General features: G+C 46.5%; 1 long non-coding RNA gene across 1 annotated transcript; it reads left to right on the forward strand.

Annotated features, from left to right (window-relative positions):
- Positions 1-54,003: 54,003 nt before the first annotated feature.
- Positions 54,004-114,004, forward strand: LOC146783250 (uncharacterized). Its single transcript, XR_014970410.1, has 3 exons — positions 54,004-54,083; positions 63,664-63,772; positions 113,574-114,004. It is a non-coding gene; the product is annotated as an uncharacterized LOC146783250 (long non-coding RNA).
- The last annotated feature ends 30,175 nt before the right edge of the window (positions 114,005-144,179 follow it).

Genomic DNA, 144,179 nt, shown 5'->3' on the forward strand with positions numbered 1-144,179 from the left:
TTTCAGTAGGGGCCTAGTTATTTTTTTGCATGCAATTTTTCTTCTTTTATAAGGGAAAAATGTTGCACAGTTCACTACATTTTTTCCATTTCTTTGAATAGATTTACAATATTGATTTCATTCACTATGTAGCCTAGTCTGCCAATGGGCCTTACAGCCAGTAGGCCCAGTACTGGTCATGGGTACATGGACCGATTAATTGCTTCTGTGGTGTCTGTTGCATTTAAACATCATTTAGGCCATAGATGGCACTAGATTAAAATCTAAAATGTGTTTGTTTTGTGTGGAGTTTTACATTGTTTTCCCCTGCAAACAGTGTGTAGGTGGGGTAATTCCTATGGGGGGATGTGTGTTGTTTTAAACATTTTTAGCCCTGTTAAAATTCATTTTTTGCATTGCTAAATTACTGCTGTGTTCTCTGTGTTACCATACCTCCTTTGACTGGCCAGTGTGTGTGTGTGTGTGTGTGTGTGTTTGCCATAGGCCACCGTTTAGCTTTGTTCCCCATGCCATGTGGCCAAGGGCGATTTTGTATAGTCAGTGTCCATAGGCCTGCATGTGTTCTTTGTTTTTACAGGCCTCCTGCTTGTTGTTTTGACCATGTGGCTGGCGGCCATTTTGTGTAGCTAGTCAGGGTGCTTTTGTCATTTTTCACAGTTTTCCTTATAGAGAGGAGTGTAGTTGTTTTTTAATTAGCACCAATAAATAAATGTGATATCAAATATTGATTTTATCCTGTCTTTTATTTTATTTGGAATTTTAGGATTAAATGTATTACATTCAGGAGAAATGATTTGTCTTGCAGTAGCACTTTAGAAAATATATTTATAGTTTGGATGTATAACTCTTATTATCCCGTTCGCTGCTTCTGTTGGCCAACGGCTGTCGCGAGCACTACCTGGCTAGTTACATTGACATTGACATTAGAAAAACATTAGAAAAACATTTTTTACTGCCACAGAGATTGTATGTAACAATTGAGTTACACAAGGAAACAACTCTCATTTTAGCCACACGTCCTCTTCGATATGATTTTATCTTATAGCACAAATTTTGCATCTTGTAATACAGTTTTGGTTAAAAATATTTTGGTGAAAAAGATACAAAAGAAAAAATGCCAAGAAACAAACTATATATGCAGATGTGAAGCATAATATATGTTCTTTATCAGCATTGCCTAGGAGAGGACTATTTAAGCCCTTAAGGCTTTGTCTCTTGGGAGCCACTGCCCCTCCCCACAAACTCTGTTTGCATGTGTGTGATATATATATATATTGAATTGGGCAGATGAACTTCAAAGCAGTGATTGATGTAAGCAGTGCTGCCTTGCGGAAATAAAGCTATACACAAGACGTGCGGCTCACTAAGTCTGGTGCTCTTGTGTTGAGATATATATATATATATATATATATATATATATATATATATATATATATATATATATATATATATATATATATATATATATATACATATATATATATATATAGCACATAATCAAATATGAATGTTTTTATATGTACCTATATTTTATTTTAAGTACATGTTTTTAAGAAAAAAAGAAAAAAATCTTGTTTCACCATGTTGGGCACTAAGTCTTTCACTATTGTTTGTCATCTAACAGGCAGGTACTAACAGAGGTTCATTACACTTATAAATTGGGATAATTGCTCATCACAAAGTGTGGATCCAGTTGATTCTACTCAACTCAAGGTAGATCTCTTAGGCTTAAAAGACAATCTTTTCCACAAATTGATGAGGCAACGTGTGTACCAACATGGATAACTTGGAGACATGAACAATTGATGGTTTTAGATATTGTGGTATTTAATATGTAATATTTAAGGTTTATTATTTATTGTGTATATTTATGTGTGTTTTATTATATATATATTTATGCACAATTGACTTTTTAACCTTTTAACCATCCTAATTATGAATTGTTGTTATTTAAATATATTTATTCACGATATTTATTCATATGACTGAATTTTAGAATATGTTGGGCTCTAACACAATAAGAGACATTTTTGAACAGATATACACACACAGAGTGTGTTAAAATATATGTATATGTTCATTTATCGTTATTTTTTATATATTTATATATTTCATGATTTTTTGTCTCTTAAACTTTTGAAAAGCCATAAGTAGCACCAGTGACAATTATTTAACCTCATACCATCAGGATCAACATGAGTGTTATTTTTCTGCATTTTATTCAATTTTATCATATTTTTATTTGGGATTACCAATAAATTGGGCCCAAATTTTCTGAACCGACATCACTAGTATTTAAGGGTGAGCATTACAGGATTTAGCCAGAGATTTCATGTGAAGGTTCAATATTACTAAAATTGAAAGGTGAGCATAACAGGATTTATCCTGAAATTTCAAGTGATGGTTCAAATAATAATGAGCTACCATACACCTATGCTGATTAACCATCAAGCGTTTTTACAGGCCTCCTGCTTGTTGTTTTGACCATGTGGCTGGCGGCCATTTTGTGTAGCTAGTCAGGGTGCTTTTGTCATTTTTCACAGTTTTCCTTATAGAGAGGAGTGTAGTTGTTTTTTAATTAGCACCAATAAATAAATGTGATATCAAATATTGATTTTATCCTGTCTTTTATTTTATTTGGAATTTTAGGATTAAATGTATTACATTCAGGAGGAATGATTTGTCTTGCAGTAGCACTTTAGAAAATATATTTATAGTTTGGATGTATAACTCTTATTATCCCGTTCGCTGCTTCTGTTGGCCAACGGCTGTCGCGAGCACTACCTGGCTAGTGCTGCACACGTCCGTTGGCCAACGTGGCCCCACCCACTCTTTCAAACCGCCACAAATTCCGCCGCGGTAAAGGGGTTATATAGTCTTTTATTGTTGATGAAAGGTAAAACATTTACATGAATATATTTTTATGTCACTATAAGATTTTTCCATTATTAATAAAAGATTTCTTCATTGATATTAATGCAAAATTGTATAGTTGAAAGTTCATTCATTCTTTTTTCAATGTAAATGGTATACTGATACGATAATAATATTTTCTCCTTTCCTTGAGAGCCCTCATTAGTAATTGATAAGTAATTTTTATTTAAAATAATTATTACATTTAAAAAAAATGTTTGAATCTTCATCAGGTATAATTAGCTGACTCAAGTTGTTTAAGGTCGTACTGAAAAGGGAGCTTTGTCTTGTTGAATATATCTATACCCTGTCCCTTTTCTTTGCACTAGGGTAACTCCCTATGTTGTTGTGTGAGGTGCTTTTGCCATAGGCCTGTATGTGTTCATCTTAGTTTGTTCCCTATGCCGTCTTGCTTGTTGTTGTAACCATGTGGCTGTTGACCATTTTGTGTAGCCAGCCAGTGTGCTTTTGCCTCAGGCCTACATGTGTTCTTTGTTTTCCAGGCCTCCCGCTTCTTGTTGTGAACATGTGGCTGGTGGCCATTTTGCATAAGCAGTCAGTATGCTTTGCTATAGCCTTGCATTTGCTTATTGTTTGTGGACATGCCTCTTTTCTGGTTGTTGTTGTTGTTTTTCATTTAATTTTTCTTATTATGTAGGGTAAAAATGATGCACAGTTTAGTACATTTTCTCCATGTTTTCTAATACATGTGCAATATTCACTATGTGGCCTAGTCTGTCAATGGGCCTTCCAGCCTGTAGGCTCATGCCTCCTTTGTCTGGCCAGTGTGTGTATATGTGTGTGTGGGTGGTGTGTGTGTTTGACATAGGCCACCATTTGCCTTTGTTCCTCATGCCACGTGGCCATTTTGTATGGTAAGTGTCCATAGGCCTGCATGTCTTCTTTGTTTTCCAGGCCTCCTGCTTGCTGTTGTGACCATGTGGCTGGCGGCCATTTTGCGTGGGCATCCAGTGTGCTTTTGCCATAGGGTGGCATGTCTTCTTTTTGCTCCCAATGCCTTCTTAGTCAGTGTTGTTGTTGTTGAATCGGCATTCATTTCAGCCATTTATTTAAAACTCAGAAGCAGCTGAGGGTCATTCAGCATGATAATAGAATGCCAGTTAAATCACTCATTCAGGAGGTGCCAATACGTTGGACTTCGACTTATTAAATGCTGCAACGTCTGTTTGAGCAGTACAGACCAATCAATGAATATGTCATGCAAGGAGGGAATTCAACTGTGAAAGGCATGATCATTGAGATGGACCAATGAGGCCTAGTCAAATGCCTGACAGAGATGTTGATTCGTTTTGAGGTGTTTACACAGGAAGTCAGCAAGGAGGACAGTACCATGGGCCAAGCAATTCTGTTGTTGCATATGCTAGAGGAACAGCAAAAAGAGGTGTCCGAAATGCACGCAGGTGTGGAGAAAAAAAGATGCATATGAGTTGGTGAAGAGCTTAATCCTTCGCTTATCTGTTAATGCAAGAGTGAAAAGAGACATTGTGTCATCCAAACATTACATCTGTGCCACAATTCCTGATCCACTGTACAAACCATTACTGTCCACTATTACTCCTTTTTCAGACAGGGATGTTGCAAACTACAAAAGATGGATTGCTGGGCAAGCCAATGAGCTGGAAAAAGAACTGCCGAAAAGTAGAGGCCCACTCGTCCAGGGCACAAGTTCTGCTGTGCAGCCTTCAACTTCAGAAACTGAGGGCAATGCTGTTGGCTCACAGCAGCCAAAACCAACAAGAAGAACACCAGCAACAACAGAAACAGGAGCATCAGCTCCAAATTCTACATATGATTGGTTTCTACTGGAAGTGCTTAAGTCCAGTGCAGAGGTGAAGGCAAAAGAGGCCGAGCAAGGTGGTGCACCAAAGACTATTGAGCTGCTGGTCCATGCCTATCTGGATGAAACAACACGTTCTATCTTGATCAAAACCAATCGGTGTATTGGTATGGTAAAAGGCACCAATGGCCAGTGCTCAGAAAGCTGGCATTAAACTATGTGACTTGACGGTAGCCAGTGTGTCCGCTGAGCGTGTGTTCAGTGCTGCTGATGAAGTTGTCACACTGAAAAGGACCAGTTTCTCGCCCCAAAACGTGGAGAGGATAACCATGATCGAAATGAATAAGCACTTTACACCACCGAATTACTCCATACCTGAAGTACGATAGGAGGAAGAAAAGGGTGATTGGTCAGACTCAGGTCATGGAGGTAGTGTGTTAGCTGACCTATCACCTGTGTTTGAGGGTGAATTCTACTTCTCTGACTAATAAGCCTGGGCCACCACCCATAGAATTTGCTCTCTCTATCTCCGAACTGCTTCGACCAAAAAAAAAATATATTTAGCATGGGGAACATTATTTTATTTTATTTGTGTCTGACTGACTAATGCAGCCCCACCAGTTTAGACAGATTGGAGTTGCACCAGTGTGCAGTGGAGAAGCCCCCCCATCAATTTCCCTCAAGGACATTGGAGATATAAATTTGTGCCTGCCTCTACTCCATGCCTATCTATCCTTTGCCAGTGCATTCCCCTAGCCAGACTGTGTAACATTATTTGATTTACAAGACTGGCCAATGTCAGTTTTGTGAAACAATGGATCGTCAATGTACCCCGGCGACCACGCTGGGATTAGAAGAACAGGTAAATGGCATGCATTTCACACTGAGTTAAGTTAGGATTATGTCTTAAGTTTGTCTTAAGTCTGTCTTAAGTCTGTCTTAAGTCTGTCTTAAGTTTGTCTTAAGTTTGTCTTAAGTCTGTCTTAAGTCTGTCTTAAGTTTGTCTTAAGTTTGTCTTAAGTCTGTCTTAAGTCTGTCTTAAGTTTGTCTTAAGACAAACTTAAGACAAAATCCTAACTTCTGTGAATACCAAAAGTAGTAAGTTTAGGATTTTGTCTTAAGTTAGATCTGTGAATCGGCCCCAGAATATTTAAATAAACAAAATTAAATTAAAAAAAGATTAGTGGTACAGTTAATCTCCCCACAAATATTTTGACTGGGAGAGGGAAATCAGATATCCTCCTCTATTAGTATTGTGGACCTATTCCTTAATTTCCTAGCCCTATTCCAAATTTCCTAAACTACATTTTGTAACTACTAATAAATTGAAACAAACGATCTTTGCCTCTCCTCTCATTCTCGATCTTCCAACCTTTGACGGGTCACCTCAGTCTGCATTTTCTTTCAATGCAGAAATTCTGATGCAAGAATAGTCACTAGTTACCTACTACACATCACAGGTAAATTGCTTGGTGTTGGAAGTTGGGACTGCAAAAAGTGCTACAAAAAATAAAGGCACAGAGACGTGAGAGAAGAAGCTGCTATCTCACTAATAATACCAAGAGGTATCAATTTATCAGTGATAGGACAGAGGAATCTCTGCATGAGTTCTTAAATAAACAGCCAAAGCGAGTGCCAACGAGTAGGATTAGGAAGCGCCGCCGAGCACCTGTCTACTCGAGGATGATCACATAATATTTGAAACATAAATTTAACTTACTTGACTGTGACCAGCATGCTTGCTGTTTGGGAAAAAACATTAGCATATATAGAATGTAACAAATAAATCATTATTACTCACCAAATCCAGCAACCTCCACACCCAGCAGATCTATCCAGGATGTCCACCCATCAGTGCATCAGCTGTTGTTGGGTGCACCAGATCCAACGCACAGCCCGGCACACCCGCTCCTACCATTGCTTCTGCTCCCAGACAGAATACCTGCTACCAGGCCTGCCATCTGCTGCCAGGGTGGAGGGGACATAGCGCTGCACATAGAAAACTGAAGCTGCCACCTCCACCTCTATGAATAATGAGCGGGACTGCACCCCTTTGCAGTGCAGCCTACTGCAAGGTAGGTGGCTGCATCTGTTAGAGCTGCTGGTTCGGAGTGGTCTGGCGCTGCCACTCCCCTGCTCTACCATGGCACTGAGTGGTGGCCGGGGAAGAGACGAAAGTAGAAAAAGGAAAAAGATGGAAAGAAGGAAAAAAGGTAAAAAGGTAAAGGGAAAAAGAAAAAAATACTAAAGTCATGCAAAAAACAAAAGAAATTGAATAAATGTAAAATACAAAAACACAAAGACACGGGGTAAGGTTACAATAAAAAATGAGGAGTAAATAGGGTTTAGAGGAGTAGGGTTAAGAAGATTAAGCAGAGAAAGAAAAATAGTCCCAGCAGCATAATCAGAGCAAAAACCAAGATGGCCGCACCAATGTTAACCACGTGGTGACGTTTGCATGTGATTTAAGGCCCAAGAATGCATGTCGCATTGCATTTGATGGAAAACGTAATGCGAATGGGAGCGGTAGACAACTCCACCAACTCGTGGAACTCTGCACAGCCTGCAGAGTTCTTTTACCACTTCACGGAACTCCACATAGCGGATCTCCGTGAACTCTGCCCAGGCTTACCTCAGATTTCACTACCACAAAACTAGTGAAACTCAACAGTTATAGTTAACTGAGCTTACTATAGCTTAAGCCCCCGCAATGCACTGCTCATGACCCCAAATTTTACTCATGACTTGGTCAGTGACATCACTGATGACATCTCAAATGACATCACTGATGATATTATCGAGTGACTGTAAGTGTTTATGGGTGTTAAACATATATACTAACCTACTACAAAAGTTAAATGTGTATACTAGGTGCACTACTACTGAGTGATACTACTTCTAACATATATTTTGTGAGTGGCTGTGTGACTGTATCCTTGCGTGTATGGGTGTATAAGTGGCTGTGTGAGTAGCTGTGTGGGTTAGTGAGATGCTGTGTCAGTGGCTGTATGGGTGAGTGAGTGACGGTGTCAGTGGCTCTATGGGTGAGTAAGTGGACGTGTAGTGACTGTATGGGTGAGGGAGTCGGTGTTTGAATGGCTGTATGAGTGGGTAACAGTGTGCGAGTGACTGTAGGTAAACAAGTGGGTGTGTGAGTAGCTGTATGGGTGAGTTTGTGGCTATGTGAGTGGCTTGTTGTATTAGTGACTGCATGGGTGAGTAAATGGTTTTGTGAGTGGCTGTAGGAGGGAGTGAGAGGGGGTGTGAGTGCCTCTATGGAAGAGTGAGTGGGTATGTGAGTACTGGTATAGGTCTGTGAATGGGTATGTGAGTGGTTGTGTGGGGGTGTGAGTGGACATGCAAGAGGTTGTGTGGGGGTGTGAGTGAGTGTGTGCGTGGTTCTGTGGATGATGTCATCAGTGATGTCATTTGAGATGTCAAGTCATGTCAATGGCCATGTTACGAGTGAGGTAATATGTGAGGTCATAAGCAGTGCACTATGGGGGCGTATGTTATAGTAAGTTCAGCTAACTATAACTGCTGAATTTCACTGATTTGTATGAGTGAAATCTGTGCCTAACTATAACGTCCCAGTAACCTTTGTTTTTTTGAGTGACTTTTCAAGGTTTTTCAAATCTATTTCCTAACGGTAACTTCCCTGTAACCTTTAGTTTTTTAACTTAATTTCTATGTTTGCAGAGTGGTGGAGAAAGGGGGCATGGCCTCCGACAACCTCTCATCAATCCTGCTGTGTGGGACTTACTGGAGGTAACAGGAGGGGTAGTTGGCCCCAAAGGACACTCAGCAACCATGCGAACTTCACCCCTCAACCAGTAGTGGATCAGGAGGGGCATTTGCAGAGTGGTGAAAAAAGCCAACAGGCCTCTGATCATCTCTCCATAATCCCCATGTGTGGGACTTACTGGAGGTAACAGGAGGGGTTGTTGGCCCTCAAGGACCTTCTGCAGCCAAGGTGACTTCATTCCATAACCAGGTGTGTGCCTGGGGCATATTTGCAGAGTGGTGGTGGCTTTTATACATGTTTAAAACATTTATTAGGGAAGGGGGACCACATGGCCCCCCTTCCCTGGGCGATTTTGGCCCCAGGGACCCCATCAACCAGGGCCAGGCCTTTTATGAATAGGGGAGGTGGGCTGCATGGCCCCTCTACCTGGGCCAATTTCAGCCCAGGGACACCATTCCCTGGTGATTGGTCTTTTTTCTTTATTTTTTTTAAGTTAAGGAAGGTCCAATGCCTGTTTTGGCCCCAGTAACCCCATTCCCCAGGGCCTTTTTTTTTAAACCCCCCCGCCCCCTTGTGACTCAATTTCAGGCCTGATGACACCATCCCCCAGGGCCCAGCCGCTATTCTGGGGGGCCTGGTCCCACCCAGGGCACCCACTCACAACTGTGTGGGGTACCGTGGGGAGAGACTCAAGGCCTCCACTATCCCTGCTGGCTCCCTGTGGCGGCATTGCTTTCACATAGAGGGTGGTCCTAAACATGCAGCTCCCTCTCTGTGAAAGCAATACTGCTCCACTTATCGCAAGCGAGAGCATATTTAATGCATGCGTTTGCAGAAACCAGAGCATTTGCTGTGGCTTGGTGGGAGCGTGAAGCTCCTGCCAAGGCACAGCAAACAGCTATGTCCTGGAGGTGGGCAACCTGGGACATAGCAGGAGCTGGCCCTTGTGTGTGGTTGTCCCCAGGGCCACCTATGGCTCCAGGAGGGTGGCTGCGCTGCCCCCTCCTTTACTTTTCAGGACCGGCCCTGGGAAGGTGGTGGTCCCCAGGGCCCTATGTGGCTTGGGAGTGGGGCCGGTGAGGTCCTTCTCCCATTTAAAAAAAGTATTTGACCCCTGAGAGGTGGTGGTATCCAGGGCCCAGGCCCCCCATTACATGTTATTTAGCCATGGGGAGGTAGTGGTCCTTTCTAATTTATGGGGCTGCCCTGGGAAGGTGGAGTACCCCAGGGCCAAGAATGGCCTGTGAGGGTGTCAGCGTGGCACCCATCCCAATTATTTCGAAAGAACCCCTGGTAGGTGGTAGTTCGTGAGGAGAGGGGGGTCAGAGAGGCCCCCCATAATGACATATTAGACCCAGGGAGATGGTGGTCCCTAGGGCATGGTGGGGTCCAAGAGGCCCCCAATTACTTTTTGGCACAGTGCCCCGGGAAGGTAGTGGTCCCTGTGGCCTGGGATGGTCCAAGCGGTCCACTGTTTACAAATGAGTTATCCCCAGGCACATGGTGGTCCCTGGTGAAATCATAAGCGCCAGAAGAGGGGGCCTGTGTGCCCCCTCCCCTATTATCAAAATGCCCCCAGGACTTGGCCCACCTAGGTGCCATCACTACTGGAGCACGGGAGCCTGTGCTCCTTTTTTTAAATACATTTTTGGCTGGATCAGCAGATCCCACTGAAAATATTAAAAAGAAAATGCTTTATTGGCCTTGTAGGGTCCCCCAAGACGCCTAGGGAGTCAGGGTATTTCTATCTTGCCCCCTTTTCTTTTTTAAATGTTTTTTTCTGGGACTCAGCTCAAGCCAAGTTCCAAGATGGTAGCCAACACTTCCTGGTTTGAAGTGTTGACAGTCAATCAGATCTCAGCACGAGATCATAAGGGGTCGTGGAACCACCGCACCCTTATATATATAATTGGAAATTTCTATAAAGAACTCTGCACCTACTGAATAGATTGCACACTTGTGACATCAAGCCCTGCCCCCTCCCTGTACCACTGTGCAAACGCGCCACGTGGCGCATTTTACGTTGGGGGATTAATTCCCCATCAATCCTGAGGGTCCCTGGGGACCAACTAGCCCATCAGGTACCTCCAGTAAGCGCTACAGGGCTGCGTTGCAGAGAGGTGGTCCGAGGTCATTGCTCTTTTTACACCTCTCTGCAACGCAGCCCTGTGGCCTTTACTGGAGGTACCTGGTGGGCTAGTTGGCCCCCAGCGACCCTCAGGATTCAAGGGGACTTAATACTCCAACTTAAAATGTGCCACGGGAGCGTTTGCACAGTGGTGCAGGGAGGGGCTGGGCCTGATATAAGAAGTTAGCAACCATGCTGTGTGGGACTTACTGGTGGTAATAAAAGGGGTAGTTGGCCCCCAAGGTTGACGTTGGGGGCTAACTACTCCTCCTGTTACCTCCAGTAAATCCCACACAGTGGGATTGCTAAGAGGTGTTTTGGAGGCCACGCTTACCTTTCTCCACCACTCTGGAAAGCAACTGGTATGTTATAGTAAGAAATTAGCATTTAAAAAACCTTTGTTAGTTCAACTAACTATAACTAGCGCCCCCGCAAATGCACTGCTGATGACATCACACATTTAAGTATTTGAATTTTACTTTGCTCTGCTCATTTGCACGGGAGGTAGGAAGGAGGCGGGAAGGAGCTGTGTTCAATGCTCCGGGGGGACTATCAGGCTGGTACTGACAAACAAGGGTAGCACTCTAGCAGCGCCGGCCCCTATGTTCATCTCTCCTCAAAAGAGGCAGAAGACATGGCCGCACAGCGGATGCGCACAGCGGGCGAGCTGCTGGCGTGCCAAAGGCGTGCCTAAGGCAAGCCCGTCTGCACCCGTCCATGCCCGACCAGGCCCAGGGGCCTGGACCCCTGTCACTTTAATAGGAGGTTGGATCTCCTATACTTTTGATCAGCTATATTATCTCAGAGACACGTTACCTCTCAAATGCTCACACAGGTTAAGCAAGAACTGTAACAAATGTCCTCTATGTTGTTTTGATCTAGGTACTTGTATTATGCCCTCGGCGGCTAAATGCGCGCCATTGTTAATGGCCCTTAAAATGGCTCTTTTAAATTGCAGGTCATTACCTAAGCACACCACTGAACTCTGCTTGCTTCTTAAGGAACATAATCTAGACGCCTTGTTTCTCACCGAAACTTGGCTTTCACGCGTATCTGACCCAGCGGTATTACAAGCTCTGCCCCCTGGATATGTGATTCAGAGACAGGACCGGGAAGGGAGTAGAGGTGGGGGGCTGGCCATTATCTTTAAAGATAAGTTTAACTGCCGGTTTACACCCAGCCTGATCCCGGACTGTGAAAGCTGTCTCTTTGCACTCGGTTTCTCCCCTTCGTGCACGTTTTCTGGGGTCCTTGTTTATCACCCGCCAAGCCCAACGGGCCTCTTCATCAGGGAGCTCCCAGATTTCTTAGCTAAATCGGTTAGCTCCTTTTCGAATTTCTCTGTTCTGGGGGACTTTAATATTCATTTCGATCTATCTTCCTCCGCGGATGCCGAGGCTGTGAAAGACAATCTGAGTGCTCTGATACTGAAGTTGAAAGTGTCTGCCCCCACCCACCAGAAAGGCCACTTCCTTGACCCGCTTTTTTCTAACATCGAAAGTCTTGCGGTGGGAACTCATACCCCCCTGCCTTGGTCAGACCACTATATGTTCCCCTTTGTCTGGACTTGCCATGAGGTTGGTCAGCCATGGGAAAAAGGGAAAACATGGTGTCGGAATTGGTCTAAACTCTCTGTTGAATCTTGGGCATCCGCCCTTGATATCACTAGACCGGCCGTAGGGGATGACTGCGAACTCGCTAACAACATAGTCAATCTATGGCTGGAATCATCATTAGATATGCTCATCCCGAAAACCTGAATGTCCAGGAAAAATGATGGGCCTTGTGTAGCGTGGTACTCCCCTAAACTCAGGGAACAGAAAATATTATGTAAATGCCTGGAGAGAAGTTGGAGAAGGGACTTCTCGAGTGTGGAGAAAATTAAATACAGAGAAGCCATTAAAGCCTATAAGGCAGCAATTAGAACTTTTTATGGGGAAAAGGTTACCTCCGCTTCGAACTCTTCTGTGAAATCTTTAAAATTATGAAATCCCTTTTGAACCCCCCTGCACCCCCATTGCCGTAGAAGGACATCTCAGGACGCTGCACGAAGCTGGCTCATTTCTTCAATAAGAAAATTGATGACATCTATTCCACCTTTCCTCCCTTATCAGCTTCTGCTACTACCCCCGTAGAAGCAAAGCTCCGACCACTAGAGCCCCTCATTGAAATTATCCCTCGTATGGATATGAAGTCTTTAAAAACGTACATGGAGCGGCTGAAATCCGGCTTCCCAAGTGATGTTACTTCCCCCTTGACTCTCAATCGGGTCTCTGTCTTTGTTGCCCCAATTATTCTGGATCTTATTAACATTTTGCTGTCTTCAGGGAGTGTTCCGTCCTCATGGAAGCGAGCTATGGTCAGAGCCCTACTCAAGAAACCCTCCCTTGACCCTGAAGTCTTTGCTAACTACCAGCCGATTTCTCTCCCACCTGGGATTGCAAAGATCTGCGAAAAATATGTTAATTCCGTTCTCTCCACATTTCTGGAGGTGAATGAACGTCTTCACCCCTCCCAAACGGGCTTTAGACCCCAACAAGGCACGGAGACAGCCTTGTTAGCGGTGGTCGAAGAAGCCAGGAAAATCCTAGACAGTGGCGGGTCCGCAGCGATTATATTGTTCGACCTCAGTGCGGCCTTTGACACTGTCAATCACCGACTTTTGATTACAAGACTTAGAGAGATTGGGGTGTCAGGAATTTTACTCAAATGGATTGAGTCTTTCCTGGTAGACAGGTCATTCCATGTCTTTGAGGGCAACGTTAGCTTCGAAAGAATGCCACTACGATGTGGGGTGCCACAGGGTTCCTCCTTGAGCCCCACACTTTTTAATGTCTATCTGCGCCCTTTGGCCAAGGTGGTCAAACCCTTTGGGGTTAACATCATCTCTTACGCTGATGATACTCAGCTGATTGTGTCCCTTAACAGTCTGGACAAGGTTAAGAGTAATTTGGCCAGCTGCTTGGAAGGGGTCTACGCATGGATGGATGACTCCTTCCTAAAACTGAATGCAGCCAAGACCGAGCTGATGAGCCTGGGTAAAACTACTAATATGGACATCAGGGTCCTTTGGCCTAAATGTTTTAGGGTGATGCCTACCCCCAAAACTCAAATAAAAAGTCTTGGGGTGTGGCTCGACCATAGCCTGAATTTTAAGAAACAGGCGCGTAAGGTGGCAGGTACCTGCTATGGCATTTTAAAAATGATCAGGAGGGTTCTTCCACTCCTGCCGTTTTCTGCCAGGAAGCTTTTGGTGCAAGCCTTGATCCTTTCGAGGCTTGATTATGCCAATGTGCTTTACCTAGGATCCCCAGCCGCAACCATTAAAAAATTGCAAACGGTTCAAAACTTGTGCGGCGCGACTTCTGATGCAGGTTCACAAGCACGAATAAGCTAAACCTTACATCATGTCCCTGCATTGGCTTCCGGTTGCTGAGAGAATTCAGTTCAAGGCTTTGTGTATTGATCATAAGGGACTCTCAGCTAAGGCCCCGCCGATACTTCAATCCATTATCTCCCCATACCTCCCTAAAAGATCTCTACGCTCTGAAAAAAGACATCTTGAAATAGTTCCTAGAGTATACCGAGCTCGGAGTGGGGGACGTCTTTTATCCCTCATCGCGGGCAAATGCTGGAATCAGCTCAGGGATCATATCCGCTTTGAGGCCAATCATCTTTCTTTCCGCAAACAGCTGAAGACTTTCCTGTTCTCTGTAACTGTTTGATCTCCTGATTGTTTGATGGCTTTGTCTCTAGCGCTGGGAGGCCTTTGGTAGCCAATGCGCTTTACAAGTGTCTATTCAATTCAATTCAATATTACATCATTCATGACATGGTCAGTGACATCACTGATGACATCACTGATGACATCTCAAATGGCATCACTGATGACATCACTGATGACATCATCCATGTGAAAATATGATGCACCTCCTCACACCCTAATATAACCTTTGATACACCCATTCTAAAATACAGACTACCATTTTTGAAACCATAGACACACCAATACCAGTTACTACATATGCACTCACTGATTCCTAGGTCTAGACACACATCCACTCATTCACCCATATAGTCACTCATTCATGTAGTCACTCACCAATACAACACTATCATATGCACTCACCATCACTCACATATACTGCCTTTTACATATGTAGTTACTCGCACATGTACCACTGAGACATTCATTCACTCACCGACACACCCATACACACACTCACCCATCCATACAGCTGTTTCCACATGCACTCTTGAACCCATACACCCAGTGAATCAACCACTCACACATCTATGCAAAGAGTCACACACCTCCCACCCACTCACACACACACACTCAGGCACCCATACAAATACACAGGCAACCAATCAATAACCTGTATAGACACTCATGTAGCTACTCACCAACCCATGCAGCAGCTTACACAACAGACAGACTGATACAGACATTCACTCAGTTTAGTCACTAACCTATGTATTCAGTAAGACACATTTAATAACTCACTTATACAGTCAGTCACGCACCTACTAAATCCTCCATCCAGAAACTTATACACCCACTCATTCTTCAAAACACCTTGGCATATATTTTTAAAACATATTTAAACTTTATAGAAACACTCAGTCACTGGATGATGTCATCAGTGATGTCGTTTGAGATATCATCAGTGATGTCATTTGAGATGTCATCAGTGATACAACTGACCATGTCATGAATGATGTAATATGTGACATCAGCAGTGCATTGCGGGGGCGCGCGTTATAGTTAGCTGAACTAACTATAACGGGGGAATTTTTATGGTTTTGTACGAGTGAAATGTCCAACTAACTATAACGTCCCTGAAACCTATGGTTTATCAGTGAAAATATATATATTTATGAATGTGAACAAGGGCTCTTGAAGCCCGAAACGCGTTGTTCGTGGGAATAAGATGTATAATAAACACCTTGCCTGAAACTGTGGGGTCTGTGTCTCCTTGTCTCCTTCATCGCCGCCTGGAGGTTGCGGGAGTTCGAGTCTTCTTGATATATATATATATATATATATATATATACAACACACTGCGTTGTGGGCACAATAAAGCATAATTGTGCTATCCGCTGGTGTGTCGCCTGTTAACTTCTCGGAGTTCCGAAGGTGTAACGTATCTGGAAATATATATATATATATATATATATCTCCGCTCCCCTTGCACCATATCCGAGTCACTCACGGTCGGGTGCTGTTAATGCGGCGGTGCCAGCCGCAATTTATTAACGCTCCAATATTTCTCTCATTCAAAGAAAAATAAAAGCACTCACGGGTAACGTGTTAACGGGTCTTTATTGCCAGAACAAACGCGTTTCTGCCTTCTTCAGTGTTACCAGCACACCGTACATAGCCGTCATTTAAACACCTCTATGTGTAATGGAAATAAACAAAGGACAGCTCCTGTATTACAAAAGCGGTGGCACCATCTTGTAATGTTTTACTATTATTGCACACACGTTGCCAAATAAAGAGTCTACAAATCCCAACAATGCAAATGCATATTGTTCCAATTCATAGATTCATCAATTCACCTATTATGTAAGCATACTTTCACGGTAGCATTTTTATATGATAGTCACAGATTCACTTTTGATTTATATCATGTATTCAGTACTATTTTACTTGCTATCATTATGGCAACTTATCCACCATCCAATCATGCCGTGTATCGGCCATTGCTTAATTTCCCAAAAAGCGGGGGGGCGGGGAAAGGTGGGGAGAGGGGGGGATTTGAAAAGAACTTATTATTGATACAGCAATCATTGTATATACAAGACATAGTTATTTTCAAATGAATTCATCATTGCCAACATACGCTTCAAAATCTAAGTGCCCAAATGTACTGATAGCTCCTCATTGCTATTCAAACCTTTGGGAAACTTAGTTTGTAAGTCAATTATGTAACGTGATTCCAGCCTTCATAATTTCTTAAGGCGGTCACCTCCTCTGATATTTTCTGGAACATGATCAAGGCCAAAAAATTGTAGCACATTGTTATTACTAGAATGTTTTTCATGATAATGCCTTGCTACAGGATATGATGCATCGCTTTTCGCAATTGCCCTCCTATGTTCTAGTATCCTGATTTTCAGAGGGTGGATGGTACTGCCGATATAAAAAAGGCCACACCGACATATAAGGCAATAAACCGCATAGGAAGTGCTGCAGGTCAAAAACTTTTTAATTGGTCTTTTTAAATTGATATTAGGTACTGTGTATGTTAAGACTCTCTTGCTATTTGAACAAGCCTTGCACTTCCCTCATGGGAAAAAACCCTGCATGTCTTTCAAAGTTCCCAGCAATGGAGGTTCCTTAGTTAGATGGCTATTCACTAGCCGATCTTTTAAGGATCTCGCCTTTTTAAAAGTTACCAATGGATAGGTTGGAATGTCCCCACCTATAACATTGTCCGTTTTCAAAATCTGCCAATTTTTCTTGAGCATATGTTTCAGAAAATTGGCTTCTGCAGAATATGTTGTGAGCATTCTGAACTTGCCTTCTTTGGAGTCATCCGACTCCCGCCTAACTTTCTTCTTGTCTTCCAACAAATATTGTCTAGGGATCCCCCTGACCTTATGCAATGTTTTCTCCAATTGGGCCGATCCATATCCCCTTACTTGAAATCTAGATATACAGTCTTTAGCGGATGCTTCAAAATCACATGTTCTGGAGCTATTCCTTTTCAATCTTAAAAGCTCACCATACGGAATACTTTGTATCAATTTGGGAGGATGATTGCTAGTTGCAAAGAGAATGGAGTTGCCCGCTGTACTTTTACGATAAAGGGCTGTTTCTAACTTGCCTTCTGACACAAACACTTTCAGGTCCAGATAGTCCACTGCCACTGGACTCACTGTCCCCGAAAAGTGCAGATTCAGATTGTTACTGTTAAGATTCTCAATATACTCTCCAGCGGACTCAGACGTTGCCTCCTATACAATGAAGAGGTCATCAATATATCGGTACCAAGCTGTCACTCTTCCTTTGATGTCGCCCCTTTCATAGGTTCTAGGCACCTGCTCCTCCCACCAGCCAAAAAATAAATTTGCATAGCTGGGAGCGAAGCAGGTGCCCATCGCCGTCCCTGAGATCTGTTTGAAGTACTTATCTTCAAAAACAAAGATGTTGTTAGTTAGGCAAAAGATTGTAAATTCCATCAGCATTAAGCCTGGGCGTTGAACTACGCTCCGTTCGCGGAACTTGCGAAGTTTAGGCAACTTCGCGATTCGCGTAGAGCGCGAAGTTGTAGATTGCTACGCAATCTAGCAGGTAGCGTAGTACTTTTGCTTCCTCGCGCGCTCAATATTCATTCTCGCGCACGCAGTAACGTCTTACCGTGATTCTGCGATCGCCAGCTTGCTTTTCTGTCCGTTCGCGAGCGCCACGAGATTTGTAATAGGGCTGCCCAAGCCCGCGAGAGTGTGCGAACGCGAACACGTCATTCGGGCGCGCGATCTGACTTCCGGCGGCTGTCTTGGTAAGATCGTGATCCCGAACATGATTAAACTACAATCTGGCGAAGAATATCTCGCGATCTTCATAAAAGCTTCTCTAAAAAGATCATTTTGCTCTGAAAAACTCCTCAGATTGTGATATTGCTGTAGTCTTTTGTGTAAGGATGAGTCCTTAAATTTTTTTAACTCTTTTTTTCAAGAGGAAGGAAGTGCCCCTGAGTCTACAACTTCCTGTTCCTGTCCAGCAGGCTCCTCCCAGTGCTTTGTGCATGTGCTGTTCACTTTCATTTGGATTTGGAGCTGGAAGGATCACTTTTTGTGTCTGTCTGCTGCATCATACCATTGGATTGGATTTATTTGAGAACTTTTTGATTTGAGATTTAATTTACTACAAGTAAGTTGGAGAATTGGTGTTTGTTTCATTGGGGCTTGTATTACCTACATTTTTCTGGGTTTTTCATTGTTTTTTAAAATTATTGTTGTGGCGGGTGGCCTGTGCTTTCAATAGTGGCCTAGTTGTTTTTCTCTGCAATTTCAGCCAGTAGGGTACCCATGGGTCCATGTTTCATGGTGTCTGTAGAATTTTCAACATCATGTAGGCCATGGATGGCATAGGATTATTTGAAATGCTAAATGTGGCTGTGGTGTATTTCACTGTTGGTGTGTGTGTGTGTGTGTGAAATACCTTTTGTTGGATGTGTGTGCTTGATGTGTAACTTCTTTCCAATCCTTTCGTAGCCCTGTTTATTTTAATTTTTGTATTAAAGCTGTGTTGTTTAGCATTAGCAGGCCTCCTTTGTCCGGTCATATATTATAGGCCTGCTTCAGTTCATCGATTTCCATGGCCTGTTGGGACAATTTTGTGGTGGTAGTTTATTAGTGTGTGCTTCTTTTTCCATAAAGGCCTGCATTTCTTTTCTTTGTTCCCCTTGGCTTATGCTTGTTGTTGTTGTGTCCTCCTGGCCATGTGTGTGGCGGCCATTTTGTGAAGGCAGGCATTGTGCTTTTGCCATAGGCTTACATTGACTGTTCCAAGCTTGTGGCCTAGTCTGGCAGTAGGCCCAGAGGTAGTCAGCCTCAAATCTTTGGTGCGTTATATAAATTTACAGTTTGTGTTGTCTGTTGATTTTTTTTACACCGTGGATGGCTTTGGGTTTTATTGCAAAAGGTTTTTTTTGGGGTGGGATAGCAGTTTTTGGGTGTGTGTTAAATAAATAGGGCTTTTCAGCCAGTAGGTAACCCTAGGGATTCAGCTTGCGTACTTTCGGTAACTCTGCACAGCGCGACAACGCGGACTTACAGTTTTCGGCATGTTCGCGCTCTCAATATGCGTGTTCACGCACGCGATAAAGCATTTTTGTACAGTTTGCGATCCCGAACAGGCATCATTTGCAATATGGCAAACAATATCACGCGAGCAACATAAATCCATCTCGAAAACGCTGATTTTGTGCATTTTGCTAAAAAAACTCCTCAGGTTGACATTCAGCTGTAGTTTTCGAGCACGGAGAAGCTTTTATTTTTTTTTAAATATTTTTTATGAGACTAAGTAAGTTCCACAGACACTACAACTTCCTGTTCCTGTCCTTTGTAATCACATTTTGGTTATTATTGTGGTGGTTGGCCTGAGCATGTGTGTGGCGGCCATTTTAGGAAGGCAGGCATTGTGCTTTTGCCATAGGCGTACATTGACTGTCTTCCATTTCTTGTTGTTGTTGTGGGTGTGTGGCGGCCATTTTGTGGAGCCATCCAAGCAGTGTGCTTGCTGTTGCCATTCTGTTCCTAGCTTGTGGCCTAGTCTGCCAGTAGACCCAGAGGTAGTCAGCCTCAAATCTTTGGTGCGTTATTTAAATTTACAGTTTGTGTTGTCTGTTGATTTTTTTTTTTACACCGTTTATGGCTTTGGGTTTTATTGCAAAAGGTTTTTTTTGGGGTGAGATAGCAGTTTATGGGTGTGTGTTAAATAAATAGGGCTTTTCAGCCAGTAGGTAACCCTAGGGATTCAGCTCGCGTACTTTCGGTAACTCTGCACAGCGCAACAACGCGGACTTACAGTTTTCAGCATGTTCGCGCCCTCAATGTGCGTGTTCGCGCACGCGATGAAGCATTTTTGTACAGTTCGCGATCCCGAACACGCAGCATTTGCAATCTGGCAAATAATATCTCGCGAGCAACATAAATCCATCTCGAAAACGCTGATTTTGTGCATTTTGCTACAAAAACTCCTCAGGTTGTCATTCAGCTGTAGTTTTGGAGCACGGAGAAGCTTTTATTTTTTTAAAAATATTTTTTATGAGACTAAGTAAGTTCCACAGACACTACAACTTCCTGTTCCTGTCCTTTGTAATCACTTTTTGGTTATTATTGTGGTGGTTGGCCTGAGCATGTGTGTGGCGGACATTTTAGGAAGGCAGGCATTGTGCTTTTGCCATAGGCGTACATTGACTGTCTTCCATTTCTTGTTGTTGTGGGTGTGTGGCGGCCATTTTGTGGAGCCATCCAAGCAGTGTGCTTGCTGTTGCCATTCTGTTCCTAGCTTGTGGCCTAGTCTGCCAGTAGGCCCAGAGGTAGTCAGCCTCAAATCTTTGGTGCATTATTTAAATTTACAGTTTGTGTTGTCTGTTGATTTTTTTTACACCGTGGATGGCTTTGGGTTTTATTGCAAAAGGTTTTTTTTGGGGTGGGAGAGCAGTTTTTGGGTGTGTGTTAAATAAATAGGGCTTTTCAGCCAGTAGGTAACCCTAGGGATTCAGCTCGCGTACTTTCGGTAACTCTGCACAGCGCGACAACACGGACTTACAGTTTTCGGCATGTTCGCGCTCTCAATATGCGTGTTCGCGCACGCGATAAAGCATTTTTGTACAGTTCGCGATCCCGAACACGCAGCATTTGCAATCTGGCAAACAATATCTCGCGAGCAACATAAATCCATCTCGAAAACGCTGATTTTGTGCATTTTGCTAAAAAAAACTCTTCAGGTTGTCATTCAGCTGTAGTTTTGGAGCACGGAGAAGCTTTTATTTTTTTTAAAATATTTTTTATGAGACTAAGTAAGTTCCACAGACACTACAACTTCCTGTTCCTGTCCTTTGTAATCACTTTTTGGTTATTATTGTGGTGGTTGGCCTGAGCATGTGTGTGGCGGCCATTTTAGAAAGGCAGGCATTGTGCTTTTGCCATAGGCGTACATTGACTGTCTTCCATTTCTTGTTGTTGTTGTGGGTGTGTGGCGGCCCTTTTGTGGAGCCATCCAAGCAGTGTGCTTGCTGTTGCCATTCTGTCCCTAGCTTGTGGCCTAGTCTGCCAGTAGGCCCAGAGGTAGTCAGCCTCAAATCTTTGGTGCGTTATTTAAATTTACAGTTTGTGTTGTCTGTTGATTTTTTTTTTTTACACCGTGGATGGCTTTGGGTTTTATCGCAAAAGGTTTTTTTTGGGGTGGGATAGCAGTTTTTGGGTGTGTGTTAAATAAATAGGGCTTTTCAGCCAGTAGGTAACCCTAGGGATTCAGCTTGCGTACTTTCTGTAACTCTGCACAGCGCGACAACGCGGACTTACAGTTTTCGGCATGTTCGCGCTCTCAATATGCGTGTTCCCGCACACGATAAAGCATTTTTGTACAGTTTGCGATCCCGAACAGGCATCATTTGCAATCTGGCAAACAATATCACGCGAGCAACATAAATCCATCTCGAAAACGCTGATTTTGTGCATTTTGCTTAAAAAAAACTCCTCAGGTTGACATTCAGCTGTAGTTTTCGAGCACGGAGAAGCTTTTATTTTTTTTAAAATATTTTTTATGAGACTAAGTAAGTTCCACAGACACTACAACTTCCTGTTCCTGTCCTTTGTAATCACTTTTTGGTTATTATTGTGGTGGTTGGCCTGAGCATGTGTGTGGCGGCCATTTTAGGAAGGCAGGCATTGTGCTTTTGCCATAGGCGTACATTGACTGTCTTCCATTTCTTGTTGTTGTTGTGGGTGTGTGGCGGCCATTTTGTGGAGCCATCCAAGCAGTGTGCTTGCTGTTGCCGTTCTGTTCCTAGCTTGTGGCCTAGTCTGCCAGTAGACCCAGAGGTAGTCAGCCTCAAATCTTTGGTGCGTTATTTAAATTTACAGTTTGTGTTGTCTGTTGATTTTTTTTTTACACCGTGGATGGCTTTGGGTTTTATTGCAAAAGGTTTTTTTTGGGGTGAGATAGCAGTTTTTGGGTGTGTGTTAAATAAATAGGGCTTTTCAGCCAGTAGGTAACCCTAGGGATTCAGCTCACGTACTTTCGGTAACTCTGCACAGCGCAACAACGCGGACTTACAGTTTTCAGCATGTTCGCGCCCTCAATGTGGGTGTTCGCGCACGCGATAAAGCATTTTTGTACAGTTCGCGATCCCGAACACGCAGCATTTGCAATCTGGCAAATAATATCTCGCGAGCAACATAAATCCATCTCGAAAATGCTGATTTTGTGCATTTTGCTACAAAAACTCCTCAGGTTGTCATTCAGCTGTAGTTTTGGAGCACGGAGAAGCTTTTATTTTTTTTAAAATATTTTTTATGAGACTAAGTAAGTTCCACAGACACTACAACTTCCTGTTCCTGTCCTTTGTAATCACTTTTTGGTTATTATTGTGGTGGTTGGCCTGAGCATGTGTGTGGCGGACATTTTAGGAAGGCAGGCATTGTGCTTTTGCCATAGGCGTACATTGACTGTCTTCCATTTCTTGTTGTTGTGGGTGTGTGGCGGCCATTTTGTGGAGCCATCCAAGCAGTGTGCTTGCTGTTGCCATTCTGTTCCTAGCTTGTGGCCTAGTTTGCCAGTAGGCCCAGAGGTAGTCAGCCTCAAATCTTTGGTGCATTATTTAAATTTACAGTTTGTGTTGTCTGTTGATTTTTTTTTTTACACCGTGGATGGCTTTGGGTTTTATTGCAAAAGGTTTTTTTGGGGGTGGGATAGCAGTTTTTGGGTGTGTGTTAAATAAATAGGGCTTTTCAGCCAGTAGGTAACCCTAGGGATTCAGCTCGCGTACTTTCGGTAACTCTGCACAGCGCGACAACACGGACTTACACTTTTCGGCATGTTCGCGCTCTCAATATGCGTGTTCGCGCACACGATAAAGCATTTTTGTACAGTTCGCGATCCCGAACACGCAGCATTTGTAATCTGGCAAACAATATCTCGCGAGCAACATAAATCCATCTCGAAAACGCTGATTTTGTGCATTTTGCTAAAAAAACTCCTCAGGTTGTCATTCAGCTGTAGTTTTGGAGCACGGAGAAGCTTTTATTTTTTTTTAAATATTTTTTATGAGACTAAGTAAGTTCCACAGACACTACAACTTCCTGTTCCTGTCCTTTGTAATCACTTTTTGGTTATTATTGTTGTGGTTGGCCTGAGCATGTGTGGCGGCCATTTTGTGGAGGCAGGCATTGTGCTTTATTCATAGGCCTCCAAGCTTGTGGCCTAGTCGTACAGTAGGGCCAGGGGTAGTAGTCATCAATCATCACGGGTGCATGGAATTTAAACAACTGTTTTGGTGTTGTGCGTTAAATTTCAACATCATGTATGGCTTTGGATTGAATTGTAAAATGTGGCCTTTACTTTTTTACGGGGGTAGATTTCACTTTTTGGGTGTTGTAAATAAATGCCTTTAGTTTTTGTGTACATGTTCGTTGTTGTTGCTCCCTGATGCTGCATCCATCCCATAAGATGCACACATTTTTGTTTAGGGCAAACAGGCTAGACTACATTTATGTTTTTGTTCTTTGCTATTCTTCTTCCTGAGTGTACACAGTACAATACAACAGGATCCCTGGCCTTTTCAGTCTCTTAATGGCTGGCTATACTGTTGTTGTTCACTAACTTCATAAAATGTATTAATTGTGACCACCTACCAGACACTAATAAGTTATATATAGTATGGATCTTTTGACTGATGTTCTTCTGGCTTTTTTGCTTTTAGGTGCACAAAAGACAGGAGGTGTGTCATCATCATCCACCGTTGTGGTGCCAGACCGACGTCCTGCTGCTGTACACAACGTGACGTGTGAGTCACCTGACCAGGCATCTCTGCAACTGAGTGCTGTTTTGACATCTGTTGAAGATGCCCCCAAAGAAAGCAGGTAGCAGGTCCTTCGGTACCAAGAAAGTTGCCATGGAGAAGAAGGAACAGAAGAAGAAGGAAGTGTCACTTAAGTCTGGTGTGCCTTCCAAAACCTTTTTTGGTACACCAAAAATGACGCCTGCAGCAGCGGTGTCGGGGGCCAAGCTGGGGGCAGCACCTCCACATCAGTGGGCCCAACCCACCAACCCAGGCCCAAGCAGATGAGTGTGGAAGAGGTAGCCAGCCTTATGGTGGAAAGCAGTGATGCTGAGCCTGAACTAAACTTATCGCTATCTCAAAGTAGTACACAATCAACGCAGGAGGGAACACAGCAGATAAGTGGTCAACAGCCGAAGCCACCGCCCGCAATAGTAGCTGTTGTTCCTCCCGAAGTAGGGGCAGTTCAGGAAATTGAGCCTCATGCAGAGGAAGAAGAGGAAGCCACTCCTTTAGAAGTTCCATTGGCTTCCAAATCACCAGCAAGGAAAAGGAGGGTTAGTACATCAAGTTCTTCACCAAGCCCCCCTTCTGATGATCTAGATGCCACTTGGAAGCCACAAACTGAGTCTGAGAGGGAAACACATCACAAGAGCAGGCATGGGAAAAGGAAGGTTCCAGAAAGCCTTACACTTATGGATATCGATGTAGAAGAGCAGGATGATGATGATGATGAGCCAGTCATCACAAACATCACTCCCGGGCCTGAGGAGATGGAGACCAACATTTTTACACTATCCAAAATGGCAGTGAGGGATGTAGCACGCATACCTCCAACACAGGTAACACCACCAGGACCTCCAGCTTCCATATTTACATTAGCAAAGGGCCGGCAGCGTCCTACATCCAGCACAAGCACCACCTCAGCAGAAGTAGGTAGTGGTACTGCACAGAGTCAAATGCAACACACACCCTCCAGTTCATCCGGCATTGGAAGTGGGAGTGGCACCTCCAGCAGGAGACAAAAGTTAAGCTCCCCAGTGTGGGACTTCTTTACGGTTAGCGGAAAGGAGGAGAACATTGCTATATGCTCCGTTTGTCATACCTCTGTTAGTCGTGGTAAGCTTGGTACAAACTATGGTACCGGAGGTCAAATGACCCATCTGAAAAAACACCACGCAATCCAGTGGGAGGAGCACCTGCGTCTCATCAAAACTGGAACCCTTACTGTTGGGCATAAACGAGTAGAAAGTCCGCTCACGGTGGAACAGGAAGAAGAGGGAGACATTCTCTGTGGTAGTGGTGCACAAAGTAGCCCTGTCCCCAGCACTGCAGTGGTAACACCCACATCCTCAGCCACATTGCATTGGCACAAGAGTAAGAGTCAGCCTGAGACACCAAGGAGTACTGCTGGCCCAAAAAGTGCGACGTTGACCACAGGAAGGAATACCATGCAGCCTACCATTCTTAGCATGTTTAGTAGGCCGGAGGGGCAGTACGAACGCAACCACCCAATAGCACGTTTGTACAATGCAAAGCTGGCTAAAATGTTAGCACTGGACCTACTCCCTTTTTCTTTTGTTGAAGGGGTGGGTTTTCTTGAATTGGTGACCACCATCAGCCCAAAATGGAAAGTTCCCAGCCGCTACTACTTCACAAGAGTTGCTGTTCCAGCACTACATCACGACGTGCTGGAATTGCTTGGAAAAGCCTTAAAACAGAGTGCTGTTCAGAGTATACACCTGACAACAGACATGTGGACCAGTTGCCAAGCCACTGATTACATGTGCATCACTGCACACTGGGTCTCTTTTTCGGGTGTTAAAGATAAGATATCTGACGGTGTTGTTGACACCGCTGAGATTTTTAAAGACACTCGCAAACATGCAACTGTAGCCATGTTTGCTATGGAGAAATCTCATATTGCTGCAAACATTTTGGATGATTTTAACAGCAAGGTGTTTGAGTGGCTGCGACCAAGAGGGCTTACCATTGGTTTTGTTGCCACGGACAATGGCAGTAATGTACTTAGGACCATGAAAGATGGTGGCTATTTCAGGGTGCCATGTTTGGCACACTGCATTAACATTGTTGTTCAGGACTTTCTGAAAAATGAAAGCAAAGTCAGCAGCTTACTGACCACCTGCAGAAGAATATGCACACATTTCAACCATTCTTTTAAAGCCCGGAAGCAGCTGAGGGTCATTCAACGTGAGCATAAAATGCCAGTCAAAGCACTCATCCAGGAGGTGCCAACACGTTGGAACTCAACGTATTACATGCTTGAGCGTCTGTTTGAGCAGTACATACCACTTAATGCGTATGTCATGAAAAGGTCAGGGGATCCTACTGTGAAAGGCATGACAGTTGAGATGGCCCAATGGGACCTCGTCAAATGCCTGACAGAGATGCTACTTCCTTTTGAGTTCTTCACACGTGAAGTCAGCAGGGAGGACTGTACTATGGGCCAAGCTATCCCATTGTTGTAAATGCTAGAGCAAGAGCTGAAGGAGGTGTTAGAAATGTACGCAAGTGTGGATGACAAAGTAGACGCATATTATTTGGCAGACACCTTAGTCGCTCGCTTATCTGACAATACAAGGATTCAAAATAACATTGTGTCACATCCACATTACATTACTGCCTCAATTTTGGATCCACGTTACAAATTATTGCTGCGCAGTAATGAAGTAATTCCTTTTTCAGAAGTGGATGTTGCCCAGTACAAAACTTTGATAGCTAAGGAAGCCACTGACTTTGAAAACAAAAGGATCTTAATTAGAGGCCCGCCCCCCCACGGCAGAAAAAGTACTGCAGGGCACCCAGAGTCAAGTTCTACTTCAGAGGCCAAGAGCAGTGCATTTGCCTCCCAGCAGTCAACAACACTGCCAGCAATAACATCAACAGCACCAACAGGATCATCAGGCACATTTAAAAAAAAGGCAGGTGATTGGTTTCTACGGAAAGGGTATTGTACGTCCATGACTGATGCAAAGGCAAAACAGGCCCAGGAAATCGGAGCACCCCTGAACATTGAGCGGATGGTTCAGGCCTATCTAGATGACACAACAGAGGTCTTCATGGAGGAAAGCCCATTGGTGTATTGGTATGGGAAAAGAAGCCAATGGCCAGTGCTCAGCAGGCTGGCGATAAAGTATGTGGCTTGCCCTGTTGCAAGTGTCTCTTCAGAGCGTGTTTTCAGTGCTGCTGGTGCCATTGTTACTGTCAAAAGGACCAGTCTCTCGCCCAAAAGCGTTGAGAGGTTAACCATGATCAAAATGAATCAACACTTTATACCACCAGAGTACAAAATACGTGAATCACAGGAGGAAGAGGAGAGCGACTTCGATGACATAAGTAGTGGGTTGTTAGACATACTTCTGTCCGAACCACCAGAGTTTGAGGACGAGCTCCTCTTCCCTGACAACTAGGCTTTCAAATTGTTCTCCCTTCCTTTATTTGTGTGTGACTGTGTATCTGTTTTTCTGGTTCAAAATCTAATCATAACAAATCCATCAGCAGTCTCCTCTTTTTATTTCCCTATTGGAGTTGCACGTCTGTGCATAACTGTCCACTCCACTCCTCAGGGTCCTGCTCCATCTTCCTTACTCTCCCTAAGTACATTTCAAGCAAGTCAGACATTGGATGGAGATGGAGAATAGTACAATACATGTTGCCTCTAACAGTTCCTCCATAAGAAGTGAAACGTGACTCCAGCTATATTCCATTTTGTTTCCAAGCCGAAAGAAACTCATCACTGACTGCCAGAAGGCTAGGCAGGCATCAGATCAGACAGCCAAAGAGAACACCAAGACAGGTAATGAGTGATTATTGTGAATGATGGTGGCATGCATTGCATTGGATGCTGGCTGACTACGAATAATTGTGCATGAAGTAGAACTATACTAGTTTATCGACAAAGTAAAAGTGACTCAGGTGTGGTGACAGTTAATGTTTCCTTGTTGTTTAATAATAACCACATTGTACTCCTACTACCACTGCATGTGCCGGGCAATATCCGTTGCAATTTTGTAATATGGAATATATTCTAAACTTAATCAGTCACTACAGACTGAGTTGGTGTTGGAGAATACGTACCACATGGTCATCATCATGATGCTGCTGAGCATACTGGGGCCGATTCACAGAACTAACTTAAGACAAAATCCTAAACTTACTACTTTTGGTATTCACAGAAGTTAGGATTTTGTCTTAAGTTTGTCTTAAGACAGACTTAAGACAGTCTTAAGACAGACTTAAGACAGTCTTAAGACAGACTTAAGACAAACTTAAGACAGACTTAAGACAGACTTAAGACAAACTTAAGACAGACTTAAGACAAACTTAAGACAAAATCCTAATTTCTGTGAATAACAAAAGTAGTAAGTTTAGGATTTTGTCTTAAGTTAGTTCTGTGAATCGGGCCCACTATCTTTGCACACAGTCAGTTGGATCGGAGAAAATTGATGGAATAACTGCGTTTCATGGGCTGACTTAAAAGGTAAACAGTTTGAACAAGAACCACAGCAGACCTAGGCTAGATGTCCGTGTAGTGGTGTGGACTGGAGTAGAGTGTAGTGGTATGAGGGACAGTGGCGCATTGATTTAGTCACTTCATTCGGAAAATGCTAGGTTGCTGCAGTGCATATGACATTTCTCTGGCTCGGTCAAAATGTAAGTAAGGGGTAGGGTGCCTGGCCTGTGCCGCGGTTCTCCTGTTCTGTGGCTGTGCTGGCTCCTGAATCCTGTCCCGTTGTTGTTGTACCTTAATGCTGTAGAGTAGACACTATGTAGCCTATCCAAACTGCCTCAGTCTGAAAGTGTTCTCTCCAGAGTGTGGTCTTCTCGTCTTGCACTCCACTGTAATTGAGTTTATTGTTTTAAATGCAGTAATTTTTCAATACCCCGTTTGTTTTTCCATCTACACTTACAGGCCGGCCTTTAACCTATGCTATAGTGGGAGAAACGAATCACACTTACCTTACCAATCCGCATCAGGCAGGCAGTGGTACCCAAGATTGATGTGCGGAGTGTCCATGAAAGGGAGGACCAAGAGGAATGACGAGAATGATGCAACTCCACATTTGGACCAGGATAATACAGTAACTTTAGTATCATCATTCGTCATTAAATTTATTTGCTTGCTTTTTTCTCTTCAATCATTACGACTGTGTGTTGTGGTTTGTTTGTTAATTGATCCCTACAACTTTTTTCAAATTTTCTTAGCTAGCTTGAAAAATAAAAGTAAGCCCGGTACAGCATGTAATTGGGTTCGGTCTGAGCTCTGAGGGCGGCAGACAGGCAAGGCAAATTTCAATTTCTTCCCTGACTGTACTGTCTCATTGGGTAATAGTAGTTATCGTAAGTACAACTCATTATCATTAACCATCAAGTTATCTTCCTCAGCATGCATGCATTTGCTTTCTCTCACTTCATAATTTGATTTCTTTGATAATGGATCATGGTCGTCTTACAAGATTGTGTTTTACTTTTGTTGTGTCCATGCATACTGTCTGTTTTTCTTTCGCAAACCTTTCCCAAAACCCCACTTCCCATCCATTCATCAATCCCTAACCCTCTTCCCCCGGGCTGTGTGATTTAAATTGAGGTGTGATGTGATGACTACATTAAATGTACACCAATTGATCACACGCTTGCTGGGGCAGATGTGGTGAAAGCAACACTAATTGAATTTCAACTAAGGCAGGGCAAGGATCTTCTTCTGCTTGCCCACCCATGCTGTAGTTTACTTTGTGTTCTGTTCTACTACTCCTCCCACAGTCTCTCAGTCAAGTGGCTTTCTCTTTCTTTTTTCAAATGCTATTGCCAGTGTCTACTACTACCACCACAATAATGGCATCTACTCCGTCAATTTGGGAAACCAACCATGCAGCCATCAGTGTGCCGAACTTCATCATCAATCACAGGTAAGATAAGTTTGGTGGAAGGTATGGACTAGGAGGAGAAACTGACAGTACTATTATGACAATTAAAAATAACTCATTGAGGGGTACTGCATCTATCGGTTTGTGTGTTACAAAATCGGCAGATCTTTTAAATCAAACACTGGCTGTGGGCATGCAGCAGTACGGAAACAAAGTAACAAACCATGTAACTTAGATTGAATTCTGAAAACTGTAACCCACCACAAAACATTAACATCGTATAAGTAAATAGAATACCATTTAATATCCCCTAACAAAAATAAACTATCCCACTCTGACCTAACCCACCCCCTCCCTAACCCCAACCAATGTCCAAAAAGAAACGAAAGTTGAAGAGTCCCAATGTCCGAAAGAATCCCCAATGCCCAAAAACCCACCCACCAACAAAAGGAATTAAAAAAGGGGCAAACGACGAGGTCCTCTATTGTCGGCGGGCCTTAAGGTGTTTGTCCACCAGGATCTTTACCCGCTCCTCCATGTTCTCCTCTAAGCGGGCCATCCGGCGGAGCAGCTGGCGGCGAAATGCCCTACAGTTACATGCAGGGTGGGGGGGCAGCAGTGCTGGAAATAGAGGCGCGGCGGCGGGCGGATGCCGGACCACGGCGCCGTGAAAGTGGAGGCAGGGCCTGACTGGGGCCCTGGGCATTGGAGTAGGCTGCAGCTGCAGCCTCCTCCTCCTCCTCCTCCGCCTGAGCCACCAGCGGGCGATAATGTTCGCAGATGGCCTCCAGTTTCCGGCGCCGGGCCCTAGCGGCCAACTCCTTCCTTGATGGTTTAGTGGGTGTGGAAGGAGTATCTATATCAAGAAAGAAAAAGAACATGTTGTAGCCAATACTCTTAGCAAAACAGAAACACTAAAATCATTCAACACATAGTGTCACAGTATCACTAGCAAGCACAGTTCACAACATTTGTGATTTGGTGGTGGTAAGTATCTCTAATCCTACTTCCTTGGACTCTAACATTTGTGAGAGTTTCCGACATTATAAATATAATCGTACAATGTACTCCGGTACACCAGTCGTGTTGTTCTTATCTGTAGTTTAGCCCAATTACATAACCTTGTTGTAGCCGGCATGCCAGCTCCGTCAGCTAAGCTTGCACCCAAGAGAAACAGATATGAGCCACATGAATGATGCAGACTAACGTTAGTTTTATTTACTACTACTGTCTGCAGGTGGGGAAGCTCATATTTTGGTATGACGCCTTACGGCCGATGGCACTAGTCATACTCTGTTACATGAGGGCTTTGGCATGCACAATTTCACTTACACCCTGCCATGGGTACTACAAAAAGGCTGATTATTATCGGATCCAATGATCATTGCTTATATTCATATTATAGATGCTAATACGATAAGACATCAGGTCGGTAGCGGTCGGTGGTGGGAGTGCTGCCGGGCGGTGAGTCGGTGACGTGGGAAGGTGCAGGGTGGGGATAGTAAACTATGGATTAAGGACAATCACAGGTAATTAAACAATACATAAAAAAAAAATTGTTGCACGCACTGCATCGCATTCGGCGGTGCAGTGCGCACCTTGAAAATAATTTTATTTATTTTTATGTTGATTACCTGTATTTGCCCGTAATACACAGTTTACTCGCCAGTGCCACCCACCCGTCCCCTCCCCATGTCACCGCCCGCCAACACTCCCACCACCAACCGCTACTGCAGAGGGTACTTTGCTTTCATTGATTGTGTAACCAATAACCATAAACAACAGATAGGCCACCCTTTGCAGGCTGGCTGCCCCAATCGAAAATACATTAATAATATTAGGTAGGAAGGGGTTTCCGCTTGATAATATATATGACGTGCTTGCAAATTACTGCAAGTGTACTGTATTCTCATAATACTACCTATATTCCCCTAGGCTTTGCTACTGTCACGCAGTTTCTTTTACATTTTCTTCAATGTAAGAATCACCAGTGACACTTTCCACCTATACTGTCTCTTGATGATAGTACATCCAGGCATACATCCATTAAAGTAAACGTTTATCCTTCTTTTTTATATCTCTCATACTTAGTTCTTACAGTTTTAGCTGGCCCGACAGCCTTATCTACCCACTGGTTGTTGGTTAAACTGGAGTCAAATAGGGGCAACCTCCGAAGGCTTCCTCACTGCCACTTAAACCACAGCTCAGCCATCACTGCCACATCATCTCTAATCGCAGCTCCCTCTAATGCACCCCTTGCTTTTACAAATCCCAAGCACTCCTCGATCCTTCACAACCATCGAGAACTACCCACTGACACTTAGCTCCAGTGTACCCCTACTTAACACATGGCATCCCAACAATTTTTGAGAACATCTGTCCGCTACTTAGTTGTTTTCACCAACAACCACCCAAGCTTCAGCTGCTTCCTTGCTTGCCTTGGCCTTGGCTTTGAATTTGAACCAAACAACGCTGATTTTTGCTATCTAACACTATCCACCCATACTGTTTCGCCCACCCATGCAGGCATTCTTTCACCTTCCACCCATGCATCTGATCTGATTACTATCAGCCACCTATGCATGCTTCCAACAACATATCCTTCTCTGCCAGTCAGTCATATTATTTATGTCGCCCGTCCTTCCACCCTTTGTTCTTTCCCTCTTTGTTTAACACATCTATAAAGGTCATCTGATCTGAGTTTGTCTTCTCTATAAAACATTCACAGCTGATTTTGGAGTCAAATAGAAGAGGCCATTGGTTACTCTACTCACGCTGCAGTGCTAATGCTAAGTAAAGGGTGTCTTCTTCAACCGTTGTATAATAATAAGTCGCACAGTACAGTGAAATAGTGAACACACTTCCATCTAGCTGTAATGTCAAGAAGTAATGAATATAACTTACCGCCGCCGGCCACTGCTGCTGGATCCCCCCCTGTCTCTCCTGCAGGTGCCGCCAGTTCGCCTGCCCTCTCCGGAATGGCCGCATCGCTGGCCCCGACGGCACTGGTGGATGGTAGTGTGCCTAGAAAAAAACATCACAAATTTTTTAGATGCCTGGAAACCTCCCCCTATTTTAAGCGACCACTGTGCCTGTAACAAGGCCTGGTCGCCCCCTCCTGCTCCTGCTGACGCCGTTTGCAGCCTTCTCCTGCCTGCCTGCCTGCCTGCCGCTTCCCGAGCGACCCAGCCGCCGCTGAGCTGCCCGCCTGCCCCAGTCTTTCCCGCCGCTGCCGCCCTGTGGCCCCGCCCCCCGCCAGCCCATTCGCCGCCCCACTCGTGCCACCCAGCCGACCCGCCCTCCCGGCTCCTTACTTAAGGGGACCGCGGACACCACTTGGGAGCGACCACTGTGCCTGTAACAAGGCCTGGCCGCTCCCTCCTGCTCCTGCTGACACCGCTTGCAGCCTTCTCCTGCCTGCCTGCCTGCCGCTTCCCGAGCGACCCAGCCGCCGCTGAGCCGCCCGCCTGCCCCAGTCTTTCCCGCCGCTGCCTCCCTGTGGCCCCGCCAGCTCCTTCGCCGTCCCGCTCCCGCCACCCAGCTGACCCGCCCTCCCGGCTCCTTACTTATGACTAGGCCTGGGCCAAAAATCCGTTCCGTTCGCGGAAATTGCGATATTTTGGCATTTTCGCGTTCCGCGGAAAGCGCGAAAATGTCAAAATTTCCGCATTCCGCAGCTTAGCGATAATTTTTTTCTTGCTCGCGCTGTAAAACAATACATTCTCGTGCGCACGCGATCGCCTTACCTGAATCCCTGCGTTCTCCGACAAGTTTTCTTGACCCGGTCGCGTTCTCCACGAGATGTTGAATTTTGGTAGCCATTTTGCGCTGTCTCGCGCGAGTTCGCGGCCGCATTCAAGTCATTTTTCACGCGATCACGTCATTTGTCGCGCGATCACGTCTTTCTTCTCGCGATCATGCACCGCGCGAGTATGAGAAGATTGAGATCTCGAACATGTCATTCTACATCGCGAGCCAGAGAATGAGGACGCGGGCACATGAAATCGAACGCGAACAGGAGAAAGAGACCGCGAACACGTCATATCCAACGCGACAGGGACAAAGAAGAGAACGCGATCATATCGTTTTCGACACGCCGGCGGAGGTAATGTGAAGCTGGAGAACTCAACAACGTAAAATTTACAATTTGGAGAGGAATATCGGCTCTAGCAGCATGAAACCATCTGCAAATACTGATTTTGGATGAAAAGAACTCCTTACATTCACATTTGGCTTTCCTTTTTTGTGCAAGGAGTCATTTTTTTACAAGGTGGAGAGAGGGAGGAAGTGACACAGATTCTCCAACTTCCTGTTCCTGTCCAGCAGGCTCCTCCCAGTGCTTTGTCCATCTCCTGCTCATTCTGCCTTTGGATTTGGAGCTGGAAAGATCACTCTTTTTGTCTGCTGCATCATTGCAATTGGATTTCAGGATTTTTGGAATAGGATATTTTGCAAGTAAGTGGTTGTTGTGTTTGATTGTGGGCATTGCAGTTGTTGTGTAACTACAATTTATTTTTGATAATTAATTATCATCATTCCTTTTTTTTATTTTTTATTTTTTTTAATTTTGTGGGTTGTAGTAGTAGGCCCGAGCTAGCCATGGGCATGGCCTCATGGGTGTGTGTGTGCATGATGAAGCAACTGTTCCTTTTGTTTTTTGAATATATTTCATTTTCAATCACATTTAGGGCATGGATGGCATTGGATTGAGTTGGGGAAGTGTGTTTTTTGGGGTGGCCTTGCTGATGTTGTTGGGCCTGGCCATGTGGCGGGTGGCCATTTTGAGGCCTAGGCCTGCAAGCTTGCCTGGCCTTGTCTGCCAACAGGCCTGCTTTCATCCACTGCTACCAGAGAAGGTAGCCACAGCTTTAGTAATCTACTGTTTTCTGTTTGCTCTGTTGAATTTAGACATCATTTAGGGCATGGATGGCATTGGATTGAGTTGGGGAAGTGTGTTTTTTGGGGTGGCCTTGCTGATGTTGTTGGGCCTGGCCATGTGGCTGGTGGCCATTTTGAGGCCTAGGCCTGCAAGCTTGCCTGGCCTTGTCTGCCAACAGGCCTGCTTTCATCCACTGCTACCAGAGCAGGTAGCCACAGCTTTAGTAATCTACTGTTTTCTGTTTGCTCTGTTGAATTTAGACATCATTTAGGGCATGGATGGCATTGGATTGAGTTGGGGAAGTGTGTTTTTTGAGGTGGCCTTGCTGATGTTGTTGGGCCTGGCCATGTGGCTGGTGGCCATTTTGAGGCCTAGGCCTGCAAGCTTGCCTGGCCTTGTCTGCCAACAGGCCTGCTTTCATCCACTGCTACCAGAGCAGGTAGCCACAGCTTTAGTAATCTACTGTTTTCTGTTTGCTCTGTTGAATTTAGACATCATTTAGGGCATGGATGGCATTGGATTGAGTTGGGGAAGTGTGTTTTTTGGGGTGGCCTTGCTGATGTTGTTGGGCCTGGCCATGTGGCTGGTGGCCATTTTGAGGCCTAGGCCTGCAAGCTTGCCTGGCCTTGTCTGCCAACAGGCCTGCTTTCATCCACTGCTACCAGAGCAGGTAGCCACAGCTTTAGTAATCTACTATTTTCTGTTTGCTCTGTTGAATTTAGACATCATTTAGGGCATGGATGGCATTGGATTGAGTTGGGGAAGTGTGTTTTTTGGGGTGGCCTTGCTGATGTTGTTGGGCCTGGCCATGTGGCTGGTGGCCATTTTGAGGCCTAGGCCTGCAAGCTTGCCTGGCCTTGTCTGCCAACAGGCCTGCTTTCATCCACTGCTACCAGAGCAGGTATCCACAGCTTTAGTAATCTACTGTTTTCTGTTTGCTCTGTTGAATTTAGACATCATTTAGGGCATGGATGGCATTGGATTGAGTTGGGGAAGTGTGTTTTTTGGGGTGGCCTTGCTGATGTTGTTGGGCCTGGCCATGTGGCTGGTGGCCATTTTGAGGCCTAGGCCTGCAAGCTTGCCTGGCCTTGTCTGCCAACAGGCCTGATTTCATCCACTGCTACCAGAGCAGGTAGCCACAGCTTTAGTAATCTACTGTTTTCTGTTTGCTCTGTTGAATTTAGACATCATTTAGGGCATGGATGGCATTGGATTGAGTTGGGGAAGTGTGTTTTTTGGGGTGGCCTTGCTGATGTTGTTGGACCTGGCCATGTGGCTGGTGGCCATTTTGAGGCCTAGGCCTGCAAGCTTGCCTGGCCTTGTCTGCCAACAGGCCTGCTTTCATCCACTGCTACCAGAGCAGGTAGCCACAGCTTTAGTAATCTACTGTTTTCTGTTTGCTCTGTTGAATTTAGACATCATTTAGGGCATGGATGGCATTGGATTGAGTTGGGGAAGTGTGTTTTTTGGGGTGGCCTTGCTGATGTTGTTGGGCCTGGCCATGTGGCTGGTGGCCATTTTGAGGCCTAGGCCTGCAAGCTTGCCTGGCCTTGTCTGCCAACAGGCCTGCTTTCATCCACTGCTACCAGAGCAGGTAGCCACAGCTTTAGTAATCTACTGTTTTCTGTTTGCTCTGTTGAATTTAGACATCATTTAGGGCATGGATGGCATTGGATTGAGTTGGGGAAGTGTGTTTTTTGGGGTGGCCTTGCTGATGTTGTTGGGCCTGGCCATGTGGCTGGTGGCCATTTTGAGGCCTAGGCCTGCAAGCTTGCCTGGCCTTGTCTGCCAACAGGCCTGCTTTCATCCACTGCTACCAGAGCAGGTAGCCACAGCTTTAGTAATCTACTGTTTTCTGTGTGCTCTGTTGAATTTAGGCATCATTTTGGGCATGGATGGCATTGGATTGAGTTGGGGAAGTGTGTTTTTTGGGGTGGCCTTGCTGATGTTGTTGGGCCTGGCCATGTGGCTGGTGGCCATTTTGAGGCCTAGGCCTGCAAGCTTGCCTGGCCTTGTCTGCCAACAGGCCTGCTTTCATCCACTGCTACCAGAGCAGGTAGCCACAGCTTTAGTAATCTACTGTTTTCTGTTTGCTCTGTTGAATTTAGACATCATTTAGGGCATGGATGGCATTGGATTGAGTTGGGGAAGTGTGTTTTTTGGGGTGGCCTTGCTGATGTTGTTGGGCCTGGCCATGTGGCTGGTGGCCATTTTGAGGCCTAGGCCTGCAAGCTTGCCTGGCCTTGTCTGCCAACAGGCCTGCTTTCATCCACTGATACCAGAGCAGGTAGCCACAGCTTTAGTAATCTACTGTTTTCTGTTTGCTCTGTTGAATTTAGACATCATTTAGGGCATGGATGGCATTGGATTGAGTTGGGGAAGTGTGTTTTTTGGGGTGGCCTTGCTGATGTTGTTGGGCCTGGCCATGTGGCTGGTGGCCATTTTGAGGCCTAGGCCTGCAAGCTTGCCTGGCCTTGTCTGCCAGCAGGCCTGCTTTCATCCACTGCTACCAGAGCAGGTAGCCACAGCTTTAGTAATCTACTGTTTTCTGTGTGCTCTGTTGAATTTAGGCATCATTTTGGGCATGGATGGCATTGGATTGAGTTGGGGAAGTGTGTTTTTTGGGGTGGCCTTGCTGATGTTGTTGGGCCTGGCCATGTGGCTGGTGGCCATTTTGAGGCCTAGGCCTGCAAGCTTGCCTGGCCTTGTCTGCCAGCAGGCCTGCTTTCATCCACTGCTACCAGAGCAGGTAGCCACAGCTTTATTGATCAAGTGTTTTCTATGTGATCTGTTGAATTTTTAGACATCACCTTCCTGAGAGTGTAGTGTGTCTGTACACAGTACTAGTAGTATAACATAGCTCTAGTTAAAAAAAATTCATAAATGGCTAGACTATCTTTTGTTTGCACTAGTACAGTACTAAGTAACTGAACCACAAAAACAAATGCAACATTTCACTGATGTTCTTCTCCTGTCTTCTTTGCTTTTAGGTGCACAAAAGACAGAGTAGGAGGTGTCATCGGCATCACCTGGCTACCCGTTGTACTGCCAGCCAGACAGAAGTCCTGCTGCGCATCACGCCCACGTGTGACCAGAACTTGTTGTGCATCTGCCTCCTGCCTGACGTCGGAATAAGATGGCCCCAAAGAAAGGTACCAGGTCCAGTACCAAGAAAGTTGCTGGTGAGAAGAAGGAACAGAAAAAGGAAGTGCCATTAACCACGACTGGTGGTGTGCCGGCCAAGGTTTTTTTTGGCACCAAAGCGTTGTCCGGGAACCAAGCTGGGAGCAGCACAGCGGTCCAGCAACCCCACCAACCTAGGCCCAAGGGCTTTACTGTCGCAGAGGTAGCCAGTCTACTAACGGGCAGCGATGAAGAAATGTCATTACTGCAAAGTAGTACACAATCAAGTTCAACGCAGGCGCAAACTCAGCAGATCAGTGTGCAGCCGCCGCAACAAGAACAGCAGCAGCAGCCGCCGCAACAAGAACAGCAGCAGCAGCCGCCGCAACAAGAACATCAGAAGCAGCCGCCGCAACAAGAACAGCAGCAGCAGCCGCCGCAACAAGAACAGCAGCAGCAGCCGCCGCAACAAGAACAGCAGCAGCAGCCGCCGCAACCAGAACAGCAGCAGCAGCCGCCGCAACCAGAACAGCAGCAGCCGCCGCAACCAGAACAGCAGCAGCCGCCGCAACCAGAACAGCAGCAGCCGCCACAACAGCCCACCATAGTAGTTGTTGCTCCTGACGTAGGGGCATTTCAGGAAATCGAGCTTCCTGCAGACAAAGCGGAGCGAAGTCAAACCACTGTTTCAGAACATCTATTGTCTTCCAGACCACCAGCAAGGAAAAGGAGGCTTAGTCCATCATCTTCTTCTTCAAGCCCCGCTTCTGATGATCGTGATGACACTTGGGTCCCACCAGCTCGGTCTGAGAGTGAAGTACGCCACAAGACATTGCTTCTGAAAAGGAAGGTCCCAGAAAAACTTAGAGTTATGGAGGTAGATGTAGAAGAGGGGGGTGATGATGTTGATGAAGACGAGCCAGTCATCACGCACATTACTCCCGCCCCAAAGGGATTGGAGACCGACATTCTAACCCTATCCAGAAAGGCTGCTACTGAGCGGGATGTAGCACGGATCTCACCAACACAGGTTACACCACCACTACCTCCAGCTGCCATATTTTCCAAGGCCCGGCAGGGACCTACATCCAGCTCAACCACCTCAGTAGGAAGTGGTAGTAAAAGTCACAGTGTAGGTGGACAGGGTCACATATTTTCAAGCACCCCCTCAAGTTCATCTGGTGTTGAAAGTGGCACATCCAGCAGTGCCAGAAAGTTCTCCTCCCCAGTTTGGGACTTCTTTTCTGTTAGCGCCAAGGAGGAGAACGTTGCTATATGCGCAATTTGTCGGCAAGGTGTTCGGCGTGGTAAGCTTGGTACAAACTATGGTACCGGAGGACAAGCAAGTCATCTCAGAATACACCACACTATTGTGTGGGAGGATCACCTACTTAAGTTAAAAGAAAGTAGGAAAACTAAACCCTTTGAAGTTGGTCAGGAATCAGGGAGCGATATTATGGTTGTGGCAGGTGAAGAACAGGGAGGCATTTCTAGCCCTGTCTCCAGTAGTGCAGTCACTGCAGTGGTAACGCCCACATCCTCCTCAGTAACATCAGAGTGGCACCGCAGTAAGAGCCATACTCAGAGTGTGGGTGAGACACCAAGGCGACCGGCGAGTACCTCAATGAGACAATCTGTGTCGTTGAGCCTTAGTGGGTTAATGGCACCACTAAGGAAAGTAAGCCAGCCTACCATTGACAGCATGTTTAGGTTGGAGGGGCAGTTCCAACGCAACCACCCAACGGCACGATTGTACAATGCGAAGCTGGCTAAAATGTTAGCGCTGGACCTTCTTCCTTTTTCATTTGTGGAAGGGGTGGGTTTCCTTGAATTTGTGTCTGCCATCTGCCCGAAATGGAAAGTTCCAAGCCGGTCCTATTTCGCAAGAATTGCTGTTCCGGCACTACATCATGATGTGCTGGAATTGGTTGGACAAGCTTTGCAGAAGAGTGCTGTGCACAATATCCACCTGACAACAGACATGTGGCCCAGTTGCCAAGCCACAGATTACATGTGTATCACTGCACACTGGATCTCTTTTGTGGGGGTTAAAGATCAACTATCTGCACGAGGTGTTGTTGACACAGCTGCGATTTTTGAAGGTACTCGGAAACATGCAACTGTAGCCATGTTCGCCATGGAGAAACCTCATACGGCTGAAAACATTTTAGAAGAGTTTCGCACCAAGGTTTTGGAATGGCTGCAGCCCAGAGGGCTTGGTATTGGTTTTGTTGCCACAGACAATGGCAGTAATGTACTTAAGGCCATGGAACTTGGTTCCTATTTCAGGGTTCCGTGTTTGGCACACTGCATAAACATTATAGTGCAAGACTTTCTGAAAAAAGAACCCATAGTAAGCAATTTACTGGCCATCTGCCGAAGAATATGCACTCATTTCAGCCATTCTTTTAAAGCTCGGAAGCAGCTGAGGATCCTCCAACGTGAGAGTAGGGTGCCAGTCAAGGCACTCATCCAGGAGGTGGCAACACGTTGGAACTCAACGTATTACATGCTTGATCGTCTGTACGAACAGCACAGGTCACTCAATGATTATGTCTGGTACAGAAGCAGTGATGCTAGTGTTAAAGGCATGACCCTTCAGAGGGAGCAATGGACCCTAATTCAATGCCTGACTGAGATGCTGTCTCCTTTTGAGGTCTTCACACGTGAAGTCAGCAAGGAGGACTGTACAATGGGCCAAGCTATCCCATTGTTGCAAATGCTAGAGCATGAGCTGAATAATGTGTCTGAATCCTACAAAGGTGTAGAGGACAGAAGGCAAGCCCATGACTTGGTGGAGAGCTTATCCAGGCGCTTATCAGAAAATGTAAGGATACAAAATAAAATTTTGTCACAAGAACATTACATTTGTGCCACAATTCTGGATCCACGTGCAAAATAAGGACTATTCCGTTCTTTTTCCGACACTGATGTTGCCCGCTACAAAAGTTGTATAGCTGAAGCAGCCATCAAGTTTGAAAACGAAGGGCTGCTAATTAAAAGCCCGCCACATCAACCCACAACAAGTACTGATACTGAAGCAGGCCATGCATTGCAGAATCAAGTGCAACTTCGTCGGCTGAGGGCAGTGCGGTTGGCTCACAATCGCAACACTCACCATCACCATTGACTACAAAAACAATAACTGGATCATTTGGACGAGTACAATCATTATTAGGCCTGGGCGGTAAATTCCGTTCCGTTCGCGGAATTTGAGGAATTTGGGTAATTTCGCGTTCCGCGGAGAACGCGAAATTGCCCCAAAAACTGCGTTCCGCGACAACGCGAAATTTTTTGCTTGTTCGCGTTCTCAATATGCGTGTTCGCGAGATATTTCACCCCGAGCACGCAAACAGAGATCGCGAACAGGAAAAAAGTATCGCGAACAAGCAATTCCGCGTGTTCGCGGAATTTCTGCGTGTTCGCGGAGATTTTTTACCGTTTCGCGGAGATTTGCGTAACGCGATTACGCAAATTCCGCCCACCCCTAATCATTATCAGATTGGTATGTAAAGATGGGCCTTAAGCACAGTGCTGATGCACAGAAAAAACAGCACAAAAGCTTACCAGCAGCAACCCTGAACATTGAGCGGATGGTCCAGGCCTATCTGGACGACCCAACAGAGGTGTACGTTGATCAAAACCCAGTGCAGTATTGGCATAGGAAAAGGTCTGAATGGCCACAGCTCAGCAGGCTGGCGATAAGCTATCTGGCTTGCCCTGTCGCAAGTGTCTCTTCCGAACGTGTTTTCAGTGCTGCAGGTTCCATTGTAACCTTGAGAAGGACCAGTCTATCTCCCAAAAACGTGGAGAGGTTAACAATGATCAAAATGAATCAGCACTTCATACCACCGAATTACACAATGCATGAATCAACAGAGGAAGATGAGGACAGCGGCTCAGGTGACGGAAGTATTGTGTCAGATGATTACCTACTACTGGAAGATCCCCCAGAGTTTGAGGACGAGCTATACTTCCCTGACAATTAGGCTCGCACTTACTGTCTTCCTCCCTTTTTTCCCCCTTTGTTTGTGTCTGTTGTTCCGGTTATAAACTTGTGAATCGCAACCAATGCATTATCACCGTCTTCTAATCTTCTAATTAAGATACAAGTTTCAGGTGTCTGCCATTTGACACTACAGTCCTCAGAATCCAGCTCCTCCGCTCAATCATACTGCATCTCCTGGTCAGTTCCATTTCCCTCATGAATGATGATTGGATGATGGTAACAACAAATTCAAACTTTCCTCGTCCTTCCAAAACAAGTGGACCATGAATCTGATGACTTCTATAGCTATCCTCCTTCAGAGCCGAGAGAGACTGGCCATTAACTGAAAATAAGATGCAACAGGTAATGATTGATGCCATGCATTGTCCGCAGAAAAGCAGACTGAGTGATGTAGATTTTGTTGTGTGTGTTGCGCATGAATGAATTGATGTAATTGTGCACTGCCACTAATCAACATTCTACAGAACACACTAATTTTCCTCTTCTGGCAAACAAGAAATGTGTACTTCTCCTGCATCTTGGTGATACATTGCTTTTAATTCAATACAGGAAGGGGACTCACTCAATCTGCGCAATGCAAATGACTGTGACTTAACAGCACCGTCCATCATGATGATGGCGAAAGAGACGGCCTGCAGCGTTAACGAGATGAGATGCAACAGGTAATGATTGATGCCATGCATTGGCCGCAGAATAGCAGACTGAATGATGTAGATTTTGTGGTGTGTTGCGCATGAATTGATGTAATTGTGCACTGCCATTAATCAACTTTCTACAGAACACACTAGTAATTACTAATTTTCCCCTTCTGGCAAACAAGAAATGTTTACTTCTCTCTTGCATCTTGGTGATACATTGCTTTTAATTCAATACAGGAAGGGGACTCACTCAATCTGCGCAATGCAAATGACTGTGACTTAACAGCACCGTCCATCATGATGATGGCGAAAGAGACGGCCTGCAGCGTTAACGAGATGAGATGCAACAGGTAATGATTGATGCCATGCATTGGCCGCAGAATAGCAGACTGAATGATGTAGATTTTGTGGTGTGTTGCGCATGAATTGATGTAATTGTGCACTGCCACTAATCAACTTTCTACAGAACACACTAGTAATTACTAATTTTCCTCTTCTGGCAAACAAGAAATGTGTACTTCTCCTGCATCTTGGTGATACATTGCTTTTAATTCAATACAGGGAGGGGACTCACTCAATCTGCGCAATGCAAATGACTGTGACTTAACAGCACCGTCCGTCATGATGATGGCGAAAGAGACGGCCCGTTAACTTAAGATGAGAAGGAACAGGTAATAAATGATGATAATTAATGGCATGCATTGGACACCTGACTCTGAGCTATTGGTCTTTGTGTTTGCGTTGTTTGTTGTGCACAAAGTGATGTCAAAGTGTACTAGTGGTAATCTATCTTTCTGTACACAATAAAGAATGACTCAAGTCAGTAATATTTATATTTCTACTCTTGTTGTGTTATAAAAATTACACTTGTACTGCAGGCCGATCTTCAGTCAGTAGAAGTATCAGAGCTGATGATGAAGTCAGGAGGATGTTTCATGAGTGGCATAAAACGGAAAAGCCTAAAGGTAAACACGTGAACAACAACCACAGCACACCCAAATGTCTGTGTAGAAGTTGAATAGAGTGTAGCGGTGGGATGACTGCAGTGCATTGATTTTACTAACTTTAACTGTAAAATGCTATGTCTGGAATGGATAATGTGCTTTGCGTTTGTCCAACTCTTTGAGAGAAAAAAAAAAAGACTCTAAAGTGTTAACGTAGGATGTGCTAATGGTAAGCACTGTGGGCCTGATCTCTCCTGTTACTGTTGAAGGTCTATGCTGGAAACAGACTACAGTAGAGATGATGTATATGCATACATGCCACCTCGGAAAGTGTTCTTGTTGCACTACACCATCACTTGTGCATTTGTTTTCACTTTCTTTCTGAATATCCCCTTTGGTTTTCAATCTAAAATTACAGGCCGGGCCTTGTCCAAAACTTTGTAAAACATTACAATGCATATTAATTACCTTACCAATCAATCACCTTTTTATTCCAGCCGGGCAGTGGCGAGTGGTGAGGCGACACACCCAAGATTGATGGACGAGAGGAGCAAGAGGAATGCCGAGATGCAAAAAACCAGTCCACATTTTTGACCAGGATAAGACAGTAACAGTATCCACTTTTCACTTCTTTTAAATAATTTGATTAATATCTTGTATACATTCTTTACAACAGTGTGTTCTTGGAGTTGTTATTATCAATCATCATTACGTTTGCTCTGTGTTTACGATTCTTCACTACCAATATTTAAAATTTCTATTTGCTATCTGTCAAAGTATTAAGGCCGGAACAGAACAAGAAATAGAAGTGTATGTAATCCGGGTCTCATCATGCATGCATTTCCTTTTTTATACCTTAACATATGGAATGGATATGGTATGGTAGTCTTCAATGATTTCGTTTGTTTGTCTATGTATGCATACTGTTTTTCTATGTCAAACCTTTCCCAAAATCCCCCTTCCCATCCAATCAACGGACCCTAACCCTCTTCCCCCGGGCTGTGTGACTTATTGTCGAGGTGTAACTAAATTAAATGTACACCAATACTTAATCACACACTTGCTGGGGCGGATGTGGTGAAAGCAACACTACTTCAATTTCAATGCAGAGCGATGATCTTCTTCTGCTTGCCCACCCATGAGTAGGATATTTCACAGGTTATTTTATTTAACAAAGGAACATATACCTCAGCATGAATTGCCGGCATTGATTGGATTTGTTTGTTGTCATTCCTCATATACAGCACTAACTGTTAGACTGTAGGCATAGCCAAGTCGACAAAACTATAGTTTGTAACTCTGTCTAGTAGGCTATCCTCATAATAACCAGCATTGAGTTTTTTTGTCAAATATTTGAGCATATAATTGTTGCTCGGTAAATTCTGTGATGTACTTCATTCAACTACTCCTCTAACAGTCTCTCAAAGGCGATTGACTATCTCCTTTTCTTTTTTTGGAAATGCTGCCACCCTGCCAGTGTATACTACTACTACTATACTACCACCACCACCCCAATCATGGCATGTATGAAAAAGGAAACCATCTTCACCATGCAGCCAGTGCTGTGCCACAGTTGGACATAAACATCAAGCACCGGTAAGAGAGAAGTTTGGGGGAGGCAGAATCAATAATGGACATGTTGTCAATGATGTCAGTTTCAAACACCACTCCAAGGAATGCATAGTAGGACCAGTCAATGAGTGAGGTGTGTCGCATCTATCTGTTTGTGTCTTATACAGTCAGCAAATTATTGAAATCAAACACACGCTATGGGCGGCCATGCACCAGCAAAGAAACAGTGTGATGTAAAACAGTTACCCCACCTACAAAACATTAACAACATTGCATGTAACATAGAAAAATATATTTAATTGACCCTAACAAATAAACTAAACCCACAAAAGCTAACCCACCCACCTCCCTAACCCCAACGACTGTCCATAGAAATAGAGAACGCCCAAACGAGAAGAACGAACAGGAATTAAAAAAGGGGCAGTGACAGGGACTAACTGGTGGGGCGGGACTGGAGGAGGACACGAATCTGGTCCTCTAAATGGCCGACGCGGCGTCTAAGGCCGCGGCAGTTGCAGCCACAGTGGGGGGGGGCACCGGAGATGGCACGGTGGCGGCGGGCAGCCGCCCGGCGGTGGCGCCGTACCGCTGGAGGGCGGTGGCTGGGGCCCGGGGCAATGGAGGAGCCTTCAGTAGCTGCAGCAGCCTCCTCCTCCTCCTCGGCTAGGACCACCAGCCGCCGGTATTCCTGCTGGATTGCCTCCAGCTTCCGGCGCCGTGCCTTGGCGGCCAACTCCTTACGGTTGACTTTCTGAGTTGCTGTGTATCAAAAAGAAAAAAACAAGACAATTGTAAAATATAGTCTTAATAAAACAGTAGGACAAGGTAATTATTTATACACATAGTGGCATGGTAGAGTAGCACTATAAAATAAAGCACAGTAGTACATAACATTTTAAATGTCGCCCGTCCTTCTTCCTTCCACCTGTCTTACACTTTTTAGTTGAACAGTGCACCAGGTGCTCTTCTCCATAAAACTTTCAAAGCGGAGTTGAAATCAGATAGATGAGGACATTGGTTACTCAATACTCCGGCTCCTAGTCCTATACCAATTAAAGGGAATTCTAGTCTTCTAGTTCACTCTTCAAACGTCCCCAAGAACTCATACTTACTTACGACATCGGATAGCGGGCGGACTTTGTCCGCCCGCCATCCGACTGCTAAAAAGGGTGGGGGTCCCGTGGGGACAATTAATTAGGATGATGCGCCCGGCACAGTGGCGGGCGCACCCTGTTATTTTAAATTTAAATTCTGGTTGGCTTTGCTGAAAGCAATGCTAAAATGTTGTGCTGCTTTTCCAAGCACAACATGACGGGCCTCGCACGGAGCCTGTCACGTTTTGCTTTGAAAGTCGGGGGGGTACCATAGCATCGGTAGGTACCCTCCATGGGGGCCCCCAAGCATACTCTGCAATGTGTGCATGCCTTTCCGTGGCGGACGGTAATGCCGCCACGCAAAGGCATTCCAAAATGCAGATTATATGGCTGCCGGTGTGGTGAGAGAGACACCACCGCCATATTGAACCCTTTTACGCCTAGACATGTCTGAATATTTTCTACAGGGATGGCGGGAGGTTTGCCCCTGCTGTGACGGCAGTGAATTCCAGCCAGCCCGGCGGGGGCAATACGCCCACCATCCTAATGGGGCCCTAATTCACAACTGTACAGTATACATATACATACAGTACACCTTTGCAGTGAGTGTGCTGTCAAGTTCAACAATAGTTAAAGATTATGAATCTAACTTACCACCGCCTGCCACTGGTGCTGCCACTCCCCCTCCGTTGCTATCTGCAACTGCCGCATCCTCGCCCTCTGCGTCGCCTTCGCTGGCCCCAGCAATGGTGGTCGGTAGTGCGCCTAGAAAACATTACACATTTATTAGGCAACATATACACCTCCCCCCTATTGATCAGTAGCAAGGTTGAAAAATGAGTTAATACTAACATAAATCACTAGTACAAATCAGGTAGTAGTAGAGTAGACACTAAGTTATATGATCATTGTAGCATTTGCTTGATTAGCCCTAGCCATGCACATGTGACGTTACCTTTACCTTGCAGCTTCTTAAGACACCTTTGAGCCCACATGACCTGCCTCACACTGCTACTGTCTAGTCTACGCGCTGCGTACAGGCGGTCAACAAACATTAACAAGCCACTTTTTTAGGAAGAACTGGTGTACTACTGTTACTGTTAGTCCATATTGCTTATCCATAGATGCTACACTTTTTGGCACGGCTGAGAAATGCTTGCAAGTTGCAATATACTAACGCACACCATTTCTTTTTTCGCATTACAGACGCAAGATTCGCTTCTACGAACCAGAGCTTCTGAACGATGCACCAACTACCAGTACTAGGTTCTTCTGAGGTGAGGGGTCCCTTCACTCACATCTTCATTTATAAATGTATATAAACTAAATTGCTATGGGATGGTGGTGCTGCCTTCCACCACTTCAGTTATCATGATTTAATTCCCAACTGTATAAGTGTAACAATGTATATTGTTTTAATGTTATTGATTTGCCGGTTGGTGCTGCTAAGAAAACAGTGTACAGACCTTCTCAAATTGAAATAAAAATTTTAAACTTACATAGACTTTGTGGTATTTGGTGTGGAGTGGACTAACTTACACGAGTGAGCAAATTAAAGTAAGGGTGTGCATGTGAATTGCTTCCACGACAGAGGTTGGGTGTGTTAATGTTCTGGGTTGTCTACTTGTTGGTTATCTTGGGGGGAGGGTTCCGAGACCTAATAGGTATGACAAGACAGTACTATAGTCAAGCAGTGGAATTGTGGTGGGTGCGGAATTTCTGATTGAGGTGTGCAAGGAAGGTCCAACCTACCATCACCAACATCCTATTTTCTGGTGCAAATGTATGTGCAAGATCCCTACAACAGTTGTATGTCCTATAGGGTATCATATCAAAATATTAAGAAATCTGGTAGGGCTGTTGCTGTGAATTTTCAAAGCCTAAACATCAACAAGAGTAAAAAGTAGTACAAGACAACGACCCAACGGATTGTACGAGCTACTGGTGAATATGAGTTTTATATTACAACCTTTCACAAAGAGTGGCACTGGCCAACTGGGCAAGACTAGCTACTACAGTACAGACAGACAGACTGATAGTATGTAGTAGTACTCAGTCATCATAGCGGAGGCAGGGATAAGCTTTTTGAAACCGTACAGATCGAAGGATAATTGGTGGTAAAAAAATAGCATTTGGAAACACACTATAGTTCGGGAGAAATGGGGCAGTAAAAGTTATGGAATAAGAAATATTATTAAAAACAAGAAGACTTACTGGGGCCAGCAGAGGAGCCCTCAGCGGTGTCCTCCTGGTGGTGTTCCTGTCCCGCTGACTGCCCAGTCCCTGCCCGTCTGCCCCTGGGTGCTGATGAACAGGAAAGATATAAGAAAGAGACAAACATTGATGGATGGTGTCAACTTAAGCAAATACAATATTTTTCAACAACGGTCAAAAAACACATATGTAAACAATTGCAATAACTACATTGACCGATCTCATCTGGTCAACATGTAATATCGGGGGATTCGCAGTTCGACTACTTAAGTTACTATTTATCAACAGTAATCCATTCTTCCATTCTGATTCCAGAAAAATAAGTTACAAGTAAGCCTAAGTATTAGTACAACGTACCACCCAACCTAGCCCACCTATTCCAGGCATGCCAATTGTACATTAAGTATGCATTTCCACTGTATTCCTCAACAATGTGTATGATCCAATCATGGAGGACACATGAACATGACTACATTTTTTGTATACACCAAATTTTGGTTTGATTGATGCTGATCTGCTACTGCTAAGTAACTGCAAAGCCTACCTCCACTCATTGAACAAACTAGAAAGGTTCTAAAGACTGGCGTACTAGCAGCACGTCACGTAACTGAGTGAGGGGGGCATCACGCATACCACTAACCAATTAGAAGCTCATGCAAAGTACCTAAACCTATGTATCAATCCGCCCCTATCTATTAGTGACAGGACAAAGTAAGGAGTGGACGTGAGTCACTGTAGCATTACGTAACTTAATTTCTCTAAAATAAACTCGTAAAGAATCACGCTAAGCAAGCGCAAACGCAAAGCTGCAAACAAGTAAGATTAGTAGTAGCGCAGAAGAGCACCTGTGTCATAATCACAGAAGACTTTTAAACGTTATTAACCTGGAATGTATTGCAAGCAGCAACATTCTAGCTGGTTGGAAGGAAAAAAAGATATTCGCAATATATAACATAGAGCAGAAGAACAGACACAAAGTTGTAATAATTAAATAGGTACTCACCAAGCCCCGGGACCTCCACTCCTAGCAGGTCCAGCAGGTCCTGCTCACGGTCCAGGATGTCGGACCACCGGTGCGTCAGCTGTGCCTGGGTGCGCCGGACCCCAGAGATGTGCGACACTGCCCGGCGCACCTTCCCCCACCGCTGCCGACGCTCCCGGAGGCCGTACCCGGACCCAGGCCTGCCACCTGCTGCCAGGGTTGAGGGGAGGTGGCGCTGCACAAAGAAAATTAGTGCAGCCAACTCCGCCTCCCCAAATAAGGCCCGTGCATGCACCCCTTGTGGGTGCCGCCTTCCGCAAGGAAGGCGGTCGCGGCTCTGGCTGCGCCGGCGAACAGCCCTGCCCTTGGACATGGTTCTGGGGACGGGGCGGGAAAGAAAAGGTAAAATAAATAAAGGAGTAAAGGAAATAAATCGCGGGCAATACAAAGAGAAAAAGTAGCTAAAAAACAAAAAAAAAGTACACAAAAACCAAAAATATAGAGGCAGGAAAATAGTTAGAGAAATAATAAGTAATAAAGATCCAAAAAAAGTGGCTATAAACAAAGGATTGAAAAGATTTAGGGAGGATTGAAAATCAGGCCCCAGAACCATGCAATAGAGTGGAAAACAAGATGGCCGCGCCCGTTGCGACCACGTGCGCAAGTTTGCGCGATATTTTCTCCCTGAGCAAGCAAAAAGCAACGCGATCAAGTAAAAGCGATCGCGAACAGGAAATATCGACCGCGAACATGCATTGCGCGACCCGGAACAGGAAGTAAACAACGCCAGAGGGCGGGACAAGTGAAAACAAGATGGCCGCGCCCGTGAGCGACCGCATGGGTAATTTGGCGACCCGCGAACATGCAAAAAATACCGCGAACAGGCGGCAAAAAAACTTCCGCATCTTCGCGATATTTCCGGCGTGTTTGCGGAGATTTTCTGCATTCTCGCGATAATTTGCAGAAGTTAATTCCGCAAATTCCGCCCACCCCTACTTATGACGCCCAAGCCCACGCGCTGCGTTGACGCGGAGCGGGCACGCCGATGGCGCGCCAAAGGCAAGCCCGTCTGCGCCTGTCAGCGCCTGGACCGCGCCCAGCGCCAGGACCCCTGGCCCCCGAGAACGCCAGCCAACACTACGGACTTACGACCCCACCACCCTCAACGCACTCAACACTGGCCGGAACCCCGCCTGCTACCGAGCCACCCCGAGACGCACCCAAGGACCCTTCACCTGCCAAGACTGCAAATTCACCTGCCTCCGGACCTGCACCGCTCCCGCCAAGCCAGACACCAGCAACAACCACCTCAAGTGCATCCTGCTCAACACCCGCTCCGTCCACAGGCACGCCGTCGAATTCTGGAACCTGCTCGACGCAACAGCACCAGACGTCGCCTTCCTCACTGAAACCTGGATGAATGCCTCCTCAGCGCCCGACATCCCATGGCCATCCCGCAAGGATACAAGATCACCCGGAGGGACCGCGTCAACCAGACGGGAGGAGGCATCGCCATCGTACACAAGAACACCATCCGCATCTCGACCAACTCCGACGAAACCTTCACCGCCGCCGAACACCTCCACTTCCAGATACACACCGACCCCCTCAGAGGCACCCTCATCTACAGATCCCCGGGACCACGCACACAATTCAGCAAAGACATTGCAGACTTCATCAGCCCGCACACCCTTCCCTCCGTTGACTACATCCTCCTAGGGGACCTCAACTTCCACCTGGAGAACAACAATGACAGAAACACCACTACCCTGCTGGACAACCTCGCCAACCTTGGACTCAAGCAACTGGTGAACACCCCCACCCACCACGCCGGCCACACGCTTGACCCCGTCTTCTCATCCAGCAAGCACATCTCCTTCAGCCACTCCACCGGACTCCACTGGACTGACCACAGCTGCGTCCACTTCAGCTTCAGAAGAACCACGACCCACCACCACCCGTAACAGGTTCCTCGCCGGAGCTGGAGCAAGATCACCGCCGAGCAGCTCACCGCCTCCCTCAGCCAGAACCCTCCCACCAGCACAACGGACCCCAACAAAGCAGCCAGCAACCTCACCGAGTGGCTGACCGCCTGTGCCGATGACCTCGCACCACTAAAGAACCCTCCCAGCAGACCCGGCAGCAAGAAAACCCCCTGGTTCACCGACAAACTCAAGGACTCCAAGAAGAACTGTCGCACCCTCGAGAAAGCCTGGCGGCTCGACCAGACCACAGATAACAGGACCGCCCTCAAGGACGCCACCCGCAAACACCATCAGCTGATCCGCGCCACCAAGAAGACAGCACTCAAAGAACGACTGGACAACAACGCCCCCGACAGTAAGGAACTCTTCAGCATCGTCAAAGAGTTCTCCAACCCCAGCGCCGGAAACAACAACATCACTCCCTCGCAAGACCTCTGCAACTCACTCGCCTTGTTCTTCCACCGCAAGATCGCCGACATACACAACAGCTTCGACGCACAGACCACGCACCCTACCACCGAACCAACGCCCGCCACCACCACCCTCTGCAACTGGACCCCGATCAGCAACGAAGACACCACCCGCACGATGAACACCATCCACTCCGGATCCCCCACCGACCCCTGCCCCCACCACGTCTTCAACAAGGCCGACGCCATCATCTCACCCCATCTCCGGGACATCATCAACACCTCCTTCCACACTGCCACCTTCCCGGAGAGCTGGAAGCACGCCGAGCTTAGGGCCCTCCTGAAGAAACCAACGGCGGACCCCACCGACCTCAAGAACTACCGTCCCATCTCGCTCCTTCCTTTTCCTGCCAAAGTCATCGAGAAGACCATCAACAGACAGCTCGCCGCCTTCCTCGAGATGAACGGATCCCTCGACCCCTCGCAGTCCGGGTTTCGGGCCAACCACAGCACCGAGACCGCCCTGATCGACAACAGGGAAACAGCGGCCCTCATCCTCCTGGACCTCTCTGCTGCGTTCGATACTGTCTACCACCGCACCCTAGTGCAGCGTCTCAGCAACATCGGAATCCAAGAGAAAGCACTGGAGTGGATCATCTCGTTCCTCGCCGGAAGAACCCAGAGAGTCCACCTACCCCCGTTCAGATCCGAGGCCACCGAAGTCATCTGCGGCATACCACAAGGATCATCACTCAGCCCAACCCTCTTCAACGTCTACATGAGCCCCCTCGCAGCCATCGCACGCCAACACAACCTCAACATCATCTCCTACGCCGACGACACCCAACTGATCCTCTCCCTCACCAACGACCCCGCCACCGCCAGAGCCAGCCTACATGAAGGGATGAAAGACGTCGCCGAGTGGATGAAGAATAGCTGCCTGAAACTGAACTCAGACAAGACGGAAGTCCTCATCCTGGGATCATCCCCCTCCGCCTGGGACGCTTCCTGGTGGCCCCCTGCCCTGGGCACCACTCCCAAACCAACGGACCACACACGCAACCTGGGCTTCATCCTGGACTCCTCCCTCTCGATGACCAGACAAGTCAACGCTGTCTCCTCATCATGCTTCAACACCCTGCGTATGCTCCGCAAGATCTTCAGATGGATCCCCACAGAAACCAGGAAGACCGTTACCCAGGCACTCGTCACCAGTCGACTGGACTACGGGAACACCCTCTACGCCGGAAAAACAGCCAAACTTCAAAAAAGACTCCAACGCATCCAGAACGCCTCCGCACGACTCATCCTGGACACCCCCCGACAAAGCCACATCACCAGACACCTGAGAGACCTGCACTGGCTCCCCGTCAGCAAGAGAATCACGTTCAGACTCCTCACCCACGCACACAAGGCTCTCCACGACCTGGGCCCCAAGTACCTCAATGACCGCATGACCTTCTACACGCCCACCCGCCAGCTACGATTGACCAGCCACGCCCTCGCCACCGTACCACGCATCCGCAGAGCCACCGCCGGAGGAAGATCCTTCTCCTACCTGGCAGCCAAGACTTGGAACTCCCTCCCCATCCACCTTCGGCTAACCCAAGACCATCTCTCCTTCAGGAAGCAGCTCAAGACCTGGCTGTTCGAACAGTAACGTACCCCTCCCCCCCAGCGCCTTGAGACCCTTCCGGGTGAGTAGCACACTATACAAATGTCGTGATTGATTGATTGATTGATTGGAACATTGAAAAAAAAGTTAATGCAACATACATCAGCACTAGACAGTAAGTACAGTCAGTAGACAGACACTAGTAGTGATATGGTTCCACTTCCTAGGGTCATCTAGTCCTACTCTACTCTTTTGAAAGTTAGCCTGAGCCATGTGTAACCCTTTTAGATTCATCATGTCGACTACTACTCTTTTGGTGCATATTTAATTATACCTGCCAGCTTATTGACATGTGCAGTAGATGCCTTTGAGGCCACTTGACTGTTGCGTACAAGTGAAGAGGTCGAAAAAAACGTATTGAGTTTGTTTAGTTTATATTGCTTAGCCATCACATACATGTTACACTTTTTGCCATGACTGCAAAATGCTAGCATTCACCAGTATACTATCTAACGGCTAACTCGCAGCATTTTTCTCATATAATAGGCGGAAGATTCCCTTCTACAAACTAGAGATTTACAGAGCATATTGGATGCAAGATGATGTAACCAGTATTTCTACGTTCTACGGTGAGGGGTCTTCCAGAATTCAAAAGATCTTGGCTCTTGTTCTTGTTGTCATGCACTTGTAAATGTTTACTGTTATAATGTTAGGCTTTTTGCTGGCCTATTGACTATGGCTGTAGTAAATTAAATTTCATATTAACGATGTACAGAGTTTTGAACTTACACATAGACTCAGTGGTATTTGGTGTGGTGGGGTGGACTTACACAAGTGAGTGAGCAAAATGGTGTTATTATGTTCTGGGTTGTCTGTCTCAGTCATCATCAACATTGTGTATCTTCTTCGTGGGGGGGGTCGGGAGTGGGACCCTAATGTGAGACACTATAGCTAGTCGGTCAGGGGATCCTGGGTTCTTCGGACTGAGGTGTGATCAGTAAGGTCCAACCTCCCATCAGCAACATCCTATTTTGTTGTGCATAGTTCTGTATGTGGCTCTGCAGAATCACTAGACAATAGTAGTATCATGTACTATCCGATCAAAAATACTAGTCAAATATCTGGTTGGTCATTTTGTTTGTGGTAATTGTCAAAGCCTCAACATTGAGAAGACTTGAAGAGGACAACCCAAAGGACAGGACACAGTGGCTAGAGCTATTGGTCAATCAGAGTTTTATTATTCCAAAGAAAACCTTCTATAAAGAGTGGGCAACTGTGCAAGCTTCGCTACACACAGAGTAATAATAGTAATAGTAGTAGTAGTAGTAGTAGTAGCACAGAGAGTCATAGCAGAGGCAGTTAGAAGCAACTTAGTTAGAGGCAGGGATAAACAGATTTTGGAAACAGATAGTCAAGGTCAAAGAGGTAAGCTTTTGTAAAAAAATAGATTTAGAAAGTGGAACCATAATTTAGAGTTCGGAAAAAAAAGATGCAGTAAAATTTAGGGAAATATAAATGTCAATCTAACCACTGGAGGACTTACTGGGGCCAGCAGCAGGAGCCTTGGTAGAGGAGCGGTCCTGTGGTTCCCCCGCCGACTCCAACCCCGTCTTCTTGCCCCTGGGTGGTGCAGATGATCATGTAAAATATAATAAAGAAAGAGGCAAACATTAAGGAGTGCTGTGAAACAAATAATAATAAATCATTTGGATAAATAAGTCAAACAACATTTTAGGAAACAACAATTGCAATAAAATTGACCTATCTAATCAGATGGATCGACTACTGGCTGCTTCCTGCATTTACGGATCGTCTACTTATTTATGAACACTCCAGTGTTCCATAATCATTCTGATTACAAATACTAACAAAGCCTAGTAAGTACCACCTGACCTACACCACCTATTCCAGGCGGGCCAATTGTTCACTAAGTCTGCATTTCCATTTTTTTCCGGCATCAAATGCATAGATGAGATGGAGGACACATGCATACATTAGTGCTTACATACATACAACAAATTGTGGGTTGGTTGCATGATTCTGATCTAGTTCTGCTACTGACTGACCATGCTAAGCCTATCACTCACTAAACAAAGTACAAAAGGTTCGACGGAGGACTGGGGTAAGCAGCACTCAGTGACAGAGGAGGCGTCACGCAAACCGCATAAAACAATTAGTAACTACTACTAACAAACTAAACCTAGTATCCAATATCCATCCACCACTATTTCACAGTAGGACAATGTAAGGACTAGAGTCTCTCTAGCAAATCGCATTACCTAACTTCAGTTCTGTAAAATAAACTCTTACATAATCAGCATCAGCACAAGCTAGCGCAAACTAAGTTGCAAACAAGTAAGAGTACCACCGTGCACCTGGGTCCTTAAATCAAAGAACATTTTGCTTTTTGGAACGTAATTTACCAGCAACGCTTGGCACGCAGCAGTAATCTTGTTGTTCCTCAAATTTAATATACACAATCAGTTACTCACCAAGCCCGACGACCTCGACACCTAGCAGGTCCAACAGGTCCTGCTCCCGGTTCAGGATGTCAGACCACCGGTGGGCTAGCTGGTTGTGGGTGCGCCGGATCCCAGAGCACCGGAACACGGCCCGGCGCACCTTCGCCCACCGACGGTGCCGCTCCTGGGTAGCGTACCCGGAGCCGGGCCTGCCGCCTGCTGCCAAGGTCAAGGGGAGGAGGCGCTGGATGAAGAAAACAAGGGCCGTCACCTCCTCCTCCCCAAACAGTTGCCGGGCCTGCACCCCTGCAGGACGCATTCTGCCGCAAGGCAGGCAGCCCTTCTCTGCTCCTGCAAGTCCCTTGCCCTTGGCACTCGGTGTGCCCTTGGCCATGGTTCTGGGGTGGGTGGGAGGCGGAAAAGAAAAGTTAGAAGGGGAAAAAAAGTTAGGGGGAAGAAGATAGAAAGAACTTTATAAAAGTAACTAAAACACAGTAAAAGTAGAAATAAAATGCAAAATATAAACTTAGGCAAAGAGAGAGATAGATAATAACTAAAAAAGTCAGAAAAAATGCTTTAAAGACAAAGGATTGCAAAGTTAAAGGGAGGATACAAAAGTAGGCCCAGAACCATAGCATAGAGTGAAAAACAAGATGGCCGCGCCCATTCGCGACCGCGTGGGCAAGTTCGTGCGATATTTCTCGCGAACATGTACTATTCATCGCGAACAAGTAAAATGCGCTCCCGAACACGTCAATGCACATCGCTAACATGTTAACCGCAACCCGGAACAGGAAATAAGGCATCGCGAGCGGGCGGGACAATTGAAAACCAAGATGGCCACGCCCGTTGGCGACTGCATGGGAAAGATCGCGAGATATATCCCCCGAGCATGCAAACAGCTCCCCGAACACGCTCACCACGCTCCCGAACAAGAAAAAGCCATCGCGAACGGGCGCACCAAGCAACTACGCAAGTTCGCGAAGCTACGCGAAGGTCGCGTAGTGCAAGAACATCTTCACGAAGCTTCGCGAAGCACGGTTACGCAAACTACGCCCAGGGTTAATCAGCATAGAGTTATGTTCAGCAAAACGCAGTTGCCTTTTGTTGAGATAGAATTGGACAGCTTTCATACCATCTTCATGGTTAATACAAGTGTACAGACTAGTGATATCTAATACCATTAGTCTGTACCCAGGATCCCAGGTTAGACTGTTAATCTTGCATAAGAAATCGTTGGTGTCTTTTACATATGATTCAAGTTTAACCACAAATGGAAACAAATAATTACATAATCTACACATTGATGCATTCACTCAGCCAAATACCCTGGAGGACATGGCCCAGAGGGCAATAGCTGTGGGAATCGATCAAGAACTTGAAGAAAGTCCATTCCAACCGAAATCAACGTTTGTACCACAAATGCCTTTTGATGCCATAGATGTTTTTTCCGATGCGATGGTTAGTGATCTTCAGAGGAACAACAAATGCAATAATCTGACCAAGGAGGAGAAGCAAGCTCTCGATGATCTATTACGTGATACTTCTATTATAATCAAGCCGTCTGAAAAAGGCGGAAACATAGTGCTACAAACTAGGGAACAATACTGCGGAGAAGCTCTGAGGCAGTTGTCAGACAGCAAATATTACTCGAAGACCACACGAGAAATTTATCAAGCAAGTGTACACAGCCATGAGACTCTAATCAGGAAATGGTGTCATAAATCTATGTTGGGAACTGAAGAACATTTATTTTTAAGAAATACCACCCCAGTAATGGCAACCTTTTACCATATTCCAAAACTCCACAAGGACAGTGTGAGACCGCCAAGCAGACCTATAGTATCTTCACTGGGTAGCCTGACGGAGCACATGTCTATGTTTATTGATTATTATTTGTTTCCATTTGTGGTTAAACTTGAATCATATGTAAAAGACACCAAAGATTTCTTATGCAAGATTAACAGTCTAACCTGGGATCCTAGGTACACACTAATGGTATTAGATATCACTAGTCTGTACACTTGTATTAACCATGAAGATGGTATGAAAGCTGTCCAATTCTATCTCAACAAAAGGCAACTGCGTTTTGCTCAACATAACTCTATGCTGATGGAATTTACAAGCTTTTGCCTCGCTAACAACATCTTTGTTTTTGAAGATAAGTACTTCAAACAGATCTCAGGGACGGCGATGGGCACCTGCTTCGCTCCCAGCTATGCAAATTTATTTTTTGGCTGGTGGGAGGAGCAGGTGCCTAGAACCTATGAAAGGGGGGACATCAAAGGAAGAGTGACAGCTTGGCACCGATATATTGATGACCTCTTCATTGTATGGGAGGGAACGTCTGAGTCCGCTGGAGAGTATATTGAGAATCTTAACAGTAATAATCTGAATCTGCACTTTTTGGGGACAGTGAGTCCAGTGGCAGTGGACTATCTGGACCTGAAAGTGTTTGTGTCAGAAGGCAAGTTAGAAACAGCCCTTTATCGTAAAAGTACAGCGGGCAACTCCATTCTCTTTGCAACTAGCAATCATCCTCCCAAATTGATACAAAGTATTCCGTATGGTGAGCTTTTAAGATTGAAAAGAAATAGCTCCAGAACATGTGATTTTGAAGCAGCCACTAAAGACTGTATATCTAGATTTCAAGTAAGGGGATATGGACCGGCCCAATTGGAGAAAACATTGCATAAGGTCAGGGGGATCCCTAGACAATATTTGTTGGAAGACAAGAAGAAAGTTAGGCGGGATTCGGATGACTCCAAAGAAGGCAAGTTCAGAATGATCACAACATATTCTGCAGAAGCCAATTTTCTGAAACATATGCTCAAGAAAAATTGGCAGATTTTGAAAACGGACAATGTTATAGGTGGGGACATTCCAACCTTTCCATTGGTAACTTTTAAAAAGGCGAGATCCTTAAAAGATAGGCTAGTGAATAGCCATCTAACTAATGAACCTCCATTGCTGGGAACTTTGAAAGACATGCAGGGTTTTTTCCCATGTGGTAAGTGCAAGGCTTGTTCAAATAGCAAGAGAGTCTTAACATACACAGTACCTAATATCAATTTAAAAAGACCAATTAAAAAGTTTTTGACCTGCAGCACTTCCTATGCGGTTTATTGCCTTGTATGTCCGTGTGGCCTTTTTTATATAGGCAGTACCATCCACCCTCTGAAAATCAGAATACTAGAACATAGGAGGGCAATTGCGAAAAGCGATGCATCATATCCTGTAGCAAGGCATTATGATGAAAAACATTCTAGTAATAAAAATGTGCTACAATTTTTTGGCCTTGATCATGCTCCAGAAATAAAGACCCGTTAACACGTTACCCGTGAGTGCTTTTATTTTTCTTTGAATGAGAGAAATATTGGAGCGTCAATATATATATATATATCTATATATATATATATATTCACTGAAAAAACCATAGGTTTCAGACATGTTATAGTTAGCGGAAATTTTACTGATAAAAAACCAATGAAATTCCCCCGTTATAGTTAGTGCAGGCAACTATAACTCACGCGACCGCAATCCTCTGCTGATGCTAATACTGTATTTAGACACTTATTTGCCCATGTCTTCTTCCATAAATTTTTAGCTATACATATATTAGAAAAAAATTTTTTCATAAAGACACATATGTCATCAGCAGAAGATTACGGTCGCGTGAGTTATAGTTGCCTGCACTAACTATAACGGGGGAATTTCATTGGTTTTTTATCAGTAAAATTTCCGCTAACTATAACATGTCTGAAACCTATGGTTTTTTCAGTGAATTTGCAAGGTTTTTTAAATGCTAATTCCTAACTATAACGTGTGTGAAACCTATGGTTTTTTCAGTGAATTTGTACGGTTTTTTAAATGCTAAGTTACTTTACGCCATTCGTGGCGTGCACGCCCACTTAACGCAATTCGTTCAGTGCGCGCACGGTGCGCTTCGCGCACCGCGCGCCCACTTTACGCAGTTAGTGCCATACACGCAAGGTGGGCACGCAGTGCGCTACGCGCACCGCGTGCCCACGTTACGCACCGTGCGCACATGGAGGACATATTATGCGCTTCCTTGTGATAGGTAATCTGTTAAATTTAATTTGTAAGTGATGACAATAATATGCCATGCACAGAGAGTGTTTTTTTTTTTAATTTAAATTTTTAGCGTAAGCGCACCGTACGCGTACGGTAAGCGTAATCGGCGAAATTTTCAAAAAATAAAAATTTTCCGTTTTTGGCCTTTGAGGACTCAACTAACATGGCTATGTGCATGGGCGCTGTCTAAACAGCCCCTTTATATGTTTTTTGCCTTTATTTACAGCCCCCCCCTCAGAGTGCGAGAGAGAAAATGGCAGCCGCCGCTTCCTGGTTTCGACCGATTCGAATGTTTACTTAGATGTAACAGCCAATCAGAATCGCGCTCGCGCACGCCACCGTACGCGTACGGTAAGCTTACGGTAAGCGTACCGTAAGCTGGCTCAGATATATATATTGATTTAAAGGCTATTTTCTCAGAATCTACTGAACAGATTTACACCAAACCTACAAAAGGCACTTCCTTGACCTGAGGACTACCTCTCTGCCAAATTTCTAGTAATTCTGTTCAGCCGTTCGGGCTGTAGCCCTGTCTAAAGGTCCTATGGAAAAATGCATGGGAAAAACGCGTTTTGGGACCCCCCTTTTATCTCAGCCCCCGCTTGACGAATCCCCCCCAGACTTTCAGGGTAGGAGCGTAGCGTAGCGCCCCACCTATTTTGAGAAATTCGCGAGGATTCGTCGACCGGCGCCAAAGTTATTTAAAATAGAATGTTGCGGATTTCCTATGGAAAAGGGGTCCTAACTATAACTACCTACTGGCGACCGCCAGTAGGTAATATATATATATATATATATGTCAAAGGACACTCCGCCATTCTTTCGAAATCACCGGAGCACGGACCGGACCACAGTTTGGTACAAAATCCAAGTTTATTTGCTTTCTCCACCAACAGCCATGAGGCGTTTCAACCCCTGTGGGTCTTGTTCACATGACGCACTATATGGTGACAGGTTAGTTTATATACCATTTCTTTATGAGTACGTGTTTTTTTCTCTTTTTTTCTTAAAGTGACAAGTGCGTTCATAGACATAGACAGCAGACTAATGGTGTAGTCCGCATTAGTAGGTTCCTGGATATAACATACATTAAGGTGTAATACCTCAAATTGATACATTAAATGAAACTCATTAAATAATCAACTGTTAACACCTTAAAACCTTAAAATGCCTTAAAATGTCCCAACCGATTTGATTTACTTGTACAAAAAGCAATAAAAAGACTCAAATAAAACATCAACTGTGTGAAATTTGATAGGTCCTTTGATTTAGTCTTACTGACGACATTATCTTTGTTTAAATACTCCTATATAAATGTCTGATCTAAAGTGCTAATGCAAATACAGTTCTGTTGATGTAAACAACCCCGTTGTCTGGTTATGATAAAAAAGGTGTTTAGTGCGTAATCATGAAAAAGTGCTAAGTGCCTAATATTAACCTCAAGTGTAAATATATTAAAACCTTTTTAACCATGTAAATAATTAAAATTATTGGGGGTGGCCTGGTGGTCTGCATTTAACTTAAATAGTTACCAGTTGATGATGGTCACTAAGTAGCTGCCGCCTACTTATGACTTTAGTATCCCAGTTGCCCACTTAGAGACACGTATACAGTTCTTCCATGGCATTCAGGCCATTTGGTTGTTTGGAGTCGAAATTTAAAATATATTGTGTCTCCAAACATCTAAGAGCTTTCTCCCTGTTACCTCCTCTTTTGTTGGGTGGGATGGCGTCTACCAGGTAAAATTTTAATCCCTTAGGGACCGCGTTGGGAATCTCGCCAAAGTGACGGGCCACCGGGTATGCTGGATTTTGGGTTTTAAGGGCTCTTATGTGCCAGAGCACCCTTTTATGCCCCTGCAGCACAGTGCTACCAACATAGCAAAGGCCACAGGGGCATTCCAGTACATAGATTACATAGTCTGATTTGCATGTTAAGGCTTTTTAATTTATTTTTCTTTGTCGCAAAATGGTGTCTTATAAGATGTTTTATTTACACCAAATTGACACGCCTTACATTTCTTACATCTGAAAAAATCACATTCTTTGGGAGAGACATGTGCCTGTGGGTTGGCCACCTGGATCATTTTGAACCTGGGCATCCTTCATAGGTAATGGTAATGTAGGTAATGGTAGCTCTGTTGGGGAGCAGGGGGCCCACAATTGTGTCACCTAGGATCAGGGGCCAGTTTTTCCTGATTATGTTTTTTATTTCCTCTTCCTGTCTGTTATAACTCGGGATGAATCTAAATCAGGATACTCTCCTCTGCCTTGCTATCTTTCATCTTCGGGGGTTTATTTAGCAGGATAACTCTTTCAAACATATTGCTTTTTTTAATGGCTTTGTCAATGCATTTGTTCGAGTATCCTCTTGCCAAAACCTGTATTTTCTGGCTAGTTGGGCAGCCCTCAGGTCATCTTCTCGACTACAAATACGCTTCAGCCGTAGCATCTCTCCATAAGCTATGCTTTGTATTAAGTGTGGAGGGTGGGAGCTCCCTGAATGCAACACTGAGTTGCCAGCTGTTGATTTTCTATGCAGTCTAGTTTCCATTGTCCCATCCCTGATAAGTACCTGGACAGCTAAGAAATTAACTGATTGTGAGCTAATAGATGCTGTAAAATGCAAGTTCAAATCATTGATGTTAAGCATTTCTATGAACAATTCAGCTTCTGATTTGGTGCTTTCCAAATTAAGAATAGATCATCTATATATCTCAGGAACAGTCTGATGTTGTTTTTGACATATGTGGCGTGTTCTTTTTGTAGGAACAGCTCTTCCCACCAGCCCATGTGTAGACAGGTATAGCTGGGGGAGAAGCTGGCTCTCATTGCCACTCCGTGTTGTTGTTGGTATAGGGTGTTTTGGAACAAGAAAATATTGCCTAAACAAAACTCCACCATATTGCAAAGCATTTTGCTGTGTTGTAAGTACTCCAAAGGTCTTTATGCTAGGAAATGCTGTAACGCTCTGAATCCGTCCTGATGGTTAATGAACGTATATAGTGAGGTTACATCCAATGTGATTAACAACAGATCATCATTCCATTCAAAGTTTTATATTTTGGTTAAAAAGTCACCCGTGTCTCTAATGTGTGAAGGAAGTTTCTGGACAAAATCCTGTAAGAAATAGGCTATGTATTGCGAGGTTCCTTCAAGGAGACTATTTCAGGCCAATATAATGGGCCTTCCTGGTATTTTTTTGGGGTCCTTGTGGATCTTTGTTATAGATATATAGATATATATATATATTCACTGAAAAAAATCAAATGATAAAGGGATGTTATTATCAGGAGAAAGTGTCAGTTAAGTTATACTATTTTAAACTAACAAACCACTGAAATTTCCCAGTTATAGCCTTAAAGTAAATATAACTCATGCCCCCGCCATGCCCAGTGTTCTCATCAATGATGTCATTTCAGATGTTGAACTGATGTTATCAGTGCTGTCATAGACCAAGACATGAGTGATATAATATTGAAGGTAATTAGCTGCGCATGTCGAGGGCATGAATTCTAATTACTTTAGGGTACGAGGAATAGTTACATAAGATAACTGTAGCTGGTAAATTTGAGTGGGTTTGTTAGTTCAAAGCGGTGTGTTGTAACTGACATTTTTACTTAAGTATAATTATTATTATTATTATTAACTAGGTTTTGTAAAGCGTGTAATCACCCGTAAGTATCCCAGCGCTGAAGATCCGGACACACCAGAGGAATCAAGCACAAGAGAGAGAAGAAGGAGAGAAAATCAGGGAAACAGGTGAGTTTTTAGCTGCTTCCTGAATCTGAGATAGTCTGGTTCTGTCCTGAGGTCACGGGGGAGGGCGTTCCAGAGGCGGGCTGTGTTGACGGAAAAGCGCCGTCCACCAGTACGAACCCTCTTAACTCTAGAGATAGTGATGAGGTGTTCATGGTCGGACCGAAGGGATCTTGGAGCTTTATAAGGCCTGATGAATTTTTTTAGGATAGAGGGGCCTTTGTCCTGTAATAGTTTATGTGCCAGGCAGAGAGCTTTAAACTTAATTTGCTCTCTCACTGGGAGGCAGTGGAGAAGTTTCAGGGCTGGTTTGGCCGAAGATCTAGCTGGGGTATTAGTAAGGATACGGGCTGCCGCGTTTTGGATCATCTGAAGTTTATTAAGGGTAGCCTCGGGAGCACCCAGAAAGATGGTATTACTGTAATCCAGTCTTGATATAATGAGGCCTTGGATTAACAGTTTTTGGGAGACAGGAGGGAGTAAGGGCAAAATCTTCCTGGTGGATTTAAGGAGCCCGAAGCAAGTCCCAGCGGTTTTTTTGGCTTGAGTCTTAAAGGACAAGTCTTTTTCCAGCCAAATACCCAGACTCTTGATCTCAGACTTGGGGGCTGGAGGATCACCTAAGCAAGGAGGCCAGATGGTTTGAGAGAGGGAAGGCCCCTTCTGACCAAGGAGGAGAATATCAGTCTTTGAACCGTTGAGTTTCAGAGATGAGTTATTCATCCATCCTTGAATTTCTATAAGACAGTTGTAGAGACCTGCAGGCTGTTGGTTAGGGTGCGACAGAGACACCACTAATTGGGTGTCATCAGCGTAGCTGATGATTTTCACACCAAACGGTGTGACAACCTCCTCCAGTGGGGACATATAGACGTTAAATAATGTCGGGCTTAAAGCTGAGCCCTGAGGCACACCACATTGGAGAGGGGTTACGGGAGAGCAGATGTCATTCTCCCAGACCTGAAAGGAGCGATGGTCAAGGAAGGATTTGAACCAAGTCAGAGCAGTGCCCCCGACACTGATATTCTTGAGTCGCCGGATAAGGACCTGATGGTTGACGGTATCGAAGGTCGCACTGAGGTCCAGGAGGATCACTGCCACTGATCCTCCTGCGTCCAAAAGGGCTCTGGCCTCCTCCACTGCTGCAAGAAGGGCGATGTCGGTGCCCTGCCCTGGGCGGAAACCAGTTTGCGAGCTTCTGAGCAGATTGTTAGTCTCCAGAAACTGCTAAAGCTTTTTTATTAACTAATTTTTCAGCAATTTTACTAGTTCCGGGGAGGAGGGTGATAGGCCTGTAGTTGGACAAATCCAGGGGATCCAGAGAAGATTTTTTAAGGAGCGCCTTGACAACAGCTGCCTTCCAGCTGAGGGGAACTTTTCCCTGAAGCAAAGAGGTGTTAATAAGATGAGTGAGTGGAGGGACGATGGTGGAAGCAACTTTCTTGAGAAAGCGAAGGGGGACCGGGTCCCTAGGGGATCCGCTTTTGATAGAGTCTAGCGTGGTTGAGACCTCTTCCATAGTGACTGGTCCGAGGGAGTTTAGCTGGGGGGTGATGGGGTTTGCATTAAAACAGTCTTCTTCCGCACAACTGAGGTCGACAGGAGGAAGAGAAGCGAGAATTTTCTGAATCTTCTCCTCAAAGAATTTGGCCAGTTTAATGCATTTTTCTTCGGATGCTTTAGGATCTGGGAGATTCTTTTGTACAGGGTCTGGGACTTTAAGTAGTTCATTTAAAATAATAAAAGTATCCTTAGCAGAACAGGAGGAGTTTTCGATCCTTTCCTGGAAGAAAGAGCATTTAGTATTCCGAAGAGCGGTTTTATAGTTTTTTAAGGAGGAACGGAAAATGTCTTTATTAGCTACAGACTTGACCTTCCTCCAGGAGCATTCCGATCTTTTGCACTCCTTCCTTAGGAGGTTAAGATCAGGGGTATACCAAGGGGCGGGGGTCACTCTTTTAGTTCGCCTAAGGGTGGTAGTTTGAGGGAGAAGTTTGTCCAATGATGAGGTGAGCCACAGATGAAACTGATAATCAGCAGTGGCCGGGTCAGTGGCCGGGGGGAGGGAAGAGGCCCTAAGAATGGAGGCCCATTCGTCTGGCGAGAGTTTGTTCCAGCGACGGTCAGTGACCCAAATTTTGGCCTGTTGAGTGGGTGAGATGAAGAGATGCCAAGAGATACATATTAAGCAATGGTCTGTCCAAGGAAGGGGGAGAGGAGTGCGAGTAGTGAGATCCGTAATATTAGTAAAAACGGGGTCCAGGAGATGTCCTTTATCGTGGGTGGGTTCAGAGTTGACTAATCGAAGGTCAAAGGACATAAGGTCGAGGAGAAGTTCGGACGCCGTAAGGTCCTTAGGGTCTAATAGATGAAGATTGAAATCGCCCAAAATAAAAAAGTTGGGAGAGGTAGTTGCTATTTGGGTAACAGTATCAACAACTGCGCTAGGGAATTTCCCTGGGGTTCCCGGTGGGCGATATATCAGCAGCCCCGAGAGAGAGTTCATAGGGGATATTTGTAAGGCAAAATGGCAGCTTTCACAGTCGTCAATATTGGCGTCGCTAGATCTACATGAGAATTGTTCTCTGTAGATGATCGCGAGACCACCTCCTCTACGGAGGGGTCTGTTTTGGGAGTGGATTTGATAACCCGGGGGTAAGGCGTTGATGATATCAGAATCCGACCAAGGAGTGAGCCAAGTCTCCGTGAGGAACAAGACGTCAAAGTCGAAGTCCCGTACCAGAAGGTTGATTTCATGGGAGTGTTTAGGGAGGGGCCGGCAATTGAGAAGGCCCAGCTGTAGGCCGAGATTACCTGAGATAGTAGTGGCCGGGTTACAGAGGCCGCAACAGATGAAGGGTTTTACTCCCGAATGGGTGTAATTACATTCGGGATTTTTCGGCGGATTGAGATATAGGAGCCTCTCTTTCGTATAGACAAGTCGGCCATCAGGACAAATGGGCAGAGTAACTGGGCCTGGGTCCGGATGGGCCCGGACGGGCCCAGACGGGCGCGCCTTAGGCCTGTCCGCCGCGCGTCCGTGAAAAGCACATGTTTTTATACAAGGTTAGGGGGCGTGGCCTCGAGAGAGAGTGGGCGTGGCCTCAAGAGAGTTCTAGTCAAACGAACAAAGCTCCCGGCTGTGCCTCAGGAGTGTCAAATCAGCTGTGAGCTCGGAGACAGCCCCGTTAAGTAGGCAGGGGGCGTGGCCTCGAGAGAGTGGGCGTGGCCTCAAGAGAGGCTCGCTCGCTGAAGGCGGCTAAAAAGAATTAGGTCCCGCGGCCACGTGAATCACAGCTGCGAGGGAGTCACGAGGTAAGAACAGTGCCCCAGCAAAGTGCCAAGAAAAGGAGAGTGAAGGTATAAAACAGTTTTAACACAAATAAAGTATTTACACAGTTCTAGTCAAACGAACAAAGCTCCCGGCTGTGCCTCAGGAGTGTCAAATCAGCTGTGAGCTCGGAGACAGCCCCGTTAAGTAGGCAGGGGGCGTGGCCTCTAGAGAGTGGGCGTGGCCTCAAGAGAGGCTCGCTCGCTGAAGGCGGCTAAAAAGAATTAGGTCCCGCGGCCGCGTGAATCACAGCTGCGAGGGAGTCACGAGGTAAGAACAGTGCCTCAGCAAAGTGCCAAGAAAAGGAGAGTGAAGGTATAAAACAGTTTTAACACAAATAAAGTATTTACACAGTTCTAGTCAAACGAACAAAGCTCCCGGCTGTGCCTCAGGAGTGTCAAATCAGCTGTGAGCTCGGAGACAGCTCCGTTAAGTAGACAGGGGGCGTGGCCTCGAGAGAGAGTGGGCGTGGCCTCAAGAGAGGCTCGCTCGCTGAAGGCGGCTAAAAAGAATTAGGTCCCGCGGCCGCGTGAATCACAGCTGCGAGGGAGTCACGAGGTAAGAACAGTGCCCCAGCAAAGTGCCAAGATAAGGAGAGTGAAGGTATAAAACAGTTTTAACACAAATAAAGTATTTACACAGTTCTAGTCAAACGAACAAAGCTCCCGGCTGTGCTTCAGGAGTGTCAAATGTTGTCACTATAACCTTCGCTTTTTTGTGAATTTCTAGGGATTTTCAAATGTAAATTTATATTTTATTTCCATACATAAAGCCAACACCATGCCACGCATTGCTAAGGTCCCATATCCAACACCCAGTGGGCAGCAAACCCAATGTCGTGCATGGTCTTTAGCCATCCATGGCATGGGGTTTGCAGCAGTGCCTGAACTGCGATCAGGTCCCTAGTCCAACCCCCACGGGCAGCCAACCCCAACTTGTGCACTACCTAACTGGCAACCAGACCCACATCCAACTCATGTGGACAGCCAACACACGGTCACGCACAGTCTTTAGCCTTGTATGCAGTTGGGCACCGGGCTGGCCTCCTAACCCCAGTGGTTGCTCTCAGCTGACTATGTCATGTTACCATATAAAGGGTGTCATTTTAAACAAGGCAGACCTACTGACTTTGTCAATGGATCGGAACACCAAGGCCTATTGGCATTATGAAAGGATCAGTATATCAATATATAACAATGCACACCTGCTATATTTGTCAAAAATTCACCAACATATATACAACCAAATAAATGTTTCATTAATTCACACAGTGAAATGTTTAATAACAGTGATTGTCATAAAAAAATGTAGTAAAGTTTTATTAAAAAAATTCGACATGTATATGAGCCATTTTTCAAAATTTTCAAGCTAAATAATGCAGCTATAAAACCAACCACAAGAGGACTCTGCAGTCCAGCTGAAGAGCATCGAGTTCCAGCCAGACTTTAAAAAATATGGTAAGCTCTCCAGCAGCCCCGGGGTATTTAATGACTCAGGAGACTTATTCCATGTTTTTCTTTTTTACTATTGTTGGGGGACTGCTGTACTTCTTGCAAACTCCCACAACATAAAAAAAATGATTGGTGGTGCCAAAGTCCCTTTTTGGGGCACCAGCGCAAACCAAAAAAAAATATGCGAAGCCCTTACAGGGCAATATGGGAGTGCTCCCCCAGCAAAGGCAGTGAATATGAAATGAGCGACTCCTCTTCTCATTTCATATTCACTGCTATGCCTTCAACCCCCACACTGGCAGCACCCAGATGGGAACAGCTTTTGTTTCTGCTCTCGCCGGGGTGCCTGGGAGCAAACCTGTTCCCTCCCTGCCTGGTGGGAGTTTTTCTGTTCCTACCATCTCTAGGCTCCCCAGACCACTGTACAAAGTTACTGCCCTCAGGGTATGTGGTCAGCAGCTGTCTGAAGCTCCACTCGGAGAAGACAGAAGTCCTCGTCCTCGGACTCACCCCCTCACCTTGGGACACCTCGTGGCCCACGCTTTCAGCAACCCTCCCACCCCCGCGGAACACGCATGGAACCTCAGCATCAAACTTGCCCCCTCCCTCACCAAGACCCGCCAAATCAACGCCGTCACCTCCACCTGCTTCAACACCCTCCGCATCCTTCGCAAGACCTTCAAATGGATGCCCCCAAATCCAAAAAGACCATCACCCACACTCTCATAACAAGCAGACTGGACTACGAACATTCTCTCTATGCTGGAATCAACAAATCCCTGCTACGCAAACTCCAAACCATCCAGAATACCGTGGCCAGACTCATCCTCAGCATCCCACGACATGAACACATCACCCAACTCCTGCAAGACCTCCACTGGCTCCTAGTCGAGAAGCGAGTAACTTTCAAGCTACTCACCCACACCTACAAATCCCTCCACAACACCAGACCCAAATACCTCAACAAAAGAGTCTCCCTCCATGTACCCAGGAGAAACCTCTGCTCCGTCGACCTCACCTTTGCAGAAACCTTGTGCATCTGCAGAACTAGAGCGGGTGGAAAAGCCTTCTCCTACATTGCTGCAAAGGCCTGGAACAAGCTCCCGATCAACATCAGATGCTCCCCCACTCAGCACAGCTTCAGGATCTCAAGACCTGGCACTCTGGCTGACCTGGAGTTGCACTCCCCCACCCCCAGCGCCTTGAGACCCTCACGGGTGAGTATTACACTTAACAATTCCCTGATTGATTGATTGATGTGGTCCCTAAGGCCCGAAAGAGGCATGGAGAGGTGGGCTGTAAGCCCTCCACCCCTTTTAAACAAATATGAGGCCTTGGGGGACAAGTTCACAGAGGTGATATTCAGCTTAGAGAGGGGGCTGCATGACCCCTCTCTTTTATAAATATAGTTGCATCAGGGGGTGGGGTCCCCGAGTCAGTACTGAACAACCCCACCCCAAATAGTAAATATATGTAAGCCAGTATACCCCACGAGTCCTGGCCAATCCCAACCCCTGAAGTACGAATCAGTATTTTGAAAACTGATCTATTAGTACATAGATCACTTCACAAATAACCACACTGGTTGCAAAAATACTGGTCATCAATTGTGAACAGTATTTTGTGACCAGTTGTTCTTTCATCTGGCCCATAGTGTGGCTCCAGGTCTGAGGAGCAATGGGGTGCTTTACAGAAAATAATGTTACCATAACAGGAGCAACACATGGCACAAACTGAGTCAAAGCATTACATCAATTAACTTACCATTAAAAAGGCACACAGGTGCAGGGCAAGTTTGCAAAGCGCCTTAGGTCCTGTGCAACACACAGTAAATCTAGGCTTAGGAACACTACTCCCATCACCGGACACACCCTGGTCTCACCTTCTCCTCCAGTGACAAGGTCAACGGCAGCCACATCACTCCACTCACATGGACAGACCACTCCATCGCCCACTTCCACATAAAAAGGCCACCCACCACCCCTACAGATTCTAGCACCATCCCAAGCTGCTGCTGGAAGAAAGTTACAGAAACGGAATAGCTCAACGCCCTCCATTTAAACTACCCAGACCCCACCAACAACCTCATCAATGACACAAACAAGTTCAACAGCTGGATCACTGCCTGCCCCAAATACCCTGGCACCCCTGAAAAACACCCAAACCAAAAGATTCAACAAGCAAACCAGCTGGTACAGCGATGACCGTAGAGAATCAAAGAGAGTTCGCAAACAACTCAAAAAGAAATTAAGAACCACCCGAGGAACCACCAGAAGACACACCGACAAGGCCGCGCATTAACACTATCACCATCAAGTAAAAGAGACCAAGAAAAAGATCCTGACCCTGAGAATCAAATCTACCTCCAACAACAGCAAGGAACATTTTGCCATTATCAAGGAATTCACCAACCCAGCGGTCTCACAAACCATCACCCCTACATAAAACTCTGCAACAGCCTCTCTGAGTGATTGATGGTTAATTGCTAAAGCCAGGATTGTAGCCATGTTGCAGAGATCTAAAGGTCAGCAACGTATCTTAGACCACACCTAGTGGTCCAATTTTCATCTTTGCTGCACATTTGAAAATGCTTTTATCACCGTTCACAGTTTGATCTTTAGAAAAACAGCCTGCAGCTTAGTGAAAGAATCTTGTTGCTAAAACACGACTGGCGACCATCCCAGGGGATGCATTTTTAATTTGGCAGCAGAACCCGCGAATCTCCAGACGGCCATAAACTAATTTCAAGAAAACTTACAAAGTTGCACGTGAATTACCCCTTAATGGAAAGCCATCACACTTTAAATATCTCTTAATGAAACAGGGCCATTTATGGTAACTTCTGGGAAATCTTTGCAAACCTACAGAACAGTCTGAATGTTAAGAGCCGCAGAGCTGTCGCAGCACGGGGTCTTCAGGGAGACTGGGAGCTGGGATATGTACTTAATTAGAACCTTAAATCCTCAAAGATTTTAAAACTGTTCAAGCCTGACTGGCAATAAGGGAGTTTACACTTTCAAAATACACCCAGAGTGTAACTAACAGTTTGGAGCAAGAAATTCCAGATTCTAAGGCAAAACGACATTTTGCCATATGTGCACTTCCTTTTCATTTGTAGAATGGCATTTTAGTCCATTTGTTGCAATTTAGCGCCTTCTTGTGGTGATTTCTTATGGCCCTACAAGACTGCTGTAACCAGTAGTCTGAACATAGCACAGGCCCTTATAACCAGATTCTCTGAAACTATGTGGTAGGAGGGGACCAAATTATTCGGCATGGTTGTCTAAATGATACGAAAAGAAAAGGCAAAGTGTGTGGTTCAAATACAGTTTATGATAATATTACTTCATTCTTTTGTTTTAAACATCTGTCCATTCAAACATTTGCTCAGATCCATTACACTTCTTTATTACAGTCATGGAATAGGGAATGACCGCTGGTAATTCATATCGCTCCTTGTAGTCTACCTGATTGAGCCCTACCTCATCTCACACATCATGCTGAGGATACTGGAGACTCCCTATTGTGTCCCCTGTGGGCGTAATCATTTTATACATGGCAGCTCTGCCCAGCAATGTCAAAGGGAGTTGTCTACACCTTTTCACCTCTTCGTGCAATTATGTAAGAACCCACCTGATATTGTGGTCGTGACTTGCCGTAGAGTTGGTGGTTATGTAGAGACCGAAGTAACGAAACCCGTCTCTGATCATGCAGAGTTGCCCTGGAAGATCACGTCTATCCAGTCTTCCCCCCACCGAGTAGAGGCTGGATTTGTCCCAGTTTATGTTGTATCCTGCATGTCTTCCATATGTTTCAAATGTTTGCAATATCACAGGGAGTGTCAAGCTGGTGCCGGTGATGTACATAAGTATATTATCGTCATGGAGAGAGATCGGCTCTTCGCCCAGCAGCCCCAGGTCATCTCAGAAGCCCCTCGTTACCGGTTGTGTTTGTACCAGGCATGCCAGTGGTTCCAATACTAGATCAAACAGCAGGGGAGACAGAGGGCAACCCTGCCTGGTGCCCCTGCCTACAGGGAAATCCGACGACGTCGCCCCCTCGTTAACCCTAGGGTTAATGTACAATAATTCTACCCAAGAAGATGAGGCCGAATCCAAATATGAACTGGGCCTGCCATATAAATAGCCAATGGATGGCATTGTATGCCTTCTCAGTGTCCAGTGATAAAAACACGTGTGGGCTGAGTCTGTTTTTCACCGTATCTAGCTTGTTGGCCAGTCGACGGAGGTTAAATCTTGTCGCTCGTTTTGGCATAAAAAATGATTGAACCAAATGGATGAGGGATGTCATCACCAGCAGGAGGCGTGTAGCCAAGGTAGTGGCCAAGATCTTTGTTTCCACGTTTAGTAGTGAAAAAGGTCTGTAGGACCCACATTCCATGGCGGGCTGTCCTGGCTTATGTATCACCACAACTGTAGCGTCCCCTTCTTCTGTGCTGCTAGGTACATATTCAGCAGCTGCGGAACCAGCAAACTAGCATTGGCCTTAAAGAATTCTGCTGGCAGTCCATTGGGAAGCAGAGTATTCTCAGTTTTCTGCCTACCAATGGCACCTGTGACCTCCGCCAGGGTAAGGTCATTGTCGATAGCCGCTCGGTCTTCCCTCGAAAGAGTGGGGGGTGACAATTGCACTTAGGTAACTGCAAATTTGGGGGTCCTCCACTAGTGTCCTGGCTCTGTAAAAGTCTGCATAATAGCGCACAAAGGCATCTGCTATGTTTTGACCTGTCGTGTGTGTCAACTCATTTTCATGTATGGAGGCTGCCCATCTCATTTCCCTCTCTTTCATGCCCTACTGAGTTAACAGCTCTGTCTCCCGTCTCATACAGGCGGTGTTGCATGGTCTGGAGCTGGGACTTCACTTCCTGGCCAGTAAGTGCCCGATTTTTCCTGCTGGTAACAGCGATCTGGTGGAGAACACTTGGGACAGCACTGGGACCGACGTGCCTCTCAAAGATTATGTTCCACTGCCTCGATCACGCAGGTCTCCTTCCTTGTATTGAGGGCTATAATGTTTTGTGCCCTATCCCAAAGGACTGTCTTGTAGGCCTTCCACAAAGTAACCGCTGAGGTAACTGAGCCCTCATTTTCTTGGAAATACCTTTCCAAGTCTGTTTGAATCTTGCAGGCGACCACCCTCTGCCACAAGTCCCATGCATTTAGTCTCCATCCTTACTACAATCCAAGCAGTCCCCCTCCCACCATCAGCCGGAGAGGTGAGTGGACTGATAGGCCCCTTGCCAGGTATTCTGCCTTCTCCACCATCCCTATCTAACCCGAAGGGGCAAGGAGGTAGTTGAGCTTAGAGAATACCCTGTGGGCACCGGAGAAGAATGAGTATGTATGATCAGTAGGGTGGTGTCGGCCCCAAAGGTCAATCAGGCCCAGTGTGTTCAGGAACTCAGCGAAGGGGGTGGTATCTTGTGGTTCCAGACTTGTGTGTGTGCGGTCTATAGGTGGGTCTATCACATCATTAAAGTCCCCTCTTGACTATGTGTGTCAAAGGTCGGGACTCCAGGAGTATCTTTGCCACCTTGTTAGCGTTTGTTGTTGCAACCGTGGGGGTGCGTAAACAGTAATCAGAGTGAGTTCTCTCCGACCCTATGTCCCCTGGACCGCGGCAAATGTACCATTAGGGTCCACCTAGGTTATGTTGGTGTATAGAGGGGGCATTCTTTGATTAATATAGTGACTTCCCTGGATCCATAGAAAGGCAAAGTGTGTGTCCTGTAGGTGTGTTTCATGCAGGAGGATTTTATCAGGTTTTAGTCTCCAGAAGTATCTGGCTACCAGCCCTCTATTGATTTTGTTTACAAGTTCATTGACGTTCCATGCTAGGACTGCATATCCCCCCTCACCCGTCACGTGCATCTAATGTTTCTGCGATGGCTCGTGCCTAACCCATGCCGATTCCCCCTGCCCATCCCACCACCTGTGATTCCAGGGCCCCGTCTAACTTTTGATAAGAAAATAACTCCCCTTCGTGTACCCTTGTGTCACAAGTCTCCCAACAAGCCCCTCTAACCCACTCACCCCACTACACACGCACGTGTTTTGTAACTTTTATACTTTTTTTGAGCTGAAAACAAAATGATTTATGTGTAAATCTGCAGATTATGCAGCAGATAATAGATTGTTTGGCAAATGCGGCAAATCCTTAATTATGTATAGAACATTGCAGACACAAAGTTGCACATTTCCAGTGGCCCTGCTTATAACCAATAAACAAATAGAGTCAATGTGGGTCAGATGTATTCCTCAGCTTTAATTACCTTTGGTCTCATTCTGGTCCCTCATTGCACTGTGGTCCTTGTAGCTACTCATGTGTTAAACATTTCCTCATATTTTGCTTAAATGCATCTAATAAACATTTACCTCTTAATGCTGCTCTTCAGACCAGAGTAGCAGAGCAGGTTTGTAATTGGTTGAATATAAATGCTTATATTGCACATGTTTCAATTCCTGTTTATAAGTGATTCTGCACGAATTAAAAAGCAAAAGCCGTGAAACTGTGCCCATGTGAAACCAGCTCTGAAATCACTGCACCCTTGCCCAGTGGAACCAAGGACCATATTCAAAACAGTGTTCGTGTGAAGTGCCTTGTGTGGCACAGCACTTAGGGGGTGATTACGATGGCGGTGAACCCGCCACTGACAGGCTGTCGGGTTCACTGCCATTGTGAGACCATTATCCGCCCGCCGTATTATTATGGCAGGCGGGACCGTGGTGGTCAGAAAATCTAACCGCTATGCAGTCAACGGGCTCCTTGAGCCTGGTGGTGCATTGGAGGCCCTCGTATTCCCAGATATGGCAGAGGTGCCTACCAGGCACTGCTGTTGTGATAATGATGGTCCATCCCCGCCAGCCTTTCCATAGCGGTTCACCCGCAATGGAAAGGCTGGCGGGATGGACTTTTGGGGCCCGAAGCAGGCCCCCCTTCATCCTGGGCACTTTCTTTTGGGGGTTGAGGGGCACCTACGGTGCCCCCCTACATTTCCCTGCACCATGTGGCAGGCAACACATGGTGCCTGCCGCATAGTGCAGGGAATGTAAACAGTGCCTTTTTCACATTGCGGCGGGGGCTGCAGCAAGCAGTACCCGCCACACTGTACACTTCCAATTGAAGCCCATGTTAGACGTCCTTCACATCTAACATGCACTTCAATTGGAATTCCATAGAGCATATTATCAAGCCCATTATCGCCGTTTTAGCTGCAGTTTTCTGCCGCTAAAGTGGCGATAATTGTATCGCTTGGCTTGATAATATGCCCCACTGTTCTTTACACCAGTAAATCCCAATCAAAGAGTTGGAAAGTAGACTTTTCCAGGGAATGTTAGCCTTGAAATATTGCCCACAAACATGGACATTCACAATGTCCTTTCCTTACCCTTTCAACCTGGACAGGGTTACATTTTTACTCCAGCCTGGGGTTGGCCTAAATTCCTTTCCAAGATGGAAGGGGAATTAATCACTCCCAGATTTGGTGGGGGTGTAGGGGAAGTGGATACTCCACAGAAAAAAACATCCTCAAAATCTAACAAAATTGTGTTTGCACAAAAGATCCTATTCTCCCTGTGATGACTTCTTGCTATGGAGTGCCCTGCACAGCGGCAATAGGATCCCTCTGGGAATCTCAGATGGTCTTTACAGGAAGAAAAATGAAAATGTGCTCCTTGCTCAACTTTTCATGCAAAGTCCTGCAAATTTGTTAACAATTCCAGAAAGTCATAATTCTGCACTCACTCGTAGGTATAAATCTACAAGTGTAAATTTGCAACTTTTTGGTAAATCTGAACATTTGTGTATGAATAAAGGGGGCAGATAATGCGGTACCAAGAAGTACTGTGGAGGTGTGGGGTATTGCAGTATCGATAAGTATGGAGATTACAACTTGCGTGGTGCAATATCTATGAGCAGGAATGGGCAGGTTAGTATCTCTCACTTGTCTCCTTACAAGTTTTCTTTAAAAGACACCAGAACTGAGAAGGAATAGGGACTGGAGGTAGCCGAGCTTCATCAAGGCAGGGCTATTCAAGCATCCTTGAGAGGAGCTATACATAAAGGTCATGGCGGAACTTTTGGAATTTCACTCCTTGGAATTCTGCAGGGTTACATAAAAACTTTGGGGCAGATTTACAAGAAACTGGCACATCTGTAGAGATGCGTCAGTTTCCCTGCGCATGCCTGCAATACCTTTGCGCCACCATGGATGCGCCGTGTTTACACTACAGCGCACCAAGGTGCAAGGATTGACAGATGTGTCAGAAATTCTGATGCATTTGTTGGCCCAAAAGTCATGCATTGCTAGAGTTGTGTCGCAAGCACCACGAAACTCCAGCAATTCATGTTGAGGCCTATACTTATTGTGCTGCGTCACTCCTTACGCCTGCTTCAAGCAGGCGTAAGGTTTTGACGCAGTGGCATCCTAGACGTGGTGCATTGAAATCTTGTAGCTTTCACTGCGTCACTTTTAGGGGGCTTTCCTGCATGGGAACGCCACCCTGCATACATTATACCTGACGCAGGTATAATGTGATGCAGGGATTTACAACGTGACGCATCTCTCTAGATGCGTCACATTGTAAATTGTGCAAAAGACAACAAGAATTTCTCAACTGGTATCATTTAAAAAGGACAGTTAGGAATGCATCTACAAAGCAAAACAAGGAAGAAGGGGAGACTCTCAGTCGGTTAACTTTGGAAAATACGCACATGGCATCATGTATTTAGCAAAAAGGAATGGCAAGGACAAAGGAACATAAATTAAATGGACAATATTACAGTTGTAACAGCACTGCAAGCAAAATAAATTAGCGTGAACAGGTCGATGGCGTTTTGATCCAGTAACTTAGGATCATCATCAGGACCGGGTTTGCACACTTACCCTATTCTCAACGAGGTTTATGGGTTTTTGCTCCTGTAGTTTATTACAACGTTGTAAATTGGCTGCATTAATTGCGCCACCGCTGCGTCACAAAAGTGTCGCAAGGGGCTTGTAAATCTGCCCCTTGTGAGAAATCCACGGAGTTCTGCCAACGGCTGGAAAAATGCATGTCTTGCTGCCTTTTAGTGCCAGTAGCGTGTTCTACACTGAAGAATCAGCAAAAACAGCACCACGTGGTGTGCAAGCATATGGGAAGTTGAATTTGCTGATTGTCAACTAGAAAATCTACTTGAGAAGCAACCCTCTGCCCATGACAGCTTGCAACCGCCGGTGTTAGAAGAATCATGCAGGAAGCCCTCCTAGTGACCAGAAATCATGCTAGGAAATTCTGCCCGATCCTATGTACACATTCAGAGTAGAGTAGAAGCACTACAGATGTGTTGTGTGTAGATCAGCCTACTCAATCTTGCTCAGGACACTGTGGGAGTAAATTGTATGAGTGCATGGGGTACATGGATCCTTCTCCATTAAAATGGACATTGTCCTCAGGGCCTGTTATCCCTGCCTTGGCAGGGTAGAAAGTGCTGCAAAAAGGGGCAGAAACTGCTGTCCTACTGACCTGTAGTATGCAAGGGTATATTGAGAGTCCAGAAATTGTGGAGAGATGCAGTCCACATATGCCATCGGCAACAACTAAGTGACATGCCTCCATCTTCTCAAGCTTTTTCATCATCATCTGTTCTTCAAAGATAAACTAAACAAAAATCCTCCGATAACATCAGAGGCAGCAGATAAAAGTTCCCAAAGAGGAACACTTCCTTGACCTGGACACTGAGCATTATTGACTGACTCACCCTTCAGCAAGAGGCATAATGAGTTTGGCCTCCCCTCCCAAGTCTGTTGATGGCCCCTGTGTATTTGTGTAATTATGTGGCCTTGGTATAGTACCGAAGTTAGTCGAAAGGCAGCAGAGGGCTAAACAGAGTCAGAAACAAAGATGAATACAACAAGTGATTGGGGAGATCGATGGGTTCTGGGAGCAAAAGTGCTCTGTGACTGTATAATAATGTAGAGTTCTTTAAAGAGATACATCTTCAACTCTTTCCAAAACTGGATCAGTGCTGAGGAAGCCCTGGCGGACGATACAATACAATCCCATTTCTAGAGCGCACAGCTACCTCCAAGGAGGCACCCCGGCGCTAGAGGAAAGGAACACCCAGAGAGGGAAGCAGAGAAAGGGATGACAGCTGCCGTAGCAGGAAGCAAAATATCAATTTTAAAGACTCTCTAAAGAAAGCTTCAGTCAGGTTGCTTCTCCAATTGAGAGGGATAGCATTTCACAGCTTAGTTGCCAAAAAGGTGAAGGATCGGCCCCCTGTTCTGGCCCTTTGAGTACGAGGCATATACGAGAGCCAAAATATCCTGATGTATGGAACCCCTGTAGCACACAGGGTTTGCGGTTTCCTATGTCATTCAACTGCATGTAGAGATGTGACCTTAGACTAGAACTGCTGACTTTGAAAATGGTGAACCAGGTTTGAGACCCCTCCCAAGGGCGAGGTACCCCCCCCCCTTCTAGTGCCCTGCCAAACTGGGTCCCTTTACCCATTAATCATTCCAGTGACGACATGGTATGGTGCACAGAAAGGCCGCAGTTTATTAAAAACATGGTTTATACATCTCACAACTTTTGGCTGGTCATTCATAAACATCCATGTTATTCTACATCATGTATTGTTCTCCAACTTTGGCGCTAGTCCTTTCATGACAGCTCTATCTCAGCTCAAGGTGCCCCTTTATGCAAAGTCTCCGCGTTGTGCGGTTCCAGGCCTCCCTTGCTACCGAATTTGTGGGCGTTCGTTAGGACCAGCTGCGGCTGCAAGTGCCATTCCGCTTGCCCTGGACCCTTGCTGACCACTCGCCTGCTCCTCAGTGTCCCTGCCGTGTGGCATCCCAAGAACCTTGTGCGAGCATCTCCTCTACACTGTCTGCGGCTGTGTGCTGTCATTCGCTCACTCTGTGTCCTGCCGTGTGGCATCCCAAGAACCTTGTGCGAGCTTCTCATCTACACTGCCTATGGCTGTGTGCTGTCACTCGCTCACTCTGTGTCCTGCCGTGAAGCATCCCAAGGACATTGTGTGAGCAGCCCGTCTACCTCTAGTCATTTCCCCTTTTTGTTATTTTTCTGTGTTTCTTCCGCTTCACGCTTTACCTTTGCCCTTGCGGCAGCGACGCCCACTTCCTAGAAAAAATATCTGAATCTGACCTTGTGTAACTTAAGCTGGTGCCTTTGTAAAGCTCTTTAATGCCCTTGAGCCAAGTGCACACTAGATAAAACTATAAAAAGAGACTGTGAGGTGGACCCTTGAGTGATGAGTGCCCCTCATTGGCTGCTGGGTCCCAGGTACACCCCTGACTTTAGCCTGCAAGAGCTGAGTGATCGACAGGAGGTATAGCTTCAGGGGTGACTCCTCCATTGGAGCGGAGGAGCATCACCCCACTTAAATGCCCCCGAGATGCAAAATAAAATGGTAATTCATGGGACCCTATCCCGAGCCAAGCGTCAGGAAGGGGCGGAGCCTGCTGAGTGGCACCAGCAGCAGAGCGGAGGATGGGCTGCCTATGCACTGTTTAAAGTGCACATGTGTCTTTGGCCTGCCGCCTTGCTACGGCCTGCCAGACATATGCACTGAAACCTCTCAACCCAGGTAAGTGCAGGCCTCCGGTGTGCTGTGGAGTGCCAAGACAGGCCACCAATCAGGATGCTGCTCTCATGCTGTGAGCAGTGCCAGGATTGGTCAGGTGTGTTTGCTGGGGCCTGCTTTACAGTCACAACAAGGTCCAGGTGCGAGTAGGTCCTGTCGTTTGGTGTGGGCATTTTAATAATGTTTTATTTCATTTTCACGCGAGCCCGCCCACTCCTCCCCGTAGATGCTAGCCGCCACTGAGTAGCCCCCAAACCTAAGCGAATCATTAACCAGTTAACCCAAACCACTTTCACCTTGAATGGAGGTGATTTGTGGGACTCTCTGCGGTTGCTCATCCAGGCCCAATGATTTATGGTGCTGTCACTCCATTCACACTTGAAATGACCTTCAAACTCCCTCCCCCCACCATCCAAACCAGAGAAGATGCGAAGACACCGCTGGCGTCTCCTGGCACCCATTACACAGGTTTTTAAATCACTACTGAAAGACAGAACAGAGCGTAACATATGCTTCTCTTGTGATGAAGGTGCTCTGGAGAAAAAGCAAGCGTTGGAATGTTCTAGATGAATTTAAGGTTGAGCTCAACACATGCTCTCCGACTCAAAGCATTTGTTTTAATGAGCTTCCATATGTGACGAGAAATGCCGCTCGGAGCACTAAGCGCATGATTGATACTTTGAAAACAGTTCATTTCCCGGGCTTTCTGCATCTGACTGCAGGCAGAACGCAAACAAACTAATGCCGCTCTTTGAAAAATGGGCGTAAAAGGTTTAGAAATTAAAGGTTCGATTCACACAATTTATTCTGCTTTTAGTTTCCACTTAGATATGCGAAAACAGCAATTTACGAATGGAAATTAAAAGTCATGATACGAGAAGGAGGGCTGGTGGAAGTTTACATTTGCAAAAAGTGCTTACACATCTGAGAACTCTGGCAGGCCGGTGAAATGACTGCATTTGCAGTTTTAGAGTTCTTGGGTGCACACAGGGTCATACATATCCTGTCCACAGTATTTCATGTCAGAAAATCATGAGTAATACAAAAACAACAGTTGATGGACAGAATGCAGAACAATATCATACATTCACCCCAGTACAGAGATGTGGGCCTAAATCCATCGTTTTTTTGCTAACCATGCCGTTCCAGTTTGAACCCAGCCATATGCAAATCAGTCTTGACCCTGTGCCTCATGGGAACAGTCCAGCCCGAACTGCCAAGCCAGGTCCTCCCTGGACTGGAAACAAGCCTCCTAGGACCGGTTTCGGGGTTTCACCCCTCTTCAGCCAGGATAGCTTGATTCCAGTGGCATGGAGAGCATGGGACCCATATCTGGGCATATCCTTCCCACTCGGGGCAACAAATAACAAAACAACAGTTGATGGACAGAATGCAGAACAATGTCATACATTCACACCAGTACAGATATCTGGGCCTAAATCCATCGTTTTTTGCTCTCAATGCCGTTTCAGTTTGAACCCAGCCATATGCAAATCAGTCTTGACCCTGTGCCTCATGGGAACAGTCCAGCCCGAACTGCCAAGCCAGGTCCTCCCTGGAATGGAAACAAGCCTCCTAGTACCGGTGTCGGGATTTCACCCCTCTTCAGCCAGGACAGCTTGATTCCGGTGGCATGGAGAGCACGGAACCCACGTCTGGGAATATCCTTCCCACTCGGGGTGACAAATACAAAAACAACAGTCGATGGACAGAATGCAGAACAATGTCATACATTCACCCCAGTACAGAGATCTGGTCTTAAATCCATCGTTTTTTTGCTCACCATGCCGTTCCAGTTTGATCCCAGCCATATGCAAATCAGTCTTGACCCTTTGCCTCATGGGAACAGTCCAGCCCGAACTGTCAAGCCAGGTCCTCCCTGGATTGGAAACAAGCATCCTAGGACCGGTTTTGGGGTTTCACCCCTCTTCAGCCAGGATAGCTTAATTCCAGTGGCAAGGAGAGCACGGGACCGTCTGGGCATACCCTTCCAACTCGGGGTGACAAATACAAAAACAACAGTTGATGGACAGAATGCAGAACAATGTCATAAATTAACCCCAGTACAGAGATGTGGGCCTAAATCCATCGTTTTTTTGCTCAGAATGCCGTTCCAGTTTGAACCCAGCCATATGCAAATCAGTCTTGACCCTGAGCCTCATGGGAACAGTCCAGCCCGAACTGCCAAGCCAGGTCCTCCCTGGACTGGAAACACGAATCCTAGGACCGGTTTCGGGGTTTCACCCCTCTTCAGCCAGGATAGCTTGATTCCAGTGGCATGGAGAGCACAGGACCCACGTCTGGGCATACCCTTTCAACTCGGGGTGACAAATACAAAAACAACAGTTGATGGACAGAATGCAGAACAATGTCATACATTCACCCCAGTACAGAGATCTGGGCCTAAATCCATCGTTTTTTGCTCACCATGCCGTTTCAGTTTGAACCCAGCCATATGCAAATCAGTCTTGACCCTGTGCCTCATGGGAACAGTCCAGCCCGAACTGCCAAGCCAGGTCCTCCCTGCACTGGAATCAAGCATCCTAGTACCGGTTTCGGGGTTTCACCCCTCTTCAACCATGATATCTTGATTCCAGTGGCATGGAGAGCACGGAACCCACGTCTGGGAATATCCTTCCCACTCGGGGTGACAAATACAAAAACAACAGTCGATGGACAGAATGCAGAACAATGTCATACATTCACCCCAGTACAGAGATCTGGGCTTAAATCCATCGTTTTTTTGCTCACCATGCCGTTCCAGTTTGAACCCAGCCATATGCAAATCTGTCTTGACCCTTTGCCTCATGGGAACAGTCCAGCCCGAACTCTCAAGCCAGGTCCTCCTTGGACTGGAAATAAGCATCCTAGGACCGGTTTTGGGGTTTCACCGCTCTTCAGCCATGATAGCTTGATTCCAGTGGCATGGAGAGCACGGGACCCACGTCTGGGCATACCCTTCCAACTCGGGGTGACAAATACAAAAACAACAGTTGATGGACAGAATGCAGAACAATGTCATACATTCACCCCAGTACAGAGATGTGGGCCTAAATCCATCGTTTTTTTGCTCACCATGCCGTTCCAGTTTAAACCCAGCCATATGCAAATCAGTCTTGATCCTGTGCCTCATGGGAACAGTCCAGGCTGAACTGCCAAGCCAGGTCCTCCCTGGACTGGAAACAAGCATCCTAGGACCGGTTTCGGGGTTTCACCCCTCTTCAGCCAGGATAGCTTGATTCCAGTGGCATGGAGAGCACAGGACCCACGTCTGGGAATAGCCTTCCCAATCGGGGTGACAAATGCAAAAACAACAGTCGATGGACAGAATGCACAACAATGTCATACATTCACCCCAGTACAGAGATCTGGGCCTAATTCAATCGTTTTTTTGCTCACCATGCCGTTCCAGTTTTAACCCAGCCATATGCAATTCAGTATTGACCCTGTGCCTCATGGGAACAGTCCAGCCCGAACTGCCAAGCCAGGTCCTCCCTGGACTGGAAACAAGCCTCCTAGGACCGGTTTCGGGGTTTCACCCCTCTTCAGCCAGGATAGCTTGATTCCAGTGGCATGGAGCGCATGGGACCCACATCTGGGCATATCCTTCCCACTAGGGGCAACACATAACAAAACAACAATTGATGGACAGAATGCAGAACAATGTCATACATTCACACCAGTACAGATATCTGGGCCTAAATCCATTGTTTTTTGCTCACCATGCCGTTTCAGTTTGAACCCATCCATATGCAAATCAGTCTTGACCATGTGCCTCATGGGAACAGTCCAGCCCGAACTGCCAAGCCAGGTCCTCCCTGGACTGGAAACAAGCATCCTAGTACCGGTTTCGGGATTTCACCCCTCTTCAGCCAGGATAGCTTGATTCCAGTGGCATGGAGAGCACGGAACCCACGTCTGGGAATATCCTTCCCACTCGGGGTGACAAATACAAAAACAACAGTCGATGGACAGAATGCAGAACAATGTCATACATTCACCCCAGTACAGAGATCTGGGCTTAAATCCATCGTTTTTCTGCTCACCATGCCGTTCCAGTTTGAACCCAGCCATATGCAAATCAGTCTTGACCCTTTGCCTCATGGGAACAGTCCAGCCCGAAGTGTCAAGCCAGGTCCTCCCTGGACTGGAAACAAGCATCCTAGAACCGGTTTTGGGGTTTCACCCCTCTTCAGCCAGGATAGCTTGATTCCAGTGGCATGGAGAGCACGGGACCCACGTCTGGGCATACCCTTCCAACTCGGGGTGACAAATACAAAAACAACAGTTGATGGACAGAATGCAGAACAATGTCATACATTCACCCCAGTACAGAGATGTGGGCCTAAATACATCATTTTTTTTGCTCACCATGCCGTTCCAGTTTGAACCCAGCCATATGCAAATCAGTCTTGACCCTGTGCCTCATGGGAACAGTCCAGCCTGAACTGTTAAGCCAGGTCCTCCCTGGACCGGAAACAAGCATCCTAGGACCGGTTTCAGGGTTTCAACCCTTTTCAGCCAGGATAGCTTGATTCCAGTGGCATGGAGAGCACGGGACCCACGTCTTGGCATACCCTTCCCACTCAGGGTGACAAATTCAACAACAACAGTTGATGGACAGAATGCACAACAATGTCATACATTCACCCCGGTACAGAGATCTGGGCCTAATTCCATCGTTTTTTTGCTCACCATGCCGTTCCAGTTTGAACCCAGCCATATGCAAATCAGTCTTGACCCTGTGCCTCATGGGAACAGTCCAGCCCGAACTGCCAAGCCAGGTCCTCCCTGGACTGGAAACAAGCCTCCTAGGACCGGTTTCGGGGTTTCACCCCTCTTCAGCCAGGATAGCTTGATTCCAGTGGCATGGAGAGCATGGGACCCATATCTGGGCATATCCTTCCCACTCGGGGCAACAAATAACAAAACAACAGTTGATGGACAGAATGCAGAACAATGTCATACATTCACACCAGTACAGATATCTGGGCCTAAATCCATCGTTTTTTGCTCTCAATGCCGTTTCAGTTTGAACCCAGCCATATGCAAATCAGTCTTGACCCTGTGCCTCATGGGAACAGTCCAGCCCGAACTGCCAAGCCAGGTCCTCCCTGGAATGGAAACAAGCCTCCTAGTACCGGTGTCGGGATTTCACCCCTCTTCAGCCAGGACAGCTTGATTCCGGTGGCATGGAGAGCACGGAACCCACGTCTGGGAATATCCTTCCCACTCGGGGTGACAAATACAAAAACAACAGTCGATGGACAGAATGCAGAACAATGTCATACATTCACCCCAGTACAGAGATCTGGTCTTAAATCCATCGTTTTTTTGCTCACCATGCCGTTCCAGTTTGATCCCAGCCATATGCAAATCAGTCTTGACCCTTTGCCTCATGGGAACAGTCCAGCCCGAACTGTCAAGCCAGGTCCTCCCTGGATTGGAAACAAGCATCCTAGGACCGGTTTTGGGGTTTCACCCCTCTTCAGCCAGGATAGCTTAATTCCAGTGGCAAGGAGAGCACGGGACCGTCTGGGCATACCCTTCCAACTCGGGGTGACAAATACAAAAACAACAGTTGATGGACAGAATGCAGAACAATGTCATAAATTAACCCCAATACAGAGATGTGGGCCTAAATCCATCGTTTTTTTGCTCAGAATGCCGTTCCAGTTTGAACCCAGCCATATGCAAATCAGTCTTGACCCTGTGCCTCATGGGAACAGTCCAGCCCGAACTGCCAAGCCAGGTCCTCCCTGGACTGGAAACACGAATCCTAGGACCGGTTTCGGGGTTTCACCCCTCTTCAGCCAGGATAGCTTGATTCCAGTGGCATGGAGAGCACAGGACCCACGTCTGGGCATACCCTTTCAACTCGGGGTGACAAATACAAAAACAACAGTTGATGGACAGAATGCAGAACAATGTCATACATTCACCCCAGTACAGAGATCTGGGCCTAAATCCATCGTTTTTTGCTCACCATGCCGTTTCAGTTTGAACCCAGCCATATGCAAATCAGTCTTGACCCTGTGCCTCATGGGAACAGTCCAGCCCGAACTGCCAAGCCAGGTCCTCCCTGCACTGGAATCAAGCATCCTAGTACCGGTTTCGGGGTTTCACCCCTCTTCAACCATGATATCTTGATTCCAGTGGCATGGAGAGCACGGAACCCACGTCTGGGAATATCCTTCCCACTCGGGGTGACAAATACAAAAACAACAGTCGATGGACAGAATGCAGAACAATGTCATACATTCACCCCAGTACAGAGATCTGGGCTTAAATCCATCGTTTTTTTGCTCACCCTGCCGTTCCAGTTTGAACCCAGCCATATGCAAATCTGTCTTGACCCTTTGCCTCATGGGAACAGTCCAGCCCGAACTCTCAAGCCAGGTCCTCCTTGGACTGGAAATAAGCATCCTAGGACCGGTTTTGGGGTTTCACCGCTCTTCAGCCAGGATAGCTTGATTCCAGTGGCATGGAGAGCACGGGACCCACGTCTGGGCATACCCTTCCAACTCGGGGTGACAAATACAAAAACAACAGTTGATGGACAGAATGCAGAACAATGTCATACATTCACCCCAGTACAGAGATGTGGGCCTAAATCCATCGTTTTTTTGCTCACCATGCCGTTCCAGTTTAAACCCAGCCATATGCAAATCAGTCTTGATCCTGTGCCTCATGGGAACAGTCCAGGCTGAACTGCCAAGCCAGGTCCTCCCTGGACTGGAAACAAGCATCCTAGGACCGGTTTCGGGGTTTCACCCCTCTTCAGCCAGGATAGCTTGATTCCAGTGGCATGGAGAGCACAGGACCCACGTCTGGGAATAGCCTTCCCAATCGGGGTGACAAATGCAAAAACAACAGTCGATGGACAGAATGCACAACAATGTCATACATTCACCCCAGTACAGAGATCTGGGCCTAATTCAATCGTTTTTTTGCTCACCATGCCGTTCCAGTTTTAACCCAGCCATATGCAATTCAGTATTGACCCTGTGCCTCATGGGAACAGTCCAGCCCGAACTGCCAAGCCAGGTCCTCCCTGGACTGGAAACAAGCCTCCTAGGACCGGTTTCGGGGTTTCACCCCTCTTCAGCCAGGATAGCTTGATTCCAGTGGCATGGAGCGCATGGGACCCACATCTGGGCATATCCTTCCCACTAGGGGCAACACATAACAAAACAACAATTGATGGACAGAATGCAGAACAATGTCATACATTCACACCAGTACAGATATCTGGGCCTAAATCCATTGTTTTTTGCTCACCATGCCGTTTCAGTTTGATCCCATCCATATGCAAATCAGTCTTGACCATGTGCCTCATGGGAACAGTCCAGCCCGAACTGCCAAGCCAGGTCCTCCCTGGACTGGAAACAAGCATCCTAGTACCGGTTTCGGGATTTCACCCCTCTTCAGCCAGGATAGCTTGATTCCAGTGGCATGGAGAGCACGGAACCCACGTCTGGGAATATCCTTCCCACTCGGGATGACAAATACAAAAACAACAGTCGATGTACAGAATGCAGAACAATGTCATACATTCACCCCAGTACAGAGATCTGGTCTTAAATCCATCGTTTTTTTGCTCACCATGCCGTTCCAGTTTGAACCCAGCCATATGGAAATCAGTCTTGACCCTTTGCCTCATGGGAACAGTCCAGCCCGAACTGTCAAGCCAGGTCCTCCCTGGACTGGAAACAAGCATCCTTGGACCGGTTTTGGGGTTTCACCCCTCTTCAGCCAGGATAGCTTGATTCCAGTGGCATGGAGAGCACGGGACCAACGTCTGGGCATACCCTTCCAACTCGGGGTGACAAATACAAAACCAACAGTTGATGGACAGAATGCAGAACAATGTCATACATTAACCCCAGTACAGAGATGTGGGCCTAGATCCATCGTTTTTTTGCTCACTATGCCGTTCCAGTTTGAACCTAGCCATATGCAAATCAGTCTTGACCCTGTGCCTCATGGGAACAGTCCAGCCCGAACTGCCAAGCCAGGTCCTCCCTGGACTGGAAACAAGCATCCTAGGACCAGTTTCGGGGTTTCACCCCTCTTCAGCCAGGATAGCTTGATTCCAGTGGCATGGAGAGCACAGGACCCACGTCTGGGCATATCCTTTCAACTCGGGGTGACAAATACAAAACCAACAGTTGATGGACAGAATGCAGAACAATGTCATACATTCACCCCAGTACAGAGATCTGGGCCTAATTCCATCGTTTTTTTGCTCACCATGCCGTTCCAGTTTGAACCCAGTCATATGCAAATCAGTCTTGACCCTGTGCCTCATGGGAACAGTCCAGCCGGAAGTGCCAAGCCAGGTCCTCCCTGGACTGGAAACAAGCATTCTAGGACTGGTTTCGGGGTTTCACCCCTCTTCAGCCAGGATAGCTTGATTCCAGTGGCATGGAGAGCACGGGACCCACATCTGGGCATACCCTTCCCTCTTGGGGCGACAAATACCAAAACAACAGTTGATGGGCAGAATGCAGAACAATGTCATACATTCACCCCAGTACAGATATCTGGACCTAAATCCATCGTTTTTTACTCACCATGCCGTTTCAGTTTGAACCCAGCCATATGCAAATCAGTCTTGACCCTGTGCCTCATGGGAACAGTCCAGCCCGAAGTGCCAAGCCAGGTCCTCCCTGGACTGGAATCAAGCATCCTAGTACCGTTTTCGGGGTTTCACCCCTCTTCAGCCAGGATAGCATGATTCCAGTGGCATGGAGAGCACGTGACCCACGTCTGGGCATACCCTTCCAGCTCGGGGTGACAAATACAAAAACAATAGTCGATGGACAGAATGCAGAACAATGTCATACATTCACCCCAGTACAGAGATCTGGGCTTAAATCCATCGTTTTTTTGCTCACCATGCCGTTCCAGTTTGAACCCATCCATATGCAAATCAGTCTTGACCCTGTGCCTCATGGGAACAGTCCAGCCCGAACTGCCAAGCCAGGTCCTCCCTGGACTGGAAACAAACATCCTAGGACCGGTTTCGGGGTTTCACCCCCTTCAGCCAGGATAGCTTGATTCCAGTGGCATGGAGAGCACAGGACCCACGTCTGGGAATATCCTTCCCACTCGGGGTGACAAATGCAAAAACAACATTTGATGGAAAAAATGCAGAACAATGCCATACATTAACCCCAGTACAGAGATCTGGGCCTAATTCCATCTTTTGTTTGCTCACCATGCCATCCCAGTTTGAACCCAGCCATATGCAAATCAGTCTTGACCCTGTGCCTCATGGGAACAGTCCAGCCCGAACTGCCAAGCCAGGTCCTCCCTGGACTGGAAACAAGCATCCTAGGACTGGTTTCGGGGTTTCACCCCTCTTCAGCCAGGATAGCTTGATTCCAGTGGCATGGAGAGCACGGGACCCACATCCGGGCGTACCCTTCCCACTCGGGGCGACAAATACCAAAACAACAGTTGATGGACAGAATGCAGAACAATGTCATACATTCACCCCAGTACAGATATCTGGGCCTAAATCCATCGTTTTTTGCTCACCAAGCCGTTTCAGTTTGAACCCAGCAATATTCAAATCAGTCTTGACCCTGTGCCTCATGGGAACAGTCCAGCCCGAACTGCCAAGCCAGGTCCTCCCTGGACTGGAATCAAGCATCCTAGTACCGGTTTCAGGGTTTCACCCCTCTTCAGCCAGGATAGCATGATTCCAGTGGCATGGAGAGCACGGGACCCACGTCTGGGCATACCCTTCCAGCTCGGGGTGACAAATACAAAAACAACAGTTGATGGACAGAATGCAGAACAATGTCATACATTCACCCCAGTACAGAGATCTGGGCCTAAATCCATGTTTTTTTTTGCTCAACATGCCGTTCCAGTTTGAACCCAGCCATATGCAAATCAGTCTTGACCCTGTGCCTCATGGGAACAGTCCATCCCGAACTGCCAAGCCAGGTCCTCCCTGGACTGGAAACAAGCATCCTAGGACCGGTTTCGGGGTTTCACCCCTCTTCAGCCACGATAGCTTGATTCCAGTGGCATGGAGAGCACGTGACCCACGTCTGGGCATACCCTTCCCACTCGGGGTGACAAAAACAACAGTTGAGGGACAGAATGCAGAACAATGTCATACATTAACCCTAAAACAGAGATCTGGGCCTAAATCCATCATTTTTTTGTTCACCATGCCGTTCCAGTTTGAACCCAGCCATATGCAAATCAGTCTTGACCCTGTGTCTCATGGGAACAGTCCAGCCCGAACTGCTAAGCCAGGTCCTCCCTGGACTGGAAGCAAGCATCCTAGGACCGGTTTCGGGGTTTCACCCCTCTTCAGCCAGGATAGCTTGATTCCAGTGGCATGGAGAGCACAGGACCCACGTCTGGGAATATCCTTCCCACTCGGGGTGACAAATGCAAAAACAACAGTTGATGGAAAGAATGCAGGACAATGCGATACATTAACCCCAGTACAGAGATCTGGGCCTAATTCCATCTTTTGTTTGCTCACCATGCCGTTCCAGTTTGAACCCAGCCATATGCAAATCAGTCTTGACCCTGTGCCTCATGGGAACAGTCCAGCCCGAACTGCCAAGCCAGGTCCTCCCTGGACTGGAAACAAACATCCTAGGACTGGTTTCGGGGTTTCACCCCTCTTCAGCCAGGATAGCTTGATTCCAGTGGCATGGAGAGCACGGGACCGACATCTGGGCGTACCCTTCCCACTCGGGGTGACAAATACCAAAACAACAGTTGATGGACAGAATGCAGAACAATGTCATACATTCACCCCAGTACAGATATCTGGGCCTAAATCCATGGTTTTCATCTCACCATGCCGTTTTAGTTTGAACCCAGCCATATGCAAATCAGTCTTGACCCTGTGCCTCATGGGAACAGTCCAGCCCGAACTGCCAAGCCAGGTCCTCCCTGGACTGGAATCAAGCATCCTAGTACCGTTTTTAGGGTTTCACCCCTCTTCAGCCAGGATAGCATGATTCCAGTGGCATGGAGAGCACGTGACCCACGTCTGGGCATACCCTTCCAGCTCGGGGTGACAAATACAAAAACAACAGTTGATGGACAGAATGCAGAACAATGTCATACATTCACCCCAGTACAGAGATCTGGGCCTAAATCCATCGTTTTGTTTGCTCAACATGCCGTTCCAGTTTGAACACAGCCATATGCAAATCAGTCTTGACCCTGTGCCTCATGGGAACAGTCCAGCCCGAACTGCCAAGCCAGGTCCTCCCTGGACTGGAAACAAGCATCCTAGGACCGGTTTCGGGGTTTCACCCCTCTTCAGCCACGATAGCTTGATTCCAGTGGCATGGAGAGCACGGGAAAATAATGAGTTGGCCGTCCAGGGCAAGAATAGCATAGAAGCTTGTGAACACCCACAAACATATACGTTTCATCTTTCTGAACACTTTAACCCCAGAAATGGTTGGAGATTTACTCAGTACTTAATTTGAACTGGTGGTTTCCGGTACCGGGCATCAATCAGCACTTAATTGTCAACACTGGGACTTATGAAAGCCTGCAACATGATGGCGCTGTTTCGCAATTTTGTGATGACACAACAGCTGTCTAATAAATCAATGTACATTAAAAATTACTAATACCTCCCACCCAAAGTTACAAAAAAAGCATGGGAGGCATGTCTTAGTCATTTTGAATGTATAAAAAGTATGAATTGTCATTAGTAGCGAAACGGGCGGTGCAATCTGCTGTGTTCTCCTGACAAGGGCCCTGGCACTTATTTCGTTATACATTAAGTGCTGGATTTACTCCTGTCAGGGGAAGCAATACATCTTTCTCCAGGAGAGGAAGACAAACACCTCCAAAATTGATGAAGGCATTGGGAATTCAGTTTCATTATAGGAAAAATACTACTGCTTAGAGAGAAAGTGCGTCAGCATGAGTTAACTTTATTTCTCACCTGAAAATATATGTGCGCGGTAGCATAGCAAGGATGCCACGGGCCCTGGTGCAAGCAAGGAACATTCCCGTTTGATGGTAAAGTACAGCAAGCCTTAGGGTTTGAAGGCCCCTGAATCCTCTGGGCCCCGGTGCAACTGCACCTGCTGCATCAATGGTAGCCAGGCCCCTGTATGTTCGTATGCTTTCTGAAAAGTTGTAAATCTGCGCCTGTTGTAGGTAGTACCCATGGGGTGAATCTTGGCCCCTGAGCCCGGCTCTGCTTGGAGCGGGTTGGATCTCTGTACTGCCCTCAGTATATTAGACTGCTCCTTTTATGACTTCCACAACACTCAAGGTGATACTTGGCAGTAAAACCTGAATAAAAGGGTAGTAGTGATGCTTATATTGGGAATACTGGAAACAAAAGAAGGACATGCACAGGGTTTTCTCCGATGTTTGGCATTTTAGGCTCATTTTGCCACGCCTCCTCTTCTAGGTGATTGGTAACCTCTGATGGGGGGGGGGGGGGGGGGTTACAAGGGATCTGTCCACCATGCAAATGAGCCTTTAATTAATATCATTTACGACAGTGAAGGATTGAGAACGCCTAGTCAGAATGCCATTCAAGGCATTTAATAGTTTGGAAATGAGTCAAAATGCCAGGGCGACATATGGTTCTGTTAGTTCATTTTGTAGAGAGTTATTAAAAACCATTGCGCACAAAAATCACTAAAATAACGAATTCATGTAAATACTAGTCATATAGAACTTCATGTTTTGCCAATATTTCATGAGTTCAAATCACTAGATGTAATTTTTTTTTACATAAAATAACAATACATAGCTGAATGATCAAACTAATGTGGAAATGTGGATTTTCCTGATCAGTTATGTCCCCTATCTTGGACCCCAACGGTTCTATATGCATGTTACAAGTACATGTATGTTCCCTCTAGTTCCAGTTTCTAAGACGCAAACATATGTGTGTCTACCGTCGACATGTTCTCTGTCAGATCCGCCATCGATGGGCTGGATATTCGATTCCTAAGTATGAAAGGCCACCGACTTTATATGGCTAAGTTACTCCATTTTTACAGTTCAGGCAAGTAGGCCCGATTCTGTCCTCAAAGCCTTTCCCTGCTCTCTGTCTTTGACAGCTTCAGCTTGAGCTCGCATCTGTATCCATGAACTTTGCCCTACTCCCTGTGCAGCTAACGGTGCCTGCCTCGGCCAGTTTTCGCCTGCCTGCCAAGAAGCTGTATTTCACCTTCGAATTATCTATTTTGCTCTTCAGCCGATGCATTCCTGTCTAGTGATTTAGGTAAACATTTCCTTTAGCTCACAAGCAAAGGACTCAGCCTTTCCGTCCTCCTGCAAGTGATTCATAGCCCTGCTGCCATGGAAAGTTTTCTGCCCCTCGCATCTCATATAGACACTTAGGCGTTTGTGCACGCACACAGTCAGTATAGACTAGATTCTGTCCGAGAGTCCTTCCTTGTGGATAACATAGTTCTTTAAACATAGGATGTTAGATATGATTTGGGATTAGGTTGACTTGACCCCCCAGACTTCTCGTCTCCACATGTAGAGCTAAATGTCAAGTCCCCTTCACCCCCTAGTTGCACGTCAATCACACGTCATGCTGCTGCGCGCGCATCTATGCCAAGTATTATCTTATAGATCCACCTATGTCTGATAATCCTAACCAATCATGTTTCTTTTATTCCTTATTACGCCTAGTTTCGATTACGTACCTGTTTTGTCACTTTTCTTATCAAATGTTACGCCTTCTACATTCGTTTCATTGTAATGTACTTATTATAAAAATGCATGTCTGTCAATAAATTATTGTACTTCACTTCCTGAACCCTCGTGGTGACGGAACCTGAAGGCCGCGACTCGAGTCGGCCATTTTTGATGGAATAAAGCCCATTTAGAAACTCTTATACCACGGATTCTGCCTCTTGTTATTCTGAGCTATTTTATTTTATTTCAAGATCCCGTATGAAATTCAGTCCGGTAAAGAAGATTTTTGTTTACCACATAATGGCGCCCGAATAGGGACACTTTCTCATCTCACGCGCCGGCGGTGCGTTGCAGGCCCGGTCTCCTGCCACAGCTGGACGGACCATAAACGCGTACCAGCAGGATTTCCTGTAAGCTCCCTCCGGTCAAGCGGGGGCGACTGAGGCTGCGATCAACCCAGACGAGGCGGTGAGAAGTGCGAAGTATCCCGACCAGAGCCTAGCTGAGAGAGCAAGATCCGAGGTATACAGAGGCCCACCAGTTATTTCGAAATCCCGATGTCCAGAGGGTCCGCTGTCCGCAGTCATCGAGTCCTGTCCATTCTCTGAGGCCTTCCGTTTCAAGGAGCTACTCGGTGAGTACCATCGCCGGGGAGGCGTGTTGACGCGCACATAGGTTGTGCCGGTCAAGACGGATTTGGGTACACAAATCCGGTCTGCACTGTTTAGCAGTGTATATGTACTGTTTAGCAGTATATCAAGTATTCCGAAGTATGCAGTTATTGTCAAGAATTCAGCGTGGTGATTAGTTAGGCAGACTGTCATCATTGTCGGTCGTTGTTAAAATGTTTAATGTTTAATGTTTAAAGTGTCCAAATATTGTGGTATGAATGAGTGTTCATTGTTCACTGTTCATTATTGTGTTTTTCGTATTAAGTGAGTTCAAGAGTAAGTATCAGATCAGTTGTCAATATGCCGCTCTTCTCGAAGTTAAGACAGATTACTACCAGAAAAGGGGTGCTTGAAGAAGCAGTTCCTATTCCTCCTAGGGACACTCCAGGGCATTTTATGTACCATAGGCATGGCTTAGATGCCATATTGTTTCTTGATCTATGGGTAGACTATACCAAGGGATTGCCGGAAAGTCAAAGGTGGCCCGTAGCGGGAACCTGGGATGCAGAGTGCATCATGAAAGTGGAGGAAGAGTTATGGAAAAGAAAGGTCAGACAGTCACAGAAAGACGCTGTTGAGTTATGGCGTAAAGAATCTCATAGACGAACAGAAAAAGCACGTAGACAAGAAGAGAGGAGTAAAGAAAGTTCAAATAAAGCTCAAGAAAGTCTATTAATTGAGGAAGGTATCCGAGTGAAATCAGAACAAGTAAATAGACAAAGAAATGCTCTTATGAATGGTATGTATCCCCTTCTAGCCGAAGGACTACCTAAGGCTGCTCCAGAAATGCCAAAAGACTTGCCACCCCCATTATTTCCAATTAAGGTACATCCAAAAGGGCATCCCAGAACCGCAGAAGATGTTTTTCTTTCCTCATATCTAGACGACGCAGCTCCCGAATATGCTAACGCCGCACCACATAGACCGTCTGGTGTAGGGGTTCAACGTCAGGATCAGGTATCTGTCCCCGTGCAACAGCAAGTCCCGACGCAAGCGTCAGCAAGCACATCTGTTTCCGCATCTGTCTCCGCAGTCGATTCTACAGGGGTATCGACACCCATAGTTGCTGTGTCACGTTCAACGAACCCATTCACACCCGACGCCCCAGATGGGGCCACGGGAGGTGCTAGCGTTACCTTTACACCACCCAGAATAAATAAACTTGTTTTTCAGGAGTCAGCACATTCACGTACACCTAAATTCGTAAGTGAACGTACGCTTAAGGAACTCCTTGTAAATTGTAGATATGACCCAGTGGTTGGTAAAGAGGACGAAATGGTCCTGGCATCATTACGTATCAGGCGAGCCGCAGAGTATTTAGCAGGGTTACCAGGAATGACTACGCATCTAGATAACATATATCATTTTGTTCAAACAGGACGAGATCCAGGATGTATTAACAGAGCTATGGAATTCCAGAAAGTAGAAATACAGGGGGAACTGTTACGTTTCCTCATAAACTGTGTGATCAGAAATCAAGACCGCCCGGGGGTAGACCCGAATGCAATGCTTATTCTTACAAAATGGAGTCAGAATATATCAGAAGGGAGACACGATAAGCAAAATTGTATAATAGCCATGTGCCGAAAAATCCGTAAAGAAATAGAGCGTATTCATGAAGAGAGATTGGGAACAGACGAGTTTGAGCAAGATGAAATGTCCGAATCAGGGAATTCCGCAAGACAGTCAGAGACCATAGCTTATGTAGGCAGAGGAAGATCCTGTGAAAATACTAGATGTTTTTCTGATCCCATACACTCAGTATGCCCAAATAATAGCAGAACGTATCCGACGCCTATAATAAATCTGAAGTCTCCTGAACATTCGTTTCAAGCCGCAGATAAAATATTACGAGAACGAAGGGGTTACCACTTCCTCGATTCCATGGATGAGCAAGAGTTAGCCAGATCAGCCGTTCACTGGATTGACAGTCCTGAAAAATACGGTGATGAGACCGTAGCACACACGTTTTTTAATCTCAGTACAGATGAACAACGTTTAGCTGGAATCTATATGATTCAGCAACTCCTCATATTATATAAGAGCCAACATGCTGACCCTGGTCCTTTACCTGATATATTAACGGAACTACTCACAAACAGATGGAGAGGTTCTAGTAACAAGCTAATTAAAGAGATATTAGTGTCACGTAAGCAGTATGTCCTTTTTGTAAGTCCGGATTCTCTCTCGCTGCCCCGCAGAGAAAGAGCGCCGTACTATATGGATAGACAAAATCCCCTACGAGAAGTGCACCCAATAAAAGGCGAAGACAATGAGTTTCACCGTGTATTTGTTTACACACCCATATCAAAAATGGAATTATTGGAAATGAAGAAAGTAGTACCTAGTCATGACAAAGACCCAGCGGGTTTCCACCGAGAAATTAAAGACATGTTACTGATGGGAGAGTACACCTTTCCTGATATTATGACGATATTAAAGGTGCTTTTGCCTGCTGGCATTTATGAAAAACTGAAAGAAAAAGAGTGGGAAGTGGGTGACCAAAAGATAGACTGGACAGCATTAGCAGAGGAAGAAAGGGGCCGAACTGCAGGTTCAGGGCTCGGGGATAAAGTTAAACTGTTACCAGGTTTACTAGTACAGGTACTGCCACGTTTATTAACTACAAAAAAGGAAGATTGGGGTGCAATCACAGCCTGCAAACAAAAGCAAGATGAAGACACAAGCGATTATTATGCTCGATTTGAAAAATGTTTTGGTATAAATAGTGGTATAAAAGCAAGTAGTGACTCATATCCACATTTATTTGTGACAAAATTAGTGGAAAATGCATTGCCTCCAGTAAAGAATAGAATATTGAAATTCGAGAGTACCTGGCAAAGTAACACTCCGTCACAAATGCTACAAATGTTACAGTATCATCACAATAGAATTAGGGATGAACAAGAACACGAGCATAGACGCATGAAGGATACAAAAATGAAAATGTTAGTTTCTCAGACAGTACCAGCAGATGGTCACAAAAAGGGTGTGACACATTCTGGTGATTCTGCAGTTCCTGTAAAAGGAAGCTGCAATTACTGTAAACAACTGGGCCATTATGTACACGATTGTCCAGTCCTGAAACGTAATATAGCTACAGGTATTGCAAAGGAGAGACCACGATTAGTTAGACAAGATCAGAATGAACAAGGAGCTATGCAGCATGGACAGTCCATGCCAGTTCAACAACAGTCCATGCCAGCCTCACAGCAACCCATACAGTTTGTGCCAGCTGCACCGCCGTTGCCTGCTACTGCCACACAAACCACAACACGACAAATGTATCAGACTGCACAGTATGAATACCCTGAGTATCAGCGTTACGCATGAACAAGCCTAGAGAGGGAAGTTGACTTACCGCTTATCGAGATTCCTGTAGATCAAGAAGGACCTTATGTACATAGTGAATTATTAGGTCAAGATAGAAAATTCTTACTCGATACAGGGGCAAGTCGAACAACCATAAAAAGTAGTGAAGTTCCAGGGGCACCCCTCTCAGGCTCTCAAAATATTTCCCTTGGTTTTTCAGGAAAACCTATTGTTAATGAAGTATCACAGCCTCTACCACTTACGATAGGACCTTTGACACGAACTACAGATTTATTGCTTACTAAATCATGCCCAGAAAATCTGTTAGGAATTAAAACTCTGAAAGCACTAGGAGCCATAATATGTTGTTCTCCGGAAGGAGTAAGGTTGTTTTTACGTGATTTTAAAGGTCACTATGTGTCTAGAGACATGGATCCCCGACTACAGACTTTACCAGTACATCTATGGGCACAAGGCCCTACGGATGTTGGCTGCATGAACATTACACCCTATCGAGTCACCCTGAAAGCAGGAGTGGTACTACCACGAATGCGACAATACAAGTTACCGCATGATGCTGTAGTGGCTTTGCTGAAAATCATTGATGAGCTGATTGTCCAGGGAGTAGTTGTAGAAACAGACTCCAATGTATGTAATTCACCGATAATTCCGATTCTTAAACGAACTGATCCTACTGCCCCACCAGTGTACCGATTGGTTATTGATTTGCGTGAACTAAACAAGTGCATTGTACCACAATTCCCTGTGGTCCCTGATATATCATCATTGTTGACAGCAATTGATTCCGAAGCAACATTCTTTACTGTAATCGATCTCAAGAATGCCTTTTTCAGCGTCCCAATAGATCCGGAAAGCCAATATTTGTTCGGATTCAGTTTAAATGGGCGCAGCTTTAAATTCTCACGCGCTCCCCAAGGATTCACAGAAAGCCCCAGCATCTACAGCCAAGCACTGAAGAGAGAACTTGACAGTATCCACATGCCAGTCAATACTGCACTGCTTCAATATGTCGATGATCTGCTGATCACAGCGAGAAGCGAGCCAGAATGTGAAAAAGCTTCTCTGACAGTTTTACATTTCCTAGCCGACAAGGGGCACAAGGTGTCTCCTTCTAAGCTGCAATTCTGTGTCCAGCGAGTTATTTATCTTGGTCACTCGCTGTCCAAGGAGGGAAGGCAGCTTACACCAGATCGCATCCAGTTAATTGCTAACATGTCAATACCCCAGACACAAAAGGAGGTGCGAGCTTTCATAGGCCTCACTTCATATTGTAGGCAGTGGATCCCTCAGTACGCTTTTCTAGCAAAACCACTCATTCAGTTAACCACACAGGAGGCAGCCACATCGACTGTTCTCCCTTGGACTCAGGAACATACACAAGCTTTTGAAAGCTTAAAGAAAGCTTTATGTCAAGCACCTGTTTTAGCAACACCATGTTATAGCAAACATTTTACACTCTTTGTTACAGAACGCGAAGGTACTGCCTTGTCAGTACTCACTCAGGATCAAGCAGGATCACGCAAGCCATGTGCTTATTTTTCCAGTACCTTAGATCCCGTAGCTCAGGCTTTGCCTGCATGTCTGAAATCAGTGGCAGCGACAGCTTTAGCAATCAGACAAAGCGATGCCATAGTATTAGGACATTCATTGACAGTACAAGTACCACATGCGGTAGAGGTTCTTGTGAACCGAACACAAACACAACACTTGACCATAGCAAGACTTACCGGTTATGAATTGACATTGTTTCAACCACACATAGAGATCCGACGGTGTAATACATTGAATCCTGCTACACTATTACCTGTAATTGGAACAGACCCACTAGCTCATGATTGTGTTGAAATCATTGAAATAAAGACGAAACCTAGACAAGACTTGACAGACGTTCCGTTGTTAGATCCAGACCTGACGTTGTATGTAGACGGATCGTGCATGAGAACAAGTACAGGAGATTTAGTGGCCGCGTATGCAGTCACAACAGACACTGAAGTTATTGAGACAAATTGTATAGATACTTTGTCCGCCCAAGCAGCAGAACTTATTGCTCTAACACAAGCCTGTATTCAAGCCACAAATAAGAAAGTTAATGTATACACTGACTCACGTTATGCATTCGGAGTTGTACACGACTTCGGCGTGTTGTGGCGAGAGAGAGGTTATTTAACTTCCCATGGTGCCCACATTCAGCACGGACCCCTCATTCATGCTTTGTTAAACGCAATACATCTACCCACTGCTATATCGATTATGAAATGTAAAGCACACACGAAGGTTACTGATATCATTTCTCAAGGCAATGATTTAGCTGACAGAACAGCTAAACAGACTGCTCAGAATCGCACATTAGACATGACAAAGCCAATAGTTCAGACACCAACACAGTGTATGACAATTAAGGATCCCGCACTTGACGTAATTGATATACAGACACATGCCACAGCAGAAGAAATAAAGAAGTGGACTGAACTAGGAGGGATCCAGACAGATCAAGGATGGATGACGAAGGAGAAATCTGTATGGTTTCTCCCTGATTCCATGGTTCAAGCCGTTATAGCTACAGTTCACAGTCCAGCACATTTAGGAGAGAAGGCTATGCTAGACAGCATTCAGCACATTTGGTTCAACAAACATTTACGAGCAGCAGCTAAACAAAAGGTTCGTACCTGTATGATATGTTGTCAGTTTAATCCAGGAAAGAGTGTTCCCGTAGAGCAGGGTGGATTTCAGCCTCCTGACCATCCTTTTGAAGTCCTCCAGATGGATTATATTCAGATGGAACGTTGTCGAGGATTCAAATATGTTCTCGTAGTTGTCTGCGCTCTCTCCCGTTGGACAGAGGCGTATCCCGTATCAGATTACACTGCCCCGACTACTGCCAAGCAGCTAGTTCGAGAATTCTTCCCACGGTACGGTTTACCACGTGTTGTATATTCAGATAACGGCCAGCCTTTCTCATCCGAATTAATGAAACATGTCTCACTTTTGTTGGGATATCAGTGGAAATTCCACTGTGTCCGACACCCCGAGGCAGCAGGTCTCGTGGAACGACATAATCAACTTTTAAAAATTAGACTGTCTAAAATATGTCAGGAGAAAGGTGTGGACTGGATAGTAGCTTTACCAGTTGCGCTATTTTACATGAGGATGGTAGCACACTCTCGAACAGGGTTATCCCCTTATGAGGTGATCTTTGGTAGACCACCGAATATGTGGGGGACGCCTATACCCCGTAAAATAACTGATGTTGATTGTAATATGCTGACAGATTACCTGGCTTCCTTGATGTCTGCACTACAATCTTGTCGTTCACAGGTAGTCGCAGCTTTTCCCGACAACACCGAGGTGAAACCTCATGATGTAATTCCCGGCGATTATGTTCTCGTCAGGAATTTTGATCGGAAAACCCAACTGGAGCCAAGGTGGAGGCGTCCTAAGTTGGTCCTGCTGACGACCAGAACAGCTGTGAAGATCGAAGGGAGAAAAGGCTGGGTGCATTCCAGCCATATAAAGAAATTTCATGGACTTCCTCCTGACACAAACAGTACTCCCCGTGTGTCTTCCCCCATTGACTCAAAGCTACCTTTGGCTGAGGCCAGTAGCACCGAACTTTACAAGCAGAAACTCAGGTCCAGATCTAAACTGTCGGACGATTTGATTGTTTAAGTCCTCTCCAAGGTGAAGCGGTTGAATCTGTCCCGACATGTATCCCTTAGGTCTGAATCATGTAGAGTCCAGAATCATAATGAAACGACATGCTTATTGTAAATTACTGCGTAACCACTGTATTGTGACTTTATTAATTTTGTTTTTCTTGAGTTTTTTAGTTACTGCAAGTATATTGTTGCATATGTATTATCCTGTTTCTAAACGTGCTTTCAATATAACTGATGAACATTCTTTTAGTGAATTCCCCCCACATGAGTTGTCCTATAGACTTGCGCTGCGCAATAACACATTCATTAGTATGTTACATCATTCCCATCAGACTAGTAATGCCACCAATTGTTGGGTGTGTGGCCGACTCCCTCCCTATCAGAATAACAAAGGAGTTCTGCCTTTCTTTCCACATCCGTTCACACACAATGGCTCCTGTGGAGCATGGTTTAGTTTATTAAATTCCATAGACCCAGACACAGCAGTTTATCAACAACATTGGATATGGGGAAATCTGAATCTAGTTCTATTCGAAGTCTGTCACCCTAATAAGGAGGGTCACCCCAGTAGAACAGGAACTGATTTAGAAAATGAAGTGTATAAATTAGGTAATTTTACGCCTAATCTTATGATTTTGAATGTCAAATCCGAAGTTGAACTAATTCTGCCCACTATGTCAGTATTTCCAGTTAAGGGTGAATTATGTGTGAGAAAAGTTGGTTCCATACACATGGGCCATAGCCAATGCGTTACTACAGTAGAATATAGTGATCAAGGTAAATCTTCATTTAGAGCTTCTCGCCATTCTTACTTTATATGTGGTCAGACTGCATATATGCGTTTGCCTCTAGATTGGGATGGTACCTGTTACATAGCATTCCTTTTGCCACCTGTTTTTCTAGCTCCCCCTGATTATTATCGAAATGTTCATTTAGTACACAATAGAGAGCGAAGAGATCTCCCAGTTGTCGATTATACTGAGACGGCATGGGACAAGTATGCAGATTTCAATAAAGGTATCTTTCCCTATATAGGTACAATATCAAATAGTAAGCTGATACGTAGACTCACCAAGACTCTTGAAGCTGTAGTAAATGAGACTATAGCCGCCCTAGGCAATCTGACAGAGGAACAATCAGTGATGAGAATTGTTGTTCTCCAGAATCGTCTTGTCCTTGACGTCATCCTGGCCGATAGGGGCGGAGCTTGCAGGGTCATCGGATCCAGCTGCTGCATATTCATACCAGAAAATTCGCCATCTGTATATAAAGCTATAACACGCCTTCATAAGATTGTAAGCCAGATACACGAAAATCCAGGCACTTGGACGTGGTCCGGGTGGTTTTGGAGTGTGATATCAGCCTGGGGATGGAGAGTTCTATCCTTCCTAGGTATTGGCCTTCTTATGCTCTTCAGTTGTTGTTTATGCCTGCAATGTGGACCAGCGATTTGTGGTCTGTGTGCCACATCATGCATTCCATATCACAGTTCTCGTTCAAAATGCCGGAAGAAGAAGGAAGAAGAAATGATGCTCCATGAGCAAATCGATGGAATGATGAAGATTGATATCTCTTGAAGGGCAAGTAGGGGACAAGGAGGGAATGTGGAAATGTGGATTTTCCTGATCAGTTATGTCCCCTATCTTGGACCCCAACGGTTCTATATGCATGTTACAAGTACATGTATGTTCCCTCTAGTTCCAGTTTCTAAGACGCAAACATATGTGTGTCTACCGTCGACATGTTCTCTGTCAGATCCGCCATCGATGGGCTGGATATTCGATTCCTAAGTATGAAAGGCCACCGACTTTATATGGCTAAGTTACTCCATTTTTACAGTTCAGGCAAGTAGGCCCGATTCTGTCCTCAAAGCCTTTCCCTGCTCTCTGTCTTTGACAGCTTCAGCTTGAGCTCGCATCTGTATCCATGAACTTTGCCCTACTCCCTGTGCAGCTAACGGTGCCTGCCTCGGCCAGTTTTCGCCTGCCTGCCAAGAAGCTGTATTTCACCTTCGAATTATCTATTTTGCTCTTCAGCCGATGCATTCCTGTCTAGTGATTTAGGTAAACATTTCCTTTAGCTCACAAGCAAAGGACTCAGCCTTTCCGTCCTCCTGCAAGTGATTCATAGCCCTGCTGCCATGGAAAGTTTTCTGCCCCTCGCATCTCATATAGACACTTAGGCGTTTGTGCACGCACACAGTCAGTATAGACTAGATTCTGTCCGAGAGTCCTTCCTTGTGGATAACATAGTTCTTTAAACATAGGATGTTAGATATGATTTGGGATTAGGTTGACTTGACCCCCCAGACTTCTCGTCTCCACATGTAGAGCTAAATGTCAAGTCCCCTTCACCCCCTAGTTGCACGTCAATCACACGTCATGCTGCTGCGCGCGCATCTATGCCAAGTATTATCTTATAGATCCACCTATGTCTGATAATCCTAACCAATCATGTTTCTTTTATTCCTTATTACGCCTAGTTTCGATTACGTACCTGTTTTGTCACTTTTCTTATCAAATGTTACGCCTTCTACATTCGTTTCATTGTAATGTACTTATTATAAAAATGCATGTCTGTCAATAAATTATTGTACTTCACTTCCTGAACCCTCGTGGTGACGGAACCTGAAGGCCGCGACTCGAGTCGGCCATTTTTGATGGAATAAAGCCCATTTAGAAACTCTTATACCACGGATTCTGCCTCTTGTTATTCTGAGCTATTTTATTTTATTTCAAGATCCCGTATGAAATTCAGTCCGGTAAAGAAGATTTTTGTTTACCACACTATATATCCTAAAAATTTGGCAGAGCGATTATCCAAATGCTGGCTTTAATTGGCTGTCATCCTTACATTTCTCTTGCACAAGCGGATCCATCTTGTTAAAAACATGGGATTTAGCAAGGGTGGCCAACTGGCATGGGCGCAAATTCAGGACGGTGAGTGTAAAAATTCAGGTCTAAGGGTCAAAATTCAGGACAAAAATTCAGGACAGGAGGTCAAAATTAATAACAAAATATTCGGGACAAAAGGTATGCTTTACAGAAACATCAGTGGATGTCATGCAATAGTATATAAATACATAGGCAAAGAACATAAGTACAAGTCACTTTTCCTGCCTGGTCACTTCCTCCTGCCCGGTACCTTCTCCTGCCCGGTCACCGCTCCTTCCCTGTCATTTCCCCTGCCCCATCACTGCTCCTGCCCAGTCACTGCTAATGCTCATTCACTGCTCCTGCCCATGCCACATCACTGCTCCTGCCTCGTCACGTCTCCTGCCTCGTCACGTCTCCTGCCCCGTCACCGCTCCTGCCCAGTCACCGCTCCTGCCCGTTTACTGCTCCTGCCCCTTCACTGTTCCTGTCCGGTCGGCACTCCTGCTCATGCCCGATCACCGCTCCTGCCCTGTCATTTCTCCTTCCCCCTTACTGGTCCTGCCCCCTACCTGCTCCTGCCCCCTAGCTGCTCCTGCCCTGTTCACTGCTCCTGTCCATTCACCGCTCCTGTCCAGTCGTTTCTCCTGCCCTGTCACTTCTCCTGTCCCATCACTTCTCCTGCCCCCTCACTTCTCCTGCCCCCTCACATTTGCTCTGTTCACTGCTCCTGCCCTATTCACTGTTCCTGTCGCTTCTCCTGCCCCTTCACTTCTCCTGCCCCTTCACTTCTCCTGCCCCGTCACTTCTCCTGTCCCGTCACCTCTCCTGTCCCGTCACCTCTCCTGCCCCGTCACCTCTCCTGCCCCATCACCTCTCCTGCTCTGTCACCTCCCCTGCCCTGTCACCTCTCCTACACTCTCTCCTGCCCCGTCACTGCTCCTTTCCTGTCACCTCTCCTGCCCCGTTCACTGCTCCTGTCCATTCACTGCTCCTGTCCATTCACTGCTCCTGTCTGTACACTGCTCCTGCTCATGCCTAATCACTGCTCCGGCCCTGTCACTTTTCCTGCCCCATCACCTCTCCTGCCCCGTCACCTCTCCTGCCCTGTCAACTCCCCTGCCCTGTCGCCTCTCCTGTGCCGTCACTTCTCCTGCCCCGTCACTTCTTCTGCCTCGTCACTTCTCCTGCCCGTCACTTCTCCTGCCCGGTCACCTTATCTTTCCTGTCGCCTCTCCTGACCTGTTACTCTTGCTGCCCCGTCACCACACCTGCCCCATCACCACTCCTGCCCCGTCACCATTTCTGCCCATTCACTGCTCCTGTCCGATCAGCACTCCTGCTCATGCACGATCACTGCTCCTGCCTTGCCACGTCTCCTGCCCCGCCACTTCTCCAGCCCTATCACTTCTCCTGGTCAGTTCACTGATTCTGTCCGTTTGCTGCTCTTGTCCATTCACCGCTCCTGCCCGGTCAGCGCTTCTTCCCCGTCACTTCTCCTGCCCCGTCACTTCTCCTGCCCCGTAACCTTTCCTGCCCCATCACCACTCCTGCCCCGTCACCGCTCCTGCCCCGTCACCACTCCTGCCCCGTCACCACTCCTGCCCTGTCACTTCTCCTGCCCGTTACTTCTCTTGCCCGGTCACCTCTCCTGCTCCATCACCTTTCCTTTCTCGTCACTGCTCCTGCCCTGTCACTGCTCCTGCCCCGTCACTCTCAGTGAACAACATTGGCAAATTACACAAGGCCACAATTTCCCCACAGTACTGTGTTTGGGGAAAGATCCTCTGTAATCACTAACTACGACCTACTGTCTCCAAGTGAGCCACTGGCCTCCAAAGCACTCACTTCCAAATGACATGCTAAAGGCAGATGACGCATTGTCATTCAAAAGGGGATAATGCGCCTCAGTCAGAAAGACAATTGGCCTTTGTACAGTCTGTGCGAGCTCATTGAGGGACTGCTACAGCCTCTGGAGTTCAACAGGTAAGTGGGAGCTGGCCCCTGAGAACTTTTAATCTCTTTGGGCTTCTCGCAGAGGAACAGCACAGCTTGCTGTAATTAATCTCCCAAATTATGGACAAAAGGCATACGTAAAAGGAATGATTATGGACAACGGACATCACACCAAAATGACGGTCTGTGAAATTTATGGACGGTTGGTCACCCTAGTTTTAGCCAATATCTGCGTTACGTCTGCAGCGCAAGGCAGGTACATGTTATATGTGCATTTCACTAGCAACCGGCATGACTTGCGGGTGGGGGGGTCGAGGGGTCACGCTGGGGGGTTAATAAAAAAAAATTAAACATACCTGTGCCTCCAGTCCTGCATCGCATTGTCTCTGCTCCGAGTCCCAGGAAGCAGGCAGCCTCCCTCCCCACCCCTAAGCCAATCACAATGCTGCAATGACAGCGTTGTGATTGGCTGAGACGACGACCACACAGGCGACTATGGGGAGGCCATTTTCTCCATGTAGTGAGAAAACGGAGAGTGCGTATGACTGGTTTAGTTGGCCCTGGGGCCAACCAAACAGTCAGCGCCCACAACAGTGGGCAAGCCACTCCTCCTCTATCCTGGAGCAGGACGGACCATCCACCTGCCCCCAACCAAACACTTCTGCCTTCTTACAGTGCGAGAAGGAGAAACATAAAATGGTATTTACCATTATATGCTCCTCCTTCTCGCACTGCGAGGAAGCAGTGGAGCGGCGCTCCTCCGACCACATGGAGGAACCGCCCCTTGTTCATTTGACTCCCATCTATAATTGCATAACCTGCATTGTTTTCAGCTGTCCCAGTCGCGTGAGCACGAAGCCAAGCCTAAAGTCGCTAGCTCGCCAAGTCGATACATGATGAGCTGCCGTTTAACTGAGATCGACAGCACAACTACCAAATAAGGTTGTGGGTGCAGGACCTTGTAGCTGTTAAGAACAAGGTGGGCATGGGATCAACCTTCTAAAATACTCTTGTCAATGGAGGAGGAAAGACGGCACATGGCTTTGTTCACTGCAGTTATGAGGATTGATAGGGAAGTCGATGAGTTTCAGCACTACCTTAGTTCTAAAGATGTGACTGCCTGGTCAAGATAAACTCGGGCTGGGGATGATGGTCCTTGAATCTGCATTTCTGACCATGGGAGCTGGTTTAAAGTGACAGATTTTGAACTGCGATGTTTATGTCAGAGTATTACATATAGCCCTTGGCACATTAAATTTTGGCTGGTGAGCCCGAACTCCAGCCGTATTTGGGACGAAGAGGCACCATTTGGTAATCTAAAGGCCTTCCTATATGTGCTTTAGACCAGGATATCACCTTCCCTGCCAGGCAGGGCTTCAGGCCCATATGGAACGGTAGGGATCAAGTTCGCCCTGATTTCATCTAGAAGTGACCTTAATGGTGGTCCAAACATACGCTTTACCAGTTTTCCAAAGGTGTTTTCAAGAGCTCCTGCCCTATTCCGGATGTATTTCTTTTGGGGCAGGAAAGAGCCATGGCTGTCAAATAAAATGCTCAAATACTTGTAGATGTTAGCTTTGGAAATCGTGCTGCCATTTAAAAATCAATCCTCTTCTTTTTTGATTTTGCTCCCTATAATCATTTTTGGTCTTTTGTAAATTCACCCTGAAGTGGTTCCTATCGGAGTATATTTGGAGGGTGTTTAGCAGTCGTTGGAGGCCTATTTGTGTCCGGCTCATGAGGAATGATTCATCTACATAAAACACACAGCCCGGATGCTTTACGCCTATTTTGGGGGTTGCCAGGCCAGCCAAAAATCGGTTTGAAAAGGAGGCGGCTATTACTCATCTCTGCTTCAGTCAGGTGTTTGGAATTTTTATAGAGACAGTACTCCCATCCCCCACCTTTATGTGCACATATGTGTGTGGATGCAGATCCATAATTGCTCTGAGTAGTAGTTGTCTCTTCCCAGGTGCTTCCAATTTTGCACATAGGAGGGATCTTGCGACTGAGTCAAAAGCCGACTTATAGTCCAAAAAGCAGAGATAGAGAAGGGTGCTATTTCTTCGGATCTTTTCAATCATGAGAGGAATGGTCATTAATTTGGTGATGGTGCCCATCCCTTTTTAAGTCCTGTCTAATTTATTAGCACAATGTTGTTCTCCAACACCCCGGTCTCAAGTTCCTCTCGGAGGAGGCCCTCATAGTATTTTTCATGTTTATATTGCGCACCCCCATGATATGATATGACAATGAATGTTAGGGAGGGGCTTTGCCACTGATCTGTCAATGGGCATCCAAGGCGTCTTAAAGCGAGTGTTTGTTTGGGAAATGTGTGAAATTTCATAAAAACTTACAATTTTCCTTAAAGCTTTTATGGTAGAGTGGTCTTCACTTCAACAAAAAATCTTGGGACATAACAATGAGAAACTATTTCATACAGAAAATGTCCACCAGACAAGCCCAATTTGATTTGACATGGAATATTGTGAAATTTTGTGAAAAAATTACACAATTTTGCATGCCCTTGTCCTTCAACCTGCATTAGCATTGGTGATTTACACAGCCTCAGACATTTGGACTCACTTTTTGCGTGGAGAGGAATGGCAATGGCTGACCCAGTCCGTAATTTGTAAGTGCCGTGCCCAAATCTATTCTCAGAAGCCTACGACTGGTACAACTAAATCTCAGCATGCTGAATACCAAGGCTGGAAGTCTTGAATCCACCTCATGCCTCCTTTATACACTACCAGCCACTCCGTGCCCCTTTATCTTACTCCTGGAATTCCAGCTGTCTTCCTTTGTGACGGTTTTGCCATCTTTTTTTCCCTCTGTCTGTTAGATCTCTGTGCTTTTCCCTCTCTTATGCTCAGAAAATATCTGATGTGGAAAGATAAGTGCTGGTCCCCAAAAATAAGTGCTGGTTGCCTCCACCAGCAACCACCAGCTCAGTTTAAGATTGAGTACCGAGCATGAAGTGCCTTTTTTAGGCACTTTACCAGCTTTCTCAAAAAGCATACTAAAGCCTTGATTCTCCATCAGTTAAATGTTATAAGCTTGGCTCTGACTGATGCTCTATGTGCAAGCCTAAAGGAGACAAGCATGCAGGCACCAGGCTTTTGTTAATGAAGCTTGCAAGGAGTGGCATCTATTTGAAAGGAACTAAAGCCAAATTCTTGAATGGATCCTTGATCACCTGTACAGCCCCCCTCCCTTTAAGATTAAACTGTTCATTGTGATGGACTAGACAGCTGTTAGGTTCTGCATCAGAACAGATGGGGTAGTTTGTCAGTTGAAGAATTTAAGTGAACAGCAAGGGACAAACAGCAAGCTTGAATGCCAGTTCTTAAGCTGCCTGGCAAGATCATACAAATTAAGAAAGAGGTCAACGATTCACATCTGAGTGGAGTTTGGCTATCGTTTGCCAAAAAAAGGTGGTACATCCTGATGGGATTAGCAGAATGCAGTTGGAGACAAGTTGTGATCCACTACCTGACTCTTGGAGCCTTCTTCAGGGATGATAATAATTTCCTGCTATCACGAAAGGGCGTTAAAGTTGTGTCCTTTTTTTATGTCTATCTTCATGGTGCAAGATCTACTCTTACCGATACTGTAAAACATAATATAAATAAAGTAGGCTTTGGCTCTGCCCATGCGAACATTTGCCTCTCACTTTATGAATTACTTTCATTATAATGCATGAGTGACAATGCAATGAATAATCACAAATTAAATTCTGTACCTTACAGATGTGTCAAAGCACCTCTGTGCTCAGGCCAATTGAAGTCATGAAATGTTTATTAACAAAAGAAAAATATATATTTGAATCACACAATTGTTGGACAAGGAGGTCCTTTAGAAACTGCAAAATAGTGAGTGGTGATAAGAAATGGCAAGATACAAATATATAGTATTCTACAAATAGAGTAGCTTATTTACAAGTCACTTGCGCTGCATCACTTTTTTATGCACTGGCAGCATAGTGTGGCCCATATTTACAAGGCAACGCAAAGCCACCCTGCATGGTGTACCTTCCTGCACAAAAACAATCATCCCAGCAACGCAGGCACCCTTGCACCATGGAGCAAGGGCGCCTGCTTTGGCACTTGGCAGCCAATGGTGCACCACAGCAGGGGGAAAGCACAGGGATGGTTCATATTGTTGTAAATATGACACATCCCTGTACTTTTAAAAGGAGGCTGCTTGGCGCAGCAAAATGGCTTGCTGCGCTGTGCCATTTTATGATAAATGAAGCCCGGCCTCTTTTATGAGAATCACATGGTTTGAGGAAAAAAGAAAGTGTACAGCTGCCAGAGACTGGGGCCACGAGAAAAGAAGAAGCTGACCTTCAGTTGTCACAAGAATGTAAAGTTTTTCAGCTGAGCAAGCTAATCAATACTTTCTCGTCTCGTCTTGAGAGCCAAGATGTGAAAGAGAGGCTCTAAATCTCATAGACATGAATTCTCTTTATTCACAGTTTGCCTGAGTGAAAATCTGAATCGTATACAGAACGTAGCACGCATTTTAATGTTCAAGAGAGGACTCAAAACGCATGCAAGGCTTTTTTACTTTGCTAATGCTCGTTTAAATTGGGTCCCAAGAAACACCAGCATAAAGAATGGATCCCCACCGAGACTCTTCACAAAATCCAAGAGAGAAAGGAAAAGAAAGCTCCAGTCAGCACCAGCAGAACAAGAGCAGAAACAGCGAATCGTTTAAACTGTGCAGACTTCATACTTTGCTACGCTTGCAATGATTGAAACAAAAGTGAGCAAAGGGGTCAAAAGACACAAAAAGTGGGACGGGTATGCACTGAACTTGAGTGGGAACTGCCCTAACTGCACACAAAGCACCACTGGCACACAGGGCATAATTTGCACAATAGTAAGTGCCAGGGCCCTGACAAGTAAGCCACTGCAGCTTACACCACCCATTGCCCCTGACATCGCTGCCAATGGCGGTACAAAAACAACGACTAACCAACTCTCTCAACTGCAAGAGCGACAGTTAAGATTATTCCAGGTCCCCAAAGCTAAAGGAATGGCTGGTAGGCAGGTATTAGTAATTTGTTTTATGTATATTGTATTCATAAACAACCATTGTTCTGCTCCTCTCTAAATTATATGAGCAGCGCCACCATGTGGAAGACTGTAATAAGTGTGGTATTGACAATTAAGTGCTGGTGCTGAGCACTGGAAACCACCGCCCCAAATTAAGCACTACTGGCATAGGAATGTGTAGTGAAGTTATGTTTCTTGCAACATGGCCACCTTTGGTCATTAGACCTTTCTTTATGTTCTCATCTCCTAAGTCTCCCAGAATTCCTGTGTGCATTCTACTTTGTACTTGAGTGTCCCACTCTAGTCAGTTGATGGTCTGGTCAGCTGGCAAGGTGTAACGCTCTGCTGTGCTTTCCTAATAAACCTATCTTATAAACTACTAAGAAGTGTCTTGCTGTATACGCATTCCCTTACAACATTTGGGCGACGAGGATGGGATGGGTAGCCAGCGAGACACTAAATAAACAGAGTCAAGCGGACATCCACTCTAGGCAGTAATTAGACCCACAGGACAGCAGTGCATACACAGGCAATGACACTCAGAATAGGCTCACATGGAGCAGGTGCATACAGCAGAGGCACAGCTATCAATAGGGCAAACGCAAGAAGAACAATTTATGGACGGAATGCAGACCAATGTCAAACATTCACCCCCAGTACAGAGATCTGGGCCTAAATCCATCGTTTTTTTGCTCATCATACCATTTCACTTGGGACCCAGCCATATGCAAATCAGTCTTGTCTCTGCTCCCCGTGGGAACAGTCCAGCCCAAAAGGCTTCGGGAGTCTCTGAAACCTAATATGACTCTTTTATCCCACTAAAACTGAGGGTCAGCAGGAGGCCATTTTGTGCTTGCTTTAGAGTCCACTTTTATAGACAAAGAACAAGGGGACCCTTATAGTCAGAAGAGACTAAGGGTAATAGTAAGTTATTAGACTAAGTTATTAGAAACAACGGTCCCTTTCAAGAGAAATAAATACATATAATCACAATACTACAATCAGGATCGGGACTACTCATGTACAATTGACTGATATTTAGAATTTATTTACAGAAGTTAAAGCTAAACAATACATGAAAAAATTGAGTGAGCAAAACGTGACGGGGTTAGAGGAAATCAACAGATTTCCTTACCACAGGCATGTGACTTAAAAGTGACTCTTGGTGAAAATACGAAATTACAATAGTCAAAATAACAAAAGCATCTTATACTCCACATAAGTATTAAATGAAGGTTGGAGTTTAAGACGTGGTTGTCGACGGCGTTCATTTTCATAGCTGCTTTCTCTAGTTGCCACTTACTGCTTTGTCTCCTTCTTTGTCCCCTTTCTACCCTTTACTCTCCAGCTCTGAATTAATGTCTGATGATGAACGAAAACTCCTGGTGCCCAAAAATAGATGGCAGTGCCACCACCTGTGCCCACCACCAGCAAGTACCGGCAGGGCCATCTTAACAGCATTATAGGCCCCCGGGCAAAGCAGTGCACTGGGCCCTTCCTACACAACCACTCACAGGAATAAAAATGTTTGATGGAAAATTTGTGTTAAATTCTGGTCTGCATGGGGCCCCTATGCTTGTGGGGCCCCCGGACACCTGCCAGCGTGGCCATGCATTAAGACGGCACTGAGTACCGGCACAAATAAAGCACTGGGTTCATGCACGACAGCAGGAGGTATTAACTAGAGATTACCTAGAGGAAGGAGTTGGGCTCCATGTCGGAGCTGACTGCTCCCACAGTCGCCCTTGCCAGGCAAAAATTGGGTCAACAGGTACCATGACCTAAGTCTTAGATGTCGAGTTTTTCTGGGGCAGGGTCACCACCTGCTAGTTTCTGGTTGAAAGGTGAGAAGAGGTAGCTTTGTGAGGGAAGACCTTCTTTCATGCTTTATGGCCATAGGGTTTTGCACAAGATCACACAGTGTATTCAAGTGGAGAAGTTAAGATTAAAAGGTAGGTTTTCTATTCCTACAAGCTTAGTTGCTTGACCGCAACTTGTTCTCCACAAGGTAAATAATAATGCATCCATTTCCGAACTAAAAATACTGAATTTACCCCCCCAGTTAGATGCTGAGTTAGAACCAGACCACACTGATCTTGTGAACCACACCTGTTTTTTTCTCCTTGTTTGAATATTTGGAGGTTGTGAGTTTCGGCAGGTTTAACATTTCCATTTTATGTTTTTTCCAGAGAGCATGGTTTTTTTCACGCAGTGCTGTGAAATGCAAACCTATTCTGGTTCTTCTCAAAGGGAGGCGTAGATAATTGTCCATCTCAAAAAGCATCCTGTACTGAAGCCTGGAATCCAAAATGCATGTTGTGGTCAGCGGTGCATGCATCAATCTTTAGAAGGAGAAAGGGATGCATCTTACTGCAGCCGACCAAGATGGCGACGTGGCTAAGGACATCTGCAATGTCACACACAGCAGGGACAAACCTCACTCCTACAGTGAGATAAGGCTCTCTCTGCAAGAAACGAAAACATAACATCAATATTTCAGATTTTAATCTCAAAGGCACTTTGTCACACTGCACGCAGACTCTTTGATTCTGGCCGTGCGTTGTCTACAGCCTGGGAGGTATTTATGGGGTAAACCCGAGAAAGGTCATCTGTGACTTCAAGGAGCTGTCGGAAAAATAGAACAAAGTGTTGCAGGTTTGAGAAGGCAGGTTTTCAGGCTAAGAGATTTCCAGACTATTAAGGGTGCGTGAGGGGGGAGGGTTCAAAGCAGGCATGTCCCCTCTCTCCTCTTGTGGTTTGCAATAGGAACTGAACCATTAACGCTGATGATCAGACAGGCGGAGACTGTCCCAGGGTGTCACTGGTCAGAAAACGAGTTAATAAGATAACAATATATGCAGACAATCTCCACATATACATCAGCAATCCCTAGACCATGGAGTCTGCGGTGAAGGAGCGACGTGACGCCTTTGGTCGCGAGCCACAACTGAAGGTAAATTGGTCCAAGTCAATATCATGCTCTGCCTATCAGTGGAAGCAGCTGGGGGAATGGGCTGCAAACCATGGGATCCCAGTGGTCACAACTAGTATTAAATATCTGGAGGTCCAGCTCACTCATGACGCAGAAGATGCTAGAGCCAATAATATCAGCCCAGTGTGGAGGGAGTATGAAGTGACACGCCACTGTGGATGTCTCTCCCCTCCACGATGGGTCGAATTGCTCTACTAAAGGTGGCCACCCTCCCCAGACATTATATATACTCCAGAATTATCCTTTCCCGATACCCAGTTCATACATGTCTGCTTTGACATCCCTGCTAGGAACCTATTTGAGGAATCAAGGCCACCCACCAGCGTCAAGCGCCAACTGCGGCTCATCAAAGTATGATGGAGCAATGGTGGATCGCGAGCATATTACCGAGCGGCACACCTTACAGTGGTGAATGAATGGATTCACTCCCTCTGTCTGGGAGGATCCTAGACTTGCATATGCATCGGAGCACTGGGCAATGCATGGAAACTCCCCTGCATTATTTACATGGTGCTAAGTTACCAAAGAGGGCCTCTCCAGCTGCACGGATTGTTCCAGCGGTATGTAGATCATCGATTGAATGTATTGGCTAGAGGGGCAAAATTACAGATCAATCTGCGCTAAGGTGGGCCACGATGCTTGCAGAGGTGACCACCCTACAGGGCTCTAAGGGATGGGACTCTCTCCGAATCTCAACGCTGGTGGACTGGGAATGGCACTAAAGTTCTTTTCAGACGCTCAAGAAGAACTTGGCCTAGTAGACCTGCAACTTTGTTGTTATCGTCAACTGAGACGTGAGGTTGGGCCACCCTTTCAAATCTGGATGAAATAACTGAGTACAGTCCCCTTAAGGCTAAGTTAATGATTACCCCCCTCCCTCTGACCAGGAAAATATCAAATGTATATAGGTCTTTACATAGATGCCCAACTAACCTTCAGAGAGCACCTTTCTTCCAGAAGAGCTACTGTGAAGAAGATCCCGTTTACCGTCAAAAAGTTACGGAGTACATCTCATCACGACTTGCTCCGGGTCATCGGTGCAAAGTTTCTCCCATCAATCACCTACGGCTCCGAATCACTGAAAGGGAGTGACGCAACATTACTAAACTTGCTCCAATCAACGCTCTTCAAGAGATTATTTGCCCTCCCACAACACACTTTGCAATCTCAAGTCAGACTGGAGTTTGGTCTGTTTCATGAAAGTCCAGTGAGGAGAGAAGCACTTGTCAAGTTCTGCTGGAAGCTTAGATCATCTCAATTAGACCCAATAGCCAGCATGTACTGGTTAGAAATGAGAATATAGACCCACAGCAAAAACTCATGGCCATATGATCCCCAGCAGGTCGTTCACGCACTAAAATTAGGAACAGCCAGGATCTCAAACATGGAATTTGCTGCTTTCAAATGAGCAACTAACAAGGCCGTAGAATTGAAATCTTGGACTGTTGGCAAGGCAGAGCTTGTCCATAAATGGTACGCGTGAGTAGTTTTGCAATCATACACTATCTGGGGCCCACAGTCATATTTGACCACACATTGGTCAGATCCCTTAAAACACGCCTTATTCCTCTACTGTCTTGGCAAATTTCCATCAAAGGGCTTCGCACCCACTTGGAAGCAGCCCTGGCCAAACAGCCATTGTCGTTTATGTGGTTACAGCTAAGTAAGAACGCTCCTCCTAATATGAGTGTGCCCTGGCCTTCTATCCCTCAGGTGAAAATTGGTATGCCAAGTGCTGGGGGGGGAGGGGGTAATTATCCTTTGCTTTACACACCACCACTGCAGCAAGATCCAGGATACTGGCGGTGCTGATGGTATTGTAGAGGGCTGGTTGCGGTCTGACCACAGCAATCGCAATACGGCAGTCGGACCACCGAGGTTGCAGCGGTCAGACCTCAACCACGGGTTTGGCTGTCTCGGTACTGCCAAACTCGTAATAAGGCCCTCAGTATGTAAATCATGTAGTGACAGGACAGTGGAGCCCAGAATAAGTTGGGTCTGGGAGAAAGAGCGTTGCACCTCCTTCTGGTAGCCCATGTGACCACATTCAGCAAATCTCGACTTGGTGGGCGGACGGTTTCTTTGACCACGGATAAACTGCTGTATACCTTAAAACTTCCGAGCTGCAGCGAATCAACTTTACAATACATGCCTGAAGACAATGCTACCTTAGACAGCATTTGTCAGTCTAGCCTCATCGTGCCAGTATGCCTGCATGTTGTACTTTATATAATCCAACACTACATTATAAATCGTCCTCAGGAAATTCTCGTGAAAGGCAGAACTGGTGGAAGCACAGAGGATGTGAAACAGAAGAGTAATTTTGACGAGAATATTAGAAATGGGCAATACCACTGCCTTGTGAGAGGAAGTGCGGCTTGAGGCTAGGAGGGCAGTTAAGTGGGAAGGGTCCAGCAGGTCTAGTGAGCTAAAGTACCAAGTTTTGTCTAATCTGCAGCTCCTTCTCCTCAAATCATGTGTATCCAGTTAAGATATTAATGCATCGTAGCAATGAGTGTTCAAGGCACTTCGCGGGTCCTCATCATGTACTGGTCTTCACGCCCCTAAACTCTCCGAATTCAACTCTGTAGCCACTAGTAGCCAAGGATAATATTTCACCAAAATGTGGGTGACGCTGAAAGTTTGACCATAATGTCTTCCCAGGGAGGGAAATTAATGGCCTTTTTCTTTGATGACACTACTGGAATGTCCATCAATGAAGTTAACAAAAACATAAAATGTGTTTAGTAAAAATTAAAGGGCCATCAAGTTATAGTGATGGTCGCCGTGCCCTACTTATGGGGTCTTGAGCGGGACCACCATGCCCAGCATCACTGCCCCCGGAACTGAATCCATCACTGACCTCCATGAGCAAGGAGAGAGCAAGGTGAACACATGAAACAAAGTAACCAGGCTGGATGAACTTTGCACGAGAGGAGATCTTCCAGTCGCATACACCTTCAGGGCCTCTGTGTGCTTCTAAAAGGATCAGAGAGGGCTGAGGCCTTGGTGACTACCAGGGACACAAAAAAACTCAATGAGAAAGAGATCAGCTGTACAGTTCTATTTGGTTTTGCATTGCTCTTTGTGAAACTTTTGTTTTTAGAACTTCAAAGTAAGTGAAGAAGCCAGCTTCCACTCAGTGTGACCTGGCACCCAGAAGGAGTACTCTGAAATGGAAGGTGAGGACTCTGGTGTCAGCACCAAAGACTGAACTTTCACCGGGGAAGGTTGCGGTACTCTTTACTGGCTTAGACAGACCTGGCAAAGACTGAAAGAAACTGAGCTTCTGACACCCCCATAGGAACTCTGTGAAGTCTGGAAGCTGTGAGCTGGGCCTGTCGCCTCACGGTGCCTGGCTGGCATCCAGCCCCTCTGGCCTGGCGAATGACAAGAAGCAGCATCGAGCTGGGAGTCGCTTTGTGCTTCTGAAGTGGGAGGCCGCCTCCAGTGGCCACTTGTAAGAAATGCACATGAACTTTCACTGACTGTCTCTATGGAGTGAACTGTTACTTTAAACTGAATCGTTTGCTGGATTGGAACGTTATCATGTATCATGATTTTTATGACTATTTCATTTGTTTGACTATTCTTTTTAAATGAATACATTGACTTGTCATTTTATCACACTTTTGATGCTGTCAGGATTGTCTATTGGATACATATGGTCTCACTTCCAGTGACTGTTGGTAATATGAGTGACTGAGAAAGAGTGGAACAGAGTGACACAAGTGTTTTTTTCTCCAAAGGATAAAACATTTGAGATACCTTGGTATTTACCCTATTCCTTTGGATGTAAGGGGGTTCCTCTTAATCTCTAAATCAATATATAGTTTTGCCACACCCAAGATGGCCGCCGGACGTTGCACGCTACGTAACGTGCGCACCCCTTGAACTTCGTTCGTGCTTTGAAAGCACACTGCAGCCGAGATTCATGCAGCGTCTCGTACACAATCGTGAGTTCCATGCAGCATTTAGTACAATTTTCCTTTTTTTTTGATAATCCGGTTTATTAGCATTTGGGGGAAAACAGGACATACAGAGACAGCATAAACGTGCAAAATGCATCTAGGTCCATCACCAGTAGACAACAGGATAGTGGCTCTAAGCGCAAGGCCTTCGATCAGGTCATCTCATGGAAGAGGGCTACATAGCAAAACAGAAGGGAAACATGCCCAGCAATCAAAACAACCAGTTTAGACATTTGCCCAAGATCTTTTCAAATTTCTCATGGCATCCCCTGGCCTTGAAGAGGAGTTCTTCTTGGGTCGTGCACCAGTCCACCCCCCGACGCCACTTACGTACAGTAGGGGGCTTGGCCTGAGACCAGGCTGCCGCAATATCACGTTTGTCCACTGCAACCGCAGTGCCCAAGAAGCGCTTGTCGGCTCTAGAGCCGTCCAGGCCGTCGGAAACTCCAAGGAGAAGACGTAAGGGGTCGTGGGGAACCAGCCATCACAACGTCTGTGTAAGCTCTGATTCCACCCCTGCTCAAAATGTATTAAGAACAGGGCATTGCCAGACCATGTAGTAAAAGTCAGCCGGGACGTGTCTCACCGTGTACAGTCTGGAGAGGAGCGCAGTCCTGCCCAATACAGATGCGCGGGGGTAAGGTATGCCATGTGGAGATAATAGAGTTGGGTGAGACGTAATTTGGAGGAGGCCGTCAGGGTTTTGGGGGCCATGAGAGAGTCTCGCCAGTCTGCATCCTCTAGAGGACCTAGCCATCCCTCCCAGCGGGTGCGCAGCAAGTCTGGGGACACAGGGCCATAATTCACAAGGGAACGGTAGATCCGTGACACCCCCCTTTGCCCAAGTTCCCCATCATGACCTGGGCCTCTAGCGGACTAAATTCAGGGAGTGAGGTGGCCGGTGGGATGTGCATAGTGAGGGCGTGTCGGAGCTGTAAATACTTATAAAATTGGGTGGTGTGAAGGGAATGGTGTTGCTGCAGGTCAGAGAAGGCTCTGATGTGGTCCCCCACCCAAATGTCCCCAAGGAGGGAAATCCCGATCCGATCCCACTGCCGAAAGCCCTGAAGGGTCGATGTCTCACGTAACCAAGTGCCGTACCACAGTGGTGTATGCTGAGTAAGCTTCTTATCCCATCCCGTGTATCGCAGAGCAGAGTGCCAGGCCGTTAGGACTCATCTAGTGATAGGTGGGATGTTGTGCGGTATGGGGGCACCAAACAAGTAGGCTTGGAGTTGTGGAAAGTCCATAGATCTGAGTTCGGTCCGGTAAGCCGGGTCGGACCAGCTGTCAGCAAACCAATTGTGGACGACAATGAGTCTGGTAGCCAAGTAATAAAGGTGAAGATTGGTCACGCCCATGCCTCCAGCAAAAGGGGGTATCCGGCAGCGAGCCAAGGCCATTTGTGGCCTCCCGTTCCCCCACAAGAACCTAGTAAGTGTTCCATCAAACTCTCAGAACTAACCCCCCGGGAGATGAAAGGTGATGTTTTGGAGAGTGTATAAAAAACGGGTTAAGTGGGAGAGACTGCCAAGGTTTAAGGTCGGCCTTAGCGTTCGTGACCGGGAGTGTGAGGTTAAGAGCCCACTCCAGCTCCGGGAGCAGGGTCACCCAGATCCTCAAGTATTTGAACGATTGTCTTCGTAGGGGGATGGTTGAGTGCCAATTGAAGCAGGCCCTCGATGGATGTAGGGGAACCAAAGTGGACTTCGCCGGATTGAGCCGTAAGCCTGAGGTATTCTCAAAGGCATGGAGCACTTCCAGATAGCACGGGCCGGAATTCTCCAGGTAGGCTAGGAAGAGGAGGACATCGTTCGCGTATAGGGCAATCTTATCGACTTGGTGGGGGTCCCAAGACCATCCTTGAATTTGAGGATCATCGCGTACGAGACGGGTGCCTCTCCGGATGGAAAATGTCTCTGAGAAAGCGCTGTTGGTCAGGACTCTTGCTTTAGGGTTGGAGTATAGGACTCGGATAAAGCGCCTAAAAAGAGGGCTGAATCCCATCATGGTGAGGACATCCTCCAAATAGTTCCAGTCCACCGTATCGAAGGCCTTTTCAGAATCGCTGAGGAGCAGGGCCAGGTATGGGGTGAGTAGGTGGCAGTGGGCAAGGGCGAGATGGAGGTGCCGAATGCAATGCCAGTTGACACAGGCAGGCATAAAGCCACATTGGTCTGGGTGGATCAATTCGTGCAGCAGGGGATGAAGGCATTGAGCCAAGACAGTGGCAAAGATTTTCATTTCAGTATTAATGAGAGAGATCGGGCGGTAGTCCCCACAAGAGAGAGAGGGTGGTTGGGTCTTTGGAATGACCACTATGGTGGCCAAATCAGTCTCCAGAGGGAAGGAGTCCGTCTGGACTATGTGTTGGAAGAGGTCTACCAAGTGGAGGACCAGTAAATCGTGGTATGACGCGCAATATTCCTGCGGGAAGATGTCCGGCCCTGGTGTCGTTCCAGGGTGCAGTAGGGAGATAGCTCCATGTATATCTTCAGGAGTAAGGGGGAGGTCAAGGTCCACCGAGGCAGCCTGGGCAAGGTGGGGGAGCTGAACCCCGGCCTGCTCCAACACGCCAACCACAGAGGCCTCAGGAGGCCGGGCTGAGTAGAGCTGGGTGTAGAATCCAGCGAAGGCCTGGACGATAGCCTGCGAGGTACAGTGGTGGGTACCGGCAGTGTCACAGACTTCAAGGATAATTCGGTTGGCCTTGGGATAGGAGACCAGGTTATGGAGTAGCTTTCCGTTTTTGTCACCCCACCCGTAAACACGGGCCACAGAAGAGCGCCACAGCATCTTGGCCGAGTCCAGGCAGACCTGGCGGATCTCTTCCCGAATCATCGCGAGCTGTCTAGCGGCATGAGCAACATCCATGTCCCCAGGACTCAACTCCAACTGCGCGGCCTGAGCCTTAAGCTGGGTCCGGCGGGCAGTCTGTGTCACCCGTTTTGTGAGGACCAGACCTCTTGCCACACCACGCATGGTAGCCTTGCTGGCCTCCCACAGTGTGCCTGAGGAGGGGACTGAGCCCTTGTTGGTCAAAAAGTATTGCTTCAATTCCAATGTGAGCGGAGGGGGGAATGGAGTGGGAGTAAGTCGGGTTGTCTTGTAAAAACCATGCATTTAACCGCCAGACCGTATGCACCCCACCAGCGGCGTGTCCCAAACGGAGAGGGAAATAGGGGAGTGGTCAGAGATTACACGAGGGAGAATAGAGACACCAGAAACCAGCTGGCAGTCGGTGGCCGGCAGGAGGATCAAGTCAATGCGGGTGTGGCTGTGATGGGCTCCAGAAGTGTGGGAGTACTGTTCCCGGCGGGGGTTCCAGACCCTCCAGGCACCGCATAAGCCAAGGGCGGATGCCCATTCCGAGAGCCGTTTGGCGGAGGCGAGGCGGGATGGGGTGGGGTCACCAGTTGTGTCAAGAGATGGCTGTATCACCGCGTTGAAGTCACCTCCGATTATAGTCTGGCCCTGAGGGAGAGCGGAGATTACCTCTGTGAGATGCTGGAGAGTAGAGGGTAATGTAGCTGGAGGGATGTACACGGATAGTAGGTTGAGGACCTGTCCTTCAAGCCTACAGGTCAAAGCCACGTAGCGGTCTTGTGTGTCGGTCATCACATGTACTGGGGTGAAGGGGAGACCCTGTCGAGTCAGTATGGCCACCCCCCAGGAGCCCAGTGTGAAACCAGAATGCCAGACCCTGTCAAACCCGTATCGGGCGAGAAAGAAGCAATGGGTTCCAAGGAGGCGTGTCTCCTGAAGGAGGAGGACGTCAAGTGTCTGGCGTTGGGCACTCCGAAGGACTGCTGCACGTTTGATACGATCTAGCAAACCACTGACATTCCACAACAAGACATGGAGGGATCCACAGTGGGCGGGCATCGGAGGGGAGGATGGAGTAAGTGGTGTTGTAGGGGCCTGAATCCCAGGTGAGGCATCTCCTTGCAGCTAGGAAAGAAGGACATGGGTGGTGCGTGGTGGCACTTCTCCTGTCAAAGTAGATTGTGTGTGCGTGTGATGAGCTTTCAAGAAAAACAAAAACAAAAACCATTGGCTCAAACGAAGCCAAAAGAGTAAAGGTCCGGAGTGCAATGGCCCTCCTTCCCACCCATTCCCCCCCAACTCTCCCACACCATACTTCCAAAATCTAAGCATCTGTCACCCTGAAGAGGAAAGGTTAACAGCAACAATAACAGGGAGCTAATCTAAAACGTTTAGCAGGGCAGTTCGTGGCAATGATGGACCCCTCCATGCAGATGGATGTCGTCGTGCCATAAGCTTACGAGAAAGCAGGAAACAATCAAAGAGTTCTGCCTGAAATCTGAGCTCATGGGCCCCCATCGTCAGATTACGGTGTCGTTGTCGAATCTCCCGAGTGCAGTATTTCTAGACAAGTCGGAGTCCGATAAGACGGGGCGTAGCGTCTCAGACAGGTCCGGACCATGGCTTAAGTCACTCAGAGAAGTGGCTCGGCTTTATCCTTCAAGGGCTGGGGGAGCCACGGAGGAAACCAACAATTGGGAGCCCGCGCCCGGTGAGTGTGAAGGTCCCCTCTTATGGTCCCCTCTCCTGCAGAATCGATGCTGCCTCCATTGTGGTTTGTAGGGGGACAAGTGCGACAGTGGAGATGTAGAGGGAGTAGTGGGGGAAGGCGGCCGGGCCCGTAGTGAGCGCTGTTCTATGAGCCAGGTCTAGGCTGCCTGTGGGGTGTCAAAAAAGATTGATTTACCTGGGAAAATGACTCAGAGACGGGCCGGAAAGAGCAGGCCATATCGCAGGCCCAAGTTGCGGAGTTTTTGTTTGACCTCCGTGTTGGTGCGGCGCTGGGCCTGAACTTCTTTCGTACAGTCCGGGAAGATCATTATCATGTTGTTTTGGTATTTCAGGGGGTCGTGGGCCCTCACCTCTCGAAGGACTGCATCTCTGTCCCGGAGGTTGAGGATCCAGATGATGAGGGGACGAGATGGCGCCCCGAGAGGAGGCCTGGGCGCCAGGGAGCGATGGGCGCGTTCAATTGCGAACCCTATTGAGAGGGCGTCTTTGGCTATCCATGACTTCACCCATGTCTCCACAAAGGTGGCCGCCCGTCCCTGCTCAACTCCCTCAGGGAATCCTATGAGGCGCAGATTGTTACACCTGGAGCGGTTTGCGGCATCTTCGGCCTGTCGATGCAGTACCGAGGTTTGGTTCTGCAGGCGGGCCACTTGGGTTTTTAGCTGACCCAGGTCGTCCTCGAACACAGAGAGGCGCAATTCAGCCTCCGAAATTCTCGCTGTGGCACTGCGCAGGTCTTGGCGGATAAGGGCGACGTTCACCCGCACCTCGCCAATCTTACCCTCTACTGAGGCCTAAGAGGTGCTAATGGCCTGCAAGATGGTTGAAAGATTGCCTCTGGCAAGGGGGGGCCACCCGTAGCTCCCCCCGCAAGACTCCAGTCATCGGTAGTGTATTGGTCTATTTTATTCTGGGTCTGTGGAGCGGGTGTCTTCGGGTGTGATCACGTCCCATCTCTGCTGCGGGCTCAAGAGCGGGGTGTCTCGGTGGGGGGACCGGTCCAGGCTGATGAACTCCGGTGGGAGGAGTCCAACACCCAAGCCGTCAATGCTCAGGCTCGGATGTCGAAACCACCCAGGCACTAGGCCGCAGCGCCAGGGGACTCGTCAGGACAGTGCAGAGATTCGATGTCACACCGCCGCCCGAGGTGGCAGCGGTTTCGGGGGGGAACCCGGCCCTCAGTCCCGGAGTGGGCCCCGTCGGTCAGGGGGAGACAATATGGGGGGAGAAGAGAAGGGGAGCCCCCCTCCGCCGCTCGATGTTTGCGGCCGAATCCTCTTCACCCCCAGGCAGGTGGCCCCCGGTAATCGGTCAGTGGTCCAGAGCGGGGTGCAGGAATGGGGCCACATGGAGAACACCAGGATCCCCCCGCACCTCCAGCACAGGAGCAAATGGCACCCACCTCCTCGTAGAATCCCGGTGAAGGCCAGGCAAGAAGGGAGTAGTTTGCTGCCTCCAAGGCCCATCCAGGCCGCACTCCGAAGGCAAACACCATGGCCAGAGATGAGGTGACCCCAACAGAGGCAAGTGGAGCGCCCCCGGTTGCAGATAAGAGCGCCCCTGCAGTCCAGTGCGAGGCATTTGCGGAGAACCAGGACAGTCAATTAGCCTCAGGCAGAGGGATGGGCGATGCTGCTGCACCAGCAGCCCCGGTAGCTGCAAGGGGCAGGGCCAGCCAGGAAAGCAATCCCAGGGAGACTGGACCTTGAGGTAGGCCCCGGGGAACAGGCCCAGCGGCTCGGGCGGCAGGAGAGCTCAGGACCCCAGGCAGTGGTCAGACGAGGTTCCACGTAGGCCGCAGGCCGTTCGCAAAGGGTGGGCTTCGACGTCGGAACACCACCGCCTGACCTGGTGGCTGACAGGCCGCTGGATGTCCACAGTCCCCAACGCACATCCCCGGCGCCGCGAGGAGGGCCGGTGGCAGCAGCACGGCAACAGTGCGACCAGAGATGAGGTGGCCCCAACAGGGATAATCTGTGCACCCTCGGTTGTATATGGGGGGCACTCTGAGAGTCCTGTGGTACCAGCAGCCGGACCCCGGAGCAACCTGTAGGTCCAGAGGCCCTCAGGGGGACCTGCCCCAAAACACACCCCCTTGGCGCCGCGAGAAGGGCTGGCGACAACAGCAAGCCCGGCTGGGCAGAAGAAGGGCCGTCTCAGCAGGAGGCCGGGAAACAGGGGAAGGATTTCTGCTCACCGGCAATAGGGAGTCTGCTGGGGGTGGGGGGTCTGGGCCGATCGACAAGGCCCATAAGTCTCATCAGGCCGGCCGCCAGACCCTGCCGCGGGACACAGAAGAGCCTCTGGGAGCAGTCGCTGCCATCTTGTGGAGAGGGGAGTCTGATGCCGGGGCAGGGAAGTCGGCCCCACAGGTGAGTAGAGTGTTAACAAATGCCTCGTCGGGCAGCCCGGGCAGAACAGAGACCTCAGCAGCTGACAGGAGGGTATGTAGTAGGCCGATGGCGGATGACAGAGGGGTCCAGAGCACTCTTAGAGTGCGACCGCCATCTTGACGTGCCAAGCAACGCCCCCCTGGTACAATTAGTTTTTAAGGGCAAAGAAACGTTAAACACAAAATGAAGGGCAAAAAAGAACGAAGTAAAATATGTATTTCCTGAAGACCATTATACAAACATAATATATATGTCCTGAAGACCATCATACAATCATACAAACATACAAACATAATATTCCCCATATTACATACATATGTGTTGTGACGTGCTGGTTGCACGGGGCAGGGGTGGGTTTTATTCGGAGAAATATGCTCGCGATTGAGCGTGGAAATGGATACTGCCTTGGGCCACACTCGTGCTTGGGGTGAACAGTGGGACTAGAGGTGGAGGCAAGAGGTGGTGGCATGACAAATATATAGCTATCTGGGGATGCGAGTCCTTACAGTCGACCTGTGGATCCTACTGTAATTTGATTGGCTGCCAAGACTTTAGCCAGGGAGTATTGGCAGCCGTCTTGGGAATGAGCTTAAAGCCGAGTCCCTCAAAAAAAAGTTGAAAAAAGGAAAAGGGGGCAGGGTAGAAAAACCCTGACCCCTAGGCCTCTTGGAGTGGTTTCTGCTGGGCCAAAAAAGCTTTTTGTAAAACTTTTTGGCAGGATCCGTCGATCTCTTTGAAAATAAAATAAAACGAAGCACAGGCTCTCACCCTTTGTTTCTATTCGATCACCGGGAGGGCCAGGTCCCCGGTGCATTGTAATAAAGGAGGGGGTGAGCCCATGGCCTCCCCCTCCTGGTTCTCATTGATGTCCCATGCACCACCACCTCCTCGGGGCTTCAGGAACAAAAAATGCGGGGGAGCCCATATAGCTTCCCCCGCTGCGCCGGGGACCACCACCTCCTCGGGTTTATTTTTTTAACTATGTGGGGGCCTATTGGACCCCAGCAGTCCTGAGGACCGCCACCTATCGAGGCTTTAAGTTTAAAGTGTGCGGGCCATGCTGACCCCCGCAGCCCAGGAGACTGGCAATTCCCAGGAGGTTTAATTTTAAGTAGTGCAGGTGGGTAACGTGGACACCCAGAGCCCAGGGGACCTTCACCTCCCTGGAACTTTTCTAAAATGTAATGCAGAGGGCCATGTGGCACCCCCATCAGCCCCGGGGACTACCACTTACCAGGGGCGAAATTGAAGAAGGGAGTGGAGTCGTGCAGCCACCCTCCTGGAGCCCTAGTTGGCCCTGAGGAACACCACTGGTAAGCCACAGCAAACTGTGGTCCACTTTGAGCACAATTGTTTTTACACACAGAGAACTACATGTTAGCAGTTCCTTATGTGTAAAAGCAATGCTGGCACCTTGAGGAGACAGGGAGCCAGCAGGGACCCCGAGGGCCCCATCATTAGAAATGGGTGCCCCGGGTGGGACCAGGGAACACACATTTGAGGATGGGCCCTGTGGTATTGGGTCCCCAAGGCTTGAATCAGCTCAGTACGGGGGCCAGTGGCTCCCCTGCCATTATTATTATATATTTTAAATAAAAATTAAAGATGCTGGGCCCAGGGATATGGGGTCCCCAGGGCCGAAATCTTCCAGGTCGGGGGCCACATCGCTACCCTCCCATTATTCTTATTATTTTTTAAATAAAAAATAAAGATGCTGGGCCCCGGGGGACAGGGTCCCCAGGGCTGAAATCGCCCCATGAGGGGAACACTCAACCCTCCCTATAAGTTTATTAAAAAAAAAAGATGTTAACGTCTGGACCTTGGGGGATGCGGCTCCTGGGGCTGAAATCGGCCCAGGGAGGGGAATAGCGCTGTCTCCTCCCCCATTCAAAATGGGCCTGATGCTGAGGGATGGGGTCCCTGGTGCTGAAATTGGCCCAGGAAAGGGGTGACATGTGCCCCCCCCAAACAAAATTAAATTAAAAAGAAAAGTTCAGCAAGTCACTGGGGGCTCTGCCCTTTTTCACCACCACTCTGCAAAAACATCTCCTGGTGCACAACTGTTTGGGGAATGAAGTCCCCTGGACTGCAGCAGATCTTGGGGGACCAACAAGGCCTCCTGTTACCTCCAGTAAGTCCCGAACAGCGGGATTTCTGAGAGGACTTAGGAGGCCATGCCCCCTTTCTCCAACACTCAGCACAAGTGCTTTCCTGGTGCACCGGTGGTTTGAGGATGAAGTCCCCTTGGCTCTAGAGGGTCCATGGGGGCCAACAAGTCCTCCTGTTGCCTCCAATAAGTCCCACACAGCGGGAATGCTGAGAGGTTTTCCGAGGCCATGCCCGCTTTCTCCATCACTCTGCAAATGCACCTCCTGGCTCAATGCTTGTTGGGGATGAAGTCCCTTTGGACGCTGAGGATCCTTGGGGCCAACAAACCCTCCTGTTACCTCCAATAAGTCTCACAGATCGCGATTGCTAAGAGAACTTTGGAGTCTACGCCCCCTTTCTCCACCACACTGCAAACGCACCTCCTGGCACACTGCTGAATAGGGCATGATGTCCCCTTGGCTCTTAAGTGTCCTTGGGGGCCAACAAGCTCTCCTGTTACCTCCAGGAAGTCCCACACAGTGGAATTTCTGATAGGTCTTCAGAGGTCATGTCCCCTTTCTCTACCACTCTGCAAACGTACCTCCTGGTGCAACGCTGGTTGGGGGATGAAGTGCTCTTGGATATTGAGGGTTCTTGGTGGCCCAGGAGCCCTTCTGCTATGTCCAGTAACTCTGACTAAGCATGATTCATGAGGACTGGTCGGTGGCCCCGCCCCCTTTCCCCACCACTCTGCCAAAGCAACTTCTAGTTAACAAAACATAGAAATTTACTGAAAAAAACAAAAGGTTATAGGGACGTTATAGTTAAGAAATAGAATTTGAAAAACCTTAGAAATTCACTTAAAAAATTAAAGCTAAGAGGGAAGTTATACCTAGGCTCAGATTTCACCCACACAAAACCAGTGAAATTCAGCAGTTATAATTACCTGAGCTAACTATAACTTAGGCCCTTGCAGCGCACTGCTTATAAAGGTAGTTATAATTAGGATGCAGTTTCCATAGGAAGAGTGTTTTTTCATTACCCAATAACTTTGGCATCATTTGATGAATCTTCACAAGATTTTCAGACCTAATGTGCCACTCACTACAACTGCTGTGTTCAAACTTTTGTGGTTATCCATCAAGCGGGAAAGAGGGGGGGGGGGGGGGGGCAAAACGCGTTTTCCCCATGTTAATTTCCATAGGAGAATTTAGATACAGCTACAGCCTGAACTACTAAATGGAATTACACCAAATTTGGCAAAAAGGTAGCTGTTGGTCCAGAAAGCGCCCTTTTTTTAAAATGGTGTAAATCCGTACTGTAGTTCTGCAGCTATTTAAAGAAATTTGCAGTTGTATGTCTAGGGATGTGAAGGATCCGCAACCTCTCCCAATCTCGTGCTGAGATAAGATTGACTGCCAAAACTTCAAACCAGGAAGTGTTGGCAGCCATCTTCTGACTCGGTTGATCCGAGTCACAGAAAATCATTAAAAATAAAGAAAAGGGGGGCAGGGTAAAAACAGCCTGACCGCCTAGGCCTCTTGGGGGGATCCCCCATGGAACCACCAGGGCCAAAAAAGCATTTTTCTTTTCAATGAGCGGGAGTTACTCTGGATCCACCACTCTGCAAATGCACCTCCTGGTGCACTACTTGTTGGGGGATGAAGAACACTTTACTCCTGCCCCCTTTCTCCACCACTCTGCAAATGTGACTACTAGTTAAAAAACCTTAGAAATTCACTTAAAAAAACAAAGGTTACAAGGATGTTATACTTAGGAAGATAATTTTGAAAATTCTTCGAAATTCACTTAAAAAACAATGGTTACAGGGACTTTAAAGTTAGCAAATAACATTGAAGAAACCTTAGAAATTCACTGAAAAAATAGCATTTAAGAAACCTTAGAAATTCACTGAAAAAGCAAAGGGTACAGGGATGTTATAGTTAGGCTCAGATTTCACTTCTACAAAACCAGTGAAATTCAGCAGTTATAGTTTCCTGAGCTAACTATAACTTACACCCCCGCAATTCACTGCTTATAACCTCACATATATCACTCATGACACTGTCCATGACATAACTGATGAAATCACTGATGACATCTCAAATGACATCACTGATGACATGCCTAATTATATCATCCACAAAACCACTCACACATCTACTCACACCCCATACAACCTCTCGTACTCCCACTCAAACCGCACAACCACTGACTCATTCACATACCTATACCAGTACTCACACATCCACTCAATCCTCCATAGAGCCACTCTCACACCCACTTACTCACTTATACAGCCACTCACACAACCATTCATTCAGCCATACAGACACTCATACAACCATTTGCTCACCCATACAGCCAGTCACATAACTACACACTAACCCATACAGCTACTCACATACCCACTTATTTACCTAAAAAGTCACTCACACATCCACTCACTCACCCACTCAGCTTCTCAACACAGCAACTCACTCATCCATACAAGCCCTAATACACTTACTCACACAACCACTTTCATAAACATTCACACATCCATGCAAGCACTCACACATCCCTGTACTCATCCACACAACCATTCACACAGACACTCACTCTCCAATACAGTCACTCACACACAAACTCACTTAACAAAACATCTACTCAAATAGCTTCTCACTCACCCATACAGCCACTTACACACCCAGTCACTCATTCATACAGCCATTCAGACACCCACACTGTGACTATACACCCACTTAGCCACACATAGAGCCACTTACATCGTCACTCACTCACCTATACAGCCCCTGACAGACCAACTCACTCATCAATACAGCCACTCACACAGCATCTCACTCTCCCACACAGCTACTCACACAAGCACTTGTTCACCCATACAGCCACTCACACACCCATACACGCAAGGAAACATTCAGTCATACAACCACTCACTTGATATATATTAAAAGGAGTATCACTCATTAGTAGTACACCTAGTATACTACTTTAACTTTTGTAGTACCTTAAAATATATGTGTAACAGTCATAAACGCCTACAAAATAATTACACTCACTCAATGGTGTCATTTGAGAGGTCATCAGTGATGTCATCAGTGATGTCACTGACCATGTCATGAGTGATGTAATTTGTGAGGTCATATGCGGTGCATTGTGAGGGTATATGTGATAGTTGGATCAGGTAATTATAACTGTGAATTTCACTGGTTTTGCATGAATGAAATCTGAGTCTAACTATAATATCCCTGTAACCTATGTTTTTTTCAGTGAATTTCTAAGGTATTTTTTGTTCTCTGTGCTAACTATAATGTCCCTGTAACCTTTGGTTTATCAGTGAAAAGAAATACTATATATATGATACCACACACCCTACCACTGAGCTTTAGAATGATAACCAAGACACTACCACTGACCCTTGGATTGATATGACCGACCCTACCACTGAGCTTTAGAATGATAGCCAAGACCCTACCACTGAGCCTTGGACTGATATGACAGACTCTACCACTGAGCTTTAGAATGATAGCCCAGATCCTACCACTGAACCTTGGGCATGTACCATGGACCCTACCACTGCATTTCAAAATGATAGCCCAGACCCTACCACTGAGCCACTGGCTGACATCATAGACCCTACCACCAAGCCTTGGGCTGATACCACAAACTCTACCACTGAGCCTTTGGTTTGTACCACAGACCCTATCACTGCACCTTAGACTGATACCACATCACTGAGCTTTAGAATGATGTCACAAACCCTACCACTAAACCTTGGGCTGATACAACAGAACCCTACCACTGAGCCTTGGGTTGACAGCCTTGTATTGATACCACAGACCCTACCACTGAGCCTTGGGCACATACCACAGACTCTACCACTGAGCTTGTGCTGACAGCACAGACCCTACCACCGAGCCTCGGGCTGATACCACAGACCCTACCATTGAGCCTTGGGCTGGCAGCACAAACCCTACTATTTGCCATTGGGCACGCTACATGAACCCTCTGATCGGGTCTTGGTTTGGAAGCACACCCCTGTCCCTGAGCACAGACAAGTAATACAACGCCAGCTTCAAGAATAGAAGGGATGGGCACAGAGCACTATTGTGCCACATTTTCTGCCTGACTGTCTCTATTTGCACTGAACACTATTTGGTGTCAATCAAAGAACCACTGAGACCTTGTTTATATAACAGTGTTTCCCTCCATAGTTGAGTTGACAGCCTCAAATTTTATTCATTAAAATGTAAAACGATTTCTGAATGTTCTTTTGCCAATCTCAGCTGAAATATTCGAACTGATATGAGATTCAATCTCTGTCAATAACTATCACTCACGTTTGCCCTTCTCCGCTGCGCTGTATTCATTTAGAAGTCACAGACAACCTGAATATTCACTAGAGAGTGCTGGCGATCTGTTGAGCTGATCATTAGTCTAGGTGACAGGGTAATGTGGTGGGGGGCTCAGAAACAACTATGGTTAATGACAGATTACTTATTCCTAATCTTCATTCCTCAGAGTTTGTCTTCGTCGCCACAAGGCATACTTTATGAAGCTCTGGTTCATGCATGAGACGGCAGGCACAGTTATTATAATGTTTTCAATGAACATAGAAGGCGGACTAGGGCACTTGTAGGAGAGGGAATCCATAGATCACCCTGCTCAGTCTGCAATATCGAGGGCTGAACCACAGATTATACACCTGTGAGAAGCAATAAAGCACCCATGAATCTTTACCGAATTGGGGCAGCAACAATCAACCTTGTACGGTCAGGAAATCCTAACTCCCCAGAAGCAAGTTGCTGTCCCCAAGTGATAATTATGTAGAAGCATTTAGCAGGCTTCGCTGGCCCCTGCCTGGACCAGTGTCTGGTCCCCCAACCAGGCCTAGCCTTTCGGGCCAGCTCCAACGCTGTCACAAGGGTCCTCATCTCAACCTACTCCTCTCTCTCTCTCTCTCTCTGTGCCTTTCTCGCTCTCTCTCTCTATCTCTCTCTCTATCTCTCTCTCCTCTCCCTAACTCTTTCTCTCCCTCTCGCTCTTCTTAGACATTCTGCGCTCTTGCATTCCTGCTATTTCTCGCCCCCCCCACTCTCTGCTTTCTCCCATCTTGATCTCCTTTCTGTTCCTTGTGCAATTCTCGACCTATTGCTCTCTGCTCTTTTGCCACTTTATTCCTCATGCTCATTTATGCTTTGACCTTTATTTGTCTTCACCCTTATTCGTTGCCCCTTGTTAGCCTTCTCACTCATTCGCTGCTATTTTCTCTTGACTTTCGAACTCTTCCTTTACTGCTTCGCCTGGACTTTCTCACTTATTCTTTGCCGCTTTTTCCCCCTTTATTTTCTCACTCATTCTTTGCTGAATTTTCTAGATGTTCTCACTCACTCCTCGCCTTTTTTTGCCTCCAACTCACTCGTTATGACATTTCCATTGTCAATGTAACAAGTCCCTCATTGGCTCTCTTGCTTTTTTTCTTTAAACTCGTACTCTCTCAAGTGCTTCCACTGCTCCAACCTCCTTTTTCACGCTCTTTGCTCTCCTTCGCACTTTTTTCCACCGGCAGCAGCCATTCTTGCCTCTTCTCCCAGACTGTGCTCCCTTCCTGCTCCCAGCCCCACCCATTTCCCTGTCGCCCCTCCCCATCCCATTCCTAATGGTGGCTGCAGTGTGCACTTGGGCTGTAGGTGAGCCGCAGGCAGGGCCGGCTTTAGGGCTGGTGGCTCCCTGTGCGACAATCAATTTTGGCGCCCCCAGGCCCCTTGATCACCACCTCAGATTCTCTCACTACCACCGGGTAAAAGTGCCCCTCAGCTCTCCAATCATAAGCTATTGCTAAACACAGTGGCCCTCCTGAAGTCGGCACGCTCTCCACAGGTCAGCGCCCAGTGGGGTTGCACCAGTCGCACTGCCCTAAAGCCAGCCCTGGCCGCAGGTACACTGAAGGTGCACCAAAGACAAGCCCGCACGCACCCAGTACTAGGATCCCTGGTCCTCACCCCAGCCACCACTCTGCCCTCCCCGTCGATACTCTGCCACAAACCTCCTCACCCTGAATTCCGAGCACACCTCCCAGCGTTGTCGCCTAGGCTCACCTATCGACTTTCAAGGGTGTTTTCTGCGTCAAAAGCCGCACGAAATACCTTGTGCTCTCACCCCACACCCTCCATGCCCCCCCAACCCTTTCTACCTGACGCACACTACCCTGAAGGTCTTACCCCCTATATCCCACTCCATATCCCTGTCCGGCCTCTTCCTCAATACTTGTTCCCTCACTGGACACACCGCTCAAATCTGGGATCTCCTGCACGACCTCTCACACAACCTGCTATTCATGACCAAACCCTGGCTGACCCCACATCAGCCCTTCATCTCCGCAGCAATACCACCAGGATACAAGATCTTAAGAAGGGGCAGGACAAAAGGGCAGCTGCACTTGCGATGACCAAGATATGCATCCTGCGACATTGATGTTCCCCGCAGCTGCCAATGTACGAGGAATGGCTCAGGGCCATGTATAAAACTGCCTCCTATGAAAGAATAATCTACAACTTGATGGACAAAGCTGGCTTATTTCTCCTTATATGGTCCTCTTTCCTGAGGGAGGATTGACTGAGCCTTACACTTGGTTACTTTGGGTGCCCTCCTTCCCCCTTCATCCCCCTGGCCCTCTCCCTGCCTGGCACTCTCCTCACCACCAGGCCACCTGCAGATGGTACCCGCTGGCACAGCTCAGCGTCCTCTGTCCCCAACCTTCCCTCTCCCCCCTCCCATACCACTTTCTACTCTTCTCTCTCCTTTGGCTTTCCTCTCTACTCCCTCTCTCTCATCTTTGCTGGTTTTGTTCTCTCCCTTTCCCATCCCTTCCCCACACGATTACATTTGTTGCACTTCCCGCTGTTGGGTATGATCATCCATCTCTTCTGTACCCATGATAGATATACAAGACATTGTCACCGTTGTTATTTCCTGGAGTTCTTGATACCAATAAAATTGAATGCAACCGAAAGAAAGGGCAGGGAGAACAGAGCCAGAGAATGAATTGCATCATTTTTATAGAGCACATCCATTGCGCCACCACCACCACCACCACGAACAACAATTACAGTATGGAACCTCTGACCTTCAAACTATACATTACCAATAACTACACCCTGGTACGTTACTCCAACACGTTCATCCTCCTCGATAACCTCAACTACCACCTGAAGGACCACACTGACTTCAATACAACCAATTTCCTGGAAGACATGGCTACCTTTGGCTCACCCAAAGAGTTGACACAACCACCCACTCTGCCAGACACCTATTGGCCCCCATCTTCAATGAAATCACAGTGAACAAGTCCAATCCCCTTACTTGGACCGACCACAGCCTTGTCCACTTCAAAAATCCCATCCCGCGCCCCTGCGGAACCGCACCTGTGAAATATTCAAAACCACTTCCTGCTTCACCACAAAAACGTTGCTCGATCCATTGACAATTTCGGCACCTCACTGCACACTGCACATCCTGCACAGATACCCCGTCTCGACTCAGAATAACCAAGACGAGGCCACAAACAAATTGGTGTACAGAAGAACTCAGAGCCAAAAGATGCCACTACAAGCAGCTCAAACACAGATGGAAGCTGAGCCATGCCGACAGACGAGAGCGCATATAGGTCAGCCCTCAAGCAATACCATCAAACACCTCAGAGCCACCAAAAGAAACACTCTCACCGACCGTATTGTAAACAGCACCAAGGAAATCTTCACCATTGTGAATCACTTCTCTCCTGCAGCTTGCACCCTCTGTGTCACCACCTCACAAGACCTCTGTACCCAGCTGCTCCTCTTTTTCAGCTGCAAGTCTGTGGTCCGTCGGCTACGCTGCCGACGTTGGTGCTGGAAACCAGAGTTTGAGCCTCGAGGTCGCGTCCACATCCTGTGATTCTGGGCAAATCAATTAATCTCCCCGTGCCTGAATGTGTAATGTAAGTACGGTGCTATGTAAAGCGCTCCAATACCTTCGGGTCGAGTTCGCGCTATATAAAATATGCAACAAAAAACAGCCGCAAGACCCTACCAATCTAGCACCCTACTGCACATTGAAACCAACTCACACAAAAAACACCTTGATTTCCTGGCCCACACTTATCACAGAAGAAACCTCATCAATCATTCAGTCCATACATTCTGGAGTACCCTACGAACTCTAAACATTTCACATCTTTACCAAAGGACTGGACACCATCAGACCATCCATAACTCCAATACTGAACAACTAGATCAACACAGTCACCTTCCCGGTCACTTAGAAGCTTGCCACAGTACTCCCCCTCCTAAAGAAACCTTCAGTAGACCCAAAAATGCTAGACTACTTCTGACTGATCTCCCTACCCCTATTCCTGGCAAAGGTCTTGAAGAAAATCATCAACAAATGTCTCTCTGACCACCTCAACAACAACAACCTCCTCAACACCACCCAAACTGGACCCAGGCCCAACCATAGCATTGAGACTGGCCTCATTGTCACCACTGACGACATCTGACTAGTCATGTACAGAGGAAACACAAACGTCCTCAATCCCCTGGACCTATCTGCCGCCTTCAACTTTGTCGCCCACCTACCCTCAATCAACACCTCACAGAGCAGGCATACAAGGTCATGTACTCTGCTGGATCAGCTCTTTCTTATCAGATTGCACCCAGTCAACCTGACTCCCTTCACCATGGCTGCCGTCAACCTCATCTGCAAAGTTTCCCAAGGATTATTGCTCAAGTCCACACTCTACAATGCCTACATGACTCTACTTGCCAGCATCATCCACTCCCATGGAAACAGCACCATCTCCTACACGGATGACACTTAGCTCATCCTCTCTGGCAAAACACCAAGCACTAGGAGCAATTTCACCTCCACATATCTGAAGTCTCCAGATGTATGAAAAACAACTGTCTCAAACTAAGCACAAACAAAAGAGAAGTTGTACTGTTTGATCCTTGCTGATGCAGAATCAGAGCCAGAGGATGTGCCTTCGCCTATATAGTTCCCAATGCTTGGAACAACCTGCCCCTTCAAGTCAGAGTGGCCTTCATATTTCTTAAGTTCCAATAAAAGCTAAAGACCTGGCCCTTCACCCTAAACACAACATAGATCAAGCCAAGGGAGATACCTGCTTATCTGCCAAGATACCCTCCCAGACGAATCTCACGCTCAACAAATACACATCACATAAAATAACAAGCCCGTCTGGGGATCTACAAGTTTCCACACAGTAAATCTCAAAGAGAGTTCCACCTTAGACTCTGCCCAAGAGCATCTCCCAGGAAGCCTGAGACCCTCTTCCTAAAAAGCTGCAATGAGAGCTTGGAAGTCTTTCATGAGACAATGAGCCCCATGAGAAGCATACAAGCCTGCACATAACATGCTTGCAGCCATGAAAGAAACGAATGCTTGAGATTTCGTTCAACCTTCCAGTTCACAAGGTCAAACGTTCAAAGCCAAAGCCGCTGAGCTCCCATGCTGGCCAGGATGCAGTTCCCTTTCGGGAAAATAGGAAAACTAAGGCTCAAAATCCTCTCATTTGTATTGTTGAGATACAAATACAATGGAACCTTGACTTTCCAAGGCTTCCATTCCTTAAGTACCTGGATACCCTCATGGGTGATTAGTCGCACTATATAAATCAATTGATTGATGATTGATAGTAAAGCACAATATCATCTTAAGAAATGGTAGAAAGTTTGAGTGGTCAAGAATTCTCTTTCTTCTGTTTCAGAATCCAAAGGCCGGAAACCCAATGTTGTTAAGGTTTCCTGTGGAAGTGGTTCCTAAACCTGTCCGTCAGCTGCCTCTTGCTGAGTCTCCATACGAGTAAATTTGTTTGCATCCATAGAGAAAGTGAAGCAACTGCCAGTCTGTCATCTCTCGCAGTTCTTCATGTGAAAGGGACCAACAGATTGGCTGAATAGGACTAGCCCCCTTCATGTTAAGGGTTCTGGGTAGGTACTTGGGCCCAACATTCCTGCGAGGAATGCCATCACACAGTACTAGCAGCTAATGCAGGCCGATTTGTATGTCCTAGTGTCCATGACACCCTTCAGCAGGATATGTCTCATGCGAGCTGCCATTACAGGGTCAGGCAAGAAGGCAGACCATCCACTTCCCCTGCAACACTGCAGATTCTGCAGCCACTGAAACTGTACTATTCCTGTGACTCACTTTGGCACATCTTGAAACGTGCCCCAGATCCAGCAGCCAAAGGTGCAATCGGCAGGCGTGTTGTAAACTCAGAAATTCAGCAACTTGACATGAAAAACTGAAATTAAGCAAATAAAAAGTGGCATTAGCACTGCAAGTCCACATACATACCAAGGCATAGACAGCAACGACGGACTTGCTGTTCGTCAGTGTCCTTAGCGTGTCTTGTATGTTTGTTTAAAAATAATAATAACATAGATGCCTAACGAAACCTTCAGGCGGAACATTGTTAATTGAGGACTGTGACACGGACCTGTTGTTAATTACTGTAAATGTACTTATAAAACTGTGTACTTCACATGTCACTTTGTTACACGTTGTATCCCAATCTCTTTAAGATCTGCTACGACGTTATCACCATTGGTGATGATGTCATCTGAATTTCCTTAATCCTCTACATTTATGAGTCTTGGGGGTATGAAGACATCCCCTTCCCTCCACGGAAATAGTAGCCAATGGCTCTGTTTCTTGTGTTTAACATCCTGAGAGCATCTTAGCTTTTCGTCCCACAGCCTTCTGCATTGCCATGTCGAGTGAGCCAATTCTTCTGGGGAGAAAAATTAATGTTCTGTAAGGAAAGTTTAGTTGGCTAAAACAGTAAAGATTGACCGGATGTGCGACACCTCACGTGGGGGCAATCCGCAGCTATGGAATTCCACAGTTCTCTTTAAGTTCTGAAAAGCAGTGTCCGCCGCCACATCTCTCCCTCTGGAAGGAAGGCATGAAACTTGTGCCTCCATTTTTCGGTCTCGCCTTGGCAGCACATGCGCTGTCTCAGCGAGTCATAAAGTAATCTGTATGTTGACTTAAACTCTGTGTAATTTGTTTTCCCGCTTACGATTGGTTTTCCTGTGGTATTGCTGTTGTTACCTTGGTTTCTGTTGGCTGTTGATTGTATGGTAACTTCCGTGTAGCTGCTTCGCTCACTCACACTTGTTTTAATTGCGTGCAGTGTGCCATCTGTTTCTCTCTCTGCGTTTGTTTATTTATTTAGGAGATTACCCCCTGCGTCTGTTTTAGCCTTTGTAACCATTCTTCTACCCTCCTGCCCATCAGGTTCCTCTTCTTCCATCCACTGTCCTTGTGGCTTATTCGCTTATTATGCCAATTGGTGTCTCAGTTTATGCCGTCACCCTCGGGGGAAAAAATATCTTAACTCAGCAGCAGTTCAGGGTTCGAAGTGTCATTTTTGTTTGGGGCATTTGCATATAGCGCAAACTGAGCCCTAATGTATTGAAGCTTTTTACATAGGCACTAGTTACATTACAGGAAGACAACGTTTATGTTTTTTTCCGTAGGTACGGGGATCACAAGCTTGTCCACAATCACAGAATGGTGAGCTAGCGTTGTGCCTCAAACTTGCTTCCCGCAAGCTCCAAAGTCTGCAACTTTTGTTTTATGCTACAACTTTGCCCCCAAGAACTAAACCATTTTAAATATTTGTACAACAAAGCAATAGTTGTTTGTTACTTATTTTGTGCAGGCAACAACCATTGACAAAGCCAATAGTCATGGTTTCTTGTAGGTGTAATCTGAGTTTAGATTCCACGTGCTCAGTGCACCAGTGATTTCTGCACGGGCTCCCATTAGTACTGACCTAAGAAACACCCCTGCATACCCCTCTTCGCCTGCCTCTGCCCCGTGTCTTCCATTAAGTCTGATGGCAATCTCCTGCCGTCGAACACGGGTGGTGACAAAATGGGGCTAATTAAGCTGCAGCCGGCGAGCGGGGTCAGACGTTCGGGAGAAGTTGAAACTAATGATTGATGGGAGATTCAGAGGCGAGGAATCGTCACTTCGGCCTTTAACTGCAAAATAGAATTGCATTTTAACAAAGCTTTCAATTCTGAACTACTAAATTTCTAACCCAATTATCCATGAAAAGAGGGTTTGTGCTACAATAATCGTCTTTCGTAAATCTTCACAATCATGCGACAGAGCCGTTGTAACCGCACTATGGCCGCTGTGAAAGGGTGAATAACTGCAACCGTACCCATTAGCAAACACAACAGATAGACTGTATTATCAATGAAAGCAAGTGAGGGACACGTTCTTCTTTCAATCTACTTCTTGGGTTCCGTAGTAGCATGCTACTCGCCGAAAAAATGCTTCGACTCCTCGTCAGGGGTAGTAAGCACTCTATAAATGCAATTACAATACAATACTGCCAAAAGAGAAGCAAAGATTTGTATGTGTGGACTATTTCAGCTCACCAGTCAGATTTCTTTTAAGCATACCATAATGGAACTTTAAATTTGAGATGTTCTTTGTGAAATGATTGTATTTTGAATTAGTCTCACGCAAAGTGTCTGGACTAGCTTGTCCATCCACATTTAATGGGGTTGGCTGAGCTGCTGGATGTAGCGTTTCAGTGACTGTGACAATCGTGCCCTTCACTGAGCTATTAGCACCCCCGGTGACCTCTCACTCCAGAGAGCGCTCAAGGGACTCACAAAGTTGTTCCAGGCACAATGAATACTGAGGACTTCAGCTCAAATTACTGATATCACTTCTCCTGGGGGCATTTGGCTCGTTCAGCAGCACGTCTGGGGCGAGAGGCTTTCCAGGCAGGGAGCGAGAAGGACTGCTAGACAGCGCAGTGTGTCAATGCACCATCCGGGGCGATCTCTATGTAACCGGTGGGTAAGAGGCGTACTTCCAAGCGAGACAGACTCAAACTTTTATCCTTCAAATGTTGATAAACTCAGCTGTGTAGAGATGGTTAACGGCTTCTATTTAAGCTCATGTAGACACCTCATATTGTGATGTGTGCAATATAAACATAGATAGAATTAGACAAAACTTCCACATATAATAGCCTGCGTTTTATTATCCGACAAATTAAAAGTAAAGGAAGTACACACACAAAGTAAAGTTCTTCGCGTAAAATCGTATTTTTACTCAGTTGCCCAAGTTTGTGACAGCACTTCGTATCAGGTCATTTGGTAGCGTGGTTACATTCCGTCGATGCAGAACATTGATCCAGGAATACAGATCATAGTTTCGTGTTCTTACGAGTTTAAGGTGCCCGGTGCATCCATGAAACACTCCCACGGACCAGTTCGGACTCCACCTCCTTGTAAGAAGCTGAACCGAGAGCACACGTGGGCATTCGTGCACCCGTGTGCGCGAATGAATGCTCAGTACTGCTCTTCTACACCGCCTCTGCCCAGAACATCTGAGTTAAATTTCATCTCAACAGTGCACAATGCAGTCATTTGTACCCTGCTGACTTCATGTCGAAAACTCATGACTTTTGTTATGTACAGTACATCAGGGGTGTCCAACCATAGTCCAGGAGGAAAGGATTCATGACAGATTTTCAAGATATGTGCATAAAATATATGTACACACTTTTCATCTAGACAGAACACTTTTCCTAGGCACCTGGGGTCTTACTGAAAATTTGGCCAAGTCCTTTCGGACATGGCTTGAACACCCCTGGGTGACACCATTAACGCATGTTTATCATATATGCGAATCACACGTGCTCACTAGCGGAAGTATGATAGGACTTTCAGAATTAACATAACTTTACGCTCAGAGTTTGGTCACTTGGCGGTAACAGACGTGCAATAATTTAAACGCAGCACATAGAACAGTATAGTCCAGATAGTACAAATAGAGTCCACGGCGTGATCCAAAATCTGTTTAATAGTGAAGTTCTCACAAAGCCATCCGATAAAAGCAATGTATGAAGACTTGTACATATAAACAAGCATTTGCAATGCAATAGGTCTCGCATTTACACAAGTTTAAGCTAATTGCATTGTAAATCACAATGTCATTTATTTTTGTTTTCGTTTTTAAAACATAAATAAAAGGCATTGTCATTTACAATGCCAATAGCGTAAACTCGCGTAAATGCGAGACCTATTGCATTGCAAATGCTTGTTATAGTCCTTTGATTTGTGCTCTGTACTGCATGGCGCTGGCTGCATTTTGCTAGAACATCCTAGAGTGTCCACTAAGAGAATAAAAAGTGTCCTGTCTCATTTGAAATATTTATGCATACCCTTCTCATTGTGAACATATGAAAACACTTTTGGGAGGCAGCAATAATCTTGGGGCAATGTTCAATATCAGTTTTCTGAGACTGAAGTCCACAAGAAGGGAGTAAAGCTGTGGGTCAAAAAAAATCACATTTAGAAGCATGGAGAAAATGATGTATTATTTTCTTGGAAAGCCATCACTCCCCATCTCCATTGTGAAGGAAATATTATTTTAAGCGATGATGGGTAGAGTAAATTCACTTGTGGATGAATGTTCACAACCAAGAAAATGAAAAGGACAACAGGCTTATTGATTTAATTCCGGATACTTTATTCAGTCACAGTCCACATTGGAGAGCTGCCACTCGGTTTCTACAACCATTCCTAGCACAACAACTTCGCTGTTCTTAGGGTGTTCCAGAAAAGAGCCTGCATAGAGCACATAAGTGTTAAGTGTGTTAGCTTTGATTTTGTTAGATGTTATTCCTACCAGCTACACACGTACTAAGGCAAGGCATAGGGGGTGTCACTCACACTATTTTTCTCAAGTCAAGCTCATGGCGCTAGGTGTAGTCGACAGGACATTGGTCCCATGCCTACAATCACCTACACCTCTGATAAATGAACGAAGGAATCAACAGTAGAGTTCACTCATACCCACCATCACCATAGCTGGCCATGTAGAGATCAATACACAAAGAGAGTGAAATACTTTGCACTGTCTAATCAAAAAGCACACAGCTACTCATTACCATCTTCTAGGCACACATAATGTTTTTTTCTATAGTTTCTTCTGATACCACAACACTCATCTTGCTCGACTTCTAAGCTGCATTGGACACCGTCTCACATCCGATTCTCGTCCGATGCATCCACGAAGTAGGCATACGTGGAATCGCTCTCCAATAGATCAGCTCCTTCTTCACTGGGCGTACCCAGTCGGTCAGACTTACCCCCAACACTTCTGTCTCTGCCAAACTGATCCGTTGAGTCCTCCAGGGATCCTCACTCAGCACTGCACTGTTCAATGTCTACATAATGCCACTCAGGAAGATTATCCGAACCCATGGAATCAGTATCATCTCATACACAGACGATGCTCAGATCATCCTCCTCCTCTCCGAGACACCTCCAACACCAGGACAAAGTTCACTGTCCGCATGACCGAAGTTTCTAACTGGATGAAGACTGACTGTCTGAAGCTCAACTCTGACAAGGCAGAGGTGGTGCTCTCTGGAAGAGACACCGTACTCCAGACCACAGCTGGTTGGCCATCCAAACTAGGACCTGAATAAACATGCACAGAACATAGGGATAGTGATGGATAATCAGCATTCACTGATCGGCCGGAGTAACACAATCGTCTCCTTGTGCTTCTACGCCCTCAAGCTCCTTCGAAAAGAAATTCAGATGGCTATCGTTCAACACCCAAACAACTGCCAAACAAGTCCTAATCACCAGCAAGCTAGATTACAGGAATGCGCTATATGTTGGCATCACCACTCAACTCACTCATAAGCTCTCGGTCATCCAAAATGCTGCAACCAGACTCACACATATGAAAATTCTCCAATGGTTCCCACTTCACGAACACACACTCTTCAAGCTCCCCACACACACATTGCACTTTCATTCACCTGAACTACCACATGCATCAGCTTCCATTCCCCATTGCAGAAACCTCAGCTTGGCCAGCCTCCTACTCACCCCTGTCCCCTGCATCGGAAGAGCCAGAGCCAGTGGGTGAGCTTCCACCTACCTCGCTCCTAAAGCCTAGAACAACGTCGCCCAGCACATCAGAGCTGCCGGATCAGTTCTTATATTTTGCAAGAAACTGAAAATCTGTCTTTTGCAGGATGCCCCAGCCAGGTCTGCACATCCTTAATGATGTGCCAGGATACCCACCAAGGTGATGTGTGCACCGTGCAAATACACATAACACTGACTGCCATGCTCGTGACTAAGCCTGGGCGGAGCAGGCGGAGTGCCTCTTCGCAGAGTTCCACAGAGTTGGAAAACAAATACGTGGAACTTCGCTCTTCTCTGCTCCCACCCCCTCCCAAAGTACTTATAATGTTAAAAAAGGCACTTACCTGCAGCCGCGGCAGGTAAGTGCCTTTTATTAAACATTATAATTACTTTGGCAGGGTGGACGGGCCGGCTATCTTCACTCTGCCACAGAGTCGGAATTTTGCCTAAACTCTGCGTTTTCTCAACGGGACGCGGAGTAGGCAAAACTCCGGAAACTCTGCTGGTGGAGTGGAGTTAGCCGGCCCGTCCACCCTCCTAAACTAATTATGTTTAAAAAAAGGCACTTACCTGCCGTGGCTGAGTTACCCGCCCGGGGTTACTCATGACGCCACACCAACGTTAAATAATAGAGTGTGGCCTGCCACTCTCCTCCCTTGTGGCTCCACCCGAGGGAGGAGTGCTCACTCTTCTCTCTTAGGACTTCCCATACACTACTCTCAGAGTGCTACTCGCCGAAACAGGAACTTATCCATACCCAGGTATGCGCATTTGGCCTAATGTGAAGCGTGGGCTTCAACAT

Source organism: Triturus cristatus, chromosome 11 (assembly GCF_964204655.1).
Source record: "Triturus cristatus chromosome 11, aTriCri1.1, whole genome shotgun sequence".
Lineage (NCBI taxonomy): Eukaryota > Metazoa > Chordata > Amphibia > Caudata > Salamandridae > Triturus > Triturus cristatus.